The sequence below is a fragment of the Patiria miniata genome, unplaced genomic scaffold (assembly GCF_015706575.1).
Source record: "Patiria miniata isolate m_02_andy unplaced genomic scaffold, ASM1570657v1 HiC_scaffold_9, whole genome shotgun sequence".
NCBI classification, from domain to species: domain Eukaryota; kingdom Metazoa; phylum Echinodermata; class Asteroidea; order Valvatida; family Asterinidae; genus Patiria; species Patiria miniata.
This window is the reverse complement of record NW_024037076.1, coordinates 26,348,031-26,464,658: the sequence shown is the minus strand read 5'-3', so window position 1 is coordinate 26,464,658 and position 116,628 is coordinate 26,348,031. Positions and strand designations below refer to the sequence as shown.

At 41.9% G+C, this 116,628-nt stretch overlaps 11 protein-coding genes across 11 annotated transcripts; 7 read left to right on the top strand and 4 right to left on the bottom strand.

Annotated features, from left to right (window-relative positions):
• The first annotated feature begins 4,511 nt into the window (after positions 1 to 4,511).
• LOC119720259 (juvenile hormone acid O-methyltransferase-like) lies at positions 4,512 to 15,496 on the top strand. The gene is made up of 4 exons (XM_038189881.1): positions 4,512 to 4,792; positions 9,565 to 9,875; positions 11,945 to 12,080; positions 13,980 to 15,496. The coding sequence occupies exons 1-4, from the start codon at positions 4,618 to 4,620 to the stop codon at positions 14,144 to 14,146; spliced, it is 789 nt and encodes a 262-aa protein (XP_038045809.1). The 5' UTR covers positions 4,512 to 4,617; the 3' UTR covers positions 14,147 to 15,496.
• A 4,816-nt stretch (positions 15,497 to 20,312) lies between these two features.
• Positions 20,313 to 26,949, top strand: LOC119720260 (ubiquinone biosynthesis O-methyltransferase-like). Its single transcript, XM_038189882.1, has 3 exons — positions 20,313 to 20,852; positions 26,111 to 26,427; positions 26,820 to 26,949. Exons 1-3 carry the CDS (start codon positions 20,678 to 20,680, stop codon positions 26,946 to 26,948), a joined length of 621 nt encoding a protein of 206 aa, XP_038045810.1. The 5' UTR covers positions 20,313 to 20,677; the 3' UTR covers position 26,949.
• A 1,599-nt stretch (positions 26,950 to 28,548) lies between these two features.
• Positions 28,549 to 31,506, top strand: LOC119720258 (ubiquinone biosynthesis O-methyltransferase-like). The gene is made up of 4 exons (XM_038189880.1): positions 28,549 to 29,018; positions 29,687 to 30,003; positions 30,468 to 30,603; positions 31,209 to 31,506. Exons 1-4 carry the CDS (start codon positions 28,844 to 28,846, stop codon positions 31,364 to 31,366), a joined length of 786 nt encoding a protein of 261 aa, XP_038045808.1. The 5' UTR covers positions 28,549 to 28,843; the 3' UTR covers positions 31,367 to 31,506.
• A 933-nt stretch (positions 31,507 to 32,439) lies between these two features.
• LOC119720256 (ubiquinone biosynthesis O-methyltransferase-like) lies at positions 32,440 to 35,426 on the top strand. The gene is made up of 4 exons (XM_038189879.1): positions 32,440 to 32,939; positions 33,612 to 33,928; positions 34,396 to 34,531; positions 35,166 to 35,426. The coding sequence occupies exons 1-4, from the start codon at positions 32,765 to 32,767 to the stop codon at positions 35,321 to 35,323; spliced, it is 786 nt and encodes a 261-aa protein (XP_038045807.1). The 5' UTR covers positions 32,440 to 32,764; the 3' UTR covers positions 35,324 to 35,426.
• A 4,513-nt stretch (positions 35,427 to 39,939) lies between these two features.
• Positions 39,940 to 47,039, top strand: LOC119720254 (phosphoethanolamine N-methyltransferase-like). The gene is made up of 7 exons (XM_038189877.1): positions 39,940 to 40,407; positions 41,049 to 41,365; positions 41,820 to 41,955; positions 44,126 to 44,287; positions 44,947 to 45,260; positions 45,727 to 45,862; positions 46,469 to 47,039. Exons 1-7 carry the CDS (start codon positions 40,233 to 40,235, stop codon positions 46,534 to 46,536), a joined length of 1,308 nt encoding a protein of 435 aa, XP_038045805.1. The 5' UTR covers positions 39,940 to 40,232; the 3' UTR covers positions 46,537 to 47,039.
• Positions 47,040 to 47,699: 660 nt separating this feature from the next.
• On the top strand, positions 47,700 to 50,859 carry LOC119720255 (ubiquinone biosynthesis O-methyltransferase-like). The gene is made up of 4 exons (XM_038189878.1): positions 47,700 to 48,203; positions 48,864 to 49,180; positions 49,648 to 49,783; positions 50,417 to 50,859. The coding sequence occupies exons 1-4, from the start codon at positions 48,029 to 48,031 to the stop codon at positions 50,572 to 50,574; spliced, it is 786 nt and encodes a 261-aa protein (XP_038045806.1). The 5' UTR covers positions 47,700 to 48,028; the 3' UTR covers positions 50,575 to 50,859.
• Positions 50,860 to 51,822: 963 nt separating this feature from the next.
• On the bottom strand, positions 51,823 to 55,012 carry LOC119720983 (metabotropic glutamate receptor-like). The gene is made up of 2 exons (XM_038190847.1): positions 52,734 to 55,012; positions 51,823 to 52,350 (listed from the first exon to the last, which is right to left on the bottom strand). The coding sequence occupies exons 1-2, from the start codon at positions 54,750 to 54,752 to the stop codon at positions 51,823 to 51,825; spliced, it is 2,547 nt and encodes an 848-aa protein (XP_038046775.1). The 5' UTR covers positions 54,753 to 55,012.
• Positions 55,013 to 61,217: 6,205 nt separating this feature from the next.
• On the top strand, positions 61,218 to 73,520 carry LOC119720253 (laccase-3-like). Its single transcript, XM_038189876.1, has 9 exons — positions 61,218 to 61,424; positions 64,848 to 64,978; positions 65,200 to 65,316; positions 66,375 to 66,789; positions 67,869 to 68,324; positions 69,737 to 70,014; positions 70,707 to 70,851; positions 72,130 to 72,266; positions 72,765 to 73,520. The coding sequence occupies exons 1-9, from the start codon at positions 61,352 to 61,354 to the stop codon at positions 73,104 to 73,106; spliced, it is 2,094 nt and encodes a 697-aa protein (XP_038045804.1). The 5' UTR covers positions 61,218 to 61,351; the 3' UTR covers positions 73,107 to 73,520.
• Positions 73,521 to 77,319: 3,799 nt separating this feature from the next.
• LOC119721080 (D(2) dopamine receptor-like) lies at positions 77,320 to 78,797 on the bottom strand. Its single transcript, XM_038190970.1, has one exon. It carries the CDS (start codon positions 78,561 to 78,563, stop codon positions 77,328 to 77,330), a length of 1,236 nt encoding a protein of 411 aa, XP_038046898.1. The 5' UTR covers positions 78,564 to 78,797; the 3' UTR covers positions 77,320 to 77,327.
• A 13,650-nt stretch (positions 78,798 to 92,447) lies between these two features.
• Positions 92,448 to 93,745, bottom strand: LOC119720982 (D(2) dopamine receptor-like). The gene has a single exon (XM_038190846.1). The coding sequence runs from the start codon at positions 93,729 to 93,731 to the stop codon at positions 92,448 to 92,450; it is 1,284 nt and encodes a 427-aa protein (XP_038046774.1). The 5' UTR covers positions 93,732 to 93,745.
• Positions 93,746 to 99,761: 6,016 nt separating this feature from the next.
• LOC119720692 (sperm flagellar protein 1-like) lies at positions 99,762 to 108,487 on the bottom strand. The gene is made up of 7 exons (XM_038190496.1): positions 108,129 to 108,487; positions 105,269 to 105,380; positions 104,455 to 104,602; positions 103,977 to 104,046; positions 103,677 to 103,761; positions 102,712 to 102,823; positions 99,762 to 101,366 (listed from the first exon to the last, which is right to left on the bottom strand). Exons 1-7 carry the CDS (start codon positions 108,289 to 108,291, stop codon positions 101,262 to 101,264), a joined length of 795 nt encoding a protein of 264 aa, XP_038046424.1. The 5' UTR covers positions 108,292 to 108,487; the 3' UTR covers positions 99,762 to 101,261.
• Positions 108,488 to 116,628: the final 8,141 nt, after the last annotated feature.

Genomic DNA, 116,628 nt, shown 5'->3' with positions numbered 1-116,628 from the left:
CTCCAGTTTAAATTCCCTAGACTCTAAATTGCGGGGGAGGGGGGGGGGGGGGACCTAGTCCCCAGGGTGTCGAGCAGGACGCGCCCACCACTTGATGGGCTTTTAAAAAGAACTTTTGCATGGGAAAGACACTTTGGAAAAATCCAATCAGTTTGAATATGCTTCATGAATTTCTGAATAAACGAGCACATTTTTAACAGTATTTAATTACTTTTATTTTTTTGGTGTGGTGGTGGGGGGGGGGGAGTGGCTGGCTGGAGGGGGGTGCCAGACAGAAGATATATCAGAATGGCGCAATAAGACCGACAGCGGGCGCAATAATTTTGATTAGGGTTTCAAAAATTTCTACGCGTCCGAGTCGTTAATTTGCATAAAAAGTGCCCCCCCCCCACAATTTTTTGTAAAAAACGAGACCGTCTAGTTTAAAAATCGGTGGAATCGTGCGAATATAGCCGAGGATCATCTCCCTAGCTTTTGGGCTATTATCTAAGAGCAGATTTGATAAAATTAGGGTCCAAAAATGGGTCCTATTTGCAGGAGAAAATGTAGGGATGCCACTGGTAACTTTGGCAGTATGCAGGCTCAGCATTACCGGCAGGCTTCAAGCATTACGGACACACTCTCGCAAAATGTGGTCCGGCAGCTTTCTATACAAAAACCTCGTTGGCTCGGGGTTTTGTACGTAAACCTTATCAGTCAGCCGATCACGCTCAATTGACTTCGGCCAAATCGCAGTCCCATCATAAGAAATAAGTTAACAATGTTATCCGGACCATTTTTTTCCGAGAGTGTGTCTGTAATGTATCTGCTCTCTCACCCTGGTATTGGATCATTTGCATGTGCAAGATTTTTGAACACGCATGCAAATGAGGAATAGTCTGGTGCGTGCCGGTGCGTTACATTTGCGTTTGCTTTTTTTATGCAGTGTCTGGGGTAAAAACAGAATCAATTCGTCGCAGCGCGAGCATGGCGTGAGTTACGAAAACACGATTTTATTTTAATTAAACTGTTCCGATCTTAACAAAACAACATGCAGTATCACATGTCATATTAATATTAACAAATTAGGAAGGAAATTAATGTTTGTGAGAAGGCGTGGACGAATGATCGCGAACACGTACTGCACGTTGTGAATAACACACCAAGTACACGATATAAATACATTTCTGGCCAATTGCGGTATCGAATCAGGATACAGGAAGAAAGTTTCCTGTCCAGGGCTTACTATTGGAAACGAGGTTGAGGGAGGGGAACGCTCTACGCAGTGCTAGTGGTGGACTTGCCCTCCCCCCTCCCCCCCCCCCCCCCCCCTTTGAACATTCATCTACAAAAAATCTCGTGAACGTGATGTCGTGATGTCAGAATTCGATGTACACCTAATAATGTTTCTAACAACTTCCATTTTTCCCAACGCAAAAAGATCGTCGCCATTGCATGCATCGTAAAAGCATAGAGCAAGGAACGCAAACATGGTATGACCTTGTGACCCCATACGCGCCGCCCGCCCACGGATTGGTCGAGCTTGAGATGGCCTGCTTAATATTCATAAGTCATTTTATCGCACGTTCGCACGTGCTGTTCAGGCCGTTGGCCTCATGGTTCAGTGGCCTACTAGACTTGAACTCAAGTCTGTAATGAGTGGTTTTAATCGCGTCTGCCGCGCGCGACTCAACTGCCAAGCTCTGTGCCGGGGGTACGACGTGTGCTGCATTACAGACTGAAACTCGTTGTCAGTTTGTGCACAGGCAACGAGACTTGCTACCAAAATTGGACGGAGCAGTCTGATTGGGTAAGAATCAAGAAAATATGAATATTCAACAGGCATCTCTTAGCCGATGCGTTTTGGCTTGCACGACGACACACACAAGTTTACATACGTACGTATATATACACTAAGACTACACTAACATGCCGCGATAATCGGGTGTTTACGTACGAAAGCCCACTAGCGCCACTGCAAGTATATATGTTGCGGATTATTTAATTCGTTATTACGGATTATTAATTCGTTATTACGGATTACTAATTCGTTATAACGGATTATTAATTCGTTATTACGTATTATTTAATTCGTTATTACGGATTACTAATTCGTTATAACGGATTATTTATTCCGTTATTACGGATTATTAATTCGTTATTACGGATTACTAATTCGTTATAACGGATTATTAATTCGTTATTACGGATTATTTAATTCGTTATTACGGATTACTAATTCGTTATAACGGATTATTTAATTCGTTATTACGGATTATTAATTCGTTATTACGGATTACTAATTCGTTATAACGCATTATTAATTCGTTATTACAGATAATTTAATTCGTTATTACGGATTACTAATTCGTTATAACGGATTATTAATTCGTTATTACGGATTATTTAATTCGTTATTACGGATTACTAATTCGTTATAACGGATTATTTAATTCGTTATTACGGATTATTAATTCGTTATTACGGATTACTAATTCGTTATAACGCATTATTAATTCGTTATTACAGATAATTTAATTCGTTATTACGGATTACTAATTCGTTATTATGGATTATTTAATTCGTTATTACGGATTACTAATTCGTTATAACGGATTATTTAATTCGTTATTACGGATTATTAATTCGTAATACTCATACGTTAATACTCATACGTTCTGAGTCATTACTCGGCAACGAATTAATAATCCGTAATAACGAATTAGTAATCCGTAATAACGAATTAAATAATCCGTAATAACGAATTAAATAATCCGTAATAACGAATTAAATAATCCGTAATAACGAATTAATAATCCGTAATAACGAATTAGTAATCCGTTATAACGAATTAATAATCCGTAATAACGAATTAAATAATCCGTAATAACGAATTAATAATCCGTAATAACGAAGTAATAATCCGTAATAACGAATTAGTAATCCGTAATAACGAATTAATAATCCGTAATAACGAATTAATAATCCGTATAATAACGAATTAAATAATCCGTAATAACGAATTAATAATCCGTTATAACGAATTAATAATCCGTAATAACGAATTACATAATCTGTAACATATATACATGCAGTGGTGCTAATGGGCTTTCGTACGTAAACACCCGATTATCGCGGCATGTTAGTGTAGTCTTCACCAAACATTCTCAATCGCTTACATCAAATTTCTTCGGATTTCCTATCGCCCAACGTTAAAATGGAGGTGTTGGAAGCTAGCGCCGAAAGGTATCAGGTTCCATTGGAGTAATTGCAGAATACCCCGCCACTCGGAAATACACCCCTAAATTCTCTGGCTACGAGGTTGGAATCACTAGAAAAGAAACAATTCAAGTCCATGCCAGCTACGCGGATACTGAGTGGGGGTCCATTATTTGAGAACGAAGCAACACAAAAGGAATGGGAGTTGCTGAAAAAATTCTAAGTCCAAACCAACTACCCTGTTGGCGGCTACGCGGTTACGAAGTGGGAGTGCAATGGCGCATTGACCATGGGTTGCGAAAATACCAGCTAGCCCCTTTCTGTATCGACTTCATAAGGGAAGGACTATATCACGTAATGTAGGCATACTTTCTTCACTCACGAAGCCTTTCAAGCTTGAGTAGAATACCACCACAATATAATTACACATGATTCAACTAATTAAACCAACATGATGAACTAGGGCCATTGATCAGTGCATAGCGGTTCTGTAACCTTAAAAATAGGCACAAACCGCGAACGAGTACGAGTTCGTTTTCAGGGTGACACATAAAGGTGGAATATAACCACATAAAGGTAATATGAAATTTCAGGCAAAACTATGTCAAAGTTAGCCGAAAATCGGCTAAAACGGTCACTATGCAGGGTGATCAGTTAAAGGGAATGTACATCATTGGCTTTTGCTGTAATTTTCAGAAATGAACTATTTGGGGGGTTAGTATAATAGATCAAATATTGTTACACTGACATGTTTGAAGTTTTGTGTTCGAAAATGCTGAAAAAACCAAGAAAACAAAAATACTACTAAGCCTTACCATTTCTTTTGGCCGTTATTTAAGAATCGAATGTACACCTAAAAACTATCGGCCCTCGCTTTTGTTGATATAAAATATGATTTTGTTTGACAGGCCGTAATAACACTTTATATTTGTCAAAAGCAGTTATTTTTGGTATCAAAATAAAGCACACGATTTCAACTTTTCACTTATTTAGCCATCTTGGCCAAACAGTGCGCACGCACGTATCCAGGTACTTTTGTGTTTTTCTGTAGTCTCGAATACATCTCGTAAAAACTCGCGTACGCTTTTGGGCTATGTGTGCGTGACCTCAGGACAAGAAACTGAGGTCAAACAGGGCTGTGTGCGGGACATGACGTCGACACGGGGCTTTGTTATCTCTATGACCAAGGTCATATAGCACCCGATTTCCAACCTCGTGCCCCGAGGTGCAGGCTGGCCGACTGCGCGCTTTGTCTGGTTTACAGGGGCCGGGTCATTTTGACCTCAAAGGATTTGATGATGCAAGACGCGTCTGATACCCGACAGTTCAGTGTTCAGGGATGTTCAGACACAGTCATAGTTCCGAAAGATTTTGATTACTTTCATAGTCTGTTTCGACCAGTGAAAATTAGCATCTCTCATGAATTTCTCAGCGAGTAACGACTACTGCGGGGATGGCAGATTCCTCCAACATTCCGTCATCATGCAACACATTGACAAACTGGAGTTGAGACCAGGAGACACGGTACTGGACGTGGGATGCGGTACTGGGGAAGAAACCAAGTCAATGGCAGGGAAAGTCAAGAGTGTAACAGGTAAGATTCAGTTCCATTCCTCGGCTTCTGCGTCGCCAGCTGCTCCAGGGTAGCCCAATAAATGTGGCCAATTTACTGGACTACCTCCGTAAACAAGGGCCACACTTCCACATGTACACAAACGTGTCGAACTTTGTCAAATTTTGATTTTCACAATGTCAGAGATGAAACTTTTTCGATTTTAATCGGAAATCCGACTTTTTGAATTTTCTAACGAAATTTTCAATTTTCTTACAATGTGTCCCACAAAATTTGATTTTGTAACGATTTTTTCACAAAATGTCATTTTATTTCAATCATAATTTCGAAGAAAAGTTGATGGAAATGGCACGTTAAAGTCATCGCGAACGTAGTTTTTAATCTCTTTCACCAGTCGTTATTGGAGTGTTTCAACGGTAGAAACACAGGCCATAACGCTGATCGGACATATAGAAACGTATTATAGTTTTGTTTGTACAAGTGTATTGTACATGTACATGCATGTACTGTACATGTGTGTAACTGCAGCGCGGCCCAGATTTCGGACACGTATTTTTGTTCGACGTTTCCGATTTTTTTGCCATATGCCAGTTTCATCTCCGTCACATTTAGGCTTAGTTGGTAGGGTTTTTTTTGCTTTAGAAGCATACTCACCCTCTTTATAGGCTAATCAGAAAGTGCTGCCATTTTCAGATGTCTATTTTTCGTGAAATTTCCAGATTCATTTGCACATGTTTGTCGAAATTTCAACATGAAATTTCACAAAAATTAGACATCTGAAAAATGCAGCACTTTCTGATTAGCCTATAAAGAGGGTGAGTATGCTTCTAAAGCCAAAAAAAACCTACAAACTAAGCCTAAATGTGTAAATCAAAATTTGACAAAGTTCGACACGTTTTTGTTCATGTGGAAGTGTGGCCTTTGTCAGGGGCGACAATCGCTTCTCAAAAGTGGGGGGGGGGGGCATACCTTGATCAGAACTGATGGCAGCGCGAAGCGCGAAGCCCTTACGGCGTGGGGTTCGGGGCTCGCTTAAGGGCCCCCCAAAAAATGGATTCTAGATGCTCTGTGGTGTGATCTGAAGCAATTTCTTACCACTTTTCTCCATGCCTTAACTAATATTTTCGTAGCAAAAGATAATTATTTGAACATCGTTGTCGAGGTTCAGTAGAGTCATTGAATCGGCTACCGGTATTCTGAGCTATAGGCGTGGGGTTCGGGGCCCGCTTAAGGGCCCCGAAAACAAAAATGGATTCTCGATGCTCTGTGGTGTGATCTGGGGCAATTTCTTACCACTTTAACCAATAATTTTCTTAGCAAAAAATAATAAATTAAACATAATTTTCGAGGTTTTCTCAGCTAAAGGCATAAGATAATTATTTGAACATCGTTTTCGAGGTTGGAGTCATTGAATCAGCTACCAGAATTCTGAGCTACAGGCGTGGGGTTCGGTGCCCGCTTAATGGCCCCGGAAAAAAATGGAGTCTAAATGCTCTGTGGTGCTATCTGAGGCAAAAAATTATTTCTGACCACTTTAACCAATATTTTCTAAGCAAAAGATGCTTTGAAGTACATAATAGGGCCCTGTAAATGAGACACGAGTTCAAAAATCTGGGGGGACATTTGATATTGTGTCCCCCACCCTTCAAAAAGTGTGTGTGTGTGGGGGGGTTCCCCCCCCCCCAGGATTGACGCCCATGGCCTTTGTTTACGGAGGCAGTCCAGTAAATTGGCCACATTTATGGGGCTACTCCAGGGAGGAGGTGTTGACGCACCTATTTTTCCGGCTATCGTAGGTGGATTTTTTTGTGAGTTTGTTTTCTCGAGAAACTATATGCGAGCAGCTATATAGCCCATAAAGCCTCCTATGATATGCACGAAATGCCGACTTTTTAGACACCCCCCTCCCCGTACGTATGGCATACGCAGTGTCCCCCCCCCCCTCCCCCATTCCATAAATTGGGGGGAAAAGGAAGATATAGATGTCCTGTACATACACTGTATGTTTTCGGTGTGGGTATTCTTGTACAGTATAATGTACATGTACATCTATAGTTCATGTACTCAGATACATAACAGGGTTGAAGTATAGTGACTCCGTGCAGGATTGCTTTAGGAAGTATAATGTGCTCGAAGTATCCAACATCAACCACATGCAAACTGCGGTATTTATGTATAATTACCACAAAGGCAACCTTCCTGTTATTTTTAACAATTTCTTTTCAATTAGCAACCACACATATAATATTCGGTCCTCGAAACATAAATACACTCAAGTTAAATGTAAAACCACAGCTCTCCAACACAGCATTCGCTATCAAGGCTGCAAACTCTGGAACGGATTGCCATCTTTCATTTTTGAAGCGAAGTCTTTAACAGAGTTTTCAAAACATTGTATAGAAACTACTTGCAAGGAAATTGATTTTGTTTATTTTGTTTATTACTACTTTACCACTCTCACAGTGTTTACATTGTACATTGTTTTATACATACATTCTTGTCTTTATTAAGTTAATGGAACATCTTAGGTTGGGGTGGGGTAGTTGGGTGTAACGGGAACACTTGGGATTTTCTCTCGGGGGGGGGGGGTTAAAAGGGAGTGTTTCATAAGTCCTTGGACTTCTTACAACTTCCTTATAACTTCTCTGCTTTTTATTTATCTTTGTTACTTATCTTTGTCATTTACTTTTATGTTTTGTTTATCTATTAAGTTACGTACTTAAATATGTTTTCATTATGAAGTTATGAAATAAACTAGATTGATTGAGTGAATGTACATGTACATTTTGTTGTTGTACACCACACAGCATTACGAATGCGTAGTACGCTTGCTGGCTGATTGTTGAAAGAGTCTTTTATTTATTAACGTCACGGTTTGCACATTTTTTCTCCAGCAGTGATCGTCAATGGATCACGATTATAAGGGAAAGTTACGTTTATTCATAAGAAAAGAACAACGTCACACCATTGTTGTTACTTAATGGATATTTAGTGCAATGAACTATATGGGCTCGCCAATTTTTCACCGAATATTTTTGTTCTCAAAGTTTATCGTTGGGATATAGTTTAAGGGAAAACAAGACTCCGACAACCCAAGTGTCTTTCACCATAGAGCAAGGAACTTGCTCTATGCTTCCACAAAGTGTGATAAATATTCATGTCAGAATCGGAGGGAGTGCAAGTGGAAAGAATTTATAATGGGGGCGTGTGTAAAATTGAAAAATCACCGCTCGTGGGAAAAAACCAGGGGGGGTGGGGCCGGATATTATTCGATGCTTGGGGGCGCTGTTCAAATAAAACTATAATACGTTTCTATGTACAAAATAACCGCATTTTAGGGCCAGTTCCGATGGTTGCCGGTTTTTGTTTGGGGGGGGGGGCAATTCCCCCATGCGGCCATTCCCCATGCCCCCCCCCCCCCCCGCCCTCCCCCGTCTTCCGGTGGCGCCGCCACTTGTGATTAGAACATTAATAGAGTTTGTAGTTTTAAATACGGCGTGTCCTGTCTCACCATTCTACCGGTCTTTTAAACACGTCTAAAAGACGTGTACACTATCCTCCAGATAAACTTCGCACAAAATACCGATCGTTCCACAGGAGCTCGCATTTGGGCATCAACAGCAATTTGAACCTACACCAAAAACCCACTTATACTATCATGTCCCATGGCGATTTCCCATGGGATCGCCCGATGGCAATTCCCCATGGTGCTATGTGGGGTTTTTGATCCCATGTACCACATGGGATTTTTCCCATAGGACTTTTCCCATGGAATTAACCCTATGTATCACATTGGATTTTTCCCATGGAATTAACCCCATGTACCACATGGAACTTTTCCCAAGGAATTTTCACCATGAGGTTTTTCCCATGGCTGGTTTCAGAATATATACCTTAATTTATTTCCCCAGTACCTTTCCATAGCAATATCAAATATTTGCGTTATGTTTTTACCCGATGTCAATTATATTCACACGTGAGGAGTGGCCATCTTGGGACTCGGAGGGTGATTGTCCCACGTACGGCAGCTAGGGGAGTGTCGAAGCTCTCTATGACTAAAAAAATATATATCCGGCTTCAATACCACTTAAAAGTTGTACCATAAAATCACAGTATCTTCATAATTTTTGATAATAAATTGTTTTCAATAATAATAAATGAATTAAAATTATCCACATTTTTTTTTAAGTGCCAAATCTTTACATAAAATAGACTGCATTTTTCATTTGACTTAACCCTAAAGGGGCCGGGGGGCGGAATCCCCCCCCCCTCGCCTTTTTCCGCGATAGCCTTTAAAAAAAAAAATTCGCGACCCGAGCTGTTATGACTTTTTAGCCTCGAGCTTTGCGCATCTTTTGACACCAAAAATATAAAAATCGGTGGTGCCATGGTGTTACAATAGCTGTCCATGGTGTTCCCATTGGACACCATGGCGTTACTTTGACTATACATGGCGTTCAGATGGGCCACCATGGTGTTTTAAAAGACCACCACGGTATTTAAAGAGACCCACCATGAGACCACATGGTGGTGCCAAGGGTTAACAGTAGCTGCTCATGGTGTTCCCATTGGGCACCATGGCGTTTCTTTAGCTGCCCATGGTGTTCCCATGCGACACCATTGGACACCATGGTGTTTTAAGAGATCGCCATGGTGTTTTAAGAGACCACCGTGTGTATCCCTTTGATTCCCATGGGTTCCCCATGGGGTCCCATGGGGATCCCATGGCTTCGCCATGGGACATTTTTGTAAGGGCAATCAGAGTGCCTTAACTCTGTTCCCCTTCCCTTTAGGTATTGACGTTTCAGAGGAAATGATAGCCGTGGCCGTTAAGACCAACTCGGCACCAAACGTAGCATACAGTCAATGGGACGCCCGAGCCGTGGGGGACAACCCGGACTGGCGAGAGAGATTCGACAAAGCTGTCTGTTTCTTCGTTCTTCACTGGTTTCCCGAGCAGACCCAAGCGCTCCGTAGCATCTCGGCGTGTCTGAAGCCGGGCGGGCAGGCACTATTTATCATCGACAACCGCGATGACCTCCTCATGCTGCACCAAGCGACTTCCTTCTTGAAAAGTCACGAGAAGTGGGGTGCTTTTGTCCAGGTATAATTAGACAATTATCCTTCCGAATGCACTTGGATCGAGCTTTTTGGGGATTAGTTTTGTTGTTTGGTTTGCGTATAGATCGAGATGCATTCATAATACGGGTCGAATCTCAGTCCAATGAAAATTGTTAACTATACAGTGTCGCTGATTTCGTCTTAACATGCATAGAACAGCATAACCAACAGCATAGAAACAAGTACCAAGTGGTAGAACCCACGGCGGTCGGGTCATGAAGACGGCTTTCGGCACCGTCCACGCACTCGGGCCGGTGTAGCATGAATTTAGGTTTTATGAAATACGGACTCATTGGTGGTATTGCGCATGCTCATGCATAGATAATAGGAGAGGGACCGGTCACGTGAGAGGGTTTAACCAATAAAAGGGAAAAAGAGTCCGATTTTCATACGAGTCCGATTTTCATGTGACAGGGGCCGTACCGGTACGTACCTGGAGAGTACAGAAAACGAAAACGAGTGTGGTGTGATATGAGGCAATTTCTGACCACTTTAACCAATTTTTTTCCAGGTGTACTCATTGCCTGCCTTTATTGCGACGTCACTTAAAAAAAAAACCAAAACAGGGGTTCGTTTGGGGGCGAGGGGCATGGCCCTCCGCCCCCCCCCCCCCCCCCCGTATCCGCCCTTGCAACCAACCAACCAACCAACCACCCACCAACCAACATAAGCAGCTCAAGCCCACGGCGTGTTTCACACCGTCGTGAGAAAAATTGAAAAGCGGATGTTAGTGTTCGCTCGTACCCCCGCCCTACAAACAGGACGCTGGGATACTCTAATGAATTCACGCTCTGATTGGTTGGGCGTGACCTGTGACCTGCGCGCATGCACGATCATGACTCTGCAAGGTTTTAAACGGTCGTTAAGACCGAGTCACTACTCTTTTATTCCAGTTTAGAGGGGTTTTTGTTGAAAAGCGAAATAATGTAGGAAATTCTGTAAAACTTATCTTTGTTGTAAATTTACAAATCCCGTCACTTGCTCAGGCTCCGTTTCGAATCACGAACGGTCGGATTGCATTATACGACGCTCAAAATTGTGTCCACATGGTCCGCAATGAAACAGAAATCACATCCGGTATGGAACGTGTGCAGTATGGGACGTTTTCGGATAGCATTTGCGCACACTGTTGTCTAACTGCGGTCTTGAACAGCTGCAGCCAGATGCTTTATACATAGGTCATAGATCACTTCATTCACAAGATTTTGCGAAGCTCATCAGCGTATCCCATGCGTCCTGTTTGCAGGGCGGGAGGTACTAACGAAATGTTAGGTTGGTGGCTCTGTTTCCTGTTGCGGCTACTAGATGGTGGTCTGGCCGCTTGTGTCTTCCCCGGGGTGGTACTTGGGGTATGAGGGGTCCCATATGTGTGTGACAGTTCATACCCTCCCTCATCTCTAATAAGAGTTGATCGTCGTCTCCTTATCCCTAGACTTTCCCGCCAAATATCCTACATCGGGGAAACGGGAAGAAAATTTGGCACAAGGTTCGAAGAACATAAGACCGAAGTAGAAAAGCTAACATCTGGAACCATGACGAGGGCGAGAAAAACATCAACAGTAGGGAAAAATACAAAATCGGCCATAACAGAACACGCTAGAGACAACAATCATGTGATGAATTGGGCAGATAGCGAAATCTTGCACAGGCTTGAGGGCGACAAATTTAGACATTTGATACGGGGAAGTCTATGGATAAGGAGACGACGATCAACTCTTATTAGAGATGAGGGAGGGTATGAACTGTCACACATATGGGACCCCCTCATACCCCAAGTACCACCCCGGGGGAGGACACAAGCGGCCAGACCACCACTTAGTGGCCGCAACAGGAAACAGCGCCACCAGCCGACTGGTGGTGCTTCGTTCTGAGGATGACTAGTGAAACTAGTCGAAACGTAAACGAAACTACGTAAGTAATTGGCTGTGTTTATAGAAAATTCATTTACAAAACTAAATCAATGTTAACTAAAGAGGTGTAAAAATCACATGCCGGCCTTTTTGACATGGACAGAACGGTAACAGAGGTATTGCCGTGGCTTTTGTCTTTCAGGACTACAAGTCAACAATGTTCGTGTGGAACCTATCGGTTCAAGAAACGCAGAAAGTCTTCAAAACGTGTGGCTGGGCCGAGGCTAAGTGTAAAGTGCGGAGACACGAGCTGGTCATGTCTGAAATTCAGTTAAAATGTAAGCTTTTGCAAACAAAATGGATTGCTTTCGAACCACACGTATGATTAAAAGAGTGCAATCAACAATTTCCTTTTAATACCAGTACCAGTGGACGAAGTCGAAGAGGCTATAGCAGTATCAACGATATCAACCGAGGACGTTTTAGCCCAGACTTTCAAAAGGGCCTTATTTTTGTCTCGCCTGAACTTTGTTCAGGAAAGAGACTATGCAATCACTTTGTCTGTCCGTGTGTGTGTGTGTGTGCGTTTGTTTATGGTGTAAATCGAGGACACACACGTGCAACATCATCGATGAATCGAGGGCAGAAACCGAATCGAGGACTCCTCGGTTGGAAAACGTGTACAAAACCAATGAGAGCTGTTGCGAAAAAAATAAAGTACAAACACAGGAAAAGGGAAGAGGAACAAAAGAAAATCCTGGATTTACACCATCATCCGTCCGCCATACGTCCGCGATTGGGGTCGTGTACAAAACCTATGGGAGTCTTCCTAAAAAGTTAGAGTACAAACAAAAGAGGGACAATAGGACGTCCACGATCGACGGTGAACACGTTTGTGTGCGTGAGTTTGTCTTACAGTCACTATGAGGACTTGTGAACAAAAGATGTCCACATAATGCAGGTTGTGTTGACGTTATGTGGACTAAGCCGTGTCCACATAAAGTTTTGCCCTCTCTGGAAAACAGGTTTAGAGGCAGTTTTGGGGTTAGGTTTATCCGTGACAAAATGAAGAGAAACACTAAAGGGAGTCATAGAAAAAAAATTGTGGTTGAAAGAGTTTTCATAGTTTAAGTAAAGTTATTTTTTTTTACCGAATTTTCTTAACTACACGAAAACAAAGGAATGTCCACATAGCGTATGTAAAACAAAGGTGTGGGTGTGCGTGTGTGCATGTATGTATGTAGTATATAATGTATGTGGTATTTTGGTTAAAGTTTCGTAAAATTGGTCTCATTTCAAAACTTGACAACCTTCATATGATACTGATGTCAAAGGTCACATACCAAGGTGAAAGGTCACATACCAAGGTGAAAGGTCATATGAGGTCATATTGTTTAATTGGCTGAACATGTAAAATTGGTCTCATTTCAAAAGTTAAAGTCCAATTGGAACCAAACTTGGGTCGTAGATGCAACATGGCAACTTTCATACAATAATGAAAAAAGGTCACATACCAAGGTGAAAGGTCATATGAGGTCAAGTTGTATAATTGGCTGAACATGTAAAATTGGTCTTATTTCAAAAGTTAAAGTCCAATTGCAACCAAACTTAGGTCATAGATGCAACATGGGAACCTTCAAATGATAATGATGTCAAAGGTCAATCATCAAGGTCAAAGGTAACTCTTTACAGATAATCGCGAAAGCAGGCGAGACACATGGTTCGAGAACCATCTTGGGTTGTTTTTTTTAGGATTGAGACACTGTAACGACACAGTTATGGAGGTAAAAACAAACGGAATTGAAGTATAAAACGCATGTTGTTAAAGTTTGCCATTATTTAAAACTTACCTTACTTTAATTAACACTTCGTTTGTTTATTAATTTGTAGGCCATATCCCATAAGTTGCGCAGTTTCAGCGCCCTCAATCGCAAAAAAGATGCCTTTTCTCTGCAAAGTGTTTCAGAAAATTGGCGTTTATCTTAAATGTTGCTGGGATTTTTCTTTCAATATAGCATAATTGTTTAATGAACTGGTTTGAGAATGAAGATAAAAAGGAACTGGTTAATTCACTGCCCATAATTAAAGGAACATAGTGGGACCGTAAAATATTTTACTCATTAATTCTTCACCTTGAAGGCTAAGATCGGTGGGTTTTTTTTATCTCCTTATTGACTATCGTGCACACGCTTGTGCACGCGTAAATCTCCTGGATTTTTCTTCTCTCTTTTCAACAGTGGTATTGAAGACATGTCTCGGAGAAACCCCGTTGATACCAACGGCAGCGCTGGAGGATTATTTGCAAGACCTGTGGCAGTGGGCGTTGGATCGCTATGAGGATAAGTCTCAGCCTGGAGATGTGTGCATTCCTGCTGAATTTATGGTCGTACACGCTTGGAAATAAGACAAATTTCATGTGACACTGGCAAAGTAGACCAGCCAGCCGGTTGTTTTATCCACCGTTTACGACCGGCCACGTGACGGGCTCCCGACCAACAGGAATAGGAACTGCCTTAGGTATTTATGAATTGTACCTGGTCTCTCCATGCCACATTGGTGACTGCTGACTGTTGGGGTTTTTTTCATGTAAACGTAATAAACTAGCACAATACGTGGTGATAATGGCAAAAAAGTGGCAATCCTAGTATATTCAAATATCGATCCTACGATGTCTGTCTGTGTGTCACGGAAGCTGCGGTCACACAACTGGAAATGGCGGTCGCACAACCGGAAGTTTTAGGTCACACATGATGTCTGATGTAAAAATTCATCTTGAGTATGCTAGGCGCTACACATGTGAGGTCTGATGTAAGAGATACATCCACAACGAAGTGCCGACATGGTATTTATACGGACCCCCATTTGACCACCTTTGAAATCACAGTTTGGGACGTGGAAAAGAAAAATTATTCCTGTTTTGCCAAGTTCTTTCTTTCAGACTTTCAATACTTAAGTATTACAACATTATCTCTATGAAAACACTCCAAAACATATCGCTATTACGCAAAATATAACATTTGATGAATATTGTAGTTTTGTAATTCTTTTAGTGTAATGTATTTTTTTTTTTTGGTTTTTTTTTTTTTTGGTCTTTTGGGGTTGCATTTTTAACTCTTTTCTGCTGTATAAGGTCGGTCTTTTTATACATCACGTGTTGTCAGGTTTTTCCCCCTCCATAACATTCATATATAAGCATATTTGTGGGTTTTGAACATGTAAATTAATGCTTCTGGTAATTAGCTTTGGGAGGGTTCATAATGTGCATAAATAAGTAGATTTTTTAAGATGTCGGCCTTTTTATACATCATGTGTTGTCAGTTTTATCTTTCATTACATTCATATGCATACTTGTGGGTTTTTTAATCGGTGAATTAATATTAATGCTTCTGGTAATTGCTATGGGAGGGTCCTTATTTCTTATGCTTGATGACTTTTCAAATTAATGTGACTTATGTGAATGTGTATTTTTAATGATGATATATATATGTGTGTGGCATGGCTCTCTAACGGTTAGGAATGCATATAGGCTCGAACGTGTAACCAAAACTGCTTCTAAGGTGATTGGTATGGATGTTGGAGACCTTCGTGTCATCTTTCAGGAGGTAACACTGAAAAAACTCAAGTCAATCATGCAGGACCCCACCCACCCAATTCATCACCTGGTAACTGTGCAAAAATCTGGGAGAGTCAGGCCTCCACGCACAAATACACAACGTTTTAGAAGATCATTCTTGCCCAACTCATGCCACCTTTTTAATTCCACTTTTAAAAAGATGATTTTATCTTTTTAAATAAATCATGCTTCCACGTACAAATACACAGCGCTTTTAAAGAGATCTACTTGCCCAAGTCATACCACACTTTAATTAATTAATTATCACTTTTAAAAGATGATTTTATTATTTTAAATAAGACTGTATAATGGTGTACTCGTTTGTATTCATATTGTGTTTGAGTGTGATTGTAAGCTGTTTTAATTGTTGTGGATTTGTTCTTGTCTTTTAAACTGTTTTTAACACACGGGGTGTTGATTTTCATGTTTTTAATCATGATGGTTAATAATAAATTGAATTGAATTGAATTGAATTGTGAGGTTTATAGTCTCTTATGTATGCTGGGACCCATGGGAGACCAGTGGATTCCACTGAATGGGCCACCCAGTTGAAATTAGAAATAAGAAATAAATAAATAATAAATAAAAAGGTCGCAAAACTGTACGTCGATCGTACGATATTAAGAAACATGACTGTATGTTAAATGAGGGCGCACTGTCAGCAACGTTGATTAGGCCCGTAATCGGGGCACCAAGAAATTTGAGGGGAAAAATTGCCTCAACACAACAAACGTACTTTTGATTTTCTGAGGTCACGCAAGGTACGCTGGTACTCTGAGTCATGCACGTGCAAAATGACAGGAGCCGTCCGGGTACCCATATAATCGCGTGCGCCGGGATATATTTCGAGTGCTTTACGGCGCGCCTCAACGGCGAAAGCCATGGTCTATTACATTTGAGCAGATTCGCGGATTAATTATGCCATAGCAAGTCAACCGTGTCTTAATTAACCTTGACCTCTAGATTTTGACCAATCAGCGGGCGCTTTCTATATCGGGTCTTCGGTCATTCATCCGTTGCGCTTCATAGACATGGAGAAAAAAACATGTGTCACGCGCTCTGTATCATGTTACGCGATATGCGATATCATTATAAAATACACCTCGTTTTCACGGGCCTCGCTGTCAACTGAAGACGTGCAAAAGTCACCTGCATTTTTGACAAAGCATGAGGTGTATTCACTATAGTCTTTGTTTTGGTTCTGTCTTTCAGGACTATCCCCACACTTTGGGGACCTATCGGTTCAAGAAACGCGGAAAGTCTTCAAAGCGTGTGGCTGGGCCGAGGCGCAGTGTGAAGTACGGAGGCACGAACTGGTCCTGTCCGAAATTCAGTTAAAATGCAAGATTTAGCAATATAAATAAGGGAATAAATATATGCTTGGTCGGTTTTAAACACCATGTTTAAGACCGGTTGGAGTCTGGATGCTGATAATGTGCACACACGTGCGCATGCCTAAATCTCCTGATTTTGTTCTTCTATTCAACAGTGTTTTTGAAGACATGTCTTGGAGAAACATCGTTATTACCAGCGTCAGCGCTGGAGGATTATTTGCAAGACTTGTGGCAGTTGGCGTTGGATCGCTGTGGGAGTAAGTCTCTGCCCAGACATGTCCGCATCAATTTTGAATTTATGGTCGTGCACGCTTGGAAATAACACGCTTTCAAGTCTTTTTTAAATATATTTATTGCCATCTTTTTTTCAGGCTAAGTCAAGTCTTTCCTCGTGGTTGTAAAAAAAAAAATGGGGAAAAAAAGTATGCTTACTAAATTTTTTAATGGTTTTAAAAATGAACTTGTACAGGGTGAGGCAAAACAATGTCCCTTTAGTCGGGGGTCTTAGGGATATTTGGGTTCAGATTGTTCCAAAAGCACCAAATTTGGCACAGATGTCGTCCATACCATACTATTTCGATTTTGTCTTTCTAGACCAGTGAAAAGCATCCGACATGAATTTCGGCGAGTAACGACTTCTGCGGGGATGGCACTGGCAGATTTCCCCAACATTCCGTCATCATGCAACACATCAACTAGCCTTTAGTCAAGTCCCACGCGCTTACCCGGACACGTGACGCACCCCGGATGCTGACACGTAAACAGACTAGCACGAGCGGCGAAGCCGTGAGGGCCTTTACCTTCTCGTGGAGAACACTTATGTTTTTCTTTACATTTGTCTACCGATTTGGTAGACATGCATAATGCATTACCCGTTGTGAATTGACCAATTCAAATGCAGAATTACTAACGTAAATAAGCCGTCGTCTGGCGCCAGACAGCACGCGCGCCATGGCGCGCATACTGTTGCTGGTAACCGCAAACCACCGTTAGATGATTGGTTTATATTGCTTGATTTATATTACGTGAATAAATGAATAAGTGATTAGTTCCACGAGGTAGTAAGGGCCCTCTCGGCTTCGCCGCTCGTTTTAGTCTTTTTACGTGCCAGCATCCTGGGTGCGTTACGTGTCCGGGTGGTCCAGGTATAGGCGCGTGGGACTTGACTAAAGGCTACACATTGACTAGTCTGAGTATCACCCGTTATCCACGGAGCCAACTCCTGTATAACGTCTGATATGTCTAGACATGCAGATTTATGCAAGCCGCGCGCCAGCCAATCGGAGTCGACTTTACTAAATTATGACCGTCATTTCATTCCCAATTAAATCAGGACTTAAACTGTGATTGATCAATTCGAATGCAGTGTTTTGTAATACAACAACAGCCGGGCGCGCATTCGCGTAACATGATACAGAGCGCCGTCACCGCCGTGACACAGTTTCTTATCCATGTCTATGACGCGCAACTGGTGAATGACCGAAGACCCGAAATAGAAAGAGCCCGCTGATTGGTCAAAATCTAGGAGGTCAAGAGGCGGGGTCTTGCATAATTAATCAGCAAATCTGCTCACACATTATTTTCGCCATGGTCTATTACATAGACTACACATCGACGAACTGGAGTTCAACTTCAGACCGGAAGACACGGTACTGGGAGTGGGATGCGGTACAGGGAACGAAACCAAGTCAATGGCAGGGAAAGTCAAGAGTGTAACAGGTCTTTCAAATTCGATTTCATTGTCTAATTGTTAAGAAGCAGAAAATTAGTTAAAAGGTTTACTAGCTAAAGTTTAACTTATGCTGCCCATTTTTTTGTGGCCACTGCCACTGTGTTTAGTTTAGTAGCATAAGGGATTTTAACCCCCCGATATTATGTAAAGACTGCCCTTTTCCATTTAAATGCCCTTTTTTCGCCATCACTCCCCCCCCCCCCCCCCCCAATATTTGTAAAGAGTGTCCTACTTTTGTTAACAAATGCCCTTTTTTCTGAACAAGTGCCCTTTAAAAAAAAAAAGCCGTACCTTTTTTGTGCCATCTACCGTAACGGGTGCCTTTTTTAACGTCGCGCATGTATCGCCCTGAAAAGCTGGAAACATGGGCGTCGCCAGGATTTTCTAAAGGGGGGCAAAACATATTTTCTAAAAAAATTCTGTTTTTCTCAACATATTCTCGATTTATCAGTTTTGGAGGGGGTAGAGGCATTTTGCCCCCCCCCCCCCCACCCATTAAATTTACACCAATATGACTTCTTGCCTCTTTGTCTTTTTTATTCTCCCTTGTTTTTTTTGTTTGTTTGTTGTTTTTTTTTTGGTTTTTCCGGGGGGGGGGGGAATGTTGCAACCTGACGCCACTTTTTTATTCATATATCATCTCAATGAAGGTCATTCATTTCAAAAAGATGATAAGACATGAATCTGGGACTGAGAAATATTTCCATTTTTGTTAGTAAAAAAATGGCTTGACTCTCCATAGACTTTGTACACAATCGTGGAGTGGCGTCAGGTTGCAACATTTTTCCGAATTCCCAGGCTGCATCCGAGTCAATAATGTCTAGAGCACGTCCACACCCAGTGAAAATACGCGGGGACGCGCTGACAATAATTCGTAGCCGTAGCTAGCTCCGTGCATAGAGCTACATAGGGTTTGTAGCTCTATGTAATGTACATAGGGAGCTGTTATCTCTATGTCCAAGGTCATCTGTCCGGACAACCGGGTGGATATATGAGACAACCGGGGTGATGGCATGGTCGTCCTTTTATCCCTTTTTCTAAAGATTTCACATCCGAGGCGATGTTTTTCTATAGGGGTGAGGGGTGATGTCCATGAAAGAAAATCATTCCACATGTGGGGTATTGTCAGGGCGGCTGCACGCTTTTGGCTGGTTTACATGGGGTCCTTTTGACCACAAAGGATTTGATGATGCAAAACATATGGAGAACTAGGGAGCATTTGCTCACTCGCCACTAGTGCACTCAGCTCTGTTTACGCGGGAAGACTGGCTCATGTCTAGGCGCTCTGAGCAAACTTTCGTTAATATGCGGAAAGTGTGTCGGTTAAACTTACTCCCTCGCATCGCATCACAAAATATAGATTATCCTCTTTCACATGAATATAGTTTGTTCATGATTAAAGGCGAATGTGCACTTTACCATTGAAAAACGGGCAACTCAGTGAAAATTTCGCGATTCCTATGGAGGTCACGGCGCATTTCCCCGATTGTTGAGGGTGCTGGTGTACTTCTTCGAACGGCACACGTTTGAACCCGGTCGCATAAAAGGCCAAGTTCGGGCAAGGACCATTAATAGTCGACTAGTGGTTGATTTGTGACGTACCTTACGCCTGCGCACTGATAGCTACGTGCGAACGCCTCTAGTCAAACGCTGGTCAAAATGTCATCGCAAAACTTCTGGATCCTGGCTCTCTGCTAGCGTTATGAATGCGTGCGGCTTTTGGTTACCAGCGAAGCAACCAACCCCAGTAGGCTGGTTCCAAATAGTCGACTAGTGTAGTCAACCACCGTCGACTAGACAGAGTTCGGGCAAACGTTTGTTAACCATTGGTCAACTATAGTCCTTGCGCGAACTTGGCCTTCATTCACACACTGAATGGAACTTCGCACGGTTTCTGAAAGAGAACACAATAAGCTTTCCTTTCATGTTACAACCGTTTTGATTGGTTGAGAAGAAAAAGGGGCACTTTTCTCGTCAAATCAGACATCGCTTTTGTTCTGAGGATCGACCTGCTGTATATGGGGCTGTGAAGGTCGCCTGGTCAATGCACCGGCTGTTGTGTGTGACCGCAGAGCTTGCAGGGCTTTGATTTTCTGCACATATCATAGGGGTGGCAAAGTTCTCCATATGGCGTCTGATACCCGACAGTTCAGTGTGTGAATGAAGTCATTCAGGGATTTTCAGACACAGTCATAGTTCCTAAAGATTTTCATTACTTTCATAGTCTGTATCGACCAGTGAAAATTAGCATCTCTCATGAATTTCTCAGCGAGTAACGACTACTGCGGGGATGGCAGATTCGTCCAACATTCCGTCATCATGCAACACATTGACAAACTGGAGTTGAGACCAGGAGACACGGTACTGGACGTGGGATGCGGTACTGGGGAAGAAACTAAGTCAATGGCAGGGAAAGTCAAGAGTGTAACAGGTAAGATTCAGTTCCACTCCTCGGCTTCTGCATCGCCAGCTGCTCCAGGGAGGAGGTGTTGACGCACCTATTTTTCCGGCTATCGTAGGTGGATTTTTTTTGTGAGTTTGTTTTCTCGAGAAACTATATGCGAGCAGCTAGCCCATTTAAAGCCTCCTATAATATGCATGAAATGCCGACTTTTTAGACACCCCCCTCCCCGTACATATGGCATACGCAGTGCCCCCCCCCCTCCCCCATTCCATAAATTGGGGGCAAAAGGAAGATATAGATGTCCTGTACATACACTGTATGTTTTCGGTGTGGCTATTCTTGTACAGTATAATGTACATGTACATGTATAGTTCATGTACATGTACATGTACATTTTTTTGTTGTACACCACACAGCATTACGAATGCGTAGTACGCTTGCTTACGAAAGCCCGTTAGTGCCATCGAATGTATAAATTGCTCTTTTGCAAGTATATGTTTCCCGAGTCTTGTTTTTCGGATGTATATGTTTGTGGAATCTTGTTTTTCGGATGTATATGTTTAGCAAATCTTGTTTTTTGGATGTATATGTTTAGCAAGTCTTGTTTTTTGGATGTATATGTTTGGCGAATCTTGTTTTTTGCAAGTATATGTTTCCCGAGTCTTGTTTTTTTGCAAGTAAATGTTTCCCAAGTCTTGTTTTTTGCAAGTATAAATTTGGCAAATCTTGTTTTTTGCAAGTATGTTTCGCGAGTCTTGTTTTGTGAAGTCTATTTTTAGTAACAGTCTTGTTTTTTGGAAGTATATGTTTCCCGAGTCTTGTTTTTTGCAAGTATGTTTCGCGAGTCTTGTTTTTGTGAAGTCTATTTTTAGTAACAGTCTTGTTTTTTGGAAGTATATGTTTCCCGAGTCTTGTTTTTTGCAAGTATGTTTCGCGAGTCTTGTTTTTGTGAAGTCTATTTTAAGTAACAGTCTTGTTTTTTGCAAGTTTATATTTCCCGAGTCTTGTTTTTTGCAAGTATATATTTCCCGAGTCTTGTTTTTTGCAAGTATATGTTTCCCGAGTCTTGTTTTTTGCAAGTATATGTTTCCCGAGTCTTGTTTTTTGCAAGTATATATTTCCCGAGTCTTGTTTTTTGCAAGTATATGTTTCCCGAGTCTTGTTTTTTGCAAGTATATGTTTCCCAAGTCTTGTTTTTGTGAAGTCTATTTTTAGTAACAGTCTTGTTTTTTGGAAGTATATGTTTCCTGAGTCTTGTTTTTTGCAAGTATGTTTCGCGAGTCTTGTTTTTGTGAAGTCTATTTTTAGTAACAGTCTTGTTTTTTGGAAGTATATGTTTCCCGAGTCTTTTTTTTGCAAGTATGTTTCGCGAGTTTTGTTTTTGTGAAGTCTATTTTTAGTAACAGTCTTGTTTTTTGGAAGTATATGTTTCCCGAGTCTTGTTTTTTGCAAGTATATGTTTCCCGAGTCTTGTTTTTTGCAAGTATAAATTTGGCAAATTTTGTTTTTTGCAAGTATGTTTCGCGAGTCTTGTTTTTGTGAAGTCTATTTTTAGTAACAGTCTTGTTTTTTGGAAGTATATGTTTCCCGAGTCTTGTTTTTTGCAAGTATATGTTTCCCGAGTCTTGTTTTTTGCAAGTATAATTATGTTTCCCAAGTCTTGTTTTTTGCAAGTATATGTTTGGCGAGTCTTGTTTTTTGGAAGTATATGTTTCCCGAGTCTTGTTTTTTGCAAGTACATGTTTGGCAAATCTTGGTTTTATATGCCCCGCGGCGAAGCCGAAGGGGCATACTGTTTCCGCCTTGTCCTTCCGTGGGTGTGCGTGTGGGTCTGGGTGAGCTTGTCTTACATACGCAGTGTGGACTTCCGAACAAAAGACGTCCACATAATGTAGGTAGCAGCGACGAAGTGTGGACTTGCCCACGTCCACACAGTGTTTCCCCATTTCTGGAAAACAGGTTTAGAGGCATTTTTGGGTTAGGTTTATCTGTAGCAGAATGAAGAGAAACACTAAAGGGAATCATTGAAAAAAAATTGGGTTGTAAGAGTTTTCACAGTTTGAGAAAAATGAGTTTTTCCACTGGTGTTCCTTAACTACACGAAAAGAAAGGAAAGTCCACACTAGGTATGTGAAACAAGTCGGTGTGTGTGTGTGTGTGTGTGTCCGGACAATTCTTGTCAGCGCGATAACTTGAGAAATCCTTAACATATGAACTTCAAAAATCTTGTATTTATTCTGAGATCATAGGGATTAGGGATTAATTCATATAAAACCTACAGAAGACACTAATGCTGTCAATGAACGTTCCATGTGACCAAGGTACATGTAAGTTGATGTTAAAAGAGTGGTGTTATGTCATGGGAATAGTCACGGTTGCGGGGCATTTGTGTTTTTAAACACACCTGACTTGTTTTAAGTCTGTTATAGCTGCGGTGTGCATCATGAGGACGCTGTTGTTTGTGATGAAAGCATAGCCATGCCGGTAGAGAGCAACCAATTAATTCGTTATTACTTCAATTTAGGCCTTAATTACGACGAAATAATTGCATCACTTCTCGCAAACAACAATATTATCATCAGCAAACGGCATCTTAACCGGAAACTGCGAGTTTTAGGTATTTTTCGGCGAAAAAGTCACACCGATATTGTAGACGTCGCCACCTTTATTGAAGGAGAGTTGCAAACATCCGGGCAACTGCATGGCTAGGGCCTATAGGGTGCACTGAACTAATTCAAGCGAGAATTTCTGCGCCAGCTGATTAGCATAAAAAGTGCCCCCCCCCCCACAATTTCTTTTGAAAACGGAGACCGTTTGGCTTTAAAAGCGGTGGAATTGTTTAAATATACCCAAGGATCAACTCCCTGATTTTGGGGCTTCCATCTGAGGGCAGGCTTGATAAAATCACGGATGAAAAAATGGGTCCTATTTGCCAGTGAAAGTGGAAGGGTGCCACTTGTAAAATGGCTACATGCAGGCTCGGGAACTATCACTTTTCGGGAGGTGATTTTATTTTGGTGTGAATATTTAAAAATGTAATTGGCTAATGTACGTAAAATTGAAAAAGAAATGAAAAGATGAAAGACAAGACAATAATTTAATTTTTGTTTCAGAAACCCCAGTGATGTTGGCTTGCATGTTACTTGGCCTTGAACTGTGTTGATTTTACACTGTTTTCAATGGGGCTTGAATTAGTACAGTGGATCCCTATAGATGAATGCACTTGCAATGCGTTCAGAGTGGTATCAATATTGATAGAGAAACTATCAATATTGTCAAACTCGTTTTTTTAACAAAAAGTACTAGCTAGTAGGACTATTCCAAAAATAAAAATAGGGGTGCAACAATTTTGTGTGGGGAGGAGCAGATCGGGTCCCTACATATATACTTCCTAAAAACAAGACTCGCCAAACATGTACTTGCAAAAAACAAGACTGTTACTAAAAATAGACTTCACAAAAACAAGACTCGCGAAACATACTTGCAAAAAACAAGACTCAAGAAACATATACTTCAAAAAAACAAGACTGTTACTAAAAATAGACTTCACAAAAACAAGACTCGCGAAACATACTTGCAAAAAACAAGATTTGCCAAATTTATACTTGCAAAAAACAAGACTCGGGAAACATATACTTGCAAAAAACAAGACTCGGGAAACATATACTTGCAAAAAACAAGACTCGCAAATATATACTTGCAAAAAACAAGACTCGGGAAATATATACTTGCAAAAAACAAGACTGTTACTAAAAATAGACTTCACAAAAACAAAACTCGCGAAACATACTTGCAAAAAACAAGACTCGGGAAACATATACTTCCAAAAAACAAGACTGTTACTAAAAATAGACTTCACAAAAACAAGACTCGCGAAACATACTTGCAAAAAACAAGACTTGGGAAACATATACTTCAAAAAAACAAGACTGTTACTAAAAATAGACTTCACAAAAACAAGACTCGCGAAACATACTTGCAAAAAACAAGATTTGCCAAATTTATACTTGCAAAAAACAAGACTCGGGAAACATATACTTGCAAAAAACAAGACTCGGGAAACATATACTTGCAAAAAACAAGATTCGCCAAACATATACATCCAAAAAACAAGACTTGCTAAACATATACATCCAAAAAACAAGATTTGCTAAACATATACATCCGAAAAACAAGATTCCACAAACATATACATCCGAAAAACAAGATTCACCAAACATATACTTGCAAAAGAGCAATTTATACATTCGATGGCACTTACGGGCTTTCGTACTTGCTGGCTGATTGTTGAAAGAGTCTTTTATTTATTAACGTCACGGTTTGCACATTTTCTTCTTCAGCAGTGATCGTAAATGGATCACGATTATTCAGTAGTTTAAGGGGACAGTTATTTTTAGTCATGAGAAAAGAACAACGTCACACCATTGTTGTTAATTAATGGATATTTAGTGCAATGAATTATATGAGCTCGCCAATTTTTCACCGAATATTTTTGTTCTCAAAGTTTATCATTGGGATATAGTTTAAGGGAAAACAAGATTCCACCAACCCAAGTGTCTTTCACCATAGAGCAAGGAACTTGCTCTATGCTTCCACAAAGTGTGATAAATATTCATGTCAAAATCGGAGGGGGGTGCAAGTGCAAAGAATTTATAGTGGGGGCGTGTGTAAAATAGGAAAATCACCGACGGTGACAAACCAAAGCCAGGCCGGGGGGGGGGGTGAGGCTGGATATTATTTGATGCTTGGGGGCGCTATTCAAAACTATAATACGTTTCTATGTATATAATAGCACTATTTTAGGGCCAGTTCCGATCTGTTTTCGGTATTTAAACTGACTTTAGGTCTCTCCATTTTGTTTCCTTTTTTACCTTAACTTTTTTTTCCTTTTTTTCTTTTGTTTGAGTTTTTTGGCAAGTGGGCACACGGCGGGGGGAGGGGGGGGGGCAGGTTACATTTTTGTTGGGGGGGGGGGAGGGGCAAATTCCCCCGTCTCCCGGTGGCGCGGCCACTTGAGATTAGAACATTTATGAGGGCGCGTTATCTTTTCAAAATGTTTCAAAGTCATAGAGTTTGTAGTTTTAGATACGGCGTGTCCTGTCTCACCATTCTACCGGTCTTTTAAACACACTATCCTCCAGATAAACTTCGCACACAAAAAACACGACCGTTCCACAGGAGCTCGCATTTGGGCATCAACAGCAATTTGAAATTACACCAAAAAACACCCGCTCATACTATCATATCAATCAGGGTGCCTTTAACTCTGTTCCCCTTCCCTTTAGGTATTGATGCTTCAGAGGAAATGGTAACAGTAGCCGTTAAGACCAACTCGGCACCAAACGTAGCATACAGTCAATGGGACGCCCGAGCCGTGGGGGACAACCCGGACTGGCGAGAGAGATTCGACAAAGCTGTCTGTTTCTTCGTTCTTCACTGGATTCCTGAGGAAACCCAAGCGCTCCGTAGCATCTCGGCGTGTCTGAAGCCGGGCGGGCAGGCACTGTTCATCATCCGTTTCGAGAACCACGACGACTCCTTCTTTTTACCCCGTGCGACTTCCTTCTTGAAAAGCCATGAGAAGTGGGGTGCTTTTGTCCAGGTATGGATTTTTCCCCCCTTTTTTTTTGGCGTGAGGGGGGGGGTGTTTTGTTGTTTGGTTTGCTGTTTACTACAGCGGTGCCGATTTCTAGTTAACACAGAGGACCGGTATAGCTTAGAAAACTTGAAAAGTGGATGGTGGTGGGGTGGGAAGGTCTTACTTAAAACCCTCCTGCTGTTTAAAAGGTCACAAACGGTCAAAGTTTCCTTCCACTTCCCCTGGTATACTTTTAACAAACCAATGGGTCACTTGACCAATATTGACCCAAGCAATAGCATGGCTCAGAAGGCATGTTTCCATAGGAGGGTTTTAAATGCTTATGCGAAGCATGTCTACTGGAGAGTCACCTGCCCTTTTCACGTAACAGAGATGGTCTTTTTTTTGTCATTCAGGACTACAAGTCATCACTGCACTTTTGGGACCTATCGGTTCAAGAAACGCAGAAAGTCTTCAAAGCGTGTGGCTGGGCCGAGGCTAAGTGTGAAGTACGGAGGCACGAACTGGTCCTGTCCGAAATTTAGTTAAAATGTAAGCTTTAACAATCGAAATGTACCTTTTCCGAACCACATTATGTATGCTTAATGGAGTGCATTCACCAGCTACTGTAAGGTACGCGTTCAAAGTACCAACTAATGTAATTCGTCAGTTTGTCGAATTGCGCGCGCGTGCGATCCGACAAACTGACGAATAGCATACAAACAGTGTGAAGAACAACCGGCTATTAGAGATTTTTTATTCCGAATAAACACCAAAAGGGTTATTATCGAAACATAAAGGGTAAAATACAACGCCCAGAAAAATGTCCAACTTCATACGCGAATAACTCGAAAAAGCTTTTCGCTTATTCGTCGATATGTCAGCTCTGCGACGGGCTATTCAATTCAATTCAATTCAAATAGACATTTTCTATCCACATTTTCAAATCGTGATGAATACAGTACAAACGTATTCATAATACGGAAACAGAATACATTCATGTACAAAATAATTCGGAATTGAGAAAGTATGGAGGCATTTAAGAAGCTGGAGTTGTACAGAAATGCCTTACATAACACAAGGGGGTTCAGTTGTTCAAATATTATTTTAAAATTATTCAATCAGGATGTGCATACACGTGCGCATGTTTAAATGTCCTGGATTGGTTCTTCTCTCTTTTCAACAGTGTTTTTGAAGACATGTCTTGGAGAAACACCGTTGATCATCGTCAGAGCTGGAGGATTATTTGCAAGACTTGTGGCAGTGGGCGTTTGGATCGTTATGGGGATAAGTCTCAGCCCAGACATGTCCGCCTCACTTTGGAATTTATGGTCGTACACGCTTGGAAATAAGACTTGCAACCTTTGGGCCTCCCCATCATCACACATTGCTTGGGCAAGATAATAAATATGCATTATTTAGTTCATGACCTTGTGTTTGTATGGCCAGCCGCGCCGCGCGCCCGACAAACGTCATAAACTATGATGCATATTCATTATCTTGCCCAAGCATGCCTACATAATGCATACATTACAACGCGGCCGCCATTTTGAAATCGCATGGAGGGCATTTTCAGGACGATAGTACTGTACGGCCAGACGCATTCGGGCTAATCCGGCCGTAGCGCGGTATAAACGATATCTTCGCTAGCGCTATGCATGCAGTCATAATGTCTATGCATGCGGTGCATTAAAAATACAGCGCGAACAGCGACCTCACGCGGCCACTACTTTTATGCAAATCAGTTGAACCCAATCTAGCGCCTTGGTTCAATCGTCCATGTAAGGTTTTGGGGGTGGTGATCATTATGTTAATAGCCTTAGCTGACCTTAAATGTCGTTTTCTTATTGGTCGATCGTTGCGTGGAAACTTGCATAGTAAAACGTGGCACCGTACATGATCCATACACGTAGTACGTACATTTAATACAAATGTTTGCTAATTAACACAACGTCCAAACGTTGTGTTTGAAAGGATTGATTCTTCAAAATCACAACTTTTAAACATGAAGCAGAATTTTAAAGATGGCGTCGGCACGTAAAACGGATAAACTGCAGCCCTAATTATAATGTGCCATATTTTGGCACATTTAAATTACACAATTCCAGGGGTTACGATCGCGCAAGGTATGATGGGAAACAACATGGCGCTGCAAGATCGTACCCACGGGGCACGAGGTTGGCGATACCGATTCGTTGATTCCTAATATCGGTGCAACATACGCAGTGGGGCTGTGAATGTCACCGGGTCAATGCACCGTTGTATGTGACTGATTTTCTGCACATATGGGGGCAAAGTTCTCCATAATGGCGTCTGATATCCGACAGTTCAGTGTGTGAATAAAGATTAGTCATTCAGGGATGTTCAGACACAGTCATAGTTCCTAAAGATTTTCATTACTTTCATAGTCTGTTTCGACCAGTGAAAATTAGCATCTCTCATGAATTTCTCAGCGAGTAACGACTACTGCGGGGATGGCAGATTCGTCCAACATTCCGTCATCATGCAACACATTGACAAACTGGAGTTGAGACCAGGAGACACGGTACTGGACGTGGGATGCGGCACTGGGGAAGAAACTAAGTCAATGGCAGGGAAAGTCAAGAGTGTAACAGGTAAGATTCAGTTCCATTCCTCGGCCTCTGCATCGCCAGCTGCTCCAGGGAGGAGGTGTTGACGCACCTATTTTTCCGGCTATCGTAGTTGGGTTTTTTTGTGAGTTTGTTTTCTCGAGAAACTATGCGAGCAGAAAGCCTCCTATAATATGCACGAAATGCCGACTTTTTAGACGCCCCGTACGTATGGCATACGCAGTGTCCCCCCCCCCCCCCCCCCCCCCCCATTCCATAAGTTGGGGAAGAAAGGAAGATAGATGTCCTCTTCATGCAGGTTAGGTTTATTTTATTTTTTTATTTTTTTTTTCGGGGGGGGGGGGACAAATTCCCCATTGCGGCCATTCCCCATCCCCCCCCCTGCCCTCCCCCGTCCCCCGGTGGCGCCGCCACTTGTGATTAGAACATTCATGAGGGCGCTTTATCTTTTCAAAATGTTTCAAAGTCATAGAGTTTGTAGTTTTAAATACGGCGTGTCCTGCCTCACCATTCTACCGGTCTTTTAAACACACTATCCGATCCTCCAGATAAACTTCGCACACAAAAAACACGATCGTTCCACAGGAGCTCGCATTTGGGCATCAATAGCAATTTGAACTTACACACACACAAAACCCGCTCATACTATCATATCAATCAGAGTGCCTTAACTCTGTTCCCCTTCCCTTTAGGTATTGACGCTTCAGAGGAAATGGTAACAGTAGCCGTTAAGACCAACTCGGCACCAAACGTAGCATACAGTCAATGGGACGCCCGAGCCGTGGGGGACAACCCGGACTGGCGAGAGAGATTCGACAAAGCTGTCTGTTTCTTCGTTCTCCACTGGATTCCTGAGGAAACCCAAGCGCTCCGTAGCATCTCGGCGTGTCTGAAGCCGGGCGGGCAGGCACTGATCATCATCAGTTTTGGGAACCACGACGACTCCTTCTTTTTACCCCGTGCGACTTCCTTCTTGAAAAGCCACGAGAAGTGGGGTGCTTTTGTCCAGGTATGAAACAGTCGTCCTTCTAAATTGGATCTTTTCCACCCCCTTTTTTTTTTGGCGTGAGGGGGGGGGGTGTTTTGTTGTTTGGTTTGCGTAGATCGAGATCCCTTTGTGAAACCGGGCTGAATCTCAGTCCAGCTGTTTACTACAGCGGTGCCGATTTCTAGTTAACACAGATGACCGGTATAGCTTGAAAAACTTGAAAGGTGGATGGTGGTGGGGTGGGAAGGTCTTACTTAAAACCCTCCTGCTGTTTAAAAGGTCACAAACGGTCAAAGTTTCCTTCCTCTTCCCCTGGTATACTTTTAACAAACCAATGGGTCACTTGACCAATATTGACCCAAGTAATAGCATGGCTCAGAATGCTTGTTTTCATAGGAGGGTTTTAAGTGCTTAATCGAAGCATGTCTACTGGAGAGTCACCTGCCCTTTTCACATAACAGAGATGGTCTTTTTTTGTCATTCAGGACTACAAGTCATCACTGCACCTTTGGGGCCTATCGGTCCAAGAAACGCAGAAAGTCTTCAAAGCGTGTGGCTGGGCCGAGGCTAAGTGTGAAGTACGGAGGCACGAACTGGTCCTGTCCGAAATTCAGTTAAAATGTAAGCTTTAACAATCGAAACGTACGTTCTCCGCATTCACCAGCTACTGTAAGGTATGCGTTCAAAGTACCAACGAATGTAATTCGTCAGTTTGTCGAATTGCGCGCGCGTGCGATCCGACAAACTGACGAATAGCATACAAACAGTATGAAGAATAACCGGCTATTAGAGATTTTTTATTCCGAATATACACCAAAAGGGTTATTATCGAAACATAAAGGGTAAAATACAACGCCCAGAAAAATGTCCAACTTCATACGCGAATAACTCGAAACATGCTTTTCGCTTATTCGTCGATATGTCAGCTCTGCGACGGGCTATTCAATTCAATTCAATTCAAATAGACATTTTCTATCCACACTTTCAAATCGTGATGAATACAGTACAAACGTATTCATAATACGGAACAGAATACATTCATGTACAAAATAATTCGGAATTGAGAAAGTATGGAGGCATTTAAGAAGCTGGAGTTGTACAGAAATGCCTAACATAACACAAGGGGGTTCAGTTGTTAAAAAAATTACTTTAAAATTATTCAATCAGGATTTGCACACACGTGTGCACGCGTAAATCTCCTGTTTTTTCTTCTTTCTTTTCAACGGTGTTTTTGAAGACATGTCTTGGAGAAATACCATTGATACCAGCGGAGGATTATTTGCAAGACTTGTGGCAGTGGGCGTTGGATCGCTATGGGGATAAGTCTCAGCCCGGACATGTCCTCATCACTTTTGAAGTTATGGTCGTACACGCTTGGAAATAAGACTTGAAACCCTGTGGCGTTTTTCGCTTTCAAGTCTTTTTTTTTTGGCGTTATTTTGATATTGTTTTTTTAGGTTCAGTAGAGTCTTTCCTACATGAAAACAATTATGCTTATTGAATTGTTTAATGGTTTCAAAAAAAAAACAAGTCTAATAGTACGTACATCATGGCGGCGTGGTGAATTGGCCGACTCTGTTCGTTGCTCTAGGTACTAGTGATCATTCAGTCTCAGAATAGTTTTGCTTGACCAAACTACCTACATTTTCTTAACTCCAAAAACTTAATTTTTGGGGCCTTCTATTAATAAATAGTAAAGAAAATAATCCTTGTTTTACCGGCCGTGCCATAATATGTTCGTGAACGAGACAGTACCGTACCGGTGGCACATGAAAATCCGACTCCTATGAAAATCGGACCCCTATTTCCCTATTATTGGTTGATCCCTCGCACGTGACAGGTCAATCTCCCGAAACGATCCTAAAAATAGCATAGTATCGTACTCACGCGTGCGCAGTACTACCAATGAGTCCACATTTCATGGAGTCGGATATTCACGCTACACCTGATTTTCAAATGCGATACCGCAGCCTCGACTCCAGGGACGCGTGCTCGTTCCTTACACTAACCCCTGGCTGTGATGATGACGTAAATGGCGCTGAATGGCTATTCACAGCGTACTGCGCGGGCATTTCGAAGATTGCACGCCGGGCGCGCCCATAATGCGCTCGCGCTCGCGTGCTTAGCTTTGCACGTAACGTCACGTACGAAAAAAAAAATTATGATTCAAAAGTCGCGAGTGCCTGTACGATATGGATTATGTCAGTCGCGTTTTTCGCAAAAAAAAACCCTGTATCTGTGGTTGTAAAGGCACGAAAGGGGTACGTACATTTAATACAAATCTTTGCTAATTAACACAACGTCCAAACGTTGTGTTCGGAAAGGATTGATTCTTCAAAATCACAACTTTTAACATTTTAAAGATGGCGTCGGCACGTAAAACGGATAAACTGCAGCCCTAATTATAATGTGCCATATTTTGGCACATTTAAATTACACAATTCCAGGGGTTATGATCGCGCAAGGCATGATGGGAAACAACATGGCGCTGCAAGATCGTACCCACGGGGCACGAGGTTGGCGATACCGATTCGTTGATTCCTAATATCGGTGCAACATACGCAGTGGGGCTGTGAATGTCACCGGGTCAATGCACCATTGTATGTGACTGATTTTCTGCACATAATGGGGGGGCAAAGTTCTCCATAATGGCGTCTGATATCCGACAGTTCAGAGTGTGAATGAAGATTAGTCATTCAGGGATGTTCAGACACAGTCATAGTTCCTAAAGATTTTCCTTACTTTCATAGTCTGTTTCGACCAGTGAAAATTAGCATCTCTCATGAATTTCTCAGCGAGTAACGACTACTGCGGAGATGGCAGATTCGTCCAACATTCCGTCATCATGCAACACATTGACAAACTGGAGTTGAGACCAGGAGACACGGTACTGGACGTGGGATGCGGCACTGGGGAAGAAACTAAGTCAATGGCAGGGAAAGTCAAGAGTGTAACAGGTAAGATTCAGTTCCATTCCTCGGCCTCTGCATCGCCAGCTGCTCCAGGGAGGAGGTGTTGACGCACCTATTTTTCCGGCTATCGTAGTTGGGTTTTTTTGTGAGTTTGTTTTCTCGAGAAACTATGCGAGCAGAAAGCCTCCTATAATATGCACGAAATGCCGACTTTTTAGACACCCCGTACGTATGGCATACGCAGTGTCCCCCCCCCCCCCCCCCCCCATTCCATAAGTTGGGGAAGAAAGGAAGATAGATGTCCTCTTCATGCAGGTAAGATTTATTTTATTTTTATTTTATTTTTATTTATTTTTTTTTGGGGGGGGCAAATTCCCCATTGCGGCCATTCCCCATCCCCCCACCCTGCCCTCCCCCGTCCCCCGGTGGCGCCGCCACTTGTGATTAAAACATTCATGAGGGCGCTTTATCTTTTCGAAATGTTTCAAAGTCATAGAGTTTGTAGTTTTAAATACGGCGTGTCCTGCCTCACCATTCTACCGGTCTTTTAAACACACTATCCGATCCTCCAGATAAACTTCGCACACAAAAAAACACGATCGTTCCAGAGGAGCTCGCATTTGGGCATCAATAGCAATTTGAACTTACACACACACAAAACCCGCTCATACTATCATATCAATCAGAGTGCCTTAACTCTGTTCCCCTTCCCTTTAGGTATTGATGCTTCAGAGGAAATGGTAACAGTAGCCGTTAAGACCAACTCGGCACCAAACGTAGCATACAGTCAATGGGACGCCCGAGCCGTGGGGGACAACCCGGACTGGCGAGAGAGATTCGACAAAGCTGTCTGTTTCTTCGTTCTCCACTGGATTCCTGAGGAAACCCAAGCGCTCCGTAGCATCTCGGCGTGTCTGAAGCCGGGCGGGCAGGCTCTGATCATCATCAGTTTTGGGAACCATGACGACTCCTTCTTTTTACCCCGTGCGACTTCCTTCTTGAAAAGCCACGAGAAGTGGGGTGCTTTTGTCCAGGTATGAAACAGTCGTCCTTCTAAATTGGATCTTTCCCCCCCCCCTTTTTTTTTTTGGCGTGAGGGGGGGGGGGGTGTTTTTTTGTTTGGTTTGCGTAGATCGAGACCCTTTCGTGAAACCGGGCTGAATCTCAGTCCAGCTGTTTACTACAGCGGTGCCGATTTCTAGTTAACACAGGGGACCGGTATAGCTTGAAAAACTTGAAAGGTGGATGGTGGTGGGGTGGGAAGGTCTTACTTAAAACCCTCCTGCTGTTTAAAAGGTCACAAACGGTCAAAGTTTCCTTCCTCTTCCCCTGGTATACTTTTAACAAACCAATGGGTCACTTGACCAATATTGACCCAAGTAATAGCATGGCTCAGAATGCTTGTTTCCATAGGAGGGTTTTAAATGCTTAATCGAAGCATGTCTACTGGAGAGTCACCTGCCCTTTTCACATAACAGAGATGGTCTTTTTGGTCATTCAGGACTACAAGTCATCACTGCACCTTTGGGACCTTTCGGTCCAAGAAACGCAGAAAGTCTTCAAAGCGTGTGGCTGGGCCGAGGCTAAGTGTGAAATACGGAGGCATGAACTGGTCCTGTCCGAAATTCAGTTAAAATGTAAGCTTTAACAATCGAAACGTACGTTCTCCGAACCACATTATGTATGCTTAAAGGAGTGCATTCACCAGCTACTGTAAGGTATGCGTTCAAAGTACCAACGAATGTAATTCGTCAGTTTGTCGAATTGCGCGCGCGTGCGATCCGACAAACTGACGAATAGCATACAAACAGTGTGAAGAACAACCGGCTATTAGAGATTTTTTATTCCGAATATACACCAAAAGGGTTATTATCGAAACATAAAGGGTAAAATACAACGCCCAGAAAAATGTCCAACTTCATACGCGAATAACTCGAAACATGCTTTTCGCTAATTCGTCAATATGTCAGCTCTGCGACGGGCTATTCAATTCAATTCAATTCAAATAGACATTTTCTATCCACACTTTCAAATCGTGATGAATACAGTACAAACGTATTCATAATACGGAACAGAATACATTCATGTACAAAATAATTCGGAATTGGGGAAAGTATGGAGGCATTTAAGAAGCTGGAGTTGTGTAGAAATGCCTAACATAACACAAGGGGGTTCAGTTGTTAAAAAAATTACTTTAAAATTATTCAATCAGGATTTACACACACGTGTGCACGCGTAAATCTCCTGTTTTTTCTTCTTTCTTTTCAACAGTGTTTTTGAAGACATGTCTTGGAGAAATACCATTGATACCAGCGGAGGATTATTTGCAAGACTTGTGGCAGTGGGCGTTGGATCGCTATGGGGATAAGTCTCAGCCCGGACATGTCCTCATCACTTTTGAAGTTATGGTCGTACACGCTTGGAAATAAGACTTGAAACCCTGTGGCGGTTTTCGCTTTCAAGTCTTTTTGTGGCGTTATTTTGATATTTTTTTTAGGTTTAGTAGAGTCTTTCCTCGTGGTTGTAGTATAAAAAAAAACATAAAAAAATATGCTTATGAGATTGTTTAATGGTTTCAAAAATGATGTTTTATCTTCTCAACATTTTGTGTAAGTACTAACAGATTGTATTAATAAGGCAATAAATATGTGCTTGGCCGGTTTTAAACACTATGTTAGGAGTCTGGACGCTGATAATGACCCGAGCCGGTCACGTCAACCAATAAAAGGGTAAAAGGGACTGGATTTCATAGGAGTCAAATTTCATGTGACACTGGCAAAGTAGACCAGCCAGCCGGTCGTTTTATCAACCTTTTACGACCGGCCACGTGACGGGCTCCCGACCAACAGGAATGGGTAAACTGCCTTAGGTATTGATGAATTGTACCTGGTCTCTTCATGCCACATTGGTGGCTGCTGACTGTTTGTTTTTTTCATGTAAACGTAATAAACTAACACTCCAAAATATATATCTATTACGCAAAATATTACGTTGATGAATATTGTAGATTTGTAATTCTTTTTTGTGTAAGGTGTTTTTGTGTGTGTGTGTTTTTTGGGGGTCTTTTTGGGTTGCATTATTGTCTGGTGTATAAGGTCGGTCTTTTTATACATCATGATTGTGTTGTCAGGTTTTTTCCCCTCCATAACATTCATATACATGTATAAGCATATTTGTGGGGTTTGAACATGTAAATTATTGCTTCTGGTAATTGCTTTGGGAGGGTCCTTATTTCTTATGCTTGACGACTTTTAAAATTAATGTGACTGATGTGAATGTGTATATTTAATGTTAATTGTTTATGTTTATTGTCTTTTATGTATGCTTGGACCAATGGGAGACCAGTGGATTCCACTGAATGGACCACCCAGTTGAAATTAGAAATAAGAAATAAATAAATAATAAAGAAACCTATTTTGAAACTCCTCTTCAATTGACGTTTCTGTTGTTTATTAATCTTTATGCCACATCCCTTAGGTTGCGCAGTTTTTAGGTTGCGCAGAAAAATAATGCTTTTCTCCAGTCTGCAAAATGTTTCGGGAATTTGGCGTTTAATTCAAATTCTGCTGGGATTTCTTTTTAGTATAGCATAATGGTTTGTAAATGAAGTGGTTCGAGTATAGATGCAGATAACGAAGAACCGCTTCATTCACTGCCCATAATTAAAGGAAAAACGTGGGACCGTAAAAAGTTTGGCTCATTAATTATCCACCTTAAATACTTTATTTTGTTTTATCTAAGTATTGACTATCATGATCAGATATTCAATTTAAGTAGACATTTTATCTCCATACGAATCGTGATGAATACAGTATACAAGCGTATTCATAATACGGAAACAGAATACATTCATGTACAAAATAATTCGGAATTGAGAAAGTATGGAGGCATTTAAGAAGCTGGAGTTGTACAGAAATGCCTTACATAACACATGGGGGTTCAGTTGTTCAAATATTATTTTAAAATTATTCAATCAGGATGTGCATACACGTGCGCATGTTTAAATGTCCTGGATTTTTCTTCTTTCTTTTCAACAGTGTTTTTGAAGACATGTCTTGGAGAAATACCATTGATACCAGCGGAGGATTATTTGCAAGACTTGTGGCAGTGGGCGTTGGATCGCTATGGGGATAAGTCTCAGCCCGGACATGTCCTCATCACTTTTGAATTTATGGTCGTACACGCTTGGAAATAAGACTTGAAACCCTGTGGCGTTTTTCGCTTTCAAGTCTTCTTCTTTTTTTTGGCATTATTTTGATATTGTTTTTTTAGGTTCAGTAGAGTCTTTCCTCGTGGTTGTAGAAAAAAAAACATGAAAAAAAATTATGCTTATTGAATTGTTTAATGGTTTCAAAAATGATGTTTTATCTTCTCAACATTTTGTGTAAGTACATAAAGATTGTATTAATAAGGGAATAAATATGTGCTTGGCCGGTTTTAAACACTATGTTAGGAGTCTGGACGCTGATAATGACCCGAGCCGGTTACGTCAACCAATAAAAGGGTAAAAGGGACTGGATTTCATAGGAGTCAAATTTCATGTGACACTGGCAAAGTAGACCAGCCAGCCGGTTGTTTTATCAGCCTTTTACGACCGGCCACGTGACGGGCTCCCGACCAACAGGAATGGGTAAACTGCCTTAGGTGATGAATTGTACCTGGTCTCTTCATGCCACATTGGTGGCTGCTGACTGTTTGTTTTTTTCATGTAAACGTAATAAACTAACACTCCAAAACATATAGCTATTACGCAAAATATTACGTTGATGAATATTGTAGATTTGTAATTCTTTTTGTGTAAGGTGGTTTTTTTGTGGGTTTTTTTGTGTGGGTCTTTTTGGGTTGCATTTTTGTCTGCTGTATAAGGTCGGTCTTTTTATACATCATGATTGTGTTGTCAGGTTTTTTTCCCTTCATAACATTCATATACATGTATAAGCATATTTGTGGGTTTTGAACATGTAAATTATTGCTTCTGGTAATTGCTTTGGGAGGGTCCTTATTTCTTATGCTTGACGACTTTTAAAATTAATGTGACTGATGTGAATGTGTATATTTAATGTTAATTGTTTATGTTTATTGTCTTTTATGTATGCTTGGACCAATGGGAGACCAGTGGATTCCACTGAATGGACCACCCAGTTGAAATTAGAAATAAGAAAGAAATAAATAATAAAGAAACCTATTTTGAAACTCCTCTTCAATTGACGTTTCTGTTGTTTATTAATCTTCATGCCACATCCCTTAGGTTGCGCAGTTTTTAGGTTGCGCAGAAAAATAATGCTTTTCTCCAGTCTGCAAAATGTTTCGGAAATTTGGCGTTTAATTCAAATTCTGCTGGGATTTCTTTTTAGTATAGCATAATGGTTTGTAAATGAAGTGGTTCGAGTATAGATGCAGATAACGAAGAACCGCTTCATTCACTGCCCATAATTAAAGGAAAAACGTGGGACCGTAAAATGTTTTGCTCATTAATTATCCACCTTAAATACTTTCTTTTGTTTTATCTAAGTATTGACTATCATGATCAGATATTCAATTCAAGTAGACATTTTATCTCCATACGAATCGTGATGAGTACAGTATACAAGCGTATTCATATTCGGAAACAGAATACATTCATGTACAAAATAATTCGGAATTGAGAAAGTATGGAGGCATTTAAGAAGCTGGAGTTGTACAGAAATGCCTTAATAACACAAGGGGGTTCAGTTGTTCAAATATTATTTTAAAATTATTCAATCAGGATGTGCATACACGTGCGCATGTTTAAATGTCCTGGATTTGTTCTTCTCTCTTTTCAACAGTGTTTTTGAAGACATGTCTTGGAGAAACACCGTTGATACCAGCGTCAGAGCTGGAGGATTATTTGCAAGACTTGTGGCAGTGGGCGTTTGGATCGTTATGGGGATAAGTCTCGGCCCAGACATGTCCGCATCACTTTGGAATTTATGGTCGTACACGCTTGGAAATAAGACTTGCAACCTTTGGGCCTCCCCATCATCACACATTGCTTGGGCAAGATAATGAATATGCATTATTTAGTTCATGACCTTGTGTTTGTATGGCCAGCCGCGCCGCGCGCCCGACAAACGTCATAAACTATGATGCATATTCATTATCTTGCCCAAGCATGCCTGCATAATGCATACATTACAACGCGGCCGCCATTTTGAAATCGCATGGAGGGCATTTTCTGGACGATATTTGTGGAAGATGATGACTAAAAGTCGTCTTTTGGCCAGATGGATGAAAATATATTTATTGAAACCAAAGAACGTTTTTTCGAAAAGGTATGAGTTGCTCTACGACTAAGAACCTTAACTTTGGAAATTGTTGTCCTGGATGAAAAGATAATCTCGATCGAAATCTGTAGCAAAATCGCTACATCAGCGGCCAAAAAAAATTCAGTCTCTGTGGAAGCATTGGGCGTCTGGCCGTACTACAGAGCTTGCGATAGTACTGTACGGCCAGACGCATTCGGGCTAATCCGGCCGTAGCGCGGTATAAACGATATCTTCGCTAGCGCTATGCATGCAGTCATAATGTCTATGCATGCGGTGCATTAAAAATACAGCGCGAACAGCGAACTCACGCGGCCACTACTTTTATGCAAATCAGTTGAACCCAATCTAGCGCCTTGGTTCAATCGTCCATGTAAGGTTTTGGGGGTGGTGATCATTATGTTAATAGCCTTAGCTGACCTTAAATGTCGTTTTCTTATTGGTCGATCGTTGCGTGGAAACTTGCATAGTAAAACGTGGCACCGTACATGATCCATACACGTAGTACGTACATTTAATACAAATGTTTGCTAATTAACACAACGTCCAAACGTTGTGTTTGAAAGGATTGATTCTTCAAAATCACAACTTTTAAACATGAAGCAGAATTTTAAAGATGGCGTCGGCACGTAAAACGGATAAACTGCAGCCCTAATTATAATGTGCCATATTTTGGCACATTTAAATTACACAATTCCAGGGGTTACGATCGCGCAAGGTATGATGGGAAACAACATGGCGCTGCAAGATCGTACCCACGGGGCACGAGGTTGGCGATACCGAAATTGAAATTCCTATTTTCGGCGCACCGAATTTACAAATCCGTTGATTCCTAATATCGGTGCAACATACGCAGTGGGTCAGTGCACCGTTGTATGTGACTGATTTTCTGCACATAATTGGGGGCAAAGTTCTCCATAATGGCGTCTGATATCCGACAGTTCAGTGTGTGAATGAAGACTAGTCATTCAGGGATGTTCAGACACAGTCATAGTTCCTAAAGATTTTCCTTACTTTCATAGTCTGTTTCGACCAGTGAAAATTAGCATCTCTCATGAATTTCTCAGCGAGTAACGACTACTGCGGGGATGGCAGATTCGCCCAACATTCCGTCATCATGCAACACATTGACAAACTGGAGTTGAGACCAGGAGAGGCGGTACTGGACGTGGGATGCGGTACTGGGGAAGAAACCAAGTCAATGGCAGGGAAAGTCAAGAGTGTAACAGGTAAGATTCAGTTCCATTCCTCGGCCTCTGCATCGCCAGCTGCTCCAGGGAGGAGGTGTTGACGCACCTATTTTTCCGGCTATCGTAGTTGGGTTTTTTGTGAGTTTGTTTTCTCGAGAAACTATGCGAGCAGAAAGCCTCCTATAATATGCACGAAATGCCGACTTTTTAGACACCCCGTACGTATGGCATACGCAGTGTCCCCCCCCCCCCCTCCCCCATTCCATAAGTTGGGGAAGAAAGGAAGATAGATGTCCTCTTCATGCAGGTTAGATTTATTTGGGGGGGGACAAATTCCCCATTGCGGCCATTCCCCACCCCCCCCCCCCCCTGCCCTCCCCCGTCCCCCGGTGGCGCCGCCACTTGTGATTAGAACATTCACGAGGGCGCTTTATCTTTTCGAAATGTTTCAAAGTCATAGAGTTTGTAGTTTTAAATACGGCGTGTCCTGTCTCACCATTCTACCGGTCTTTTAAACACACTATCCGATCCTCCAGATAAACTTCGCACAAAAAAAACACGATCGTTCCACAGGAGCTCGCATTTGGGCATCAATAGCAATTTGAACTTACACACACACAAAACCCGCTCATACTATCATATCAATCAGGGTGCCTTAACTCTGTTCCCCTTCCCTTTAGGTATTGACGCTTCAGAGGAAATGGTAACAGTGGCCGTTAAGACCAACTCGGCATCAAACGTAGCATACAGTCAATGGGACGCCCGAGCCGTGGGGGACAACCCGGACTGGCGAGAGAGATTCGACAAAGCTGTCTGTTTCTTCGTTCTCCACTGGATTCCTGAGGAAACCCAAGCGCTCCGTAGCATCTCGGCGTGTCTGAAGCCGGGCGGGCAGGCACTGATCATCATCAGTTTTGGGAACCACGACGACTCCTTCTTTTTACCCCGTGCGACTTCCTTCTTGAAAAGCCACGAGAAGTGGGGTGCTTTTGTCCAGGTATGAAACAGTCGTCCTTCAAAATTGGATCTTTTTTTGGCGCGGGGGGGGGGGGGGTGTTTTGTTGTTTGGTTTGAGTAGATCGAGATCCTTTCATAAAACCAGGCTAAAATCTCAGTCCAACTGTTTACTACAGCGGTGCCGATTTCTAGTTAACACAGATGACCGGTATAGCTTGAAAAACTTGAAAGGTGGATGGTGGTGGGGTGGGAAGGTCTTACTAAAAACCCTCCTGCTGTTTAAAATGTCACAAACGGTCAAAGTTTCCTTCCACTTCCCCTGGTATACATTTAAAAAACAAATGGGTCACTTGACCAATATAATTGACCCAAGTAATAGCATGGCTCAGAAGGCATGTTTCCATAGGAGGGTTTTAAGTGCTTAATCGAAGCATGTCTACTGGAGAGTCACCTGCCCTTTTCACATAACAGAGATGGTCTTTTTTGTCATTCAGGACTACAAGTCATCACTGCACCTTTGGGACCTATCGGTCCAAGAAACGCAGAAAGTCTTCAAAGCGTGTGGCTGGGCCGAGGCTAAGTGTGAAGTACGGAGGCACGAACTGGTCCTGTCCGAAATTCAGTTAAAATGTAAGCTTTAACAATCGAAACGTACGTTCTCCGCATTCACCAGCTACTGTAAGGTATGCGTTCAAAGTACCAACGAATGTAATTCGTCAGTTTGTCGAATTGCGCGCGCGTGCGATCCGACAAACTGACGAATAGCATACAAACAGTATGAAGAATAACCGGCTATTAGAGATTTTTTATTCCGAATATACACCAAAAGGGTTATTATCGAAACATAAAGGGTAAAATACAACGCCCAGAAAAATGTCCAACTTCATACGCGAATAACTCGAAACATGCTTTTCGCTTATTCGTCGATATGTCAGCTCTGCGACGGGCTATTCAATTCAATTCAATTCAAATAGACATTTTCTATCCACACTTTCAAATCGTGATGAATACAGTACAAACGTATTCATAATACGGAACAGAATACATTCATGTACAAAATAATTCGGAATTGAGAAAGTATGGAGGCATTTAAGAAGCTGGAGTTGTACAGAAATGCCTAACATAACACAAGGGGGTTCAGTTGTTAAAAAATTACTTTAAAATTATTCAATCAGGATTTGCACACACGTGTGCACGCGTAAATCTCCTGTTTTTTCTTCTTTCTTTTCAACGGTGTTTTTGAAGACATGTCTTGGAGAAATACCATTGATACCAGCGGAGGATTATTTGCAAGACTTGTGGCAGTGGGCGTTGGATCGCTATGGGGATAAGTCTCAGCCCGGACATGTCCTCATCACTTTTGAAGTTATGGTCGTACACGCTTGGAAATAAGACTTGAAACCCTGTGGCGTTTTTCGCTTTCAAGTCTTTTTTTTTTTGGCGTTATTTTGATATTGTTTTTTTAGGTTCAGTAGAGTCTTTCCTACATGAAAACAATTATGCTTATTGAATTGTTTAATGGTTTCAAAAAAAAAACAAGTCTAATAGTACGTACATCATGGCGGCGTGGTGAATTGGCCGACTCTGTTCGTTGCTCTAGGTACTAGTGATCATTCAGTCTCAGAATAGTTTTGCTTGACCAAACTACCTACATTTTCTTAACTCCAAAAACTTAATTTTTGGGGCCTTCTATTAATAAATAGTAAAGAAAATAATCCTTGTTTTACCGGCCGTGCCATAATATGTTCGTGAACGAGACAGTACCGTACCGGTGGCACATGAAAATCCGACTCCTATGAAAATCGGACCCCTATTTCCCTATTATTGGTTGATCCCTCGCACGTGACAGGTCACTCTCCCGAAACGATCCTAAAAATAGCATAGTATCGTACTCACGCGTGCGCAGTACTACCAATGAGTCCACATTTCATGGAGTCGGATATTCACGCTACACCTGATTTTCAAATGCGATACCGCAGCCTCGACTCCAGGGACGCGTGCTCGTTCCTTACACTAACCCCTGGCTGTGATGATGACGTAAATGGCGCTGAATGGCTATTCACAGCGTACTGCGCGGGCATTTCGAAGATTGCACGCCGGGCGCGCCCATAATGCGCTCGCGCTCGCGTGCTTAGCTTTGCACGTAACGTCACATACGAAAAAAAAAATTATGATTCAAAAGTCGCGAGTGCCTGTACGATATGGATTATGTCAGTCGCGTTTTTCGCTAAAAAAAACCCTGTATCTGTGGTTGTAAAGGCACGAAAGGGGTACGTACATTTAATACAAATCTTTGCTAATTAACACAACGTCCAAACGTTGTGTTTGAAAGGATTGATTCTTCAAAATCACAACTTTTAACATTTTAAAGATGGCGTCGCCACGTAAAACGGATAAACTGCAGCCCTAATTATAATGTGCCATATTTTGGCACATTTAAATTACACAATTCCAGGGGTTACGATCGCGCAAGGCATGATGGGAAACAACATGGCGCTGCAAGATCGTACCCACGGGGCACGAGGTTGGCGATACCGATTCGTTGATTCCTAATATCGGTGCAACATACGCAGTGGGGCTGTGAATGTCACCGGGTCAATGCACCGTTGTATGTGACTGATTTTCTGCACATAGGGGGGCAAAGTTCTCCATAATGGCGTCTGATATCCGACAGTTCAGTGTGTGAATAAAGATTAGTCATTCAGGGATGTCCAGACACAGTCATAGTTCCTAAAGATTTTCCTTACTTTCATAGTCTGTATCGACCAGTGAAAATTAGCATCTCTCATGAATTTCTCAGCGAGTAACGACTACTGCGGGGATGGCAGATTCGTCCAACATTCCGTCATCATGCAACACATTGACAAACTGGAGTTGAGACCAGGAGACACGGTACTGGACGTGGGATGCGGTACTGGGGAAGAAACCAAGTCAATGGCAGGGAAAGTCAAGAGTGTAACAGGTAAGATTCAGTTCCATTCCTCGGCCTCTGCATCGCCAGCTGCTCCAGGGAGGAGGTGTTGACGCACCTATTTTTCCGGCTATCGTAGTTGGGTTTTTTTGTGAGTTTGTTTTCTCGAGAAACTATGCGAGCAGAAAGCCTCCTATAATATGCACGAAATGCCGACTTTTTAGACACCCCGTACGTATGGCATACGCAGTGTCCCCCCCCCCCCCCCCATTCCATAAGTTGGGGAAGAAAGGAAGATAGATGTCCTCTTCATGCAGGTTAGGTTTATTTTATTTTTTTTTTTTTTTTTCGGGGGGGGGGGCAAATTCCCCATTGCGGCCATTCCCCATCCCCCCACCCTGCCCTCCCCCGTCCCCCGGTGGCGCCGCCACTTGTGATTAGAACATTCATGAGGGCGCTTTATCTTTTCGAAATGTTTCAAAGTCATAGAGTTTGTAGTTTTAAATACGGCGTGTCCTGCCTCACCATTCTACCGGTCTTTTAAACACACTATCCGATCCTCCAGATAAACTTCGCACACAAAAAAACACGATCGTTCCAGAGGAGCTCGCATTTGGGCATCAATAGCACTTTGAACTTACACACACACAAAACCCGCTCATACTATCATATCAATCAGGGTGCCTTAACTCTGTTCCCCTTCCCTTTAGGTATTGACGCTTCAGAGGAAATGGTAACAGTGGCCGTTAAGACCAACTCGGCACCAAACGTAGCATACAGTCAATGGGACGCCCGAGCCGTGGGGGACAACCCGGACTGGCGAGAGAGATTCGACAAAGCTGTCTGTTTCTTCGTTCTCCACTGGATTCCTGAGGAAACCCAAGCGCTCCGTAGCATCTCGGCGTGTCTGAAGCCGGGCGGGCAGGCACTGATCATCATCAGTTTTGGGAACCACGACTCCTTCTTTTTACCCCGTGCGACTTCCTTCTTGAAAAGCCACGAGAAGTGGGGTGCTTTTGTCCAGGTATGAAACAGTCGTCCTTCTAAATTGGATCTTTTCCACCCCCCTTTTTTTTTTGGCGTGAGGGGGGGGGGGGTGTTTTGTTGTTTGGTTTGCGTAGATCGAGATCCCTTCGTGAAACCGGGCTGAATCTCAGTCCAGCTGTTTACTACAGCGGTGCCGATTTCTAGTTAACACAGATGACCGGTATAGCTTGAAAAACTTGAAAGGTGGATGGTGGTGGGGTGGGAAGGTCTTACTTAAAACCCTCCTGCTGTTTAAAAGGTCACAAACGGTCAAAGTTTCCTTCCTCTTCCCCTGGTATACTTTTAACAAACCAATGGGTCACTTGACCAATATTGACCCAAGTAATAGCATGGCTCAGAATGCTTGTTTCCATAGGAGGGTTTTAAGTGCTTAATCGAAGCATGTCTACTGGAGAGTCACCTGCCCTTTTCACATAACAGAGATGGTCTTTTTTGTCATTCAGGACTACAAGTCATCACTGCACCTTTGGGACCTATCGGTCCAAGAAACGCAGAAAGTCTTAAAAGCGTGTGGCTGGGCCGAGGCTAAGTGTGAAGTACGGAGGCACGAACTGGTCCTGTCCGAAATTCAGTTAAAATGTAAGCTTTAACAATCGAAACGTACGTTCTCCGCATTCACCAGCTACTGTAAGGTATGCGTTCAAAGTACCAACGAATGTAATTCGTCAGTTTGTCGAATTGCGCGCGCGTGCGATCCGACAAACTGACGAATAGCATACAAACAGTATGAAGAATAACCGGCTATTAGAGATTTTTTATTCCGAATATACACCAAAAGGGTTATTATCGAAACATAAAGGGTAAAATACAACGCCCAGAAAAATGTCCAACTTCATACGCGAATAACTCGAAACATGCTTTTCGCTTATTCGTCGATATGTCAGCTCTGCGACGGGCTATTCAATTCAATTCAATTCAAATAGACATTTTCTATCCACACTTTCAAATCGTGATGAATACAGTACAAACGTATTCATAATACGGAACAGAATACATTCATGTACAAAATAATTCGGAATTGAGAAAGTATGGAGGCATTTAAGAAGCTGGAGTTGTACAGAAATGCCTAACATAACACAAGGGGGTTCAGTTGTTCAAAAATTATTTTAAAATTATTCAATCAGGATTTGCACACCCATGTGTGCACGCGTAAATCTCCTGTTTTTTCTTCTTTCTTTTCAACAGTGTTTTTGAAGACATGTCTTGGAGAAATACCATTGATACCAGCGGAGGATTATTTGCAAGATTTGTGACAGTGGGCGTTGGATCGCTATGGGGATAAGTCTCAGCCCGGACATGTCCTCATCACTTTTGAAGTTATGGTCGTACACGCTTGGAAATAAGACTTGAAACCCTGTGGCGGTTTTCGCTTTCAAGTCTTTTTTTTTTTTGGCGTTATTTTGATATTGTTTTTTTTTGGTTCAGTAGAGTCTTTCCTACATGAAAACAATTATGCTTATTGAATTGTTTAATGGTTTCAAAAAAAAGCAAGTCTAGTAGTACGTACATCATGGCGGCGTGGTGAATTGGCCGACTCTGTTCGTTGCTCTAGGTACTAGTGATCATTCAGTCTCAGAATAGTTTTGCTTGACCAAACTACCTACATTTTCTTAACTCCAAAAACTTAATTTTTGGGGCCTTCTATTAATAAATAGTAAAGAAAATAATCCTTGTTTTACCGGCCGTGCCATAATATGTTCGTGAACGAGACAGTACCGTACCGGTGGCACATGAAAATCCGACTCCTATGAAAATCGGACCCCTATTTCCCTATTATTGGTTGATCCCTCGCACGTGACAGGTCAATCTCCCGAAACGATCCTAAAAATAGCATAGTATCGTACTCACGCGTGCGCAGTACTACCAATGAGTCCACATTTCATGGAGTCGGATATTCACGCTACACCTGATTTTCAAATGCGATACCGCAGCCTCGACTCCAGGGACGCGTGCTCGTTCCTTACACTAACCCCTGGCTGTGATGATGACGTAAATGGCGCTGAATGGCTATTCACAGCGTACTGCGCGGGCATGTCGAAGATTGCACGCCGGGCGCGCCCATAATGCGCTCGCGCTCGCGTGCTTAGCTTTGCACGTAACGTCACGTACGAAAAAAAAAATTATGATTCAAAAGTCGCGAGTGCCTGTACGATATGGATTATGTCAGTCGCGTTTTTCGCTAAAAAAACCCCTGTATCTGTGGTTGTAAAGGCACGAAAGGGGTACGTACATTTAATACAAATCTTTGCTAATTAACACAACGTCCAAACGTTGTGTTCGGAAAGGATTGATTCTTCAAAATCACAACTTTTAACATTTTAAAGATGGCGTCGGCACGTAAAACGGATAAACTGCAGCCCTAATTATAATGTGCCATATTTTGGCACATTTAAATTACACAATTCCAGGGGTTATGATCGCGCAAGGCATGATGGGAAACAACATGGCGCTGCAAGATCGTACCCACGGGGCACGAGGTTGGCGATACCGATTCGTTGATTCCTAATATCGGTGCAACATACGCAGTGGGGCTGTGAATGTCACCGGGTCAATGCACCGTTGTATGTGACTGATTTTCTGCACATAATGGGGGGGGGCAAAGTTCTCCATAATGGCGTCTGATATCCGACAGTTCAGAGTGTGAATGAAGATTAGTCATTCAGGGATGTTCAGACACAGTCATAGTTCCTAAAGATTTTCCTTACTTTCATAGTCTGTTTCGACCAGTGAAAATTAGCATCTCTCATGAATTTCTCAGCGAGTAACGACTACTGCGGAGATGGCAGATTCGTCCAACATTCCGTCATCATGCAACACATTGACAAACTGGAGTTGAGACCAGGAGACACGGTACTGGACGTGGGATGCGGTACTGGGGAAGAAACCAAGTCAATGGCTGGGAAAGTCAAGAGTGTAACAGGTAAGATTCAGTTCCATTCCTCGGCCTCTGCATCGCCAGCTGCTCCAGGGAGGAGGTGTTGACGCACCTATTTTTCCGGCTATCGTAGTTGGGTTTTTTTGTGAGTTTGTTTTCTCGAGAAACTATGCGAGCAGAAAGCCTCCTATAATATGCACGAAATGCCGACTTTTTAGACACCCCGTACGTATGGCATACGCAGTGTCCCCCCCCCCCCATTCCATAAGTTGGGGAAGAAAGGAAGATAGATGTCCTCTTCATGCAGGTAAGATTTATTTTATTTTTATTTTATTTATTTTTTTTTGGGGGGGGGGGCAAATTCCCCATTGCGGCCATTCCCCATCCCCCCACCCTGCCCTCCCCCGTCCCCCGGTGGCGCCGCCACTTGTGATTAGAACATTCACGAGGGCGCTTTATCTTTTCGAAATGTTTCAAAGTCATAGAGTTTGTAGTTTTAAATACGGCGTGTCCTGTCTCACCATTCTACCGGTCTTTTAAACACACTATCCGATCCTCCAGATAAACTTCGCACACAAAAAACACGATCGTTCCACAGGAGCTCGCATTTGGGCATCAATAGCAATTTGAACTTACACACACACAAAACCCGCTCATACTATCATATCAATCAGGGTGCCTTAACTCTGTTCCCCTTCCCTTTAGGTATTGACGCTTCAGAGGAAATGGTAACAGTGGCCGTTAAGACCAACTCGGCACCAAACGTAGCATACAGTCAATGGGACGCCCGAGCCGTGGGGGACAACCCGGACTGGCGAGAGAGATTCGACAAAGCTGTCTGTTTCTTCGTTCTCCACTGGATTCCTGAGGAAACCCAAGCGCTCCGTAGCATCTCGGCGTGTCTGAAGCCGGGCGGGCAGGCTCTGATCATCATCAGTTTTGGGAACCACGACGACTCCTTCTTTTTACCCCGTGCGACTTCCTTCTTGAAAAGCCACGAGAAGTGGGGTGCTTTTGTCCAGGTATGAAACAGTCGTCCTTTTAAATTGGATCTTTCCCCCCCCCCTTTTTTTTTTTTGGCGTGAGGGGGGGGGGGTGTTTTTTTGTTTGGTTTGCGTAGATCGAGATCCTTTCGTGAAACCGGGCTGAATCTCAGTCCAGCTGTTTACTACAGCGGTGCCGATTTCTAGTTAACACAGGGGACCGGTATAGCTTGAAAAACTTGAAAGGTGGATGGTGGTGGGGTGGGAAGGTCTTACTTAAAACCCTCCTGCTGTTTAAAAGGTCACAAACGGTCAAAGTTTCCTTCCTCTTCCCCTGGTATACTTTTAACAAACCAATGGGTCACTTGACCAATATTGACCCAAGTAATAGCATGGCTCAGAATGCTTGTTTCCATAGGAGGGTTTTAAATGCTTAATCGAAGCATGTCTACTGGAGAGTCACCTGCCCTTTTCACATAACAGAGATGGTCTTTTTGGTCATTCAGGACTACAAGTCATCACTGCACCTTTGGGACCTTTCGGTCCAAGAAACGCAGAAAGTCTTCAAAGCGTGTGGCTGGGCCGAGGCTAAGTGTGAAGTACGGAGGCATGAACTGGTCCTGTCCGAAATTCAGTTAAAATGTAAGCTTTAACAATCGAAACGTACGTTCTCCGAACCACATTATGTATGCTTAAAGGAGTGCATTCACCAGCTACTGTAAGGTATGCGTTCAAAGTACCAACGAATGTAATTCGTCAGTTTGTCGAATTGCGCGCGTGTGCGATCCGACAAACTGACGAATAGCATACAAACAGTGTGAAGAACAACCGGCTATTAGAGATTTTTTATTCCGAATATACACCAAAAGGGTTATTATCGAAACATAAAGGGTAAAATACAACGCCCAGAAAAATGTCCAACTTCATACGCGAATAACTCGAAACGTGCTTTTCGCTAATTCGTCAATATGTCAGCTCTGCGACGGGCTATTCAATTCAATTCAATTCAAATAGACATTTTCTATCCACACTTTCAAATCGTGATGAATACAGTACAAACGTATTCATAATACGGAACAGAATACATTCATGTACAAAATAATTCGGAATTGGGGAAAGTATGGAGGCATTTAAGAAGCTGGAGTTGTGCAGAAATGCCTAACATAACACAAGGGGGTTCAGTTGTTAAAAAATTACTTTAAAATTATTCAATCAGGATTTACACACACGTGTGCACGCGTAAATCTCCTGTTTTTTCTTCTTTCTTTTCAACAGTGTTTTTGAAGACATGTCTTGGAGAAATACCATTGATACCAGCGGAGGATTATTTGCAAGACTTGTGGCAGTGGGCGTTGGATCGCTATGGGGATAAATCTCAGCCCGGACATGTCCTCATCACTTTTGAAGTTATGGTCGTACACGCTTGGAAATAAGACTTGAAACCCTGTGGCGGTTTTCGCTTTCAAGTCTTTTTGTGGCGTTATTTTGATATTTTTTTTAGGTTTAGTAGAGTCTTTCCTCGTGGTTGTAGTATAAAAAAAAACATGAAAAAATATGCTTATGAGATTGTTTAATGGTTTCAAAAATGATGTTTTATCTTCTCAACATTTTGTGTAAGTACTAACAGATTGTATTAATAAGGCAATAAATATGTGCTTGGCCGGTTTTAAACACTATGTTAGGAGTCTGGACGCTGATAATGACCCGAGCCGGTCACGTCAACCAATAAAAGGGTAAAAGGGACTGGATTTCATAGGAGTCAAATTTCATGTGACACTGGCAAAGTAGACCAGCCAGCCGGTCGTTTTATCAACCTTTTACGACCGGCCACGTGACGGGCTCCCAACCAAACTGCCTTAGGTATTGATGAATTGTACCTGGTCTCTTCATGCCACATTGGTGGCTGCTGACTGTTTGTTTTTTTCATGTAAACGTAATAAACTAACACTCCAAAATATATAGCTATTACGCAAAATATTACGTTGATGAATATTGTAGATTTGTAATTCTTTTTTGTGTAAGGTGTTTTTGTGTGTGTGTGTTTTTTGGGGGGTCTTTTTGGGTTGCATTATTGTCTGGTGTATAAGGTCGGTCTTTTTATACATCATGATTGTGTTGTCAGGTTTTTTCCCCTCCATAACATTCATATACATGTATAAGCATATTTGTGGGGTTTGAACATGTAAATATTGCTTCTGGTAATTGCTTTGGGAGGGTCCTTATTTCTTATGCTTGATGACTTTTAAAATTAATGTGACTGATGTGAATGTGTATATTTAATGTTAATTGTTTATGTTTATTGTCTTTTATGAATGCTTGGACCCATGGGAGACCAGTGGATTCCACTGAATGGACCACCCAGTTGAAATTAGAAATAAGAAAGAAAGAAATAATAAAGAAACCTATTTTGAAACTCCTCTTCAATTGACGTTTCTGTTGTTTATTAATCTTTATGCCACATCCCTTAGGTTGCGCAGTTTTTAGGTTGCGCAGAAAAATAATGCTTTTCTCCAGTCTGCAAAATGTTATGGTCGTACACGCTTGGAAATAAGACTTGCAACCTTTGGGCCTCCCCATCATCACACAGTGTGCTACAAAAAAACACGAATTCGTGCGAAAACAATAAGTCTACGTGCATTTTTTTTTCTAGACTAGAGGTTTACAACAGATCAGGAGAAAAGTTAGGTTTCCGCTGGCCCAACTTTGATGGTTGTCCCACCATGACGAACCGATGGCCCCGGTCGGCTCATACTACTAGCGGCCGCAGTCGTGGATTCCGCTGTGGAGCCCGCAGAGCTGCTCCAATCCATCACGCGGACGTCCTTCAGGAACTTGACGGCGTACAGCTTGGGGAGGTACACGCAGACCACCGTCAAGATGGCGTTGAGCAGCAGCGCCATGCAGAGAGTAGCCACCTTCTGCAGCACAGCCACGGCCGTAGTGTAGACAGGCACGGCGGCCAGGCACAGCACCAGCGTGGAGTAGACGCTGACTGCGATGAACTTGGACTCGTTGTAGTTGCTGGGTACCTTACGGGTCTTGAAGGCGTAGTAGCAGCAGACCAGGATCAGTAGCAGGTTGTACACGCACGAGGCGATGAAGCCGCTGCCGAAGTCACAGTAGACCTCGATGTAATCCCGGGGAGGTCGGGGAATCAGGTACTTGGGCCTGGATGGGCTGACTGATATGGAGACAATGACGACTACAACCTGCACAGAATTAAAAAGGGGTGCAGCGTTTACGTTGCCTTGTGGACAACATCCACCATCGAGAAATTAAGGTTAAAAAACGGGATTACGTTTTGCAGGTTGAGATGTCTTTTAAATTGGTGAGTGAATGTAATGGCAAACGATGACAATGTGAACTCTGGTGTTTTTAAACTTAAAGAAAAACAAACTCTTTTCAGCACTTATAGAATGAACGGGAGTGAACTAGTGCTAATTTGACATTGTGCACATTGACTTTCACTCATTTTTTAAAACCCAAAAGAGACCGATGCAAATGTATATACGTTTTATCCCTGTTCAGTGAGAAAGGAATTTACAACTTCCAGATCGTAGTCTGTGTTTTCGCAACAAGAAAAAAACCTTACCTGAAGGGCTATTAGCACCGTGGCCAATATGAGCTGATCCTTGGGTCGAACTAGTGCGGGCCGTTTGGTGGACTTCTTGCTTGACTGAAAGATCCGGAAGATCCGGTTCACCTTCAGCAGCGTCGGACCGTAGGTCAGCGTGAAGCACAGCGAGATCATGGCCTCTCCCGCGGCACAGGACGCGGCCATGGGTTGAGCCAGATACACCGCCACTGACATCCACGCAAGGAGCGTGCCGAGCAGAGTAAGGGTGCTGAGCTCCCGGCTCGTGGCTTTGATGAGAGGGTGGTTCCTGTAGTGCAGCAGGCCAACAAGACTGAGTAGAGACAAGCCAAGACCGAGGACGCAGAGGATTATGACCATCACCATAGCCGCGTCCGTGATATCCACCTTGGACGGCGTGATCATTCGGCACTGCGAGCGATCCTCGTTGGGCCAGAACTCTTCGTCGCAAGGACGACACGACGAACCGTCCACGACAGCGTTGATCGGACACTCCTTACAACCCCAGCAGCATTTCTTCTCCAGCGGAACCACGATCTGACCAAGTTTACACTCTTCGATACAGAGGGAGCCCGGCGGCTTACCCATCCCATCCGGCCAAAGAATGTCGTCGACATCGATCGACAGGTGTCCATTTAAGCTTCGCGAGTCCCACTGGCCTACCTTGTAATAACTTCTGCCACGGAAGCTACTAACCGTGTATGTCCCATCCGGATCTCCTTTCTCATCGAAATGGAATCGACCGCCGTCCACACCTCGAAAAGTTACATTGAGAAGATGTGCCAAAAATTCCCGCCGGTCAAACCCTTCAGAGGTCAGGCAAACGGCGCTCGCATCGGAGTCGCAGCGACTTTGGAGCATGCTGTCCAAAGCGAAAGCAAAGGCGTACACGGCATGGTACACAGAACTTGAACGATTAGAGACAGGAATGGGGCACTGCTGCGGACCAGCACACCCAGTTTCATCCATCCAGGCATCGAGGTATTCTTGGTACCAGGGATTGCTGTTATTTGTACTGGACAGGCCGTGGAAGTATCCCTCAAAACCTGGAATGCCGAAGATGTTCAGAGCGAAGAACAAGCTCCCCTGGCTCATTTCATGCAGACCGTACTTTTCAAAGTTCTCAAATGAATCGCTTCCGATGAGGACCAGATTCCTGCCTGGGTTGGCCCTGTAGAACTCTTGCAGAATAAAGTACATACCCTCGTACCCACCATTTCCACCGAACATGACCACCACTCTGGCCTTGTCGAACTCCTCGATTTTCCGAACAGACTCCTTGATCTCTGAGACAGTGGCGGCTTTCCGGACAGAGACGGAGAACGCCACGCAAATACCCTGCTGCTCTGCAAGGGTCAGCAGCTCTTGGGTACCGTGGATTCCGTAGGTATCCAGGGAGTAGATCATCCCGACGTAGCGCCAATCGAAATGCAGGAGGACGTCTATGATAGCCCTCGCCTGCTGCTTGTCCGGCGGGGAGGTACGGAGGAAATTGGGGAAGTGGTCCTTGTCGCTCAGTTCATCGCTCGTCGCAAAGCCGGAAATCATCGGCACGTCGTAGATGTTGGTGGCTTTGGAGGCAACGACGCTCGTGCTGCTTCTGCTGGTTCCAACAACCCCGATCAGCCGTCCAGTAGGAGGCTCGCTGCCGGTCGACAGCTTCAACTCCCCCTGTTTGTTCGAGTAACCGCCAAGAAGAGACAAGGCCGCCCACATCGCCGGATCATCTCGGTAGCAAGTCTCCCGAATGTCGAAGCCCAGGGTGACGTTCCCCAGCAAGTCGTCTCTGCCGTTGATCTCTTCCACCGCAAAGGCCATCGTCTCGACACGCTCCAGGAGATGGTAGCTGCGGCCACCGCGGCAGGTGATGTCTCGGTGCAGAGGGAAAAGACCGCCGAGCACGAAGTCACCCGGCCTGGTGAAATTCACTCTCACGGCACTTGGCACTGCGCCGCGGGAGCGTCCGATGAAATTGCCAAGCAACATCAGCGCGAAAATCACAAGAGCGCCTTCCATCCCGTCCGATTCGCATGCACACCACTACCAAACTGAATTCGTCGATCGTCAAAATAGGGCTTTTTATCGACTCGCCCAATGGAAACAGCACTGTCTCTGTCTTACCGCCCAAGAAATATTGCATATACCCTGGCCTTGCCCTTTAATACAAGCTCATTAAGTTATACATTTTATACCCTATATAGTCTCCTCGCATATTTGCAGCAAATTCAGTTTGTAAGAGTCAAGGATGGCCCATTACTTGCCGCCTGAACAATTAATCGAACGCTCCAAATGGTGAATGCATTCGTGCTGAAATAACAAAATGTGATTTCAGGTAGACAGTGAAGAAATAAAGTAGGTCGTAGCTACAATCGGGCGCACGGTAAATTGTTTACTTAATCCGCAGCGTCGAAAAGGGAATATGGCCACATCTCTCTTTTCCTCCATATTTTTTAGTGGGGGGGGGGGGGTCAGCTTTTGGTTCTGTTGCTTTGAGCAGATGGTCCGATAACACACTTTTACTGTAAGAAACACTTGTTTAAACACTTTGAAAAGAATAGAAAATGATTATGAACACCGTTCGAAACAAAGAATAGCCCTAACAGTCCTGAATCCTCCAATTTCAATACAACTTTGCCCACCCCCTAGGGAGGTAAGAAATGATTTGGAGGGGTTTTTCGAACCACAAAACGACACACTATCCCTCGAGTGTTTGATACAGATTTAGAAACCTGGTTTCTAGAGGCTATGACGGAAGGACTGCCGAGGCTGAGGCTCGGTCCAAATTGATTACAAGTCTGTTTGGCGTTGTCAACAAAAAAATTAAGGACATTTTACAGAAACGAGCATTGAATACCAGACGGTATTATTAGTTTATTGTTTTATTTTTACATTTTTCCAAAGATCACGGTTAACAATTAAATTTATATTTAAATTAATTTCAATTTCGGGTTTTTTAATGAATTGCCGGGCTTCCTGCTGTCTGAGTATCACCCGACATGTCCAACGGGAGCCTCTGTCTCTGGTCCAATGTCTGATGTAATTAGGCCAAAAAAAAAGTCTCCGGTTTCTGGTATGCGCGCGCGTCGCCGTAGCCATGCGCGTCGGCAAAATGAAAAAAGTTTTTTTTTCAATGAAAGATGATGTCTCAAAACCGCCAAACTCACTGGTTTGACTGGAATCCTGCTGCTGCACAATTTTAACGTGTTTTTAGATGGGGTTATGATCAAGAATAAGCTTTATGTAGCCTCTCTGGACTCCCATATATTTTCACTAAGTTTAGTCGGGCACCATTTGCAGTCATCAGCCGACATTTGAAGCAAAAAAGTCAGGTAAAAAAAAAAAAAAAGCCGCGTCGCCTACCACTTTTTGGACAAGCTCCATACCAGAAACCGGAGACTTTTTTTTGGCCTTATCTAAGCAGGCAAGTGCGACGTCATGTCATTCCGAAATCTGGACTAAGATTTTGATTGGTCAATTTCGATACCACGTTTGTGTAATACAACAACCTGTATATACAAAAATGCTACTCATCGTTGGCGAGATGTTTACGCACGCGGAGCTCGCATTTCATTACGCGCGTATAGAAGACGCCCGCTGATTGGTCAGTTTCTCGAGGTCACACGCAGTCTATTGTTGCATAATTAATCGCCTAGTCTGCTCGTTGTCTGGTTCCCTGTTCCTATTGTCCTTCGGACTTCAAGATTTAGGGTGGAGCGGAAAATGTCTAATCTGATCGCATAATAGTCCCTTGCTGCATGCGCAAGGGTCTATATACAACGTGTTGTCTTCACCTTTCTGGGTTAAAATATGCGGTTTTCTGTTTTTATTATAGTTTTGTCAGACTGAGTGTCACTTGTTGTAAAGCATTGTCCTTAATTGGTAGAGTCGACCGTGGTCGATGTTGAATCTTTGAATGTCAATTTAATTATGACAACAAGAACAAGAATGAGGTGTATTAAAGGGAACATAACATCAAAAAAACTATCAAATTATTATAAAATACATGGACGGTTAGTGAATGACAGTCTAAAGCATTCTGTAAAATCATGGCACCTGGTCCACACAACCATCCTTTAAAAACTTGTCAGATTTGTGTTATTCTTGCAAGAACTATGCGAGAACGTATGGGGGGGGAGGTTCACAATTATTTTGTCTCTGAAAAGTCGAGCATTTCAGTGCTAGTTGTGATCCAGCCGCAAATGGCTATCGCATTCTGCGGACGTGTAAGAAACAACATTTATGTATTGGTGCTGTGTGTAATTTATGTGACACACACAACGTATATCGTACATTGATTGAAAAAGGCAGGAAACACGTATGCGTTCTCCATCGCGTCCGATGTAAACAACCGGGGAACGGTAAGACATAAGGTTAATTTCCATTCAACCAGACCTTTAGAATAGGATAAGTAAAGATTCCAAAACATGAAATTTTCGGAGATTTCAGGCCGTAATGCCCCTTTAAGGCAAGAAGTTCCTCAAGGCAGCACCGGCGCATTAAACAAGCGGCCTTTTCGACAGCGACGTTGTTTTCTCAAAAAGCAAATCTTCGTGGGTGGCATTGTGCGCGTATTTTCTTTGTGTTCCGTTCCGTTTTAAATTGCGGCACGAAACAAACCTTAATTTGTTGACCTTTCTTTCATTTGCAAATAATGAGCCTCATTCGGTATCAAAAGTGTGCACACATTCTGCAACTGCGGTTGACCACAACTTTTGCCTATAATTTCGCAGTCATCCATTCAATACATTAAAAGGAATATACATAATGATTTTTGTTTTGTCAGTGTCACTAAATTTTATAATACATTACGTTTTAATTGTTATTTTACCCGCAACGATGGCCGTATGGAAATGGACAAAACTACCGGTAAACAGGGCGAGTCAATTTCAGTATCAAACAACTTCAGGTGAGCGGAAGAACATGCTCTGATAGACATACTTCAATTTGATTGCTTTTTAAGAAATAAAAATGATCAATCCAGGTCATTTTCTTTTTGATTCACTATGTATAATGGTTGTGACGTTAGCAAAATACTGAACCTGAATTGAATTAAATGTGATGAAGGTTCATGAATGCATGTATGTGCATAGCATATATCTATAAAAAAAAATTAAAATTAAAAACAAACATACCTTTTGGGTTGACTATGCAGATTTTCCTTGGCGAGCTCGATCATTGTATAATTTCGTTGAAGTGTCACGAAAATGTTACTATCTGATTCTTCATGAGAAGAAAAACGGCCTATGGAAGAGATGAGATGAGAATTTTAAATTTATTATATTAGTCAGAGAAGCTTCCTTTCCGTGCGTTCTTGCACCAGGACAATTACTTGAACGGTGTCAGGACAACTCGCCCCTGGCCTACTCACTCCTTACCAACTCGCCCCCTGTCCGACTCGCCGCTTGCCAACTCGCTCCTTACCAACTCCCCCTCTTGCCAACTCGTCACCTGACCAACTCGCCCCTTACGACCTCGCCCCTTGGCCGACTCGCCCCCTAGCCTCCTTGCCAACTCGCCCCCTGGATAAATTATTTATTTGAAAGCATAGCGCTGTTCGTTAGTGCTTCATCTAGTCGAAAAACTCGGAAAGTGGAAGTCGTATATTATTTTGGGGGAAATAGTCATGTTTGGTTGGTGTTTGTTGGCGAGGGGGCGAGTTGGTAAAGGGCGAGTTGGTAAGGTGGCGAGTTGACCAATCGCTCGAACATTCCACATAAAAGTCTAGCTCTGTATAGCGACGGCTGCACGTACTTTCGCGACAACGTATTTACGATCAACTCCCTTTTACTCAACTCAACAATGGAGCTATATAAACCATAATAGTTCCTTGAGCCAACGGACGCACACTATCTACAATAGATATGTCATTCCGTTCGGTCTGTTTCAACTGTCCTACATAATCTTTTTATCCAGGCCAAGGTTGTTCTGAACGTTTATATAAAACAGGAATTTTGATTGGTTCTGTCTTCGCTCCCACTGCCTGAAAAAAATTGTCTCATTTATCATGATTATTTAAACCATATTAGGGAATAGACCTGTAAATATACAGGCCCAGAAATCAATGCCTACGCGGGCCAAATCACAATTTGTATGCCCTCAAATTCTTTGCTATTAGAGCATTTTGTGGGCCATGAACTGGAGCGTTTGGAATAAACGATCGGTGAAGCCGTGAACAGGAGTGTTAGCTCGTATTTCTGTGAAATCCGCATGAAATTGGGCCCTACAATTGCTCTATTTTGCAATGGAGCGCAGGCCTCATTTTTCAAAATGGCGTTGAGTAACAGGACTACTTTTCGGGGTGATCATCTTTGGATGGAATTTTCTCCCAAAAGTCATCAGCTAATTGAACCCAAATTCACAGAAAATGAAAGCTTATTTCATAATCTTTCATTGGACGGGAGTCCCAAACACCTTGGAGAGTTGTGAGTATTTGTAATAATTTTCAGAATACATGTAATTATCACTCAGGTCTTTTGGGAGTCGATTTGCAGGTCTGCAACCATTAGTTACACCTATGTATACAGGGTGAGTACAAAAAGAAGAAACCCAAATAGCAGGACCATTTTAGTAATAAAGTTATGCATGAAGCACGTTCAAATCCAATCACTTTTAAAATCTAGGATATGAAAGCCCAATTAATAGGCTTTCTTTTAGTACAAGAATCATACAAATCACTTATGTACTTTTCAAGTTACAGAATTTCAAACACAACCACCGTTTTAAAGTTCTGTCCACGGATCACAAAAAAAGGTGTTTGTTGTCTCAGCAAAACGAAAACAATTCACACACATCCATATATGTTCTGTTCGAAATGAATGTTCGGGGAATTTACTCACCCTGTATTATTTCCTCCTGCAAATGGCAGTTTGTATTTTTGCTGACGCCAGGCTGAAGGGCGGATTTTTATTTCCTGATAAAATGTGTGAATAAACATGTGCATTATTTTTCGTACAAAACATTGAAGGCCACACGAATCTGAACTTCGCAGAAGTGTTTGTCCTAAACTTTTCTAACCTTCCTACCAACTTCCGTGCTTTTGCACCCGAGTTAAAAGGATGTATGGAGAGGTTGGTTCTCTGAATAATTACCTACTGACACCATGCTTAATATTGAAAGCGGATTTAGTTTCTATATCAACTAACTTTCCACCAGTCAGAGGCGGAAATTTGCTGGGGTTTTTTTTCTTGGGGGGGTGGCTCATTATACGCACTAAAGGTACCATGACATAAAGAATTGTGATATGAATATTTCTAGTTTATGCATTATTATTTTTATTATTATTATTATGATTATTATTACATAATATTATTACACTTTTAGAGGTGGGAGGAAAAGCCCGGAAGAATATTCTGGGTAAAACCCACGGAATCAGGTAGGGACTGAAAACCCAATCCACATATTGGCCCAGGCGGGATTCGAACCCGGGTCACAGCGGTGGAAGGCGAGGAAAGTACCGCTACGCCAGCCTGACTCCCCAGCTACGCCAGCCCGACTCCCCATTAAGCTATAAAAAGGTCCTCCATGGTTTGTGCAACTTTCTACTGCCCCTATATGTATGAAAACTAGTTGATACCCCTTTTTGGCCAATTGTATTAAAAAGTGCACTTCTTTTAACGTTTAAAAATGTCCATGCAAAAGATAACTGAGGGCGTTGTTGCTGTGATGTCATATCAAGAAGACACTGTTCGGTTTACGTGTTTTCAAAAAGAGGTGGATGAGGGCCTTTTTATTTTAATTTTGTATTGAAAAATAGGCTACAAGATATGTGTTTTAAGAAAGGAGAAGGCCCATATTATTTGATAGCGCTTTAAACGTTGGGCACGTGTGGTCTAGCGGTGGAGCACAGGATTCATGATCGTGAGGTTGTTGGCTCGAGCCCCGCCGTGGCCATGCGTGTTGTGCCCTTGAGTAAGGCGCTTTAGCTCAAATACTCCTCTCAACACAGGTGTTAAATGAGTACCGGCATTATTCAGTGCTGGGAAGGTAACAGACTGTGGAGGAGGTGTGGCGATCCCCCCCCCCCCCCCACAGCAGCATATGAGTCAGACCAAATCGCTAACGAAAGAGAGATGGGCACTCCGTTCCTGTTAACACAGGTTCGTCCCCTTTACCTTTTTTTTAAAGTTGTCTACTAGTTGATGACCACAAGCCCTTCTTAAACTTCTTATTGAACATAAGCAAAGCTATTAGAAGCATCTGAATTACTAAAACATCTCCTTTTTTTTTTAAAGTTATACCTGAAATTTAACAAATAAATAAAATCATGCAGCCTCAAAAAAGGAAGCGGGCGGGGACGATCAACTTGTTTTTTTTTTACTTGGCCCAAGTTGTACATTTTGTTAGCTGTTAAGTGATCATATCATAGCATTCCAACGCAGTGATCAGGAGCCGGACTTTCGTTTCTACCGGTTTCCACCCAGGTGCGGTTCAGTGCCACGCAGCAGCACCCGGATCCTGTTTTCTTGTTAAGTTTGTGCAAAAACTTCCCGTTGGGGGATTTACACTGTAATTTGAATCTATATATCCCGGAAGTTCCTACCTAACTTATAAAAGGAGAGCTTGGAAGTACCGCAATCAATATTGATGGTATAGGCAGCAAGCCGCTGCAATATTTTATGTCGGTCTCAGACCTGAACAAACTTGCGAAGAACATGATGCGATGTGTCACTGTGATTGTCGTACTTGCCGGTGAGTAATCTAAGAATTTCGCCATGTTGTTAATTTCATATTTCGCCACCAATGTTTGAGTTTGGTTATAGGCATTGATATTGTCTTTTCATCTGAAATACAGCACTCACAAAAAATTGAGACAAGTTAGGATTTTTGAAAAAATTCCAGAGTTTCTGAACGATACTATTTGAAGTAACAAGACGAACAAAATACGCGGGAAATCCTTTTGGAGTCATGGAAATGTCTACATATACATTGAATCACACAGTTGTTGACACGGTCATTTCAATTATATAAAAAATCCACGTTATTATAGCGTGTCCACCTTTATGTACTTTCAGTTAGTTTCGCTCACTGATGGAAACGCAGGTTGCGTGTTCTATTTGTGAAGGCCAACAACATGATTCGCCTTTGCCCGCGATATATCTATTGTGATGGAGTTGGCAAGATGCGCTTCTGAAACTTATACCATTGGCTGCGATGCCGTGAGACAAAATATAATTGTATTCATTTATTTTCAATCAATTTGAGAAAAGTGTGAATTTAACCATTATATTTGTTATTTTCTAGGCAAGATTAAAGGGAATATATAGAACATTTGCAAACATTGACTACCAAATTTTTACGAAATACCTTAATAGGATGTTGTTAAATGAAAGTCTAAAGCATCCTGTAAAATTGTGGCACCTGTTGTGAAGTCATTATCAAGAAAATTGGTATTTTGTATAAATTTCCAACGGTGGTCGGCCGACCACCGTTGGAAAAACCTAACTATTTTTTAGCTACTGCTCCGCCCTTTTTTCAGTCCAAATTTTGTTTGCTATTGGTTACATGTTCATGAACGGGTGCAGGCCAGCTAGACTGGTTTCCTTACCTTACAATTTTCGGGAATCAATGAATTGATTTATTTCATCTTTAGTGGAGTCAGGGAACCAGACTACTTGAACAATTTTGTTTTTCTTGGTTTTTCCAGCATTTTCAAACATAAAACTTCAAACATGTCAGTGTAACAATATTTGATATATTATACCAACCCCTCAAATACTCCATTTCTGAAAATTACAGCAAAAGCCAATGAAGTACATTCCCTTTAATGTGCAGTGTGAAGCAGCGCAAGCAAGAATCCGCACACACCCTTAACACGATATGTTTATTCATGCCGGTGTCATGAAAATCCGACTCCTATGAAAATCGGACTCCTTTTCCCTATCATTGGTTAATTCCTCGCACGTGACAAGTCACTCTCATATGCCTATTTATAGGTTATGGTCATGCTTAGGTACGCATGCGCAATATTATACCAACGAATCCATATTTCATTGAGTTGAATACTCACGCTTCACCTAGTTTTTTGTCCGCACTAAATATTTTTTTCTGCAACCAAGGATAGCAATGACCATTATGCGCATGCGTCAGTTGGTAACGGAATGGTTCTCGGACTTAAATTCCCTTTAAAAAAAAAAAAACCTGCAGAGCCACGAATGAGAAGAAAAGGCTGAATTCCATTTTATCGATCATCAGGACTTGATTAAACACAATTTAGGGAAGAAAATTCACTTTTGGGGGAAAACTGAACATGTAAATTCCCTCCGGGATTCGAACCCGGAACCTCCAGGATTCAGACCAACGATAATAAAACAGAAGGCAACAGCGAAACCACGCTGATCGCCGTGGCATATATGCTTTAAGGACTTATTCCGAATACATATTCAGTTGTTCACGTGACATTTTTCACGCATGCGCATTACGGTGAATGACTTGACCGAGATGCAAAAAAAAAATTGCTGCCCGGTGGGTCAATGTTTTCTGGATCACGATCGATGAACCACCCATTGAACATTTTCCTTCTCGAATATTTGTTCCTGTCCGGGGAGAGAAACGTGCTTCCTGTATTCGTATATTCTGATTCAATCCAGCAATGGCAAGAAATGGGTTTGTATCGTATATAGGCCTACATGCTGAGTTTAATTCAAACGCGTATTGCGTGCGTTCACATTCATTGTAAGTTATTACGTTGAATTATGGACCGTACGTGGTGCAATGTTCCTCAAATAAATCTTCCCTGTTCCATTTATACGTCTATATTTAGTGTAATATTGCTCGTTTGATGGGTAAAATTATAACAGTACACTTCGCAAAAATCATACGTTATTCGATTTTACGCCACGATAAATTCATTCTCTCTGTATCCTGGACACCACAATCAAGAACAACACTGACTTAAAACATGGCCAGGCACAAGACTATTCCGTACCTCATGATAATGTGCAAGATTTTTGAACATCAAATGATCCAGCGCAAATGCGAAAGTGGGAGCGTACTGCTCGAAGCTCATGCATGGGACGAGGTTGAAGGCTCGGGCTTTCACTGCAAGCGCGTAGTCAGTGTCACTACACGTTCCCGCCGTTTTTTTTAAGGTTAAATATGTCACCGCGCTACTACCGTTTTGATTTGTTTGTTTATTTCCTTATTTGTCTGTCCATGTTATGAGGGAAAGACAGGACCATCTCATGTCGACGTAATGATAACCACAATGTGTTTCCGCCAAAACCGAAACTGACCCTATAGGCCTATGACCGGAGCCGTCATGGATGTCTGTTCTCGAATCTCAGTGACGATTTTCCGACTCGTTTCGTTGTATCGGGACACTTGCGGGGAGTTCCTGAAAAAGGAAGCACAGTATTGCAAATTATTGGTCTCTTGCACACGGACTTTCCTCGTTAGAGACAGTGAGAGAAAAAGTAGACTGATTGACTTTAGTAGGAAAGGGTCATTATTATGATACACGCAGCTCTAGCCACCAATATCCGGTTGTCATAGCTCCGGTATGCGTTGAAAGGAAATATCACAGCGCGGGAAATAAAGGTATCTCAATATCTACAGCAGCAAAAATGTAAAAGTGCATGTCCAGAGGTCTAATTGGAGATTTGGTTTTTTTCTGGAAACATAGAATGATATACACTGGATGGCCCATAAAAAAACACAGAACCTCTTACTTCGCCTATCCTGAAACTCAAACCACAATACAGGCGCGGATCCAGAGGGGCGGGTTCTGTCAAATAAAAATAATTATCATACAAATTCATAGAAAATAAGTCGACCCCCCCCCCCCCCGACACCCCCAAACATTTTACTGGTATAATGTCCGCCTGTTCAAAATACGGTACACCATTCTGTAATGTAGTGTTAATAATCGTCGAATTTGAACAGCGCCCCCTATTGAAATATGGTACCGCCCCCCCCCCCCCCCCCCCCACACCCCACCCACCCACCCAGTTTTTGATTTTACGGAGGCCAAGTGTCCCGGGAGAAAAAAACCTGTGTACATTTGCAGGGGTTTTTTTTGGGCTGATGTTTTTGTAAAAACAGGCACTTTGTATACCAACTACTGATCTTAAATCTAATTTTCAATGTTTGTAACGATTATTGCAACACCCGCAGTGCTAGGCACAGCCATGGCGCTGAGGCCTGCAGATGAACACCCATGCTACCGTTCCTGTGATGTGTCAATTCCTATGACCTGCACGTACAACTGGACACTTAACTGGTTCTACACTCTGGCACAACCGCAGGTATTCATATACGATTTTCAGATATACATTTAAGACACCAACGCTTACCACTCTAAGGAGAAATACCGGTACTTGAAATCACCGTAGGTAAATAAACCATACACTACAGTCCCCGTAGCACAAAATTGGTGTGTGTTTTTTTATTATTATTTTCTTGTGTAATTTTCATTACAAAATAATGTTATTGCGAATGTTATCAACGGTTGTTGTTTATCCTTCAGTGTGGGGACTGCCCGGTCAATATAACCGACTGCAGCAACCCGGACTGTTTCCCGGCGGATGGGGTGAAGCGCCCGGTCAGTCTAGTCAATCGTGTCTTCCCCGCACCAAGCATACAGGTACAGTAAACTCCTCCAGTCAATAGCTCTACGAATCTTGGCATAGGACATGTCATAGCTGTGCAAACCACGACCTTCTGCACTTGTGGGTACCGTGCAATTATCGCTAATCATCAACGCACAACATCATTATGGGTGCAGACCTGCAAATCGGCTCCCATTATTTTGCGTACTTCAACAAATTATTAAAAATACTCACAACTCTCCAAGGTGTTTGAGACACTCATCAAATTAAAGCTTATCTCATAATTTTTTCAGTTTCTGTTCTATTTTAGGGGGTTAACTGATAACTTTTGGGAGACAATTCCATCCAAAGATGATCACCCCTAAGCAGTCCTGAAGCCCACCGCCTTTTTCATAATGGACGCCTATACGCTCCATTGCAAAATATAACCAATTTACGGCCTAATTTCATCCAAATTTCACAGAAATACGAGCTCGCAGTCCGCTCTGCATGGCTTCCCCACACCCTTCTTTTTTTACAAATCTTCAAGTTCACGGTACTCAAAATGATGTAATACCTGAGAATTTTAAGGCAAATTGTGATTTGAACCCTTATCCGATAAGGGTACGGCAGCGCATGCGCACAAGGCTGATTTCCTTAGTGACCTTTGACATGCGCACACCGTTAGCATATATTATTTTTAGCTTATTCATGCCAGCGCTATTAGTTTTGAACCCTGACTGTTTGCTTTGTCTGTCTTGAATATTTTGACGCCAGCCTTGGTTGTAGGAACAGTCACCCCTAACCCTGAAACTGCATTGTTTCAGGCATCACTGAGCAAAAATCGGTGTCGGTCAACTGAAGTCCATCAAACTGCGCACTGCACAGATAACTGGAGAGCCACGAATTAAAACAAGTTTTCATGATTACATCTTCAAACATATGACAAAAAAACCTGTAATAGTGGAAATTTCATATCATCCTTTTCCTTCCCTCAAATATACATTCGCCAATGATGATGACAGGTCATCGGTTACTTGTGTGACAAACTCCGGTGTCAGTAACACTGAGAATGCACAGAACATTCAACATTAATGTTTCATCAAACCAATAGATCTGTAGCGGTGACGAGGTGATCATCAATGTGGCCAACAAAATGCTGAACGACGAAGGGGTGACCCTCCACTGGCACGGCATCTTCCAGAACGGCAGCCAGTTCATGGATGGCCTGCCCATGGTGACGCAGTGTCCCATCCCCTCACCGGGCAACTTCCAGTACAGGTTCACCCCCTACGAGCCCGGCACCCACTGGTTCCACTCCCACGCCGGCCTGCAGCGAGCGGACGGAATGATGGGCTCTTTCGTCATCCGAGAGAGCAGCAGGGCCGACCCCCACGGCGACTTGTACGACCTGGACCTGTCTGAGAATGTCATCTTCATGAATGACTGGCACCATGACACCATGGTTAATGTCTACACGCGGGATCAGTGGGGCGGCGGTTCGAGCGTGGCCTCGATCCTCATCAACGGTAAGACATCAAAGATTAATGGTGTTGCTAACATCCAACCATTGTGGCCAGTTGAAGAGAACAAGCTCAATCGGATTTCGGAAGCTGCGGGCCAACGAATTCGTGTTCGTGCAAGATTCACATGATTGTGCCATGTAATTTCTGGAAGGAGTAGTGTTTTGAGTCAAACAAAATCCCAGGTTTTTGACCCCAGTGACCCCATGATGACCTTCGACCCAAATTTGGTCATGTGACATGTTGGGGCTAGGCTACTGATACTTTTGACAAAGTTTGGTTGAAATCGGTCGAAATATGTAGGAGCAATAGACAATGTCAACGTTTGTTACTAACTAACTAACTAACTAACTAACTAAGTTACTAATTATAGCTACCTAACTAATTAACTAACTATTACGGAGAGACATGATGATTTGTAGAGCTGCTACCCGCAGCTAAAAAGAGATGAAAATGTACCTCAGTGATTCTGCAATTATCCTAGTTTTGAGCAAGCAGGTGACGATCGGGAAATAAAAAGGAGAAAAAGAGGGGCAGAGGGAAAGAAAGAAAGGTCGCAAGAAAAACTTGTAAGATATTTGGACTATTATTAATAGTCTATTTTAAATTGATACATGAGTACATAGCTATACCAATGGTTGTCGCCACAGCATTGTAGTAGCTGCAGCTCAGTAGACGACGGCAACTGCCTATGCGTGAAATGTAAGGTAAAGGTCCCATAGCCATTACTAGCCGTAGGAGCAGTGGGATGTTAGAGGTCCACTGTGTCTTGGGCGCGGCATATGAGTGAAGGAGCCCAGTCCTGTTCTCTCGCTGTCTTACCTTCCCTGAACGAACCAGGTACCCATTTCACTGTTTGTCAGAGAGACTTTTCCATTTTTTGTCCGAATGGGATTCGAACCGCCTTCCACTCAATAGCTCCACGCTCTAACCGCTCGGCTACGAGGCCCCTCTTGCCGTAATGCATTAATTATGACACCTTTTTCTACAGTACAACAGCGGTTCAGTGGTTGTTTCAACGGCTCTGTAATTGACCAGGTATTAATTTTGATCCTTTCGTGAAATATCACTTATCATTACGACAGGCAAAGGTTTGCCAGTAGGCAACAGCGCCGTTCATCCACCGCTGGAAGTGTTCAATGTCCTGCCAGGTCAGAGATATCGCTTCCGGGTCATCAACGGCGCCAGCTTCTTCTGCAACATGCAGTTCTCGATCCAGGGCCACTCGATGCTGGTGATAGCCAGTGATGGCGGGTCCATGCAACCCCTGGAAGTGGATTATTTCCGGATCAGCGGAGGGGAGCGGATCGATTTTGTGCTGAGCACCGACCAGCCCATCGATAACTACCAGATCCAGGTCATCGGTCTGCCGTGCACCAACGAGCAGGGCGAGCCATCGAAGCAGATTGCATATCTGCGTTACATGGGCGCCAACGACCTACCGACCATCGATGAATTGCCTAACATCACGTCGTACGGCAATTCGTCATTTTGGTGGCAGGCTTTCCCGGACAAATCTTTTGCCGATGTTTATGCATCGGGTAAGTGTATTAATTACTTCTCCTGTGGGCCTATACAACACTGGTTTTTATACATGTTATGTCGCCAAAACTATTATGAACTTGTTGGAGTCCTAAGAGATTAAAGGGAATATACAACATTTGCAAACATCGAAAAATAAAATTACCAAGTTTTTACGAAATACCTTAATAGGATGTTGGTAAATGACAGTCTAAAGCATCCTGTAAAATTATGGCACCTGGTATACTGTCATTTTCAAGAAAAGTGGTATTTTTGTATCAATTTCCAACGCTGATCGGCCGATCAGCGTTGGAAACAACTGGCTTTTTTTCAAATACTGGCCCCAATTGACCATTGCACTTGTTTGCAATCGATTACAAATCTATGAACGGGTACGAGCCAGCTAGACTGGTTCCCTGACCCCACAATTCCCCAATGTATGTAAACTGCTCTGTTTCTTCTTATATGGAGTCAGGGAACCAGACTACAGGAAAATGATCGTTTTTCTTGGTTTTTATAGCATTTTCGAACCCAAAACCTCCAAAAAGTCAGTGTAACTATATTTGCTTTATATTTCCAACCCCCCAATTCCATCCATTTCTGAAAATTACAGCAAAAGCAAATGATGTATATTCCCTTTAAACACAATCCAGGTCAAAATAATACAATAACTTGTCATTATACACCGCGGTAATTTATGGTCTGGGCTGTCCATGATTACTCTGTTCACAATCAACTGTAAATAAGAGACATGTAATCTGAAACTAGAAAAAATAAAGGATTTATGTCGTGGTCTTGAATTGACCTATCGCGGTAGAAGCGCGGCAATGCAGCTTGTAAAAATACTGTCCAAATATAAAATGGACGCGGAACGCGCAAAATCTGAGACAAACACCTCTCAACGTACAAAATTCCATTTGCGGTGTCTAAGGGGCGTGACTAACTCGCAAACGGCGATAGGTCTAGTATAGAGCACCCAGCAATCAATGTCTCAAATGCAACATGATGAAGCATTCAGGGATCCATCTGCGGCCCCACCCACCAACTGCATGCGCAGGTACGGGTGGGTAACAACGCGTGCGTGTATTATTCTGATATCTGTCCAGTTCGTAAGTGTGACGTCACTTCAGTTGAAACTACGCCCACTGGCCATTAAGTAGCATATCGGGAACCACTGGAACCGGAAGCTAACGCAACTTGAGTGTTTATCCAATGGGCGCTAGTAATCACCGCGTGTATGACATTTTTACTTGCGAGCCGGTTGTGCCGCACTGCATGTTCCAGCTGCGCGCATCATACGCACATTACGTGCGCGCATAACGGACATTCATCTCGGCTTTGATTGGTCAGACCATCGTTGGGCAGGGCTTAATGCATCAGTCTGAATGCAGAATGTGCAACACTTCATCGTTGAATTTGTTTGGAAATGCAGGTATGGAGGCAGATTACAGGTCAACTGCCAACGCCGAGGATCATCAAGAGTACATCCAAGTCAGTTTCGGCAGTCACATTAACCCGTCCACCCAGCAGCCTAAACTCTACCCGCAGCTGAATAACATCACCTACTACTTCCCTACCTCGCCAGTGATGAGCCAGTTTGAGGATCTTCCGGGGAACATCTTCTGCAAGGAATCCGACTTCGCGCCGGGGCAGTGCGACGGGGATGACATCTGTTCCTGCGTGCACACCATCGACGTCAATCCGAATGAGGTACGATTATGCACAACTTTTACCGCGTAACCTATCGGATTTCATGCAGATAGACAATAGTCTATAGAATAGGGGCTTGCTTCTAAGTGTCTATGATATTTGCGCAGATTCGGCGATTAATAAGCCTCTGCCCTGATGACGTCACACTTTATTTACGCATGTGCTTTCTTATGGGACCCTGGTGGGGACGACGGTTTTGTATAGAAAAAGCGCACAAATGATCGAAATGACGTCACAGTTTCTAAAGTTGACTCCGATTGGCGGGCACGCGGGGTCGCATAAAATTTGCATTATGATATGAGGCGTAAGTTAAGTGTGGCTCTGCACGCGTGAATGTATTTCATAGCTCTACTCACAGAATTCCGCTCTGGTACGATCACTTTCTGCGCGCTAACGGCGCAAGCAAAATATTACTGACGCCAGCCATACTATAAACACAAAATACTATGGATTGTCCTCCAGCTCCCTTTGGACCACTGAGGGCGTTCTGGTAAACTGAGTCCATCTGCAGTGATGTTTTGGTCTTTACAGCAGATACACGGAGAGACATTTCAAGTGTTAAAATCATCGTCGATGTGCCTCACTTCTTGAACATACTAGGGCTGAAGGACCATCGTGCATTCGAATTACCCTTTCGAAAGAATGTTCATTTTCATCCACCTTGTGTCTTATTTCTTCCTTATCCACAACAGGTAATCGAAGTCATCTTGGTCAATCCTGACTCACACTTCAGCGTCTTACATCCCATGCATCTCCACGGCCAACAGTTCAAGGTGGTAGCCATGGACAAAATAGAGGGCGCCACAGTCGATATGGTCCGAGAGCTGGTTAACAATGGTAAGTTGATGCGTTCATAATAAGGGGACAGGTGGACACTAACTGACAGTGGGTGGCGCTGTTGCATTCGTTGAAAAAAAAATAATGTAGGGCTGTATGTATGCGGCCTCTACATCCATTCCTATTTTCAGTTTTTCCTTTTCGTTTTTAATCGTTCTAGGCTCCGATCGTGAGAGGCAAACTTTGTGGTTTTCAAAATCTTCAAAAAAGTGCGGGAAAAATGCCCCTTCTCCACCATGATTTCAAATGTCGATTAGCCTACAGTACTGGAATTTATTTAGGCGTGAACATGATAATTATTAGTTCCTTTGGGGCTTTTGAGGTGACAAACACGATTTGTATGCCGTTACACATCTGTTACCACCCTGCACAGAGCAACATTTTCCTAGGGCCAGCAAAGCTGGTGTGTAGAGGCCATCACATGTATGTACACATGGTTGTGAACATTAATGACATACCACTTTGATACCTCACCATAAAAAGGGAACTAATCAATCCTAAATTACAGCTATAATTAACACACGCACAACCTCAAAGGAGCATTACGACCTGAAATCCCCGAAAATGTCATGTTTTGGATTGTTTACAAATTTTAAAGGTCTCGTTGAAAGGAAACTAACCTAATATGTCTTACCGTTCCCAAGAAAAGACGAAAAACCCAGGTTGTTTACATCGGACGCGACAGAATTTTTTTTTATATACACATACGTTTTTCAAGTTGTATCTAATGTATCGTACACGTTCTGTGTGTGAATATCGAATACACACTGCACCATTACAAAAAATGTTATTGCTCAAACGTCTGCATAATGCAATACTATTTCTAACAAAATAGGAAATGTGGAAAGAATGTTGCAACCTGACGCCACTGTTGTCCTCATCATCATCTCAATGAAGGTCAATTATTGCAAAAATGATGATAAGGCATGAATATGGGACTGAAAACATTTCTAATTTTGTGAGGAAAAACATGTAAAATTTTCTTGACTCTACATCATGTACACACGCGCTGAAGTGGCGTCAGGTTGCAACATTCTTTCCGGAAAGGTTTTTTGTAGTCCAAGGTCCATGTCTTTTTAAAATAAATTGCATTGACTGACCTTCATTGAGATAAGATATGATGAAAACAAAAGTCGCGTCAGGATGCAACATTCTTTCCAAAGCACGCAACTTGTAAGTTGGCCATTCAAATTCAGCACTAAAACTAAGTACATGTGCATGATGTACCGATGTGTAAACCTACTTACCTTATTGTTGCATCTGTGAATTCCATCGTAGGTTCAATCGTTCGCAATAATAATGGTCCCAGGAAAGATGTCACCATCGTTCCCAACGGAGGTTACACCATCTTTCAGTTCCAGGGCTGGAATCCCGGCTGGTGGATCTTCCACTGTCACATCGAATTCCATCTCGAGGTAATAATTTCCATCATTGAGACTCAACATCTTCAAAATGTCCGTTTGAGTGTTGCCGCCATTTTGTAAACAAATCACTCAAAAGGCTGGTGACACTTCTGTAGCACGGAAATGATCAGTTTTTACGTTGGGTACCAGCCAAGTTACGAAGGCTGTTACCTGACAAAAAAGACTACGTATAATACGCTGTAAACGCCAGTTGCCCCAGTCTTAATTAACCCTATTTTCCCGTTTTGTTGACCTATATTATTTTCGCTTCTTTCAGAGAAAAAGGGTCGTGAATGACACTGTGCAGCTGATGAAACTATCGGCTTTTGATTAATAAACTGGTTGAACTGGACACAGAAAAGGGCGTGGCGTTGTCGTTTAATTTGGGGGGGGAGGGGGCAAAATGATGGCAGAAAATAAACCAGCCTTTGGCATTTTTCTATTTTATGATTTTTATAAACCCACATTGTCTAAACTGATGTTCCTTATTTTCCTTGTGTTTTATTTCAGGAAGGAATGGGGTTGCTGTTCAATGTCAAAGGCAATTTACCTTCGGTACCGAAGGCCTTCCCTACCTGTGGCGTCTGGCCACCGGCGGCGCCCACCGACGATGAGGGTGCCGAGCCCCCGGTCAGCGAGACCAGTACTGCTTCCCCTGCTGGTACCAACGGCGACGTTCCCTGCCGCTCGGACCCGCAGACCGGCTCGTCGCCCCTGGTCCACCTGGCCTGGATCGTGCCGCTGACGTTCGTGCTTGCTCTGGTCCTAGGCCTGGTCATCGGCAAGTGCGTTCTGGGCAAGCAGAGGACCGGATCGGCAGACGTTTCTATAGCAATGCATTCGGCTAAGTAGGGATTTTTGTTTGGTGTTTGGCTGGGGACAAATTCAGAGGGGTAGCCAGCCGGAGGAGGGGGGTTAAGGGGAGTATATTAAAAAAACAAACCCAGATTTAGTGCCTTTTTGTGTAAGAAGTGCCCTTTTTTTTAACAAGTCCCCATTTTTACCAGTGTCTTTTTAAAAGTGCCCTGTTTGGAATTTCGCGCGACTGATGGCAATTTTGCCGCCCTAAAGGGCGCCCTGTATATTGTCCGATTGTGTGTTCGTCCGGTTTGCACAGTGCCCCCATTTGATGATGGTACCAGCCCCCCCCCCCCCTTCCCCTCCCCTGGCTTTTTATTTACGGAGACCAAGAAGTGTCCGGAGAAAAAAACTGTCTACATTTCAGCACGAATTGCATGCGCGAGTGCCCTTATCACTAACTTTTGACACCCCCCCCCATTACAAAAGACCTTGCTACGCCCCTGTAAGTTGGGGAAATTGTCCCATTTTTCTGTTATGGGGGTTGTGACGATCTATCTGGATCTGGAAAAATACTACAAACAAACTCCCAGTTGCAGGATGTGCAGATTGCAGGTGTGAATGCTGATAAGTAATACGCTTTAAATTTCTTGTAAAATGGTAAAATGTTTCGATTGCGTTCGCTTTAATCTATTTTATTCAATCGTGTACAGTAACAGGACGATTGAAATTGCTTAGATGTGTTCTCTTTACAGTGACGTAATTATAGGGCTAAACTTCTGGGCAGCTGGGGTGCTAGTCTGGTTCCCGGACCTGACCATTATTCCTGACGCTCACGTCTAAATTGTAGGTCAGGCAGCATCCGTGGCTAAAAGTAAACATAACGACATTGACGGCCCTTTTTAAAAACTCGGCTTCGTTTCCGAGTTCGACTTATCACTTACAGCTTTTAATGTTCCGATCAAATTTTAAAAATAAATCACGTGCTTCATAATATCATACCGTTATGATAATACAGTTTGATAATTCTGTAAAAAAACATGTACTAATGTTTACCTGGAATCTTCAAAGTTAGGCACCCAAATAGCACTGTTAGTGTTAGCAGGCGGAGCCGAATGAAAACCACGCCTAATTTTGGAAAATGCCGCCAACTGTCGTCAATTCAAAATAGTACATGACGCAGCAAAATGTTCGCCCTTCGTATACAATCCGAGTACAAAATCGTCGTTTAATTTCAATTTTGCTGAATAAAAGCAATGAATATTAATAATTATCAACTCGTTTTTTAAAGCGCTAATTAGCAAGTAGCAGTTAATAAAACCTATATTATACTCGGAAATACTCGGGCGCTATCCGATTGTCGACGAAACGAATTCGGCAAACTTCGGACATTTTCGGAAAAAGGAGGAATTCCTCCCGTTTTAGTCACGTGACGTAAATTGTAATACAGTGTATTACCAAAAGGCTACCTGACCTAAGATTCATCAGGAATATACAGAATTTTTTGGTCTGGGAACCAGACTACTGGGGTGCATAATTTTTATGTTAAGGGGGAGGGAGCATTTAAGGCAAATGTTATATTTATTTTTGTTTATTTCAAGATTTTAAACGTGGCTCCGGGGGGACGGGGCACGAACATCTGTTGGAGGGCAAGTGCCCCCTCCTTTCGCAGTTAAACCACTGCTTTTCACCAAAAATATTTGTTTGCTAGAGATAGTATTTCACATACTTTCCGGTAGGTTTGTAGTGTATTGAAATGTTTCATATTAAATTCATTTAAAGGATGGAAATCGGCAAATCTGTCACTTTTTATGATCTTGGATTGTAAAATCGGAAAAGCCTTGTTATAAGCGAATTTATTCTTAAAAAAAAAAACAATTAAACCATTTTCACTGTATGAAACTGCCCATCAGATATTCAACAATAGAAGCTCTAAATTAACGGGGTACTGTAGTCAGAAGTCAGTGTTGTTATAAAATTAAACAAAAGGAGGGAACTTTAATTTAATGAGTGCTTCGTTTCCATCTATATATCCGCCAACACTGAGAAAATTAGTTACTGAAACATAAATTCGGTCAACTGAAAGATTTATTAGTTCCATCAATGCTAACACTTGTTTTCTCAGTACTGTATGGTGTAACTCACCGATGTTACGGTGAAAACACTTTGTCCAAACCACCAGGCATTTGCAAATAAAACAAACGCGGATATCTCAATAGTATACAGATATGATTGACTGCTTCGCGGTGTATGTAGTAAAACTATAGCCCCCAAGGTGACAATATTGAGCATTCTATTTTCCCCAAATTTTATAGTTTTACTACAACCAGAGTTGTAACGAGTCACTGATTTTTGTGACTCGAGTCGAATCGAGTCATTTTAAAGAAGTGACTCGAGTCGAGTCGAGTCATTAGGTCAAGAAGGTCGAGTCGAGTCGAGTCACAGTGTGTAGTCGAGTCAAGTCGAGTCGAGTCAAGTATTTAGCGCGAGTCAATTCGAGTCACAATTATTTGAGCACTACACAATAAATAAACACAAAGGAGAAAGTCATTTTTTGCTTTTTAAATTTTACATTTGGGCTGCTACATGTGGCGACACCACATTTGACTCTTAATGAAAATGAAAAGGGGGCGTCAGCTGATCACCATTCAACAAATGGGGACACTGATCAAACCACGTATGTATATGTATAAATTATTCGCGAACATTCTAACACGACGTGAACAAAAACTAGCACCGGCGTAAGTCATTGCAAATATTTTTCGCAAAGTTTTGCTTTTATTTTTGATAGGGGACTCGAGTCGGGTCGAGTCATTTGCTCGCAGTGACTCGAGTCGAGTCGAGTCGAGTCATTTGCTCGCAGTGACTCGAGTCGAGTCGAGTCGAGTCATTTGCCCTTAGGGACTCGAGTCGAGTCAAGTCACCAAAAATTGTGACTCGAGTCCGACTCGAGTCGAGTCATTGACTCGAGTCATTACAACTCTGACTACAACACGAGATAAAGCAGTCAGTATTTGTTTTTCACCACCTAACGATCACCCACAGATTTTGCTTGTGTTTAATCGATAACTGATCAATCTAAATGCAATTAAAATGCACTTCTATTTGACTATCAAATTTGTTTGGAATCATACAAACATTTTACCAAACTCCTCCCTCACCAAATATTTGAACCCAACTCCGTACAAAGCGCTTGGCAAATACACACAGTGCGCAGCGCGCAACGCGTTAGCTGGTGTGTATGTTTGCAAACAACATGCACAAGGGAGTGTTTTTTGCGACCGTGACCAGAAACACGGTTGATCGTTTTCGTGACATCGGTTGGCGGGAGTGACGTCACTGTTCCGACCACAACCGAACCAGGCCCAGGGTCGGTTACGGAGTGCATTTCAAGATGGCCGAAAGGTAAACACACGACATTTAACAAAACAGTGTTGTGAAAATTAAGCTTGCGATGCTTACTTTTAATGCGTACATCGTAAGTTTGTACATTTTAGGTTGCCCGTAATAAAATGTCTATACAACTTACAAGCCATCCCATTTGCACCCTCCGCCATGTCTGTTTACAACTGTTTGACACTGTTTTCGGTTCAGCGTTTTTGTGCGCATGCGTGAACATATTGACGTCACAAACATTGTTTCTGGTCACGGTCGCGAAAACACGCCCCTGGTTGTGCTATAAATTGTTTTTATGGACATCCTAAAAATCCGCCCGCTTGATTGAGGAATGAGGATGGTAAGGCCTAGTGCTTTTAGTTAGTTACAATACGGTGAAAACTTTATGGCTCATTTGTATAACTCCAATCCTAAATGAAACTATAAATAATTTTTACATGCAACCTTTTTGAATGTCTTTTATAAGTTTTAACGCAATTTAAATGCTCCCTTTTCAAAGTAAGATAAATTGACTGCAACACAATCTGTACAATAATATGTGCTTCTTTAAATAGACAATTTTCCTTAGTCAGATTTGTATGCACAATGTTTAAACCTTTTCTAATAATAGTATTTAATGTCATATTTTTATTATATACAAACACGGTGGGCCTTTTACCTTTTAAAAAATTTTTTTTATGTAAGTCACGTGCAATTCAGCTGTGGCTGCTTATTTGTTAATAAACCATGTTGAATTTAATTGAAACTATAACGGGTTACGTTTACATTTCCCAAACGAAAAGTTGATACAGGCACGATATTTTTTTAAATAAAATATTGATATTTGACGAAAATAGATCATGTGACATGTAACGTGATGAAACGTGTGACATTCAACAATTAAGGTTGATTTTTCGAACAAACGGCTGCGCAGTCCTTACGAAATTGCCTATTAGCGAGTCCGTATATCAGTGGGTTCACGGTGCTGTTGACGGCTGCCAGAACTGTGGTGCTGTACATCTTGGTGAGGACACCTTCGTCAACTGTCCCACCGTTCAGCACAAACAGATCCGTAGCCACATAGATCCAAAAGGGCAGCCAGGTCAACAAGAACACCACGCTGGTAATGAACAGCATGCGGGTCACCCTCCGCTGCATCAATTCCCTCATGAGAGGCTGGTTACCGGACGGAGGCACCCTCCCTCGGATGCGTTTTAGGACGCTTGTCTGTACGGCCCAGCTTGGCCCTTGGGTATCGCTTACGCTACGCTCCGGCCAAGACATCCGTGGTGGTCGACTCTGCGATTTGGATGTGTTCGATTGCTGATAAAACGGGTGTTGAGGTGTCGATCTGTACATCATTGATGTTGATGCCGACGTTGACGGTCCGAATTCGGACTCACTAGGCAGAGGTTCTACTCGCGTCCGACTTACTCTGTGCTTTCTCGGAAGTGTGGGAATGTTGTGGCTGATGGTGGGAACGGCTGGTGGTTTACTGCCCGTTCTCACCAATCCAATACGGATTTTACGTTTTCTTGTTATGGTCTTATACACATTTCCATAGCAAACGATTGTCATGAGCAGCATTGTCAGATAGAGGGTCAAGTGGCTAACATGGGCGACTTTCTTCACGATGGGAAACGACATGACGCCGCTTAGAATGCCCGGCGACTCCATCAGTACGGCGATCGCAATCGACACCAATATGGCTATTTTGGCTCGCCGTTTGTTGAAGAACCGCTTGTTGAACCGACACACGCTATCGTAACGGTCTAAGGCGATGACGCCCGTCATTACGACCGACGTACCGAGCGCGATTCTGGAAGGGACCACCAGAATCCGGACAACAAATGGAACCTCGACGCCGGCGATCGTATACGAGAACTCGACCACATTGCGGATACGCAACAGGCACACCGTAAGGTCAACGCCCGCCAGTCCCATGATGAGAACCTCAGTGCTCTTCTTGCACGTTTTGCGCGAGTAAACCCGCAGGATCAAGGAGTTCCCGAAGAGACCGAAGAAGGTGATGAAGAAGTTGACGATTGCCCTCCAGATGGCCCCGTCTCTTTCGCTTTCTTCGATTCCAGACGAAGGGGGCAAAACGGTGTCCGGGATGGCATCAGTGCTTGCCATTGTTAACGGCTGATGTTTAATGCAAACAGTTTGGAGTTCTCGTTCCGACCATAAATGGAGTTTTGCCTACGATTGTCCAACACTTTTATTTTCTATAAATGTATTTCGAAGTTGTATCTCATAGGCCTACTGAACTTTTATCATGTATCCTGTGCGCTTATCACAGCTTGATATGCACAATAACCACAACGGGCCCCAAGATCTACGGCTAGTTATACGTCGGTTGTTAGCACTTCCCTGCGTAAGTTGCAATGGACGAGAACTAGGTAGCTCAAGATATTCGAGACGCGGCCTAACATACCCATCGATTGCTCGTGAACCGAATGATGACATTTTGCTGCAGATCACGTGCTTGGAATGGACTCTTTGATTAGTCGAGGAACCATGCCTTGTCATTTCCATTCCACTCGACTGTAAAGACCAGGTCAGCATAGACGACCGTGATTGGATGTCAAGACTCTACGTCATGCATTAGAGGTCACTTCCGTAGTTACAGTCGGCTATCAACCCCTAGCATATTATTTCCGTACAAGATTGCGCCCAACAGTTCAATGCATGATACGGTCAGTGCATGAATCCCAAAAGTATCCAAGCGAATTATTTTTCCAAACTTTCTTGGGTTAAAAATTGTAATGGTACTAAACACACCGTAAAATAATTCCGTCTGGCTGGCTAAAAGTTAGAGAAGAAATCAAAAGGGGATTTCCAACGATCAGTAAGAGATCTCCTTGACAAAATTGTGTTTCGTGCTTAAGGTTTTTACGTGTTTTCCCGAAAAAGTGTAACATCCGCTAAGTTGATACTTCAACAGGTTAGATTTTGAACATTCTTCTCTGGATTATGGGTGGTGTCTATATAGTATTGAAAACGAACAAAATGCATGAACAGAGAACTGATCCCATATGCCTTTAAGACAGTCAAAGCATTGTCGGAATTAACCAGTATCACCGAACTGGAAGTGAATATTTAAATTAAACTGTTGTTACTTGATTTTATAAATAAATTAAGTAACAGGAACGGTCATTCAATTGAGTGCGCCACAACCCAACAGGAGTTGTGAGCTGCACATGGCACTTACATAAGAATCACAGGAAACAAAGCAGAATGCTGAATCCCATTTAGTACGTGGTTACATGAAAATGCAAATCATAAGTGCAATGGAAAATTCACTGAAGCCTGTACAACCAAGACGTACAGGGAGACATGTGAAGCTTCAGTAATAGTTGTGCAACAAGACAGCAGCCATTTGCTGCATGGCCGCCCCACCGTCCACTCACAAAAGCTATTATAATCAGCATCACCCGGGGGTAGGGGTTCTTAAGGTGTAAATTTAAAATGAATTAAAGGGAATATACAACATTTGCAAACATCGAAAAATAAAACTACCAAGTCTTTACGAAATACTTTACTAGGATGTTGGTAAATGACAGTCTAAAGCATCCTGTAAAATAATGGCACCTGGTGTGAAGTCATTTTCAAGAAAATTGTATTTTTGTATACATTTCCAACGGTGGTCGGCCGACCACCGTTGGAAAAACCTAACTATTTTTCAACTACTGCTCCAACTTTTCACTTTTTTCGATCCAAATTTTGTTTGCTACTGGTTACATGTTCGTGAACGGGTGCAGGCCAGCTAGACTGGTTCCCTTACCTTACAATTTTCCGGCATCTATAAATTGATCCATTTCATGTTTAGTGGAGACAAGGAACCAGACTACTTGAACATTTTTGTTTTCTTTGGTTTTTCCAGCATTTTCGAACACAAAACGTCAAACATGTCAGTGTAACAATATTTGATCGATTATACTAACCCCTCAAATAGTTCATTTCTGAAAATTACAGCAAAAGCCGATGATGTACATTCCCTTTAAGTTGCAATAAATATGCGAGGAAAAAGAAGATCAAAGGAAATGACAGATAAAGTTTAACTTAAATATTATGATTAAAGTTTTGGTAGTTGACAAGGCATAACGTCAACAGGTCTTTAACCAAATAATCATCTGATATTTTCTAACTCTCGATATGAAAGAAAACAAAAGGCCCTTGATGATTAACAAAGGTCAATAATCTTATAAATCAGATTAAATTATGTATGTATTCTATGTATTAAAAAAGCTAAAGCAAAAGACGTGATAACCTAGTGTATTAATATAGTGAAAGTTATATTTCAGAATTATGAAAGGACTCCTTAACCCCACAAGTCATGCTGTAATTCAAAATTACTTATTTGGTGAATAAATGACCAGAAAGACATAAATACGCCTAAAGCTGTTTTTGTTATCTTTGTAACTTTAATATCATGCATGTATCCACAGCCTCATTTTCCCGAAGCCCTACCTAGGCCTATCTCATCTCTCTCTTCCTACGCCTACTCAAGTTATTTATTCATTAAGTTCAGTGTAATTTTATTTTGTTAATATGTTATTATTCTACAATCTGCTGCTGGCGGCGAAGGAATAGATGAATAAACCATTAGTAATAAAAATAATAACAATAACTGTGAAAGGGCCACGGCATGTTGACGTGTATCTACGGCATGTGTGCACCCGCATATACAGGGTGGTTTGTTTTTTTTAAAAGACACCCACATTTGACAGCAATTTTCACCAATTTTTAAAAATTATTTTAAACTTTTGATTAGTGGCTATAAGTACTGGCATTTAAGCAAATGTGACGAAAAAATCAATGCATTTGCACATTTAGTCGTTGAGCTATGCTAATTTGAACATTTCATGTGCGAAACATGTTTGTCCACGGAGGTAAATACATTCCCTTCGCTTGACTGAGCTCAGCTATCGGAGCTTTATTTGAAAGGGCATGACATTTGATAGTTATGTTATGTAATGTTATGCAACAATGAACTTAAGCCGACAGCTCATTGAGTAGATGATCTTCACACTGACATGAATAATTGGACAGCTTCAATTAAAGTTAGCAGGGCAAAACATATTTTGGTGGGAAGGTTTTGATTTTGGTGACTTGTATTCAAATTAGCATAATATCACTATTTGTGCGACTTTTACTGAGCTTTTTTTTTCACCATGCATGTTTAAAGGCCTATACTTTACTACTATGTGAAAAAAATATTTAAAATAAGTTCATTAAGTAGGTAAAAATTGCTGTCAAAAGTGGGTGTTCTTTGTTATTAACCAATATGTGACATATCGTATTAAAACACTGTACAGGGCGAGTCCAATGAACGGATCACCCAAATGGTGCCACCTATTTTATTTTTTTTATTCATTTTTTTTATATGGAATTTCTGCATGTAGCGCTTTCCAGATCTAGGATATGAAGGCCCAATGAATAAGCTTTCTTTTAGTGAAAGAATCATTCCAATCGCTCATGTACTTTTCCATTTAAGGAATCTTGAACACAAACACTGTTTTTTTTAAAACCTTTTCCACGGATCACAATAAAGTGATATTTCAGCAAAACGAAAACTATTCACATCAAAACACACATCAGAAAACACTCTTATAACCATGATAATTGGCACTTATCATAACATGTATTTAAAAACCTGCTGCTTCCTATGTTAAAATAAGATGCTTTATAATATCAAGAGTTTATAGTCTTGCCCTGGTTACCCCGGAGACTTATGGGATTATTCTGATATCATTTTCAGGATACGACATGGTTTCATTTTTACTAAGGGAATAACAGTGTGAGGAGCCGGTCTTCACTGCGTAATAATGACCGAGTGTGGGGTTGACCACTGTTAATGGACCGAGACGAAGTCGAGGTCCATTATGTGATCCGTGGACAAGGTTAAAAACCGGTGTTTGTGATAAAAATTCCATACCTGGAAAAGTACCTAAGCGATTGGAATGACTCTTTCTCTAAAAGACAGCTTATTAATTGGGCTTTCATATCCTACATCTAGAAAGCGCTACACGCAGAATTTTTTTTTTTTAAATAAGGGGCACCATTTGGGTTTGCTTTTATTTTACTCACCTTCACTGAGCTAAAACTTCGTCGGGTTAGTTGTTAAGCACCTTTCTTCAGATTTTGAGCACTTTTGTTGCTTCAAACGAAAAAGATGTACAAAGAACAATTGATGCAATCTACCTTAAAAGATTATGAAGTATTAAATTGTATATACACGTATAAAATGAAGAATTTAATAGTATTAACTTTCAGCATTTCCTTTGAGGGGAAGGGAGTCGACTTAAGTGTCTAAAAGGGACACATTGACGATAATGCGAAACTATAAATATTTCTTGACAATGCAAAAAGGTATTGTTTTGCACTTAATATTGAAGACTACAAACATATGAGGAAGCACTATGTTTTTCTTTCGTTTTCTAAAATATTGCCCACCATCAATTATTGAATATAACCACTAAACCTCTCTGAGCTGTGCGATGTATCGTTAGATCAATAATTAGTGACATGCTTGTAATGCCGGAGGTGCATGGTTGACGTCATTCAATTCAGTGATTGTGGGAGGGGGTAGATATTAGGGCGTCCCCTTTTTATTTCTATGGTTCTCCTTTTTGTGCCTCTGAAGTCGGTTGGTCGGGGGGAAAAATAACATTTGAAGAAAAAAAATGCAGTTACATGCGTTTAGATGGCTATATTCATTCATCATTCATTCATTCGTTCATTCATTCATTCATTCATTCATTACGGTTTATTAAACATAAGGATCAAACAGTAAGTCAAAAAGCAAACAATGTCTGATTTACAAGTTAAAAAAAATTGATACAAGAGTAAAACAGTAACGACAAAATAAAAAAAGAGACAGTTGGATTACTAACAAATGTTACAAATTATAAAATTGCACTACAAATTACAAATGCACATTAAGAGTTGTTATTCAACAGTGTGACCATGAATGGAATCGGTGACTGTCTTTGAACGGGGGGGGGTCGAGAAGATGGGATTGCCTAAGGTTACGATCAGACACAGTTTGTCGAGTTGATGGCAGGAGATAAAGGTGTCTTTCAGATTCCAATAATTTAAAAGAGTTACCAAGAAAGCGAACAATTGATTGGTTAAGTCTGGCCTGCAGCAAGTGTCTGAATACTAAACGTATTCAAAAGGTCAGCATTAGGTAGCAAATGAGGATAAGAGTGCACGTTTTCCCACAAGCTCAATTCTCAGAGACTGAGCCATTGAAATACCAGAGGACCAAACAACATTACTGCTGCCAAGTGGGTATCGTCTCTAGTTTTGTTTATTGCAATGAGTCTATCATGAGTTGATATTACTGAATCAAATAATAATGCCATATTTGGCAAGTAGTTGACTTATACAGGGTCTCCCAAAGAGAGTTGTGCAAGCAGATAGACCCTACCTTCAATTTCTCAAAAACTACTTAACATGAGTGTTTCATCTTGGAGGAGTATTTTATTATACTCGTGTATAATTATATTCAGTAAAGATGGCATGGAAATCTGTTCATGCAAACCAGAGATCTAACAGATTATAAAAGGCTATGGGTTTTTCACCCATTCCAAAGGATGGGATTTACACGGTTAACTTAATTTTACACCAGAGTGAAAAAAAGCTCATGACAATCTGATGCACTGATATCACTGACTGTATAAATCCCATTGGAATGGGTGAAAAACCCATAGCCAATCTGTTAGATCTCTGGTTTGCATGAACGGATTTCCATGGCATTTTCACTGATTATACACAATAGTATAATTAATATGCTCCATCAAGATGAAACACTCATGTTCAGTAGTTTTTGAGAAATCATAGGATATCTGCTTGCATGCCTTTTTTTGTTGGGGGGCTGCCTGTATATCTGCATCATGCAGCTCACGGTTTATGGTTGTATAATGGCAGCCATGACAAGGTTGACTAGAGACACCTAAATGACAGACACTATCTTCTCATCTTCTCAGATTCCACACAGAGCCTGATTGCCTGACTCATTATTTAATCATTTTTCAATTTGTTACTTTTTTTTAGCTCGTGTGGTTTCAGACAGGGTCTGAGGTATAATTAAAAAAAGGGGGGGGGGTTCTTGCGTCGGGATCCCGAAACAAGGTCGGTCGGAAATGAGAACCAAAAGGGATTGATGCCCTTAGGGGATGCCCTTATGACAGACCATGATTGAGTTTGGAAAAGCCATCACGTGTTTTTGCTCCCAAGGACAAGAGCTCCGCCACGGGCCATGAGCAGGGCGATCCCATTCTTGTGCTCCGGAAATCGTTTTATATACTGTGGAACGCCGCTTTAACGAACACCGCGGTATCCACACAAATTGCTCGTAATAGCGATCGTTCGGTATAGCGATTTTAAGGTGGCGATGCTTTAGTACTCAGCGCTCTTTAGAACTTCGCCCTGCATGCCCTCGTACACATGTATTTACTGAAAGACGACTTTGAACACATGCCGACAATTGAATTATAATTACACAATTTTTGAGCTTACTACCTATGGCGATATGTGGCTTTCCCCTTCTATTCCTTGGGGAAGTGATAACCAGTTGTCACTTTTTGTTTATATTTTTCAACAACAATGTTCAGTACGTTTTGTACACAAAAATCGGGGGTCAGAGACGATGTTCGGTATAGCCGAATGTTCGGTATAGCGGTGTTCGGTATAGCGACGTTCCATTGTATAAAGGTTTGTTGAGATTTTACCCACCAGCTTATGCTGTACAAAATATCAAAAATTGTCACCCACACGAGTGTTCGGGGGAAAACGCACTCGCGAGTAATCAACATGTTTACACCAACAGAAGTGCCATTGCGACACCCGTTTATGGCTGTATCTTGTTACGATAACAACAGAAAAAGTCAAACGCTCACTCGAGTGTTCGGGGACAAACGCACTCGCGAGTAATCAACATGTTTTCACCAACAGAAGTGCATTTGCGACAACTGATGATGGCTGTATCTTGTTACGATAACAACACGATGCGAAAACATCATTATATAGGCCTGCTTAAACCGTTTGCCGTAGGATAAATTGACGCGGTAATGGTATATACAATAATGTGTGAAGGTGTTTGGTTATAATTGGCGGGCCGGTAAAGGGGCAATAAAATGAAATTGACAGTTTTAATAATCCTAGTCTCCAATTTGGATGAAATATAACCTTTTGAAATTAAATTTCGGTGGAAAATTTCCGTCTTTGCATTTCTATGCGGTTACCTAAGGCCGTTGCTTATGATAAAGCTTTCGGATACGAGTTATATAATTCAAAATATGTCACAGCTTCGACTATATCCGTTTTTCATTGATGATTACAGACAAATGCACGGCAACAGTTGGCACTAAGGCAGTCGAACTTTTTTTCTTAAATAATTGTTTTTCGTATAATTAATATTTGTGTGAGCATTACCAAAAAGTTAAATCCATATACAATTGCAAGTCATTAAGGAAACTGAGGGATAAATCAGACAAAAAATGTGCGTTTTTTTGGTAAGAATTTCCACAAAGATATCAATTGCAGGCCCTTATTATCATGGGATTTGCTATCAGACTGTTCAAACATAATCAACCAATTCCGATTTGCATGATGCTATCCGCTCCGTTCACAAGTACCCCCTCTGGCAAAGAAAGTACAGTTGCCTGACTGCAATTTTGCCGCGACGCGCGGCCGCATTGCGTGTACATAATACAAATCCCCTGGTGTGCATCACACACAAGGAATTACGGTGCGCGTCACCAGCTAAATGTCCCGCCCATGGGACGTAGTTGCTAGGTAAAAGGGCGCCCTCTTGTTGACGCACGGAGCCCATATTTGGGCTACACTGAAGCAGACACTAAGGAGTTATACATGTAGGTTCAAAATAGTTGGTGCTCAAAATTAATGAGTTCCATTTACCACCCTCGTTATGCAAAACAACAAATATGTGTCAGGTTCGCGAACACCGAAACGGTGGATTAACAAGATAATGCAAGCCTCGTCAAGCTGGCACCAGTGCGCACAAAATTCAGTGGGGACTTTTGAGACGTTGGTGGCAGCAAACATATCGGTCCTTTTTCCACCTTTTCTTATCACTCTTTTTGCCGGCTTCCATTGGTCGACACCGAGACCCACGCCAAATCACACTAGGTGACGCTAATGAATATGCTAATATACCCGTCGTTGTTGTGCTGTGCCAGGCCAGAATTGGTCAACCGTAGCGCCTACGAAAACCATGCAAGTGGGTTGGGTCGGAAAAAAATCCTCGTTGAGATTTTCTTTAGAGATAGTTCGAGCTGTAACACAAGCGTTAGCAACAACAGATTAAGCTGAAATTCTGAATATACTTAGATGATAGAAGTGTTCAACTACTCGTGAAATAACAACTTTCGTAAATTCCTAGAAATTGATATAAATACATAGATTTGGAGACGTTTTCGAACGATTTCTTCCAGATTTGAAGGTCTGCTTTACCAGTAACCAGTATTGAGGTTTTGGCATCGATGACGGCGATTTTTTTTTTTCACTGACATGAAGTTTAGATTTTCTTCTTCTGTTATAATTCAACATTTCAATCATACTGAGCATGTTTTCTGAGAAAGGCCATGTTTTGGGGGTTCACGAATTTCACTGCTCTGTTACAGCGTCTAAGTACGAAATCGGATCAGCTTTACTTGACAACCAGCCAAGCTTCACCCTCGCAACCATATGGTTGATGTACCACATTTACGCTGTCATTGAAATACGTATGTTTAGGCCACAAAAATATCTCCCGCGTCCGATGTAAACAATCGGGGGTCGTTTTTCTCGGGAACCGTCAGACATTAGATTTGTTTCCTTTCAACCAGACCTTTGAAATAGGATAAGTAATTAACCATCCAAAATATGAAATTTTCGGAGATTTCAGGCCGTAATGCCCCTTTAAAGCTGGTCGAAGGTCACAAGTGGCAGCAGTCAGTGAGACAGGTAACCAGTCTATTGTCTATTAGTCACGTGTCAGTAAAGTCAATCAGGTACAGAGGACACTAGGCCATAAACCATCTGAGGTCCGCAAAAACACGTGCATGTGTGCCTTATTTTCATTCTGTGATCCAATGACTACGGAAAAGGCCTTGCCAAGCCAGAGATTGACAACCACTATCGCAAGATTTCCCCCGGCACTTTTCCATCTAGCGATCAAGCTGTTTCGATGTAAAGGTCACTGTAAATTGTATTTAGCGACCACTACATGTATCTACATGTATGTCCTTTCCGCTCACGTTCACTACCTATATCCAAACTCAATACATTTTACCTCCAAAAACCAAGGACTCAATTTCAAATTCCATTTTCATCAAAATTACAGTTTAAACCAAATAAAGTTCGATCAACAGTATGTCCCCCAAAAGTGACCGTCTAAAATAGTGAAATAACAACAAAACTACGAAGTAAATTTGGCCAACAAAAAAAAGTGTGTAGATACTCCTAAAGTACAGCAGATAGGTGATGGGATTGTGCCTTTGATGATACAAGCATGGCATTAGGCACACAGTCAGAGTATGTCTTGAGAAAGATATTTGGCTATAGGGCCATCGCATATTTGTCCTTTGAAAACATATAGGCAGAATAACAAGCAATGGCAGCCATTTTGAACAATTTGAAAATTGCTTGCTATTCTACCTACATTTTTTTCAAGGGATAAATCTGCGATGGCCCTATAGCCAAATACGTTTCTTAAGACACACTCTGACTGTGTGCCAAATGCCATGCTTGCATCATGAAGGGCACAATTCCCCAAAAATATTTCCCCGATCTGCCGCATTGTTATTTTATATCTTTCTGGTAATGAAACCAAGGATTCCTCAAAAGTACCCTAAGCACTGTAGCTCGAAAGCTTGACGAAACCTGTAGAGAGAAGACAATGTTTTAGAGTTGGGAGGAAAAGCCCAGAGGAATATTCTGAGGAAAACCCACGGAATCAGGTATAGGGACTGAAAACCCAATCCACGTATTGGCCCAGGCGGGGTCGAACCCGGGTCACAGCGGTGGAAGGCGAGGAAAGTACCGCTACGCCAACCTGACTCCTCCGATTGAGAGTTATGAGTGTTACGAGTGTTTTTATTTTCCTCACGCTATACTGCACAACGGTCATGTAGCGCCAGCTCTTCGGTCATGCTCAAGTTGCAACCCTGTTGGTGGATATATAGTGCTACTGCTGGTGTTTCACAAGGGTTGCAGATCACATGTAGGTCAGGGGTCGATGATTAAGGAATTAAAAGGGTCTGTAAAGCAGCCTTTGATTTTATCAGAAACGACTTAGTCCAGGTGTTTTATCCTCGCATTTATTCCAAGTAATTATTCGCATTTGATTCCATGAAATGATTTGCACTGGCTTTGTGAAATAATCCGCAGTGGATACGTGAATCTGTGATTAAAAAAAGGTAAAAAGATCTTATAAGTTCACAAAGTAATATTGTGACGATATATACATAAATCATCACTTTGACTAAAATCGTGGCTAAACCATGATCATACTAAATTTTGAGATCTATGCCGTGCCAAAAGAATCACAGAATTCTCTGTAAAAAGAATCAAATATTATGGTTACTACTCCTTTCTCAACAAAATGAGGATCCCTAAATTACCTCCTTGTATCGTTTCCTTCTTCTGAGAGTTCGTGGAGTCTGTTAACCTCTAGCGATTATCAGCAAAACAATGTCTGAAGATGGCTGCCATAAAGGCTGTACCGGTATTTGTGCTCGTTCGTGTGTTCGTGGCTCAGTTGCTTTCTCCATATATGTCGTCATGCAGAGGGCGCTTTACACAAAAAGAATGCGAACACGTGAGTACAGTTACTGGTCAATAGACCACAACAACATTTCTGGACACTATGACCAAGTTCCATGCTTTGATCAATTTCGGTGCTTTGTTATGTAAGTTGTGTACAATCATGTTGTGAAAAGGAGCTGCTGATGGGATTGAGCATTAAGGTCTGCGTTCTTGCCTGATAGCCAGGGCAAATGACTCTCCCCAAATGTTGAAATACGGATTGTATGTAAGTTGCATTTAAATTTTCATTGACCCTAAGAATAATGATTATGTTTGGTTCATGTGTCAAAGATGCCAATCTCTAGATCTGTGAATATCTTATATTTGATTATGCACGTGCTAGTTATTTAACTTCATGCAGTGAAATTTGCTACTGATCCAGAACATTTTTTTAGTGAAATTCTGAGTACAATGTAGATGATACGCTTATTTGCATCAGTTCAGGAGTCAATTGATTTTCCATGATTTATCTGTTCAACCAGTGTTTAGTTGACCAGGTGCTAAGAACAAGTTCGCGCAAGAACTATTGTTAACCATAGTTCGACTAAGTTAGCCCGAACTCGTCTAGTCGACGATGGTTGGACTACGGTATAGTCGACTATTTGGAACCAGACGACGGGGCGCGGTTCCGTCGCTGGTTACCAGTAGCCGCGCGCATCATAAAGCGGAGAGCCAGGACCAAGACTATAGTTGACCAATGGTTAACCATAGTTCGACTAACGCTTGCCCGAACTCTGTCTAGTCGACGGTGGTTGACTACGCTAGTCGACTATTTGGAACCAACCTACTGGGGCTGGTTGCATCGCTGGTAACCAATAGCCGCGCGCATTCATAACGGTAGCAGAGAGCCAGGATCCAGAAGTTTTGCGATGACATTTTGACCAGCGCAGGGTGACCGTTTTAGCCGATTTTCGGCTAACTTTGACAGAATTTTTGTTAAACAACGAGTTTGACAGAAAATTTGACGGAATGGATTTTTTGGCAGATTTCTGGCAGAATTCTGCAAACATGGATATTTGACAGAAAAACGTAGCAAATTTGAAGAAAAATGGTACATTTATTTGAAAAAGCTTCAATCTTTTCAAACAAACCCTTGCATAATGGGACATGTTAGCTGGTCTGGGTGCTGAGGTTCACTGGGAACCTGACTTTGTCGTGACGCGACTTCGTTTAGCCTGAAATGCACACAATTTCATAACATCTTTATGTTACTATAGATTGTTTATAAAGTAAATCGAACCTTAATTAAGGCAATACTACATCATCCACATGTGATTTTAAGTGTTTATGACGTATTTCGAGTAATTCTGGGGAATTTAGCAGATTTGTGATGAATCTGACAGATTTTTGAATTGCATTTAGCAGAAATTGGCCATGACCTGACGGTCACCCTGGACCAGCGTTTGACAAGAGACGTTCGCACGTTGCTATCAGTGCGCAAGCGTAAGGTACGTCACAAATCAACCACTAGTCGACTAATGGTCCTTGCCCGAACTTGGCCTCAGTAGATGACGGTATGACCATTGTTTGACAGACGTTCACATGTTGCTATTAGTGCGCAGGCGTAAGTTACGTCACAAATCAACCACTAGTCGACTAATGGTCCTTGCCCGTACTTGCATAAGATTTCCATGTTTGTTATGAAGTCACTGTTTTGCAGACTTTGCATGGTTCACTAAAAGTTAAAGGAGTATCGTAGTTGAGTGCAATTTTAGTAAATGATCGTAATTAGTATGCTCATTTAAGGGGCCAGGATGTTGCGGATAAAAAAGTTTTCAAGTTAGCAGAGAGGCGTCCCATAGGCGTAGAATTAATTCAGTCTCAAGAGGGCGCTCCAAGCGCGCCATACTGTCACGATTGTTTCCGGCGCCAGTAAAATTCGCTAAGAAGTTCCATTGATTTTGCACCATATTTTGATACGCCCATTGCTGTAAGAACCTTTGGTCATTTCGAAATTTAGACGAAGAGTCAAAGTTTATGGTGTATAAAGGGGGGAGGTGGTAGGGTCCTCTTTTGAGCATAAACTTGAAATGACTGCCGGTACATACTTAATACATGTTCAATGACTGCATGTTACTTGATTGTACAACAAATCCCACGTTAGGTTTAGATCATTTGATATAGATTATGGTCATAAAGGTTAAACGTAGAAGACTTTTGTTATGATTTTTCAATATAAACATTGATGCTCCAAGGGTATAACTTAAGTGGATATGAGTTAAGACAGACAAGGAAATAATTGACAAGGAAATAATTCACAATAGACACATATTTGTGTTTTGTGAGATCAAAATAGTCGATTTAATTATCAGTTCATATTATAATCGTTTGATGCGAATGCAGGTACATTTTGGTATAATTATTAGACACTTAGTGTATTTTTGGTTTTTGTTAATTGCAGAATGAACCACACTCGTGAGCACACAACACTTTTGAGTACTCTTGAACACCGTACATGTTGCTACTCAGTTGGTGCAATACAAGGGCAGAGATATCACGTCACAACTTTGTCATCATTGGACTTCTTTTTCATTTGAAGTCGTTCGTCACAAGAATCTTTAACGGGGTACGATACAGTCAGTGTTATTGAGGAACGTAATTAATAAGTGCTTCGTTTCAATCGTTTGTTATGTCCGCCAAAATGAAGACAAATAATTGGCTATTCTGAAACATCGAAATCGGTCGACTGAACGATTTATGAGTTTTATCAACGCTTACACTCGTATTTTTTTAATTTATTGATGACTTTACTCACCGATGTTGCTGCGAAAGCAACGTGTTCCCAATAATCCTCTGTACTGATGACGTCAGTGGACGGTGGGCCTCCACTGGCTCCACAGGAAAGTGCACATGTAAACAAAGTGTGGCGTCATCATTACAGAGGCTTATTAACTACCAATCATTTGTATAACTATAACAAACGCGGGTCTTTTATAGCTTTAAATCATTTTAATACACATCTAGTTTTGTGAGTGCAGGTGCGGGGTATAAACCAATAGTCTGCGAGAGCATGGGTTACCTTTTGCATATGCAAAATAATAGTTGATACAGACACGACACATTTTGAAATGAAATATTGATCTTTGACTTTGAACGCATAAAAGACCACTGAACAGATCAAATCACCAGGAGTGATGCGCTCGCCCTCTACATACATTCATTAAATTGAAATGCTTGTTGTGTGACATTCAACATTTAAGGTTATTTTCGAAAAAGGACTGCGCAATCCTTACGAAATTGCCTATTAGCGAGTCCGTAGATAAGCGGGTTCACGGTGCTGTTGACTGCCGACAAGATTGCGGAACTAAACATCTTGGCGAGGACACCTTGGTCAACTGTCCCACCGTTCAGCACAAACAGATCCGTAGCGACATAGATCCAAAAGGGCAGCCAGGTCAACAAGAACACCACGCTGGTAATGAACAGCATGCGGGTCACCCTTCGCTGCATCAATTCCCTCATGGAAGGCTGGTTACCAGACGGAGGCTCCCTCCATCGGATGCGTTTTAGGACGCTTGTCTGTACGGCCCAGCTTTGCCCTCGGGCATCACTTACCGGTGAAGGCTTTAGGAAAGGCCTTCCATTTTGAGTCGACTCTTCAGTTGGTTGTCGACTCCGCGCTTTGGATGAGTTGCATTGTTCATAAGGCCTTAGGTATTCGGATGTTGACGTACGTGAGGTTGATGAAGTTGGGTGTTGAGGTTCCGATCTGCGCATCATTGATGTTGATGCCGACGTTGATGGACCACATTCCGATCCACTATCAAGAGGTTCTACTCGCATCCGGCTTACTTTAGCCCTTCTCAGAAGTGTGGGAATGTTGTGGCTGATGGTAGGAATGGCTGGAGGTTCACTGCTCGTTCTCTCTAATCCAATGTGGACTTTACGTTGTCTCTTTATGGCCGCGTACACATTACCATAGCAAACGGTTGTCATGAGCAGAATCGTCAAATAGCCGGTAATGTAACAAACATAGGCGAATTTCTTCAGGTTGGGAGACAAGATGACGCCGCTCAGAATGCTAGGTGACTCCAGCACGACGGCGATCACAATCGACACCAATATGGCTATTTTGGCTCGCCGTTTGTTGAGGAACCGCTTGCTGAACCGACACACGCTATCGTAACGGTCTAAGGCGATGACGCCCGTCATTACGACCGACGTACCGAGCGCGATTCTGCAGGGAGCCACCAGAATCCGGACAACAAACGGAACTTCGACCCCGGCGATCGTATACGTGAACTCGACCACATTACGGATACGCAGCAGGCACACCGTCAGGTCTACGCCCGCCAGTCCCATGATGAGAACCTCAGTGCTCCTTTTGCGCGCTTTGCGCCAGTAAACCCGCAGGATCAAGGAGTTGCCGAAGAGACCGAAGAGGGTAATGAAGAAGTTGACGATTCCTCTCCAGATGGCCCCGTCTGTTCTGATTTCATCGATTCCAGACGAAGGGGGCAAAACGGTGACATCAGTGCTTGCCATTGTTAACGGTCGATGTTTGATGTTTTTCAGTTCTTGCTCCGATCATCTGATGGAGTTTTGCTAACGATTGGCCAATTCTGTTATTTTCTATCATCATGTTCCGAATTGTATCTTGTACCCGAACTTATCACAGGTTCGTATGCACATATACCCACGCTTTTCTCTCTGACAAAACCCTTGAGTGCTCGCAAGCGAACCAAATAATGATATTTTGCTGCGGATCACGTGCTTGGAATGAATACTTTCATTGGTCGAGGAAGGGTGACGCGTCAGTTCATTCCAATCGATCGTAAAGACGAGGTCAGCATAGACGATCGTGATTGGATGTCACCCTTGACGTCATGCATAGAGGTCTCTTCCGTAGTTTCTTTCAGCTAACCCCCAGCATGATATTTCCGCACAAGATTACGCACAACACTTGAAGGCAAACATGAGTTACTTTTATGTCCAAAATAATCTAACGAATCAGTTATGATTCGGTCTAGTTTGCTGTCATGTAGGAGAAATCCAGAAAGGTGATTTCCCACGATCAATTATTGCCTGATTTTTGGAAATAAATAGTAATAGACGAAATCACGTTTCGTGATGTGCATGTTTTTAACTGTTTTCTCAAAAAAGTGTAATATCCATCGAGTTGAAACTTTAACAGGTTTGGTTTTGAACGTTCGCCTTTGGATTTTGAGTGGTGTAATTATTGAAAACAAACAAAATGCATGAAAAGAAAACGATGCTATACAGGGTGAGTAAAAAAAAAGAAACCCAAATGTTGGGACCATTGTTTAAAAGAAGTTCTGCATTTAGCATTTTCAAAATCTGGGATATGAAAGCCCAAATCATAAGCTTTCTTTTAGTACAAGAATTTTTTCAAAGCACCACCGTTTTAAGGTTCTGTCCACGGATCACAAAACAAGTTCAGTGTTCTTTCCACCAAACAAAACCAAATCACATAGGGATGTGTGTGATTTGTTTTCGTTTGGCTGAAAGAACGCACACCTTTTCTGTGATCCGTGGACATAACCTTTGAACGGTGGTTGTGCTTATAATTCCGTAACTTGAAAAGTACATGAGTGATTTGAATGATTCTTGTACTAAAAGATAGCTTATGAATTGGGCTTTCATATCCTAGATTTTGAAAATGCTACATGCAGAACCTTCTTAAAACAATGGTCCCAACATTTGAGTTTCGGGTTTTTTTTATCACCCTGTATATTCCTTTAATACAGTCAAACCATTGTCGAGATCTACCATTAAAGCTATAGTCCATCATTTGTAATTTGTGCATTTTGTTCGTTTGAAGCAACAAAAGAGTTCAAAATCTAATAAAGGATACTAAGCAACTAACCTGATAAAGTTTCAGCTAAGCTTCAGCTGTATGTTCCGAGAAAAACAGCATTCTAAGATCTCAATTTCAAATCAAAAGTTACTGAATCATGTTTTGAATTGCAGCTTTACGCGACGTCGCGCACTGATCCGACGAATTATAACAACCGCGCGCGCGTGTGCGTCGTTCCAATACTTGCGCGCGCTGCGCTGAATAACAAAACGAACTACTAATTTAAATTTTCCTACGGTGCTTCTTAAGAATCACCGTTGGAAATGCCTTCTTTCGTTGATTACTTCAAAATGACAGCTTGCCAGAAAGAATAATTTCACAGGGAGTTTAGTTCCCTTACTATCTTTCAACTAAGTATGTTTTTCAACAATAATTACGCCAGTTACTTTTCGGATGGCTGCAAATGATGGACTATAGCTTTAACTGTGAGAGGTCACTGCATTCTGATGACTTTCTACCGCATACTATCATGCACCCGCCCAAGGACGTAAATCGATTCTCAAAAGTGTGTGGGGGAACATACCTTCAAGCATCCGATCAAGATCATCACTCAAACATCAGTTTCGAGTTTGGAATCATTGAATCAGCCATTCTGAGCTACACAGACATCATGCCACAGAAAAAGTGAGGGGGGGTCCCGCATCGATTGACGCCCATGCACCCGCCTATGTGACATAGTAAGAGCACTGTATAGAGCACTAAAGATTATGAAGTATTAAATAATGAATGCGTATTTAATGTACAATATAATACTATTAACTTTCATCCTTTCCTTTGAGGGGAAGGGAGTCGACTTAAGTGTAAACTAAAAGGAAAAATAGACTGAAATTCGAAACAATATGTATAGAACATTTTGTTGACAATGCAAAATTAAGGTATTAGTTTTTTCTTAATAGCGTACACAAAAATGATCAAGCACTTTGTGTTTCTTTCATTTTCTGTTATTATGCCCAACATCAATTATTGCAAATAATCCAGTGCACTCCTTTGAGCTGTGCGATGTATCAGTAAGTCAATTATTGACATGCTTGTAATGCCGGGGCGCGCATGGTTGTCGTCATTGAAGTTAATAACTGTTGGAGGGGTTCAAATATTAATATACCAGCCCAGGTTGGTTTGGAAAAGCCATAATGGTGAAGCGCTTTGTCCCCACGGACACGCGCTCCGTCACTGCTCTTTAAGTGTAATTTATTATTATTACTATTATTATTACCATCGTGCTCAGGAGCTAGTTTACATAAAGCTTTTGTTAAGATACATACAGATACAATTATACAAAGTACAAATACCAAAGATTGTCACACAAAAAGAAGACACGTTTACATTGCGGTAGATGTGTGGACCTTTAAACAAGGATGTCCGCACAGTTCGGGAGCTTAAAACGTACTGTGGACTTGCACAGGTCCGCACACATACTGAAGATATTTTCAGACGACCTTTGACCTCAAATGTCTCAAGTCATCTGAAGTCCCCCTACCCAGAGATAATTGTCACCAAGTTTGGTTGAGACTGAAGTCTGACTTTTCTAAACAGTTAACCAAACCAAAATGGAACATGCATGCACACACACATAGGCCTACTGGAATTTGTATCCTTGTGGAGTCATTTCTTTGTTCTCGTGTACTTAAGTTTTCGAGTTTGAAAGTGTACATCAAAATGCTCCTTTTTAGGTCTTAATAACCAGAGTTAATTTCCCGGGCTGAAATCCGGACTTCATTTTCCTTACGTAAAATACTTCAATTTGCGACGGAATCAACACAACTTTGCAATTACTAGTTTTTAAGTAAAATCCATATATCTATTTCGTGATAACCTTGTGGAGACGTATTCACCTATAGAAATTGACCTGTGCAGTCACATATGGTTGCAAAGACAAAGCGTATGTCGTTGATAACTTAGAGGCTATAACAGAGCAGTGAAATTCATGCGCCCCCAAAAAACATGACGTTGATTGTTGTGTTTCTCAGAAAATAATGCTCAGTATGATTGAAATGTTAAATTATAACTGAAGAAAAAAATCTAAACTTCATGTCAGTGAAAAAAATGGCCGTCATTGATGCCGAAAGGTCAATCCTGATTCCTGGTAAAGCTGACCTTCAAGTCTGGAAGAAATCGTTCGAAAACTTCCCAAAATCTATGTATTTATATCAATTTCGAGGAATTTCACGAAGTTGCTATTTCACGAGTAGTTGAACACTTAAATCATTTAATTATTTTTTTCGAATTTCAGCTTATCTGAGATGTTGTTGCAAACGCCAATGTTACACCTTGAACTATCTCGAAGAAAAATTTCGATTTTGAAAGGATTTTCTGCCGACCTAACCCACGTGCATTGTTCAGCAAAGCGCCGTAGGCGCCACGGTTGACCAATTTCGGCCCGGCAGCACAACAGCGACGGGTATATTAGCATATTCATTAGCGTCACTTGGCGTGGGTCTCGGAACTGACCAATGGAAGCCGGCAAAAAGGGTGATATTTATCAATTAATAATTCGTGAAGGAGGTTTTTCTCCGAATTTTTACTGCACGCCATAATAGTTAGGAACCTTATTAATATTCGTGAGTTTTGAAAAGATTGACACGTTCTGCACGCACCGGTACACAGGTCTTTTTTTCCAATTTCAATGCCAAGTTATGAACATATCACAATGATTTTTAGCACATACTTGGATCATTATAAGGGAAATAAACCCTGAAAGTTGCATGAAGATACGGTCTTCTTAACGGGAGAAATTAATTTTCAAAATGTAGTTTCATTCAAAATAAAGTGTTACGTAACCTTTAGAAATCGCCACGGCTGCGTGGAGACGTTTACAATCTTGTGTTCCCTATTGTGCACGTCTCCACAGAGTACCGTGAACCAGATCATTATAGTAATAATAATATTACATTGTTTCTCACCCGTCCGCAGAAAGCAACCACTGTGCAGCTGCACATCTATGTAGCACTGAACAGCTCGATTTTTCGGAACAAAATGGGACACCCCAAATAATCGTTCTCGCATGGATAACGCTAGTCTGAGTATCACCCGTTATCCACACCGAGGCTAATCTCCTGTATAACATCTGATATGCCCAGACATGCAGATATATATATGCAAGCCGCGCGCCAGCCATCGGAGTCGACTTTACTAAATCGTGACGTCATTTCATTCCCGAATGAGGACCGAATGGTTTTGATTGGTCAATTCGAATGCAGTGTGTTGTAATACAACAGCCGGGCGCATTATTGCGTAACATGATACAGAGCGCGTTACACAGTTTTTTTGTCCATGATGACGCGCAACGGTTCGCTCGTACCCCCCGCCCTGAAAACAGGACGCTGGGATACTCTGATGAGCTTCACAGAATCTTGTGAAGGAAATGGCCTATGACCTATGTACAAAGCATCTGGCTGCAGCTGTTCAAGACCGCAGTTAGACAATGTGCGCAAATGCTATCCGAAACTTCCCATAGAATGGCGCGCATTCCATACTGATGCGATTTCTGTTTTATTGCGGACCATGTGGACCAAATTTTGAGCGTCGCATAATGCAATCCGACCGTTCGTGATTCGGAACGGAGCCTGAGCGAGTGACGGGAATTGTAAATTTACAACACAGATAAGTTTTACAGAATTTCCTACATTATTACGCTTTTTCAACGATATAAAAACTAAACTGGAATAAAAGAGTAATCAATCAGTCTTAACGGCCTTTTCAACCCTTGTAGAGTCATGACCTTGATGACGTGTAGGTCACTGGTCACGCAAAATCCAACCAATCAGAGCGTGAATTCATCAGAGCATCCCAGCGTCCTGTTTGCAGGGCGGGGGGTACGAGCGAAGCGCAACGGGTGAATGACCGAAGACCCGATATAGAAAGCGCCCGCTGATTTGGCCAACATCTAGAGGTCAAGAGATGGGTTGTCTTGCCTCAGTAATCAGCGAATCTGCTCACTTAATTATTCCATGTACATTGACTAGGATAACGTCAGAATAACACAAAAACGCCCGGTTTTTAAAGGATGGTGGTGTGAACGTTTATGTTCTACTTTAAAATGCTCTTTCCGTTTAATTTAAAACACGTTTTGTAGTCCGATGGGCAGTATTCCAGGCCGTAATGTCCTTTTAAAATAGTGTTTCACTGACAGTATACTGCTACAACATAAAAAGGCAGGGAGAGTGTACTGGGGAAAACACAACCGCGAGTAATAAACATTTAAAGTGCATTTTTTTTTATTTGCGACACCCGTTCGTTCGCATAATTGCAGGCTGAATCTTGTTAGGATAACAGCACTTTGCGAAAATATCGTTCAGGAGCAATCATGGGCCTGCCAACCCGTCTGCCCGAGGGGAATTGACGTGGTATACACAATATTAACTCGCGCAGGTACGTATTTGGTTTTAATTCGCGGGCCGATAAAAGGGGAAATAAAATGAAAATTGACATTTCAATAATAAAGTTACCTAAGGCCCGTTGGCTTATGTAAGGCTTTCGAGTACGAATTGTATAATTTAAAATATACATGTACACCCTTTGTATAACAGTAAAGACATGAACGGCAACCTTTTTGCACTAAAAAATATATATTTTATAAATACATGTAATAAACTGTTGAATGGAATGGTACCAGAGTATGTAATGACTGGCGTGTGTTAAAAGCCTCACTTTCATATGTTTAAGCATGATTTGAAATTATTCATCCGACCAGACTGGTATTAATTTGTAATGAACTGTTATTTCATTGCCTTTATTTCTACTCACAAGTTCGAAAACTGAAGAGTTTACCTCGCTTTCAATTTAATATGGCCGACTCGTGAGTAAAGTCTTATACAATTGGGCGAGAGAATGAGTACGGTACTTATACATTTTTAATAGTACTTACATTAAAATGCATAAAATACCCGAGAGTTTAGCCATTCCTATTGGTCGAGAGCTTGTCACGTGGGTGAATTGAAACTGCTGATAGAACACCGGTAAGCTCATAAGAAATTGTGGCCAAAAGATGAAAACTTGTGTTACCGTATATAAACAAGCCTCAAAAGCTGAAAGAGTTTGTCGAACAAATTTATTGACACTTCCAAAGTCCCAAATAGTCTAATATTTCCCTTGATACAACTAGGGTTTTAAATGTTTGGATGTTAGTCCCCACTGGGTGTGGCATACGGTAAGAAGACAATCCTAAAACTGAAAATCATTGATAGAACTTAGTAGAAATTCGAAGTGAAAAGGTTTAACGAAAACTAAAAACTTACTCAATTCTAGCGGGGAAGACCACAGTAAACACAGCTTTACATTATCTTGACCGACAACTAGTGTCCAGTCCTTTATCTACCAATTCTCAACTGAAGATACGAGATTATTAAAATGCTATTATAAAATGTCCTTCAATTCCCTTTCAATTTCGAGCCAAATTTCAGAAGAGGCATGACCTTCCTTTGTAACCAATTCAAAGCCTGTTTTGGATACAGACTGCTAGTCCAAGCCTCTTCTCAAAAACCCAGTGAGATGAGATAATTTAAAAAAAACAATTGCCACCTTGAAAACTGGGAGGTAGACAAATTTGAAATTTGAAACATTGAAAACAGGGAGGTAGAGAAATCAAAATCTGAACCAGGAGAATTAAAGTAGACATGCTTAAAGGCACACAGCGTGTGTCAATAAAAAAGAAATGTAGCAGTCAATCCATAAATACAATGTATTACAAATACTCGCACTCTCTTTTTGCAAAACTTATCTCTAGAGTCTGAACGTGTAGTATATACTCTACACAATGGTCTTTATCACATCTCATTTGGACACCCCAGTACAGAGATACAGCTAATTAAATGAAAAGACTTGAATTCCAAATTGGACCACTTTTTAGATTATCTGGTATCTAACAAAAGGCATTCACATACCAAGAAGGCATTGTTTGGTGCCCTCTGGTTCCAGTAATAAGGACTTACATGTACTATAAACCACTACATGTACACAGACAGGTATACACCTGAGCCTAGCATAAGATGCTCACAGGCCCTCTTGTGTCAGGAAATCATACAACACAGGCAAGGTTTCTCCGTTGCTAACTTGCTACTTGCTACTCCCACTGCCACTCCCCTTAATAGCCCAACTGTCGACTACTGTACAGCTATATCCTTCCATACTTATATGTCAAAAAATGTACATAGCTATTATACACAATTTATGATACAATGAGAATCTTATGTACTTGAGTTCTAGTATCTTCTCTCCAGCTGTTCTATTCGTTTGGCCTGCTCCTCGATTCGGATGTCCTTCAACTGAAGCAACTGCTCCAGCCTCCTTACTTTTGCTTGTAGTATCTGAAGAAAAGAAGAAAAAGAGTAGACTGAAGTTGTAAACTTTCTAGAACACATGCATTTATCCACGAGCGGCAATAATGAACAATAGATAACCAAGATCAAAAAGAAGATCGTTTTTCCATGGCCGCTTTATCTGTATCTGTATCATTATAGTCAGTAAAGCATCCCAGGGCAAACATCACACCAACTTATAGAGGGAAGACAATGAGAAGAAATTACAGTTTTAGAGGTGGGAGGAAAAGTCCAGAAGATATTCTGGGGAAAACCCGCGGAATCTGGTAGGGACTGAAAACCCAATCCACATATTGGCCCAGACCGGATTTGAACCCCGGTCACAGCGTTTGAAGGCGAGGAAAGTACCGCTACGCCAGCCTGACTCCCACAGTGAAAACATTTTTTTTTCTTAAATCAGTTACCTTTGTCAGTTCAAAGGTTAAATATTACAGAATATGACTCTATGAATGGAAAATAGGGCTTTCAGTTGCTTGGGTAAAATACATTTTATAATAGCTTTTATAACAAAAATAAAACTGACGATATATGTAATGTGTCTGCACAAACACGCACACAGACACACATGTTTGTTTATGGTGTAAATCGAGGATTTTCTATTGTTCCTCTTCCCTTTTCCTTTGTTTGTACTCATAACTTTTTCGCAACAGCTCTCAATGGTTTTGTACACGTTTTCCAACCGAGGAGTCCTCGATTCGGTTTCTGTCCTCGATTCATCGATGATGTTGCATGTGTGTGTCCTCGATTTACACCATAAACAAACACACATAATCACTAAATGTAGATTTCAGGACAAGAGTGTTATTTATCAGCAGATTTACTGAAATTATATTTTCAAAAGTCTGTAAAAATGTGCAAGCGTTCTAATCCTCCAAATATCTGTCAACGTCAGAGTTAACTCTTCACTCTACTGAAAACGACCAATAACGAGTGTTTCACATTACAATAGGGCAGGAACGTTTGCCTTTAAGCATCCACTTTTCAAATTAACAGTTAAAAATATATAATGTAATTCTTCAGTTACGACCCATTCTTGAATGTTCACCTGTGATACCACACTGAACTGCCCTGTACCACACATGCTGTACCCAACCTTAGCCACAAAAATAAACACTGTCATTATTCACAGAACAATACAAAAACCACAAAGCTACGAAGCACTTGTCACAAAGTGGAAAATGAATAACGTTTAAGAAAATCTAGCATCTACAAACTGTTATCTAGACTGTTATTCAAGACGCAGTCTGGGCAAAGGAGGAATTGTAAGCCAAAACCAAACTTTTTGTTTGTGTGCGTCACTGTAATTTCAATTCTCGAGTCAAATGTATCATACCTGGACTGTTTCTTGCGATGCCAGGAGGTTCTGTTCCTTCTCCTCTAGTAAAAGCCTGAATTCTGTGCTGAACTCATTCGTGTGGTTGATAGATCTCACTCTTCCCACATGGCTACGGAAAAAAGAGATGAGGCATGCCATATGGCTTGTGAATTCTCTGTGCGATATGTGGAGAGTCCCTTAAACCAGTGAAGATCATGAAGATCAGCGTTTTAATTGATTTTGAAGTCTAGTCGTCCTGTTCTCTCCAGTGTTGTAGTCGAGTTCATCACAATTCCCCACAAGTCCTCACAAGTCCTCACAAGTCCTCGCAAGTCCCCACAAGTCCCCACAAGTCATCACAAGTCCCCACAAGTCCTCACAAGTCCTCACAAGTCCCCACAAGTCCTCACAAGTCATCACAAGTCATCACAAGTCATCACAAGTCATCACAAGTCCGAACAAGTCCTCACAAATCCCCACAAGTCCTCACAAGTCCTCACAAGTCCCAACCAGGCCTCACAAGTCCTCACAAGTCCTCACAAGTCCTCCAGTCTTGATTCAAGTCACAAGCTATTCAAACGAATTGTAACAAGGCCACTCCTTTGTTACTGTTCAATGTTCATCCCCTGTTACTTGTGACTGGACTTGTGAAAGGACTTGAGGTGGACTCGACTACAGCACTGCCTCGCTGTACAGATTCATGAAATTTTAACAGTAGTGAAAAAGAGAACAACATGAGGTCTAGGACGTACCCCACCCTCTTCCTTTTCCCCCCACATTTTGAACTGGCTGGACAGTCAGTCAGCCCCATCTTACATTGTCTTTTTGCCCTACTCTCCCCGCTCCCCTCCTGACCAGGAAGGTCGGTAGGGATGGGGATTGGGGAAAAAGGTCCGTTTGGGAACTTGGGAAGGAGCGTCTGGTACAAGAAGGAAAGAGCTTGAGGCCTTAAGGAAAATAGGAAAAGAAAACTGCAGTCTTACCTAGTTCCTTTTGTGCCTGCGTGTACAGTCGGCGCCTTGGGAGCTTGGGGCGGGTGTTTGGGCGCTTTGCTGCCTCCAGCCCGGCCTATAAAATTCGAAGGAAAGACAAAAACTTGATTATCTCTTGCCTAAAATCCTGTACGCACTCATAATAAAGGTACACAAAATTTTCCATCCGGTTCCAAAAGTTATTGCCACGAATGAGAAACATTTCAGAAACAGGGATCTCTGTGACAAACCGTCCCTCAAATAAAAAAAGTATGGAAAGGTGACAACAGTAATTTCTCGCTTGTCCCTCACCATGAGCCTTGTCCGCCTTGCCAGCACCAGAACCAACTTCTTTTCCACCATAGTAGCCATCGGGAGACAACTGTGACCAAAGAAAAAGAAACAAAAGAAAATATTTAAGCTTTTTATAATGTGCATAATATAAAGGCTTTACGCGATTTGCCTACTCTTGTTTTGCTTCCGAGAAAGATTTTGCTAGGCTCGGCAATGTTAATTACTTTTTAACCCTAACCCTAGTAGTTCCTCAGGACTACCCTGCTAAATCCAACAGAGTCCAACAGTCGTTTCCTGCTCAATCCACTGTGCCTTATTTCAGTTGTCTGCTGGATCCAACAGAGTCCAACTTGGCGTTATAATGCGGTTCAGTTGCCTGCTGAATCCAACATGTTGCAATCAGGAATGTACAGCAGGGGTTTAATGCTCAATCCAACAGGCTCCATCGGGTATATGATATAGTTGGATCCTGTTGGATTCAGCAGGGTTAGGGTACCTTATCTGATTTGTTGGTCTGCCTGAGATAGAGATCAATCTTGTGTCTCAATTGCCACAGCACGGCCTCAACGACTCCTGGCTTGCTGTTACACACACTGCGTACCACCACCTCTTGCATATTGAAGCCGATTCTGGGAAAGACTTTTCTGCAACAGAAAATCAAAAAAACATTGAATAGAGAAGTTAGCGCTTGAATCGTTTCTCCTTAAAGGTTATAGTAGAACATTTGTCACTGGTGCTGGTTTTTTTGTGTGTTTAAACTTAAGTGAAAAAAGTGCTCAAAATCTCAATAAGGGTGTTTATCAACTTACCTGATGTTCCGATAGCTCTGTGAATGCAGCATATTTCGAGTAAACACAATATTCTGGATCTGGATTTCAATTCAAAAGTTGCCAAGTCTGACACAATCCCGAAATCAGCATTCAGGACGTGATTCTCCTTCAGCCGATTGTTGCTACATGATTATCACACACTGAAACGACGATTCTCGCTAATAATTGCAACCGCGCGCGTGTTTCGTGTCAATGCACTTGCACCCATTCACGGATTCACCCGATTGCAAACCAAATGCCAACGGAAATTTCTAAAAATCTGTTACTCGACACACAGTGTGTGGACTGCTTGTTTCATGTGCCAGTCCATTTTGTTGTGTTGCATGTCCTCAATATCTTAAGTGTTGGGACTCTCCTACACAGTATTGAGAGTCCCAAATTATCGGACCAAGGTCGTCCTCTAATACTTAATAATAAAAGGGATCATTGCAGACTAATTGATTCGCAATCAAACAGGTGAAGCCCTGTTTCCCTGTGTACCTGTTTAACGTTCCCCAGTTGCTCATCTTCTGCTGGGTGGAGTTTGCTGGTGAGTAGTTGTGAACGTCGACAATCTTTGGCACAAAATGATGTACAATCTCCGCAACCAAAACTGCAAGAAAGTAAAGGCAAATAAATATGCTCATAACTTTTTTTTTCAATTCAATTGAAAGTAACGTTTATTTCCACATAATCATAAAGAAAAGTACAATAAATATAAACAGATGTGGAGGCACGTTCCAAAAAAGCGGGGCTTGTCAAAAAACAAAACAAAGTAACAGCTTCACAATAAACGAATAAACATAACAACACCTATAACGAGAACACAAACAGTGTGTATACGTGTACGACGACTAAAATAAGAAAAGATATGATTCAATAAGAAAAAAACAATAAACCAAGATCAGAAAAGTAAAGTAACTGGGGCTTACTGAGGTGACTGGTGGATTAACAAAGACTTCAGTTTGTGTTTGAAAAGAGCGAGTGATTTACATTCAGAAAGTGGTAAGGGAAGACTATTCCAGTTTTTAGGGCCTGAGAACGTAATAAAATGTTGAGAGAGAGTGGTTTTAACCCAGACTGGGACCGTGAGTGCATAAAAACGTGCAAACTTACTACTGACGTTTTTTTACTCACCATTCAGCTAATTAATGCCCACACAACACATACATCAAAATGCTGAAGTTGCAAGCATGTCACCTGCAAAATTTGAGACCTTAACTCCAATTTTAAGGCAAGTTTTTGACAGTTCAAAAACCATCCACGTTATTCTCCATGCTTTAGAAATGGTGGTGTGTTTCCCAAGGTATTCTGGGTAGGTGTAGGAAGAGCCTTGCAGCTTACTTGTTTTTTAATCGATGGCCAAATGAACATAGCACCCTCTGTTAAAAAATGAAACATTCTGCATTCACTCAGATCAACAAGAGGGCGCTGTTTTATCTGCACGATGAAAATGTTTTAGCTGAGGAGTCTTTTTGCACAATGCATTGCAGTACACATCAACGTGATGTTTCGCGTTTGGATTTCGATAACTCCCTGCAAAATTAGAATTAAACGCTGAATTTTTGGTGATGCAATGCTCACAACAGCAACTTTGCAGGGCAGAAGTTTCGGGGATTATTGAAGAAACTGTAGTGAGTAAGAAGCTTGCACATTTGATTCACACTGGTTTTATTATGCAGCACAAACTTTTGCACAATATGGATGCCTTAAGTTTTGGGACTCTCATACACAGTATTTAGAGTCCCAAATTTTCGGACTAGTTTTAACCAGTGGAATGTGAACTTTAGAAGAAGACCAGGTATTATGACTGTGAACAGATCTGTTTAACTGAAAAAGATTATGCAGAGTTGGAGGAAGTACATAACTGTGAGTTGAAATTCATCCAAGGGGGCATAACATTTAAAGGGACTCCTCGGGAACACTGACAGCTCAATTCTCATTTAGGCCTAGGGATGCTCTCGCCAAGGTATTTCCGCCTAAAACTCTTGTCAAGGTATGTCGCCTAAAACTTGGCTTCCAGAACAGTTTCAAGGCATGCGGGTCATTTGGTAGATTATTGGGAAAAAATGTTCCAACCTGATGCCACTTCCGCGATTGTGTACAAAGTCTACGGAGAGTCAAGAATTTTGTATTTCCTAACAAAATTGGAAATGTTTCTCAGTCCCAGATTCATGTCTCATCATCATTTTTGCAATGAATGACCTTCATTGAGATGATATATGAAGAAAAAAGTGGCGTCATTTTGCAACATTTTTTCTGACTACTGTTTTGATTCCTGACTAAAAAACAGTCAACACAGACTGCATGCAGATGTCACGCCCCAACTATCGCATCGGTCCCAACTATAGTTGGGACTGTCCCAACTATAGTGCGGCAGTTGGGTCGGCCCAACTATAGTTAGGACTGGAATTGCGCCGGATGCTTCATGCTTGATAGATCTTGTTGGATTAAATGTTCCGCAGCGCTGGCACCGTGTATTCGTCGTGCATGCATGCCGCAAGGCTGGCCGGTCACGTGGTACTGCCTAGTTGGATGAGTTGTCCAGCTGCTGGGTTTTATTATCCAGCAACATTTTGCAAAATTCAAAGATTGCCATGGCCGGCCAACTATAGATGGGCCCCACCCGGCCCTTAGCTAATGTCAAAGGTCCCAAGTTGGACATGTAAGCAGAGCTGTAGAGAATGTTTTATAGTCGTACATCAAATGTAAACTATACTGGGACTGCCAAATAAAAATATTGCGGTGGCCCAACTACAGATGGTCCCCACTCATAGATCATTTCATTGGTCCCAAGTAAAGTCAGATGTGTATTAGAGTTGTAGGGAATATTTTATAATTGTACAATGTACACTATAGTTGGGACCGCAAAATAAAAAGATTGGGGTGGCCCAACTATAGATTCGCCCCATCAATAGCTAATTTCAGTGGTCCCCAGTAAAGTCAGACGTGTATCAGAGCTGTAGGGAACGTTTTATGGTTGTACATCAATGTAAACTATAGTTGGGACACCGCAAAATAAAAAGATCGGAGTGGCCCAACTATAGATGGGCCAGCCCAACAATGGAACTTACAGTTGGGACCGTCCCAACTATAGTTGGGACAGGCCCAACTATAGTTGGGCCAGCCCAACTGTGGAACTACAGTTGGGACAGGCCCAACTATAGTTGGGACAGGCCCAACTATAGTTGGGACCGATGCGATAGTTGGGGCGTGACACAGACATGACAGATAAACATGAAGTTTTGTTTTACCATTCATCTGGTCTTCCAACATGTCCAATGAATGCCATTAAATGTGGACAGTGGCTGTGTCATTCTTTTAGGGCGCCAGGCCCAAGTGTTGAATTAAAAAAACTCACCACCGTCACTGAAATCGCGAGTCATGTTCCTTTTCGCACGGCTCAATGGAATCTCGTCGACCCACGCGTACAAATCCTGCAGCTTTTCGTCGTCCAAATCCGTCATATTACCGGCTTCATTTGTGTCTGTTGTTGAAGCTTTTGTGGGGACTATTTCACCCATTAAATACGATTTAATTTGCAAATCTCTGGATATCCTGAACGGTCACTGTAGCTGTTAATCTTCAGTCCGCTTTGAAAAATTGAACAGCCTGTTTTACGACAAGGAAAATGTTCAGTTGCAAAATTAAATCTCATGAAACTCTACAAAACACTTCTCGCGAGCGAACGGTCGTCGCCATGTTTGTTGTTACCCAAACACTGACGTCACATAACGATAAGTACATTAGACTGGCCTCCAGTCGCTTCCTATTATTTTCTTAGTGTGGCACAGCAAATTTACAGTATTTTTCGATAAGGATATCCAGCTTACATTTGCATAGCGAAAGAAAATATGATTTGTGAAAGGGATTATCGAAAAGACTTAAATACTCAAGCCGTCCGGTAGCTTGAAAGCTGGGAGCTAGCTAGGGACGAGGGCATGCACTTTTCCTGTTTGCGGGGCGGGGGTACGAGCGAAGGCATGCACTGGACTCCGCTCGTACCCCCCGCCCTGCAAACAGGACGCTGGGATACTCTGATGAGCTTCACAGAATCTTGTGAAGGAATTGGCCTATGACCTATGTATAAAAGCATCTGGCTGCAGCTGTTCAAGACCGCAGTTAGACAATGTGCGCAAATGCTATCCGAAAACTTACCAAAAAATTGCGCGCATTCCATACCGGATGTGATTTCTGTTTCATTGCGGACCATGTGGACAAAATTTTGAGCGTCGCATAATGCAATCCGACCGTGCGTGATTCGAAACGGAGCCTGAGCGAGTGACGGGAATTGTAAATTTACAACACAGATAAGTTTTACAGAATTTCTTACATTATTACGCTTTTCAACGAGAAAAAAATCTCTAAACTGGAATAATAGAGTAATGAATCAGTCTTAAACAGCCGTTTCAAACCTTCCAGAGTCATGACCTTGATGACGCGCAGGTCACTGGTCACGCAAAATCCAACCAATCAGAGCGTGAATTCATCAGAGTATCCCAGCGTCCTGTTGGGCGGGGGTACGAGCGAAGCACTGGACCCAAAATCATTTGACACTAGAGGGCACTGTTCATAGCCAACTGGATCTTGTTTGGCTTGGTGCTTTTATCCGCAGTGCATGCTATGTTGTTAATGTTGTATGATTCAGGCCTGTTCTCCTTCATTCCTTCCCCCACCCCACCCCCTTTTTTTTGTACGGCGGTGCTTTGCCGTTTGCCGTGACGATGCATACCGGCCCCCAATTGGCCAGAGAGTGTCTGCAAGTGCACTGAGCTGGTTTGCAGGGCTGGGGTGCGGGTTTTGCTCGTAGCCCCCCCCCCCCCCCCCCCCCACGCCCTGCAAACAGGGCGCTGGGATACGCTGATGAGCTTCACAGAATCTTGTGAAGGAAGTGGCCGGGTGGCATTCTGGGTAATTTATCATGACCTATGTATAAAGCATCTGGCTGCAGCTACTTAAGACCGCAGTAAGCCAATGCGCGCAAATGCTATCCGAAAACCTTCTCATACACATTCCATACCGGATGTGATTTCTTTTTCATTGCGGACCATCTGGTCAATTTTGAGCGTCGCATAATGCCATCATTGACCCTTCGTGAATTCGAAACGGAGCCTGAGCAAGTGACGGGAATTGAAAATTTACATAACAGATACGTTTAAAGATTTTCCTACATTAGTACGCTTTTCAACGGAGTAAAAGAGTGATGACTCAGTCTTAACGGCCGTTTAAATTCCTTGTAGGCAGGGTCGTGGCCGTGATGACTTGCAGGTCACAGGTCATCACCCTGGTAATGACCCTAGACCCTGGTATCGGATCATTTGCATGTGCAAAACTTTTGAACACGTATGCAAATGAGGAGTAGTCTGGTGCCTGCATGTGCATTAGCGTTTGCTTTTGTATACGGTGTCTGGGGTAAAAACAGCATCAATTCGTAATTGTGCCGTGAGTTACAAAAACACGATTGTTTTCGAAGTTAAAATGTTACAATTTTATCCCGCCACTATGCAGTATCACATTTCATATCAATCATGAGCAAATTGGAAAGGAGAGGAGTATTTTAGAGAAGGTGTGGACGTTATTACAATGATCGTCACGTAATGCACGTTGGAAATAACAACCCAAGAAGGGCCTATAGGCCTACACGATATAAATCCATTACTAGCCAATTGGGGTATCGAATATCAGGATACAGGGAGAAAGTTTCCTATCCAGGGCTTACTATTGGAAACGATCGAGGTTGGAACTTAAGTAAGCACTGGGGACGAGGTTGACTCTGCAGATGATACAGAATGCAAGGTTGCATTTGATCCCCCCCCCCCTCCCTCAACTCTTTTCCGGTGAAAGACACTTGCGTAGCCAGAAACGAACTGACGAATAGGCCTACTGCTTGAACACAATCATCCTGTACAGTATCATGTTAGTACATTGACTAGATAAATGTCTGATCTTTGGTGTAGTAATTCAGTTTTCTATTAAAGGGAATATACAACATTTGCAAACATCGAAAAATAAAACTACCAAGTTTTTGCGAAATACCTTAACAGGATGTTGGTAAATGACAGTCTAAAGCATCCTGTAAAATTATGGCACCTGGTATACTGTCATTTTCAAGAAAAGTGGTATTTTTGTATCAATTTCCAACGCTGATCGGCCGATCAGCGTTGGAAACAACTGGCTTTTTTTCAAATACTGGCCCCAATTGACCATTGCACTTGTTTGCAATCGATTACAAACCTATGAACGGGTACGAGCAAGCTAGACTGGTTCCCTGACCTTACAATTCCCCAATGTATGTAAACTGCTCTGTTTCTTCTTATATGGAGTCAGGGAACCAGACTACAGGAAAATGATCGTTTTTCTTGGTTTTTATAGCATTTTCGAACCCAAAATCTCCAAAAAGTCAGTGTAACTATATTTGCTTTATATTTCCAACCCCCCAATTCCATCCATTTCTGAAAATTACAGCAAAAGCAAATGATGTATATTCCCTTTAACACATCGCCCCGAGTAAACACACTTTGCTTTCAGCGTTTGTACGCCTACTCCAGAGGAATGCTGAGCGCTGATTTGAAAAAAAAGTATCCGGTTTCTGGTCTGCGCGCGTCGCCGTAGCCATGCGCGTCGGCAATTTTTTATTTTTTTTTTAATGTAAGATGATGTCTCAAAACCGCCAAACTCACTGGTACGACTGGAATCCTGATGCTAACGTGTTTTTAGATGCTAACGTGCATTTGAGTGTTTTTAGATGGGGTTACGATCGGGTATAGGATTTATGTGGCCTCTCTGGGCTCCCATATATTTTGCACTAAATTAGTCGGGCACCATTTGCACAGGGTGTTGTAATGTTGTAATCAGCCAGACTGAGGGAGCGATGGTCGTGTATCTGGAATAAACGCTTTTTAGTGCAATATGTAAGGGAGCATACTTATAAATGACCAGCCTGGCATGGCAGCTCATGCACGATGTCGCTGTATGGTCTGACGTTACCGTTTTCCCTGATTTTTGTCTTGCAAGTGACTATCACAATTCCTGAAGAATGTTCATGTCGGTCGAGATCGTAGGTGGGTGCAGACTTCTCTCACCTCAAGCTCCACTCTGAAAGATATTTTTGAGAGTTTGAAGGGGATCAAAGCGTCATCTGCAACATCAGCCGACATTTGAAGAGGAAAAAAGTTAGTCCATACCAGAAACCGAAGACTTTTTTGGCCTTAGCGAGAGAATCATTTTTCCTTCACCATTGACTTTTTACTCGCAAATATCAACGATACTTATCACTTGTCACGAACAGAAAATGGCAAGCGTGCAACAAAAATTGTCAAATGCAACTCGGTGTCTGACCGGTGAATGAAATGATGTTTTTTTTTTCTTTTTCCAACTGCGATGTTTTAATGTCACCGACAGTCATCACAGAAGGAGGCTTTCCCTTTTAAATATCGTCATATTAAATACTGTATAATCCCCGGGGCAACATAAAGGACTTATCTGTCATACAATTTGATATATGCGGGAAATATAATGGAAGGGATACGCTATTATGTTCTCCCCCCCCCCCCCCTGTGACGCATTGATCCACCTTTTGAAGCTCTCATACTACATTAATCGCACAAATAAAATTGATCAAATTATCCTTAAGAAGTTACATGTAAGTGGTTTCTATTTCTTTTTATTTTATTGCAAACGGTCCTACGCAGAGCGGATCTCTCCGGCTTAGCGAAATGCAATTGACATTGCCTTAAAAAGGACTTACATGCAGTAATTGGAGTTTTGTGAGCCATCGGGGAAAGAATCACGCTTCCTCCCCCATTCTTATTTTTTAATGTTCCTGAAGGAATGGTTTGCATCTACTCTCACATGGGATGTAATGTCGTTAGTTGCCGCCACCAGCCTTAATTTAACTTCCAAAAGACTATTTCAAAGGCATATCATAAAGCACACTCATTGTGAAACTGATACGCAAAATAAATCCGACCATCATTACACTGGCGTGTAAGTGGTTTCTATTTCTTTTCGTTTTATTGCAAACGGTCCTACGCAGAGCGGGTCTCTCCGGCTTAGCGAAACGCAATTGACATTGCCTTAAAAAGGACTTACATCAGTCCTTCATTTTTAAGGAGCGCGATCGCGCAGGCGCTCCTACTGCGCTCCTCGACTGTCTCGAAGGAGCGCTAAAAATAGCGCTCCTCAGAAATCCAAAAGAGGGCTCGTCAAACACGGGAAGTTTAAAAATAAGAAGTGATAAAAACGCAAAGGATTTTAAGTCTTAAGCTACACGTATTTTTCGTTGGTATAATGCCCAAACTCACGTTAATATGCCGCTGGACATCGCTAAAAATGAACGAACACCGAGCTCGTACGTACTGTATAAGATCGTGTGTGTACAGCGGTTGTATACTGTGCGTGCACAATCTGCATATCGCGTAGAGCTGAATGAAAACACGTGGGCCCGTACGTGCAAGTGCAGCAATGACTGGTTCCCGCTGCGCCGCGCACTAAGTCCCAATGAAGGCATGATGAAAATGCGGTAACCAGTCAATGTAATAGTCCTGCGCGGTGCAATGCACTGCCTGCCGTACAGTGTTTTGCGTGCAGGCTGGACGGAATAGACGTCGTAAAAATGCCAAGAAAACAACGATTGAGAAGGACGATCTTTGCAAGCTTATTCACAAAACTTGATCTCTCTTGTCTGTGTATGTATTTCCCGTGTTCATGAATTTATTTTGAGGAAGTTTTACTGGTATGTGAAGTGAAACGATGCAGCGTGTTTCACCGAAATCCTATACCGTGAAACGAGTCTCATTGCCGGCCCACCACACACAGTGCATCACAAACGCTCGTACTAGTGCGAAGTTCAGATGTTGTTAGCCAGTTTCTCGTCGTGACTAGCATTGTGTATATGGCATACTTGACCTGCATTTTCCGTTATTTTTAAGATTATCGACGGCAGATATTTTCGATAAAACTTAAGGCAAGTTTGTGTAATTTTGAGGCCCTTTTTGTGAAGCTTTCGTAGAGCAATTGAAATAGTTCAGGCTGAAAATTTCATATAATTTTAACGAATCTGAAAGCAATTTTTCAGTTGCTTTATGTGCCGTTTATTAACTCTCCATTTTCCAAGTATAATCAAGTGATGAACCAACTGACCCCTGTATTAAAAAATGAAAGCCTGAGCAGTAGTCAAACCTTTTATTAATCTCCATTTAGTTAGTTTTTTAAAATAAATTTTACCTTGTCTTACAGTTACAAAAACGAAAAAAGTAACGCAACTTGAGCATATGTTATTATGCAAAAACTAATAATAATGCAGCCCCTCGAATAAATCCTTATATTCAAAATAAAACAAAAACAATGGTAACCGGTCGTTTTACCGCTGTTTATCCGTAGATTTTAAGGAGAGCGATTTGCTCTCCTCGAATATTTGAGGAGAGCGATTTATAGCTCTCCTGGATTTTCTTTAAATGAAGGACTGCTTACATGCATAATTGGAGTTATGTGAGCCATCGGGGAAAGAATCACGTGTCCTCCCCATTCTTATTTGTTAATGTTCCCGAAGGAATGGTTTGCATCTACTCTCATGGAATGTAATGTCGTCAGTTGCCGCCACCAGCCTTAATTTAACTTTCAAAAGACTATTTCAAGGCATTTCATAAAGCACACTCATTGTGAAACTGATACGCAAAATAAATCCGACCATTATTACACTGTCGTCCAAGAACACATCTCCTTTCTGGAAATGTATATGTTTTCTGAGTGCAGGAAGTCATGTCTCTTGACATGACCGAAATTATTGTTACTGTCTCATCTTCATGGTTGCTAGAAGCTCTCTTTGTGATCATTGAGTGGTCGGGCACAACCCGACCACTGTCTGGAATTGTTTCTCATAAATCTTCTTTGTTTGGGTCTTTCTTTCTTTCTTTTTCCGGACAATAATTCTCCGCGGGTTTTCTCCTAGACGTTTTATGGTATGAACTTGTAACTTTCAATACACATGGACCCTCATCCCGAGTGGTGCATATTACAAAATAATTTATTGTGATGGAAAGGATTTAATTTCGTGATTCTTTGTTCTTACATAAACATTTTCATAACTTAACTTGGCAGTGTTTTATGAAAAAATTGCCTGCCCGACCACTCTGCGTTTGTAACAACAAACGCGAACCTCTAGTTACTTTTCTTTTTCTGTGTCTATATGCTTTGCCCGAAAATCCATTAAAATGCATTATGTTTGGCTTCAATATTTGTTCATATTCTGTTCCATATGGTTAATGTATACTCTGATCAAATAGCATTGTATGTTATCATATATTGCTTCATATTATATGAGGCTTTATTAAAGGGCCCGTGCAATGTCATTTTGTTTAATGCTATCCCTTGAAAATGTACATTTTGTGTCCCATTTAACCTTACTTTCAATTTTTGTTTTGCCATTTTCAAGGGTATTTTGGTGCCTTTTTGGTTTGTTTTATGCTAATGCGAATTTCCATATTCATGAGTAAAACTAAAAGGTCATTCCGGGAAACATACCTCAATGTTCGTTATTTTTTTCAGCACACAAAAAAAAGTTACCAGAATTGTGGCTATTTTGCGCTGTCATGAATTTTCTTTTCTTTGGTGATTCGTTGTTGCGTAAGTTTGGTAATACGCCAGTGAGCACCCCTTTCTAACGTTTTTTAATAAGTACATTTTGGGTCCACAATTTGAACAGAATACCCCTAAACTGAACAGTGTCTTCCTGAAATGACATCACAGCAACAGCACATTCAGTTGTCCGGAAAAAGCATGGACTTTTTTTTATTTTAAAGAAAATGCACTTTTCAGTAACCAAAAGGGATGTCAAACAGTTTTCATATATTTCATGAGGAGTAGAAAATCGCACAAAATGTGTTCCTTAGAAAAAAAGTCATCGCTTGGACCCTTTAAGCTGAGGTATCCTTTTCTTATTTTCGTTTTTCTTTTTTTTAGTAGACCCGGTCCAATCCCGTTGATTGCCAAATAAAGTTATACTGGAATTTTTTCCGATCTGTCCCCATTGATGTATATACGTTTACTCTTGAATTGTCGTTTGTTTTATACAGATCACTAGTTATGTCTTCAGTGTTACAATACAATACAATACAATAAAGTCATTTATATAGCGCTCTTACTCAAAGATGGTTTCACAGCGCTGAACAATAAATAAATCATACCAAAAAAATATGCTGAACATTAACAAGAAAATTATGAAAACATGAATCTCAATGAAAAAAATATGTCTTAAAGCCCGAGTCCATCATTTGCAGCTATCCAAAAAAGTAACCGGCGTAATTATTGTTGAAAAACATACTGGTTGAAAGATAGTAATTTCTCCCTGTGAAATTATCCTTTCTGGCAAGCTCTTATTTTGAAGAAATCAACGAAAGAAGGCATTTCCAACGGTGCTTCTTACGAAGCACCGTAGGAAAATTTAAATTAGTTGTTCGTTTTGTTATTCGGCGCAGCGCGCACAAGCATTGGAACGACGCACAGGCGCGCGCGGTTGCTACAATTCGTTGGATCAGTGCGCAACATCGCGTAAAGCTGCAATTCAAAACATTTCGAAACATGATTTAGCAACTTTTGATTTTAAATTGAGATCCTAGAATGCTGTTTTTCTCGGAATATAAAGCTGAAGCTGAGCTGAAACTTCATCAAGTAAGTTGTTCAGTATCCTTCATTAGATTTTGTATCCTTCATTAGTATCCTTCATTAGAAAGGTAGTTACTTTCTCTCCCTCTCCCCATCGTTGACTTTGTCCTTTGTGTTCCCCACCTCTTGTGGTCAACCATCCCCTTCCCCCAATCCCCCTCCCTTTTGTTACCCTCCTTTCTGTTCAGCCGCCTGCTTTC

Coding starts and splice junctions, on each gene's coding strand:
- LOC119720254 (XM_038189877.1), top strand. CDS start 40,233: ATGAATTTCTCAGCGAGTAACGACTACTGCGGGGATGGCAGATTCGCC. Junction 45,261..45,726: donor AGTGGGGTGCTTTTGTCCAG/GTATGAAACAGT, acceptor TTTGTCATTCAG/GACTACAAGTCATCACTGCA. Junction 45,863..46,468: donor GTCCGAAATTCAGTTAAAAT/GTAAGCTTTAAC, acceptor TCTTTTCAACAG/TGTTTTTGAAGACATGTCTT.
- LOC119720258 (XM_038189880.1), top strand. CDS start 28,844: ATGAATTTCTCAGCGAGTAACGACTACTGCGGGGATGGCAGATTCGTC. Junction 30,004..30,467: donor AGTGGGGTGCTTTTGTCCAG/GTATGAAACAGT, acceptor TTTGTCATTCAG/GACTACAAGTCATCACTGCA. Junction 30,604..31,208: donor GTCCGAAATTCAGTTAAAAT/GTAAGCTTTAAC, acceptor TCTTTTCAACGG/TGTTTTTGAAGACATGTCTT.
- LOC119720982 (XM_038190846.1), bottom strand. CDS start 93,731: ATGGCAAGCACTGATGTCACCGTTTTGCCCCCTTCGTCTGGAATCGAT.
- LOC119720983 (XM_038190847.1), bottom strand. CDS start 54,752: ATGGAAGGCGCTCTTGTGATTTTCGCGCTGATGTTGCTTGGCAATTTC. Junction 52,351..52,733: donor CGGTGCTAATAGCCCTTCAG/GTAAGGTTTTTT, acceptor AATTCTGTGCAG/GTTGTAGTCGTCATTGTCTC.
- LOC119720253 (XM_038189876.1), top strand. CDS start 61,352: ATGTCGGTCTCAGACCTGAACAAACTTGCGAAGAACATGATGCGATGT. Junction 66,790..67,868: donor GGCCTCGATCCTCATCAACG/GTAAGACATCAA, acceptor TCATTACGACAG/GCAAAGGTTTGCCAGTAGGC. Junction 70,015..70,706: donor TCGACGTCAATCCGAATGAG/GTACGATTATGC, acceptor TATCCACAACAG/GTAATCGAAGTCATCTTGGT.
- LOC119720256 (XM_038189879.1), top strand. CDS start 32,765: ATGAATTTCTCAGCGAGTAACGACTACTGCGGAGATGGCAGATTCGTC. Junction 32,940..33,611: donor GAAAGTCAAGAGTGTAACAG/GTAAGATTCAGT, acceptor CCTTCCCTTTAG/GTATTGATGCTTCAGAGGAA. Junction 34,532..35,165: donor GTCCGAAATTCAGTTAAAAT/GTAAGCTTTAAC, acceptor TCTTTTCAACAG/TGTTTTTGAAGACATGTCTT.
- LOC119720260 (XM_038189882.1), top strand. CDS start 20,678: ATGAATTTCTCAGCGAGTAACGACTACTGCGGGGATGGCAGATTCGTC. Junction 20,853..26,110: donor GAAAGTCAAGAGTGTAACAG/GTAAGATTCAGT, acceptor CCTTCCCTTTAG/GTATTGATGCTTCAGAGGAA. Junction 26,428..26,819: donor AGTGGGGTGCTTTTGTCCAG/GTATGGATTTTT, acceptor TTTGTCATTCAG/GACTACAAGTCATCACTGCA.
- LOC119720255 (XM_038189878.1), top strand. CDS start 48,029: ATGAATTTCTCAGCGAGTAACGACTACTGCGGAGATGGCAGATTCGTC. Junction 48,204..48,863: donor GAAAGTCAAGAGTGTAACAG/GTAAGATTCAGT, acceptor CCTTCCCTTTAG/GTATTGACGCTTCAGAGGAA. Junction 49,181..49,647: donor AGTGGGGTGCTTTTGTCCAG/GTATGAAACAGT, acceptor TTGGTCATTCAG/GACTACAAGTCATCACTGCA.
- LOC119720692 (XM_038190496.1), bottom strand. CDS start 108,291: ATGGGTGAAATAGTCCCCACAAAAGCTTCAACAACAGACACAAATGAA. Junction 103,762..103,976: donor CAAGGCGGACAAGGCTCATG/GTGAGGGACAAG, acceptor CGAATTTTATAG/GCCGGGCTGGAGGCAGCAAA. Junction 101,367..102,711: donor CATCGCAAGAAACAGTCCAG/GTATGATACATT, acceptor TCTTTTCTTCAG/ATACTACAAGCAAAAGTAAG.
- LOC119720259 (XM_038189881.1), top strand. CDS start 4,618: ATGAATTTCTCAGCGAGTAACGACTACTGCGGGGATGGCAGATTCCTC. Junction 4,793..9,564: donor GAAAGTCAAGAGTGTAACAG/GTAAGATTCAGT, acceptor CCTTCCCTTTAG/GTATTGACGTTTCAGAGGAA. Junction 9,876..11,944: donor AGTGGGGTGCTTTTGTCCAG/GTATAATTAGAC, acceptor TTTGTCTTTCAG/GACTACAAGTCAACAATGTT.
- LOC119721080 (XM_038190970.1), bottom strand. CDS start 78,563: ATGGCAAGCACTGATGCCATCCCGGACACCGTTTTGCCCCCTTCGTCT.